Source organism: Moschus berezovskii, chromosome 11 (assembly GCF_049115385.1).
Source record: "Moschus berezovskii isolate FMDL1 chromosome 11, NW_MosBer_1.0, whole genome shotgun sequence".
NCBI lineage: Eukaryota > Metazoa > Chordata > Mammalia > Artiodactyla > Moschidae > Moschus > Moschus berezovskii.
Window position 1 is genome coordinate 94,217,236 of NC_142470.1, and position 144,179 is coordinate 94,361,414.

General features: G+C 44.8%; 2 protein-coding genes across 7 annotated transcripts; one reads left to right on the forward strand and one right to left on the reverse strand.

Annotated features, from left to right (window-relative positions):
• The first annotated feature begins 37,549 nt into the window (after positions 1-37,549).
• Positions 37,550-102,255, forward strand: XDH (xanthine dehydrogenase). Of its 6 annotated transcripts, none has more exons than XM_055400376.2 (36): positions 37,550-37,895; positions 43,308-43,365; positions 46,215-46,311; positions 48,150-48,258; positions 52,219-52,345; positions 53,284-53,345; positions 56,585-56,653; positions 56,974-57,063; positions 59,983-60,124; positions 64,287-64,379; positions 64,949-65,100; positions 66,341-66,434; positions 67,791-67,900; positions 69,833-70,017; positions 71,576-71,750; positions 73,143-73,226; positions 75,335-75,504; positions 76,881-77,004; positions 78,742-78,861; positions 79,344-79,440; positions 80,339-80,463; positions 81,418-81,551; positions 81,923-82,010; positions 82,965-83,051; positions 86,260-86,451; positions 86,601-86,746; positions 87,536-87,617; positions 88,333-88,428; positions 89,064-89,192; positions 89,810-89,884; positions 92,800-92,852; positions 95,826-95,940; positions 96,589-96,654; positions 98,273-98,461; positions 99,976-100,152; positions 101,743-102,255. In XM_055400376.2, the coding sequence occupies exons 1-36, from the start codon at positions 37,854-37,856 to the stop codon at positions 101,791-101,793; spliced, it is 4,005 nt and encodes a 1,334-aa protein (XP_055256351.2). In that variant the 5' UTR covers positions 37,550-37,853; the 3' UTR covers positions 101,794-102,255. The 6 variants fall into 6 exon arrangements, 5 of the variants coding, with proteins under 5 accessions (XP_055256351.2, XP_055256353.2, XP_055256352.2 ...); XM_055400378.2 differs by having other exon boundaries at positions 73,146-73,226; XM_055400377.2 differs by having other exon boundaries at positions 56,977-57,063.
• Positions 102,256-112,468: 10,213 nt separating this feature from the next.
• TIMCC (TIM double twin CX3C motif chaperone) lies at positions 112,469-116,945 on the reverse strand. Its single transcript, XM_055400703.2, has 3 exons — positions 116,793-116,945; positions 115,772-115,912; positions 112,469-113,977 (listed from the first exon to the last, which is right to left on the reverse strand). Exons 1-3 carry the CDS (start codon positions 116,877-116,879, stop codon positions 113,789-113,791), a joined length of 417 nt encoding a protein of 138 aa, XP_055256678.1. The 5' UTR covers positions 116,880-116,945; the 3' UTR covers positions 112,469-113,788.
• Between the last annotated feature and the right edge of the window lie 27,234 nt (positions 116,946-144,179).

A 144,179-nucleotide genomic window follows, 5' to 3' on the forward strand; every position in this document is an offset into this window, starting at 1 on the left:
TACTGAGATGCACACAGCTGAGCCGAGACAGGCAGAGATCCTGTATCCAAGCCTAGGGAATTTGTAGGGGCTGTGATCTCCCTGTCTGTGTCTCAAGAGCCTTAATAAAACCCTCCTCTTCATAACTGCCCATGTAGTGGTGCTTTGGAAAAATAAGGAAAAGAGACTGAACTCCAGGTTTGGGTTGCTACAAGTTGGAGAAGAAAAAACACTGCAGGAGGGAAGATGACAGACAGTAGGAGAATTCTACGAAGGGACAGGATGAATCAAGCAATTGAAGTCAAATCAAGCCTCTGTACTGCAACACTGAGTTATATCTTGGAGACAGAGTTTTGGGTGAATTAGAAAAGAATGGCTTTACTGCTTTGCCAGGCAAAGGGCACCACAGCAGGTTAATGCCCTCAAAACTGTGTGTCCCAGCCTGAAGGGGCCAGTGAGGAGTTTTATAGTAGTGGTTCAAAGTGGACGTGATCAGCTTATGGACACTCTTCTAATTGGTTGGTGGTGAGGTAAGTGGGATGCAGCATCATCAACATTTAGGTTCCAACTGGTCTGGGGTCTCTGTGTTTGTGAGCAGCATATCCTTAACTTCTCCCACCTGGTGGGGGTTTCAGTTATTGCAAAACAGCTTAAAGATATTGTTGTGTATATCCCTTGAGGGGGAACCAGAATGCTGCCCCAAGGGTCCTGGTTGTTTCTTTTGACTATTCCTTCCTCATCTCTTCAGCACTTCACTTCCCTAATCAGCAACTGTTTGAACCTGCCCCATGGAACTCAGGGAAGGGTGTGGAGGTTGAATGAAGTCTATTTCCCATAATCAAGAAATGGGGGACAAAAAAAAGCTATTGTGCCCAGGAGCCCCACAGTGTCCAACTCAGAATCACAATGACTGGAATACACAAGCTTCTGAAAATTCCCAGTGAATTGTAGTGAAAGGAGCATGTGTGCTCATAGGCGCAGGATCAAGACCAACACAATTTTTATTTAAATCTCAAAGTACTGGTCATCTGGATGGGCTCAAGAGCATATGGCACCCAGAATCAGCACAATCAGGAGCTACAAGGTTTGGTTTAACGAAGAGGAAGGTATCAAGTACAAGACAGCATAGGTAGACCCTTGTGTCCTGCCCTGGGAACAGATATTTCAGCATCTTAATATTCCCATTATCTTCTTGGAAGATGTTAATAACTTAACTTTCCAGAAGGCAGGGAGGGACGCTTTTTTTCTAGCATTTCCTAGGCTTGTTTCCTCCTATACTGTTGTTTGACTGGCCAAAGTGGTCTTCTGCTAATTTCTAAATACATCCCTGTACTTTCTTCCCATTATACACAACAGGAGATGATACCGACTCAAGCTTTGCAGGCTTTAAGAAGCACATGGTACCTCACAGGACCCCCTCTTTGTTCTTTAAGTCTTACAAGACCTTTGATGGAGATCAATAAAATTCTATCCCAGTAAATATTGGGTTGGACAAAATGTTTGTTTGGGTTTTTCCATAACAGCTTAATGAAAAAATCCAAAAGAACTTTTTAGCCAACCCAATAAGTTAACTGCAGGTTTTTAATTCTTGATGAAAGTGTTTTCCTTTGAGAGGATAATACCTTTCAGTTCAGTTCAGTCACTCAGTCGTGTCCAACTCTTTGCGACCCCATGAATCACAGCACGCCAGGTCTCCCTGTCCATCACCAGCTCCCGGAGTTCACTCAAACTCATGTCCATCGAGTCGGTGATGCCATCCAGCCATCTCATTCTCTGTCATCCCCTTCTCCTCCTGCCCCCAATCTTTCCCAACATCAGAGTCTTTTCCAGTGAGTCAACTCTGCATGTGGTGGCCAAAGTATTGGAGTTTCAGCTTTAGCATCAGTCCCTCCAATGAACACCCAAGATTGATCTCCCTTAGAATGGACTGGTTGGATCTCCTTGCAGTCCAAGGGACTCTCAAGAGCCTTCTCCAGCACCACAGTTCAAAAGCATCAATTCTTCGGCAATCAGCTTTCTTCACAGTCCAACTCTCACATCCATACATGACCACGGGAAGAACCATAGCCTTGACTAGACGGACTTTGGTTGGGAAAGTAATGTCTCTGCTTTTTAATATGCTATCTAGGTTGGTCATAACTTTCCTTCCAAGGAGCAAGCATCTTTTAATTTCATGGCTGCCGTCAGCATCCACAGTGATTTTGGAGCCTAAAATAGTAAAGTTTGACACTGTTTCCCCATCTATTTCCCATGAAGTGATGGGACCAGATGCCATGATCTTTGTTTTCTGCATGTTGAGCTTCAAGCCAACCTTTTCACTCTCCTCTTTCACTTTCATCAAGAGGCTTTTGAGTTCCTCTTCACTTTCTGCCATAAGGGTGGTGTCATCTGCATATCTGAGGTTACTGATATTTCTCCCGGCAATCTTGATTCCAGCTTGTGCTTCTTCCAGCCCAGCGTTCCTCATGATGTACTCTACATATAAGTTAAATAAGCAGGGTGACAATATACAACCTTGACGTACCCCTATTCCTATTTGGAACCAGTCTGTTGTTCCATGCCCAGTTCTAACTGTTGCTTCCTGACCTGCATACAGGTTTCTCAAGAGGCAGGTCAGGTGGTCTGGGATTCTCATCTCTTTCAGCATTTTCCACAGTTTATTGTGATTGACACAGTCAAAGGCTTTGGCATAGTCAATGAAGCAGAAATAGATGTTTTTCTGGAACTCTCTTGCTTTCTCCATGATCCAGCGGATGTTGGCAATTTGATCTCTGGTGCCTCTACCTTTTCTAAAACCTGCTTGAACATCTGGAAGTTCACGGTCTGCATATTGCTGAAGCCTGGCTTGGAGAATTTTGAGCATGACTTTACTAGTATGTGAGATGAGTGCAATTGTGTGGATAATACTTTTACCCAATTAGAAAAAAACAGATCCTCAAGGATAGGTCATGCATCTTGCTGCCTGTTGCCCACAGGGGGCTTCTAATGATTTTCCAGCTAGATCTGAAATCATGTTGTATAATGGCTTTCATATTATCGAAAGGGACAGAGCTGGGTAGAGGAGTAGAAATAGTCAGACAGCTACATGTGTTCTTTGGACGGTTCTAGGGGAACCTTCCAAATGTTTCCAAAACTTAGCCAAATGCTTCCCCTGAAACAGTGAAACAGAGTATCTGTGGGAAGTTTCGACACCAGGCCATCTAATGCTTTTAAGAACCTTAGTCAGGGCCAGAAATCCTTACTCATCAGAAAGGATTTTGTGGGTGAAAGGAATGTTCTGGACAAAGTTTTTTCAACTTCATGAATAGAACCAGAGTGAAATTTGCAGTAAATAAAATTTAATGAGTAATTTCATCATTATTCACAGTAGCCGAAAGATGGGAGTGACCCAAGTGCCCATCAATAGATGCATGGATAAACAAATGTAGTATATATATACAGTGGAATATCATTTGGCTTTAAAAGGAAGGAGACTCTGATACTCACTACACTGTGGATGAACTTTGAATGTATTATGCTAAGTGAAATAAACCAGTCACAAGCATGCTACATGATTCCACTTATGTGAGGGACCGAGAGTAGTCAAATTCACAGAGACGTAAAGTAGAATGGTAGTGGCCAGGGTCTAGGGGGAGGGGAGAATGAGGAGTTACTATCTAATGAGTGCAGAGCTTCAGTATGAAGAGGTGAAAATAGATCTGGAGAGGGATGTTGGTAATGGTTGCACAACTATGTGAGTATACTTAATGCCACTGAACTGTACATTTTAAAATGGTGACAATGATAAAAAATAATAAATTTTATGTTATGTATATTCTACCACAATAAAAAAAGCTTAGTGAGAAAGATACTATGCTGTTAGCAAAATTTTGTATTTCTTTTAATCACAGAAAGCATTCATGAGAATAAGATTCTCTTGTTTGAATCAGCTGGGGAACTCTCCACACACAAAGCATTAAGTACAAAGAAGTCTCTGATAAGACTTGCACTGACCATTTTAAAGCTTTGTTTGATCCAGCTTTTCTATGTATTTGACCCTAGAACACCTTTTCCAGAGATCCCTTAAACACCTGATGTATTCTGCAAAACATCAGCTTGGAAAGCACTATTTAAGTCTTCTTCCAACCTGCATAGGAGATGTGTTTGGAAAATAATGGGTGATTTTCTTTGTAAGCTCCATTCTTTATAGATACACCTAGTGAACTTTGTGATTAACAGTTAGATTAATTTGTTCGGTTTTATTAGTTTAGTAAAGAGAAGACTCTACACATGGACATCACCAGATGGTCAACACCGAAATCAGATTGATTATATTCTTTGCAACCAAAGATGGAGAAGCTGTATACTGTTAGCGAAAACAAGACCAGGAGCTGACTGTGGCTCAGATCATGAACTCCTTATTGCGAAATTCAGACTTAAATTGAAGAAAGTAGGGAAAACCAGTAGACCATTCAGATATGACCTCAATCAAATCCCTTATGATTATACAGTGGAAGTGAGAAATAGATTTAAGGGACTAGATCTGATTGATAGAGTGCCTGATGAACTCTGGACGGAGGTTCATGACATTGTACAGGAGACAGGGACCAAGACCATCCCCATGGAAAAGAAATGCAAAAGAGCAAAATGGCTGTCTGAGGAGGCCATACAAATAGCTGGGAAAAGAAGAGAGGCGAAAAGCAAAGGAGAAAAGGAAAGATATAAGCATCTGAATGCAGAGTTCCAAGGAATAGTAAGGAGAGATAAGAAAGCCTTCCTCAGCGATCAATGCAAAGAAATAGAGGAAAACAACAGAATAGGAAAAACAAGAGACCTCTTCAAGAAAATTAGAGATTCCAAGGGAACATTTCATGCAAAGATGGGCTCGATAAAGGACAGAAATGGTATGGACCTAACAGAAGCAGAAGATATTAAGAAGAGGTGGCAGGAATACACAGAAGAACTGTACGAAAAAGATCTTCACGACCAAGATAGTCACGATAACGTGATCACTGACCTAGAGCCAGACATCTTGGAATGTGAAGTCAAGTGGGCCTTAGAAAGCATCACTAGGAACAAAGCTAGTGGAGGTGATGGAATTCCAGTTGAGCTATTTCAAGTCTTGAAAGATGATGCTGTGAAAGTGCTGCACTCAATATGCCAGCAGATTTGGAAAACTCAGCAGTGGCCACAGGACTGGAAGAGGTCAGTCTTCATTCCAATCCAAAAGAAAGGCAATGCCAAAGAATGCTCAAACTACCACACAATTGCACTCATCTCACACGCTAGTAAAGTCATGCTCAAAATTCTCCAAGCCAGACTTCAGCAGTATGTAAACCGTGAACTCCCAGATGTTCAAGCAGGTTTTAGAAAAGGTAGAGGCACCAGAGATCAAATTGCCAACATCCGCTGGATCATGGAGAAAGCAAGAGAGTTTCAGAAAAACATCTATCTCTGCTTCATTGACTATGCCAAAGCCTTTGACTGTGTCAATCACAATAAACTGTGGAACATTCTGAAAGAGATGGGAATCCCAGACCACCTGACCTGCCTCTTGAGAAACCTGTATGCAGGTCAGGAAGCAACAGTTAGAACTGGGCATGGAACAACAGACTGGTTCCAAATAGGAAAAGGTGTACGTCAAGGTTGTATATTGTCACCTTGCTTATTTAACTTATATGTAGAGTACATCATGAGGAACGCTGGGCTGGAAGAAGCACAAGCTGGAATCAAGATTGCTGGGAGAAATATCAATAACCTCAGATATGCAGATGACACTACCCTTATGGCAGAAAGTGAAGAGGAACTCAAAAGCCTCTTGATGAAAGTGAAAGAGGAAAGTGAAAAGTTTGGCTTGAAGCTCAACATGCAGAAAACGAAGATCATGGCATCTGGTCCCATCACTTCATGGGAAATAGATGGAAAAACAGTGGAAACAGTGTCAGACTTTATTTTTTTGGACTCCAAAATCACTGCAGATGCTGATTGCAGCCATGAAATTAAAAGACGCTTGCTCCTTGGAAGGAAAGTTATGACCAACCTTGATAGTATTTTAAAAAGCAGAGACATTACTTTGCCAACCAAGGTCCGTCTAGTCAAGGCAATGGTTTTTCCCGTGGTCATGTATGGATGTGAGAGTTGGACTGTGAAGAAAGCTGATCGCCGAAGAATCGATGCTTTTGAACTGTGGTGTTGGAGAAGACTCTTGAGAGTCCCTTATACTGCAAGGAGATCCAACCAGTCCATTCTAAAGGAGATCAATCCTGGATGTTCATTGGAGGGACTGATGCTAAAGATGAAACTGCAATACTTTGGCCACCTCATGCGGCGAGTTGACTCACTGGAAAAGACTCTGATGCTGGGAAAGGTTGGGGGCGGGAGGAGAAGGGGACGACGGAGAATGAGATGACTGGATGGCATCACCGACTCTGTGGACATGAGTTTGAGTGGACTCCGGGAGTTGGTGATGGACAGGGAGGCCTGGCGTGCTGTGATTCATGAGGTCGCGGAGAGTCGGACACGACTGAGCGACTGAACTGAACTGAACTGAAAGAGACGGTAAATAAAAAGCTCTCAGTGTGTGGAGAGGTACTCTGACCCACGTACTGGAAAATTAGTTTGAATTTTGCAAAAAATGGAGGCAAACTCTATCACCCTGGTGGCAGCTACCTGGACCGTAGGCATGTGATTAGCAAATAAAAAGCAGTCAGTTGACCATAACTGTCCCACAACTGACTTTTATTTTTAGTCTTCCCAAAGGCTCCCCTATCCCTTGATTGATGTAAGTGGGCTCTTAGACCTACATGGATGGAAACACTAATGTAAAATGATCTTGCTTTCACAGTTATTATTTCATGCTTGGATTTTGACCTACCTCTCCATCCAGAACAGCTGCAGAAAAAGACATTATTTCATGGTGTATCTTGTGCCCACAGATCAACATTTTGGGCAAATTATTTCCACCTTCTGGATTTCATATTCCTCATCTCTAAAACAAAGAGCTTGGATTAGACTGCAAAATTTCCTTCCACCTTAAAAAAAAAAATCACTTTTTTTCAGATAAAAGGAGTCATTTTCCCTTTTCTTGCAAGTCAACATTTCTGTCTTTACCTTGTGAAGATTTTGAGGTCTGTATGCTTACTGTTTTATAAGCATTTGCAATTTGCATACAATATTTTTTATATTTCATACCTCCCAGACACTTTTCATAACAGTTCTGTTGTTCCTCTGGCACTTTTATTGCTAAGTTTTTGACTGATTATTCTTAGAAAAAGTTCAAGGCTTGAAACTATGGCTCTTTTTGAAAATAATAGAACATTTAAAGTGAACCAAAGAAAAGTTTTAAAAACACCTATAAATTATAAACATTCAAGGACAACCATTATAAGAACTGAAATGCAGGGTAAAACTTCCAAGCTAGAAAAGAGAAAGAAATGGTATAAGAAAATAAACATGCCAGGAACTCAATATTTTTTTAAAAAAAAAAAAGGAAAGAGAAAAAAAAATCCTACAAAAGAAAACACAAAGAAAATGGTAGAAACATGCCCAAACGTGTGATCAACAAAATGCAAATGACGTAAGTATATTAGTTAAAATAGACTTTAGAATGATTTTGAGAATAGTATTCGAAATTCAACCATGTGCTTTTACAAAAGATGTACCAGAAACTTACAAACATGGGAAGGTTAAAAATAAAAAGGGTGGAAAAAGATGAAATATAAATCCTAAACAAAAGACAGCTGGTGGCAAGATAATAATTTTAGATAAAATGGACTTTAAGGTAAAAGTCATCTTTAGGAATAATGTGATCTCTCCATAATAGTTTCTATTGGAATATAATTGCTTTACAAGGCTGTGTTAGTTTCTGCTATACAGCAATGTGAGTCAGCCGAACATATACATATATCCCTTCCCTTGTGAACCTGCCTTCCGCCCCATCTGCCATCCCACCACTCTAGGTCATCACAGAGCACTGAACTGAGCTCCTGGTGCCATACAGCAGCTTCCCTCTAGCTGTCTATTTCACACAGGGTAGTGTACGTATGTTGGTGCTTCTGTCTCAATCTGTCCCCCTCTTCTTCCCTGCCCCCGAGTACCATTTCTCTAAATTTCATATATATGTGTTAATCTGCATTATATTTTATTTATAAAATGGGATGCAGTGCACCTCTCCAAGTGTAGGTGGATGATATGACATAAAGCATTTGAAAATCTTTGCACAATGCTTAGCATAAGTTCTCAATCATTGATGGCACTTACTATTATTTGTTATTTTCCAAAAAGCTCCGAATCAGCAGTTGCTGCTGAACCTGATGATAAAGTTTTAATAACACTCTGATTGAAAGTCGTGGTACTTTGTGTATGAATATCAGATGGATGAATCTATTTCCCCACAAATCCTAGTTTTTCAGTTTTTTCTTATTTTTATTCACCGTTATACTTTTGCATATTTGAGGTCCACAGTTGGCAAAATTGAATGTTTTGGTTACTTTTGGCAGTTCTTAGTGTGCTTAGAATTTCAGAGTCAGGGTAATGCAATGTGTCTTCCTTAGCATCCTGGTCAAAATGCTCACTTTCTCCTGGACATGTCTAGACAGTTTAATGTGATATTTGCATAAAACTCAGAATCTGAAACCACCAACTTCTTTCTTTTTTTTGGCCTCACCTTGCAGCACGTGGGATCTAACCTGTGCCCACTGCAGTGGAAGCTCAGAGTCTTAACCACTGGACCACCTGGGAAGTCCCCTGAAACCATTAACTCTTTAAAAACTTTTCTTGTTAGTCACTGCCTGTTTACTAGCTGCCATTTCATTTTAAGAGACCACTTCCAAATGTGTTGAGGATTCACAACGGACTATGGCCCAGTGCATTTCTGTTGTCATTTATTTAATACATCAATAAACATTTACTAAATTCTTCTTAAATGACAGACACTTTTCTGTGTCAGGCATAGCAGAGAGTACAAACATGAATGTCGTAATTCCTACTCTGGAGAATCTCACTGTGTGTGTGTGTGTTCGTGCTCAGTTGTGTCAAACTCTTTGCAACCCATGGACTGAAACCCATCAGACTCCTCTGTCCATGGGATTTTACATGCTGGAGTGGGTTGCCATTTCCTCCTCCAGGGGATCTTCCCGATAGAGGTAGCCAACCCATGTCTCCTGCATTGACAGGTGGATTTTTCACCTCTGAGCCACCTGGGAAGCTCCCATCTCACTGTTTAGTGGGAGAAATAAGACAGATTAAAAAATATTGGTCTCTCTAAGGTCAGGAAAAAGGCAAGGATATCTCCTCATCACTTCTATATAACATTGGTCTGGAGATAATAACCAGTATAATAAGGCAAAAATTAAAAAAGAGAAATGACGGTATAAATAATAGAGATGAGTAATTAAAACTCTATTTCAGACAAATAAAAACTTCTTTGTATTTCATCACAGTCTTTGTTTTAGTGTCTAGTTTGTCTGATGCAAATATTGCTACTGAAGATTTAATTTCATTTTTATTTGCATGAAATAATTTTTCCATCTCCTCACTTTCAGTGAGTCTTTAAGTCTGAAGTGAGTCTCTTGTAGGCAGCATATACATGAGTCTTCTCTTTATATCCTTTCAGCCATTCTATGTCTTTGATTGGAGCATTTAGTCCACCTATGTTTAATTATTGATAGGTATGCAATATTGCATTCTGTTGTTTTGAGGTTGTTTTATAATTCTTTCTTGTTCCTTTTCTCTTCTTTTGCTCTCTTTCTTTGTGATTTATGACTGTCTTTAGTGCTATGTTTGGATCCCCTTCTTTCTTCGTGTATGTTTATTCTCGATGTTTGGTTTGTGGCTACTGTAAGGATTAAAAAATGGTGCTCGAAGGAAATGGCAACCCACTCCAGTGTTCTTGCCTGGAGAATCCCAGGGATGGGGGAGCCTGGTGGGCTGTCGTCTGTGTGGTCGCGGAGTCGGACGCGACTGAAGCGACTTAGCAGCAGCAGCACTGGTGTCCTCCTGGTAGAATGAGCTCCCCCAAAATGTCTGCTTCCAGGGTCTGTGTACCCTGGGTCAGTCCCAGTTGCTCCTGCCTCTCCTCTCTGTGAGGTTCTCCAAAGTCGGCAAGCAAGCCTGACCCAGGTTCCTTTCAAATTAATACTTCTGCCCTGAGTCTCAGAGTGAAATTTTCTGTGCATCCTTTAAGAGTAGAGGCTCTGTTTCCCATAGCTCTCTGAGTTTTCCCAAAGCCAGCCCCTTTGGCCTTCAAAGCCAAACATTCTGGAGGCTCATATTCCCAGAGCGGGAGCACTGGGCTGGGGAGCCCATGGGAGACTCTGACTCCTCACTCCTTGGGGAGAACTTTTGCAATTGATTATCTTCCCATTTGTGGGTCATACATCAAGTGTTATGCCCTGAGTCCGGTCCCCCCATACTGGTAGAATAAGACACTCGCAGCAATGCAAAAGCAAGAATGGGGTTTATTTCTAGCTCGAGCTAGGGCTCATGCCTCCTCCAGCGCAGTGGAGTGCAGACAAGAGCCCCGAGCCCAGGTCACAGCGGTTTTTATAGTCTTAGATTACATAAGCACCTATTTTTGTTCAAAAGATCAAGCTGGCAGAAGCTCATTGGCCAGTTTATGCGCTCGCGGGGTTTTTCTGGGGGATTTCCCTTTTTCCTCTGATTGGCCTGATTTTTGGCGCCAGAGGGACTTTTCTAGGGAGGAGTTTCTTAATTTTGGCACCGGTGGGATTTTCTTAGGGAGGAGTTTCTGTGAACTTAGCCTCCACCCTGTCTCCAGGAAATCGAAACTTAGACCTAAGCAAGGTCTCAGGCCTATCACAGCTACTCAGATGTTAGGGCTCCTAACATCTCCCCACTTTTCTGTTGTTCAAATGGAGGAATCTTCCTCCGTGGGTAGAGTTTGATCCAGGGATCTTTATACAGCCTTACTCAAAAACAATTCTAGGAATCTTAACTTAAAAACAACCTTATCTAAAATGGAGTAACTTTGGTTCTATGAGCAGCAAGCAGCAAGCAAAGTACAGAAGCAAAAATGCATTACAGGAGCATTAAGTTTTACATTAGGTTACAGCGTCTAATCTGAAATCACACCCATAATATCATTTTTCAGGATATCTGGGAAATAGTTATTTCCCAGGATGTCTGAACCATAGCTACTCTATCTTGACTTTTAATTGTAAAAATTTTTTTTAATAGCCAAAGCAGATGTCACCATTAATGACGTCAGTGTTTTTCTAGGTATGAGAAGATGCAAGAATTGGAACTCATAAAACCTTTTTTGGAAAAGATCTGACTATCTGAAGTCCTGTTCTGCCAGTTTTTTCAGAGCACAGAGTGCCTCATTCCTGATTTCCACCCTGAACTTCTTTCAGGGGGTGTTGAAGGTCAGCAGTTTGCAATGGTCATGATGTAATATTTGTAGAGGCAGCTGGCAAGTACCAACTCCAGTCAGCAGGGTCCCTTCATAGCCACATATCTGACCATGTGACACCATTTCATGGCCATTGTGTCCCGCAGTGCTGGGAAGGCTCATTCCCAGGTCTAGGGAAGCGATGGGCCACTCAGTGTGCTAAAATTGGGCCAGGCCTTCAGTTCAGTTCAGTTCAGTTCAGTCGCTCAGTCGTGTCCGATTCTCCGCGACCCCATGAATCACAGCACGCCAGGCCTCCCTGTCCATCACCAACTCCCGGAGTACACTCAAACTCATGTCCACAGAGTCGGTGATGCCATCCAGCCATCTCATTCTCCGTCGTCCCCTTCTCCTCCCGCCCCCAACCTTTCCCAGCATCAGAGTCTTTTCCAGTGAGTCAACTCATCTCATGAGGTGGCCAAAGTATTGGAGTTTCAGCTTTAACATCAGTCCCTCCAATGAACATCCAGGATTGATCTCCTTTAGAATGGACTGGTTGGATCTCCTTGCAGTATAAGGGACTCTCAAGAGTCTTCTCCAACACCACAGTTCAAAAGCATCGATTCTTCGGCGATCAGCTTTCTTCACAGTCCAACTCTCACATCCATACATGACCACGGGAAAAACCATTGCCTTGACTAGACGGACCTTGGTCGGCAAAGTAATGTCTCTGCTTTTAAATATACTATCAAGGTTGGTCGTAACTTTCCTTCCAAGGAGCAAGCGTCTTTTAATTTCATGGCTGCATTCAGCATCTGCAGTGATTTTGGAGCCCAAAAAAACAAAGTCTGACACTGTTTCCACTGTTTTTCCATCTATTTCCCATGAAGTGATGGGACCAGATGCCATGATCTTTGTTTTCTGAATGTTGAGCTTCAAGCCAACCTTTTCACTCTCCTCTTTCACTTTCATCAAGAGGCTTTGCAAGTAGCAAAAGTCTCCGGACCACTGTCTTACTAGCCTCCTGGTCCAGGAAAATATTCCCTCTTGTTGCTTTTTCTCATACCCAGAGTCACATTATTACAATTATTGATCTCATATGGAACTGCATATCAGCATTATATCACAGGCTCAGTGAAACAAGTGACATAGAAAATAATATAGCCATAGCTAGCAGTTATTAGTAAAACAAGAATTATAAGTCAAGAACTTTTATTAGATAAAGCCTGGTATACCCCAAGTCACCTGACTTCATTTGTTAAATGACTATAGCCAGGTGTTAATCTCCTGGTTGTACATTATGGAGCATCTGACCTTTATCTGAAGATTGGTTGCTGAGATAAGCCTTAGAAACTAACCTAGAGTGTCCTTTTTAATAACTTAATTAAGTCTTTTAGCAGTATCACGTAACAAGGAACTGTCTCAGGAGTGAGGCTTAGTAAACACTAGACCTTAATTAACAAAGCTAGAAACTTAATTTAACAATTTACAAAACTTAATATTCCGTGATTTTTCATTATGGAGGCATTAACCCTGTAGCCAGGAAGGCTATAACCCATCAAATAAAAAATGAGGTTTGTCAGGGAGCTGGGAAAAGCCAAGCAGCCATCTTGGATTTCCCATAGCCCTGACTCTGATTTCCAGCTATTGTTTTTAATTTTCCAATTTAGAAGCAGACTGTTGCCATGGTTTAAGGACATTAGGATGGCACAAGTCTAACAGAGTTTTTGTATAAGCAGAATGAGCTTTTACATGTCTACAAACCTGACAATTGGATTAATTTCTAAAACTAGCACAGGATCAGGCCTATGGTTGAAAAGCATTTGATTTGTATGCAGAGGGCTAAGAAGTCAGGAAAACATTATAAATGATCATACGAATCAGGTCCAGCATCTTGGGCAAGCTGTCTGCCTCTGATGTCGTCGTCTTCTCATCCTGGTGTAGTGTAGTTTCTTCTGAAAAAAGTCCTTCCATCCAGGTTGGAAACAGTCCCTTAAATTATGTCTTTTTCTAGTCCTGGTTGCAGGTCATGAGTCATCTGATCTTCATCCAGAGATAGATCACTGAGACAAGCTTCAGAAACAAACCTAGGGTGCTCTTCAAGAACTCAACCAAATCCTATATTAATATCACATAACAGCAAAGATCCATTCAGGAAATGAGTCTTAGTAGATACAGGAAATGAGTCTTAGTAGATACAGACTTCCATTAACAAACTGGGATTCAACATTCATTGAAACATCTTTTTTTTCCTCTAAAATTACTCTCATTTTTATCAAATATAACCAAATTAAGACTTGTTTACAAAATAGATCTGTTCTCAATAAACTTGACCTGATTATTTATATAACCATAGACTTTTTTTTTTTTTTTTTTGCTTTGCTGAAACTTTTATGGAGTCTCAAACTTAACTTTAAAATAAAACCTGTCAGGGCTAGGAAAGTCATCCCAAAGGCTTATCACAGATTTCGCCTAACAGATCTAAGTGAATTCCTCCCTTTCTTAAGGTCTCCAAAACTGAGATTTTTGTACCTGTTAGTGAGATAACCTTTCTAATTTATCTGATAAAGTTACTGGAAGCCTAAGAGTTTCCAGTCTCTGAAGGGGTCAGATAAAAATGTTAAATGGTTCAATTTGTTTATTAAATACCATTTTACCAAATTACTGTTAAGTCATAATTAGTTTGAGGGGAAGGTTTCCTAAGATCTGGAAAACACAGATTCAAACCAGTAATTTTTCAGAAACCATAAAAGTTATAAGCATATTTGCCAGTTCATTCTGTCCTTTTGTTAACCTTTGTACAGTCATCAGGTTTCCCACTAGAATCCTTTAATTTCTTACCCAGTTCAGAAACTTGTATTTATCCAAAAGTTCTTTTTATAAATCTTCTGGAAGAGGAAGCATTTTCACAAGAAACTTGGTTAGTGCTGTGACAACACTTTAAGATACAAATCAGAATTAATGCAACATTTTACCAGAATATATCAGAATTTATATATAAATTGTTTCTAGGATATCGTATTAGTAACATTTACCATACAATATATCCGAGACTTATTATTCACTTGACAATACTTCTCTTGTATTTTAACATGGAAGTTGAACCCAATTAGTGTAATATCTCCCTTTGGGATGTTTCAGGGGCCCTCTGAAGCATCCCAAAGTTAGCTAGAAGCCAAAAGTGCTTCATCAGAATGATTTAGGAAATTTTGTCAACAAATATCAGAAAGGTTTAGAGCACTCAGTCAGATGGGATTATAGGTCACTGTGAAAAATAGCTATTCACTCAGCCATAGTAACAATATAGGATTTCAGAGGCAAATATAGAACAGACCATTTAAGAGGCAAATAAACTTAAATCTATTGTCAAATGCAGTTTAACATCTCAAGAAAACATTTATTTATACACAAAACTCTTTCCTCGGGGTCCACTTTCCACAAAACCTTTTTATCACTTTCTGTACCCATTTGTTCTCCCATCCTGGAACAGCCAACTGTAAGTCAGACCTACTACCTTTTCCTTCATAAAATGTAACTTCATTCTTCATACCTTCTTTATTGAACACACACATCTTACTTCCCTTAAGCAACCAAGAATTGACCTTTATATTAGCATTCTATAGATTGGTGAACATAAATACCAGTGATAACTTAAAAAAATTTTAACGAACATCTCAGGACGGCATCAAACATTATTTATTAATAGCCTAAAATCTTTAGTTTTTCTGTAAGTTAGTATTCAGTAGTGAATGTTTCAGAATCTTATTTTATTTGGAAATGACCTAGCTATTCAATAAACTTTTGTTACTTAATTTAGCACAACCTTAGAAATTCAGGTTACCAAAATCTAGAGAAACTGTTTTAGACAGACATTTTTAATCTTAATAGAGTTTATCTAAAGGCTCATGTGTCATTTACATTTTTTAGTTTTTTTTCACTCAAGGTAATTTCTTTGTCGACAAACTTGTAACAGATATGATATTTAATTTATTTGAACCTAGGTGCATTGAAAATATTCTACTTAATGTTAATTGCTCTAAGACATGTCTATATTAGATAGATCAACAACATTAATATCAGGTATTTAATACTGAATATTTTCCAGTTTATATGAACCTGGAATTTATTATTTAATTTAGAATTATTTGATTTGTAAGCGCATACCTTTTTTTAAGCTAATTAAAAACAGTTGGACCTATTCTATAGGGGGTCGGCGGAGGGGCCCCATAAACAATAAAAGGGCATAAGGAAGGAGAGTCACCCAGTCCCCGCCAGTCTCTATTGCCAATTTTGCCAATGTTTCTTTTAGGGTCCGATTCATCCTTTTTACTTGACCCGAGCTCTGGGGATTGTATTCGCAGAGTAATTTTCATTTAATCTCCATAGCCGAAACCAATCCCTGAACAACTTTATCTTAGCCAAATTCGTTGGTCTCCAGGCAGCCGCTCGGAGGCCTGCCATAAGTCTAGCAGTCCACTCGGAGATGCTCCCTACCTTCTGCGCACTCAAAGTCCCACTGGGGCCGGGTCAATGGAAATCCCTCATCAATTAGGTTCGGCTGCAGGGTGGGCCTCCCGTCCACACCTGGGACATGTTTCTGAGCTTCCAATAGAATCTGCTCCTGTTCTTCCGTGGTGAAGAGCACCTGTAACAGCTACTGACAGTCATCCCAGGTGGGATTATGGGTGAAAAGGATAGAAACAAAAGGCTTTATCCATGCTGGTGGGTTTTCCACCAGATCATGCCAGACCAGGATATAGGGCATCTGGTCCAGGTGGCTGGGCGTGAGAACCTTCCCCCAACAGCCCGGATGGTGGGCAGGCTGAAGGTTCCCTCCCTCGGCCACCCGACATTAAAAGTGGGCCACTCTGAGGAGCAGAGCGTCACCAGCTTATTCCTCTTCACTAGCAGAGACAAGTCTCGCCCCCTAGATTTAAAGTCAGAGAAATGATCCATCATGAGGGAGAGCGGGGTAGAGCTTCTTTGACCCATGACCACAGAATAGATTACGGGAGAGAACAGACACAGGAGAGAGACAGAGACAATGCCGGAACACACGATAGCACGACAAACGGAGGACAGACGTCAGCCGAAAACACACCACTAGGTCTCTGAGACCTCTGAGGCTTTCTGCAGTTTAAAGTAACCTTACTGAAGGGTATCCACTGCCCACCAGATTCCGGATTGGGAGAGAACTCCTCTCTCCCGCAGAGCCAGCTGCCTTCCAGCGCGAATGCTGGGCCTTGGCCTTACGAAGGCTATGGCGATCAATTCGCCCCTGATCAGACCTGGCACCGCTGCTGTAATCAGCCCTCCTCCAAGCTGATGAACCCCTTCTGCCGGGAGAACGTTATTCTCCCCAGTCAGAGGGATCCCGGACGAGCCCCCAGATGTTATGCCCTGAGTCCGGTCTCCCCATACTGGTAGAATAAGACACTCGCAACAATGCAAACGCAAGAATGGGGTTTATTTCTAGCTCGAGCTAGGGCTCATGCCTCCTCCAGCGCAGTGGAGTGCGGACAAGAGCCCCAAGCCCAGGTCACAGCGGTTTTTATAGTCTTAGATTACATAAGCACCTATTTTTGTCTAAAAGATCAAACTGGCAGAAGCTCATTGGCCAGTTTATGCGCGTGCGGGGTTTTTCTGGGGGATTTCCCTTTTTCCTCTGATTGGCCTGATTTTTGGCGCCGGCGGGACTTTTCTAGGGAGGAGTTTCTGTGAACTTAGCCTCCATCCTGTCTCCAGAAAATCGAAACTTAGGCCTAAGCAAGGTCTCACACCTATCACGGCTACTCAGATGTTAGGGCTCCTAACACAGGGAGTATGGGTCTTGACTATACCTCAGGTCCCCTCACTCCCACCCTTTTGTTGTGGTTCCATCTGAGAGTGTTAATAGTGTCTGACTCTTGAGGCCAGAGGTCCCCAAGCAGCAGGAGGAAATAAACTGCAAGTGGCAGATGCTTTTTAAAACTTTTCTCTTCTAAACCTGTGTTGTCATGGTGACACCTGGTTCTGCTGGAACTTCCCTCAAACCTTGAGTTAACCAATGCGTTTTTCTTATGGAAATGTTTCCTTAAGCTATGTTAATGAACTATGTATTTGCTTGGAAATCTGCCTTTCTTTAAGATTCATGTTAATTGTTTTATGGCCGGGTACGACTCACCTTGTGTCAGTTCTGTTCAGTTCAGACACTCAGTCGTGTCCGACTCTTTGCGACTGCGTGGACTGCAGCACACCAGGCCTCCCTGTCCATCACCAACTCGCAGAGTTTACTCAGACTCATGTCCATCGAGTCGGTGATGACATCCAACCATCTCATCCGCTGTCGTCTCCTTGTCCTCCTGCCTTCAATCTTTCCCAGCATCAGGGTCTATTCAAATGAGTCGGTTCTTTGCATCATGTGTCCAGAGTATTGGAGCTTCAGCTTCAGCATCAGTCCTTCTCTCAGGGGAGTGTATAATTTCTTTGGTTCTGTCTCTTCACAACAAAAATTTGAAGCAACAGACGTTAAGGCCCTCTTCATGTTACAACTCTCAGACAGTGTTATAGATCCATGTTACTGCTCAGTTTTATTTAGAAAATTAAGGAAAATACATCCTGGAGGCATGAGGGCATGCTGACCCAAAAGACATGAAGAGGAGAGAGAGAGCGCCCAAACGTGCAGGGGAGAAACACCCCTAGCCCTTTGGCTCCTCTTTTATGTTTTTTCCTCCCCCCGGGCCTGCTCTATGTAAATTAGGCTAGCCAGGAGTGCTGTTTGTTCTATCTGAGGTCCTCACTCTGGTTCTCAGACCTTCCTTTGTTCTATTTTTGCTCGCTTTCCCCTTCCTTGTCTTTTAGCCACAGCCATTCTCGGCTCCTTTTTCCTATTCTAACTACCTAACACTTACAATGAATATTCAGGACTGATTTCCTTTAGGATGGACTGGTTGGATCTCTTTGTAGTCCAAGGGACTCTCAGGAGTCTTCTCCAATACCACAGTTCAAAAACATCAATTCTTTGGCTCTCAGATTTCTTCATAGTCCAACTCTCACATCCATACATGACTACTGGAAAAACCATAGCCTTGACTAGATGGACCTTTGTTGCAAAGTTATGTCTCTGCTATTTAATAAGCTGTCTAGGTTGGTCATAACTCTTCTTCCAAGGAAGAAGCGTCTGGAACCCAAAAAAATAAAGTCTGCCACTGTTTCCATTGTTTCCCCATCTATTTGCCATGAAGTGATGGGACCAGATGTCATGATCTTGGTTTTCTGAATGTTGAATTTTAAGCCAATTTTTTCACTCTCCTCTTTCACTTTCATCAAGAGTCTTTAATTCTTCTTCACTTTCTGCCATAAGGGTGGTGTCATCTGCATTTCTGAGGTTATTGATATTTTTCCCAGCAATCTTGATTCCAGCTTGTGCTACATCCAGCCCAGCATTTCTAATGATGTACTCTACATATAAGTTAAATAAGCAGGGTGACAATATACAGCCTTGATGTACTCCTTTTCCCATTTGGAACCAGTCTGTTGTTCCATGTATAGTTCTAACTGTTGGTTCCTGACCTGCATACAGGTTTCTCAAGAGGCAGGTCAGGTGGTCTGGTATTCCCATCTCTTTCAGAATTTTCCACAGTTTATTGTGATCCACACAGTCGAAGGCTTTGGCATAGCCAATAAAGCAGAAGTAGATGTTTTTCTGGAATTCTCTTGCTTTTTCGATGATCCAGATGTTGGCAATTTGATCTCTGGTTCCTCTGCCTTAACCCTAACCCTAACACCTTGTGCCAATGCTATCTCAAAATGCATATTGTGGGTGAGGGGCCTGATGCAACTCTCCTAGTTTTGAGCAGTTTCCTTTCTCTAATCAACAGCTTGCTAACAGGTATATCAGTTCTTGCTAAAAACTAGCAGGGGGGCACTCTTTCTGTCCCCTTCTGATGTCTATGTCAGAAACTTTCACTATCTCTTTTCTGCTTTAATAAAACTTTATTACACAAAATCTTCAAGTGATCAAGCCTTGTCTCTGGCCCAGGATCGAATCTCTCTCCTCCAGAGGCCACGAATACTGGTGTCGCACAGGGCTCATAGCTGCAGCCTTTCACTTCTTTATATCTTTAGTTGTAGAAGGTATTTGTATTAGCCTTCTGGTCATTTTTATTCATAGCTGCTTTGTAAGTAGTTGGGATTTTGGTGTGACTTTGGGAGGAGGTGAGCTCAGTCTTCCTACTCTGCCGGCTTAGCCAAGTTCCCCAATGTAGGAACTTTTTAAGAACCCCAAAGCAGTGTATGATACAGAAGCTCTACCTGTTTCTCCCCACTGCTAAATCAAAACCCCTGGTGACATTACTGCCCATCTTTCTTCCTTTTCTGTGTCTGAGAAGAAGTGTGACTTCCCCTCCTCTGCAAAGTGAGGCTCCCTATTACTGGTCCAGATCCCACCCTGCCCTATTTGCCTCATAAGGCTGTTTGTTCCTTTATTAGGGATTCTGCCTCTACTCTCTTCAACTCTTCACTCTCCACTGGATCCACCGAATAAATATTCAACATTTGTATACCACCCGTGGGCTTCCCTGGTAGCTCAGTCAGTAAAGAAGTTGCATGCCGTGGAGAAGACACAGGTTCAATCCCTGGGTCAGAAAGATCCCCTGGAGAAGGAAATGGAAACCCACTTCAGTATTCTTGCCTGGAAAATCCTGTGGACAGAGGAGCCTGGTGGGCTACAGTCCACGGGGTTGCAAGAGTCAGACATGACTTAGTAACTAAACCACCACCATGTTACTCTAATCTCCTTTAAGTGTTGCCCCAGTTTTCTGTTTCCCTACTTAACTGCACTTCTTTTGAGAGCTGTCTGTGTCGTGTCCTCACCTCTTATTAATTCTTCAGTGTTTTCAATGGCAGTTCTGCACCCTCCACTTCATAGAAACCCATTTTTGCTAGGTCACTTTATGCTGCCCAAGCCAACACTGATTTCTTTGTCTATGTTTTGCTGGACCTTTCTGTGGCATTCTAGGCTGTTGACCACTTCTTTTTTCTTGTAATAAATGCTTCCTGTCTTGGCTTGCATGACACTATACTACCCTGACTTTCTCCTAACTCCTTAGTCTTCTCAAACTTCTTTGCCAACACCCTTGTTCTTCCTCCCATCATCTGAACTCTAATATTTTGTGCTCTTCAAGGAGCCATTCATGGACTCTTCTCTTCCCCCATTAAATCCACATCCCATCCATTCCCATGACTTTTGACATTGCTTTATATATGATGATCCTTAAATAAATATTGATAATCCAGATATTTCTTCTGGGCCTCAGATTCCTATATTTAATGACTAGTTTGATATTTCTAACTTGAATGGTTCAAAGGAATCTCAAAATTAATATATACCGAAGGAATTTTTTCATTCCAATTTCATCATTCTTTTTCATCTGGGTAAATTTCATTCAGGTGGAAATAACTGTTTTTGGCCACACTATACAGCATGAGGGATCTTAGTTCCCCAGTCATGGATCAAACCCATGCCGCCTAAAGTGGAAGGGCAGAGTCCTGAACACTGGACCACCACGAAATTCCCAGGCAGAAGAAGCTCTATCTTTCTTACTACCTTTTCCTCATTCACTGCTTCCTGTCTCCCAACATATTCTAATTCATCACAAAATCCTGTTGATTCTACCTCTAAATCAGTAGTCTTGGAATATCATGGATATGTCTATATCCATCTCCAGAAGTTTACCCCAAGCCACAATCATCTTTTGTTTGACTCCTGCCTAACCTCCAAACTGGTTTTCCTTTGTCAACTCTTTCCTCCCATCAATCTTCCCTCCAGGTAGCAGTAGAAATGATTTATAAATGAGTATAGGATAATGGCTCACACTTGTACACAGCTTGCACCTCTCCTCATGATGGAAAACTGTCAGTGGCTTGTTTCACTTAAAATACAATAAAACCCTCACTATGATTTCAAGACCTTGCATGATCTCTCTCCTCACTAACTTACCCTTGAACTGCTTTTACACTCACTCACTACAGTGATATCCCTCCTTCTATCAGTACTTAGAGTGACCAATCTCTTTTTTTCCCTCTCAGGAAGTTTGTGCAACCTGTAAGCTCTGCCTAGAATGTTCTTTCTGGCAGTCTTTGCCTGGCTAACTCTGTCAGTGCTAGCTTCTCGTATCATGTCCTCAGCATGGACTTCTCTCTGCCTTCCTGTACCTGACAGCCCAGTGTTTTCCATTGTAACAGCCCAATTTGTAAATATATATTTATTTGGGTGTTTATTGGTTTAATGTCAGTTTTTTTCCCCTAAATATATTTAATTTCTGTGATGGTAGAGACCAGGCTGATTTTGTTTGTCACTGTATATTAGTTCCTGGCCCATAGTCAATACTCATTAAGTGTTGAATGAATTTACTGTTGAATATAATATACATATGATAAGTTCTCCAACCTAAGGCCAGGATCAATTGTCTGTTTTTCTGTAACTATCCCTACTCCCTTAATCCCTAATATAGGCAGAATGTACCATTTCTTTCTACAAAGTTTTATTTTATAGTCCTCTCTATTTGCCTCTATGATGCTATTAATGTCACATGAACAAGAAATAAATCACTGTTCTTGTAAATTATTGAGATTTGGGGGGCTGTTCATTGCCATCATTTAACCCAATATAGAAATGAGATAGACTCATTTCCTTGAAGTAACTAGTTCTGTGATCAGAAGTCACTTGGTCATATCTTTCCAGGCTTCAGAAATCATACTTCTGGGTCCAAATGTGGTGGAGCAGTAAGGAATCAGGAACGAAGTGTAGGGAAGATTAGATATTTATGACTACGTAAAGAGAGAATGAAATTGCATGGAAGATCTTTCACATCTAATGTAAATATGCCTTAACTCTCCCATCCAAATCCTTACACTGCTTTTGGGTCAGTAAGTGTTTTCTTGGATAGGCCAGACCTGAGGGTTCTGAAGTCCTGGATTTCAGAGGTTCAGTCCCATCTCTGCTTGGCTCCCCACATGTGCAGGAACATTGTGCACTTACTGAAGCAGCGTGGCCTGAGGCAGGCTCTTGGGATGGGTTCATGCTCCTCTGCCCATCTGCTTGTTGCTGGTGTATCCCACTATGGGACTCAGGACCTCTCCCCTAGGAACTGCCTATGTGACATCACCAGTTTACTGACAGATGCATTTGACTTGGGAGAGTGGCTAAATGACAGAATACAATACTGCCAAGCTCCAACTACTGCTTCAGGAAACATTGAGTACCTTCTCCATTTCTGGCAATTAACAAACAACTTACAACCATCAGGTAAGGAAAGTATCATCTCCATTAGACAGATGGGAACGCTGGTTTAGAAATCATAGGGATCTTATGCATGGGTGCAGAGCTAGTGAGTGGAGAACAAGAGATTGAACACAAATATTTGAATCTCTCTCCCTCTCTCTCTAAGTGTATATTAATGACGTTGCACATACAACTAAATGTACAACTCATTGTGTAACATTCTCTTCTTTAAATCTCGTCCCTGGGATCTTTCTCTCGAAATCTCTTCCTACTGGCCTGGTGTTGAAGGATATTTTTCAATGTCTTGGAAATTGTTGCTTTCTGACAAAAATCAGTTCACAGAAGTTTGATGGAAGAGACTGGAGGGGCAAGTCTTGGGAATCAAAACAGTGAAAACTTCTTTCTTGCTGGTTACTCCATTACAAGCTGTGCTGGGCTGATGGAAGGAGACAGAGACTCATAGAGCTCCCAGTTGAAGCCACTGGCCAAGGCAGTCCTCTCAAGGTTGCTTCACACACCCGAGCCAGCACCTAGTGTCCACCTGAACAGAGGGGGATAATCCAGAGGAAGAGACCAGCTGCTGGGTCTGTCTCCCCAGGACACTTCTCAGAACTAATTGTGGGCTTCCTGAATTGGAAAGCACAGTATAATTAAGGGGATCTGCTGGGGCAGTACCAGGCACCCACAGCTCAGACAATGCCACCCACAACTCCCACCTGCTGCTGTTATACCTGTCCTTAAGGTGCTCTCCTGACTCTTGAAGGTGACTAATTATCAGGTGGTGGTTCTGTGGGGCGTTTCAGGGCCTGTGGCCACTTGGGCTTCAGGGAATTCCTGGTGGGAATTTGAATGGCATGTCTGCGTTATGTTAAGCTTTATACATAATGATGTCTTCCTACCCTCTTTCACACATTTCCTTTCCTTTCAGTGGACTCTGGTAGGAAAGGGCTGGTTCCTCCAGGTCCTTACTGCAGGAGAACGGGTGCTAGGTGTGTGAAAGTGGATGCAAAGTTGGGTTCTTTAATTTAGGTCATGTCAATTACCGCTTCTTGGAGTTTGTATCTGCTTACCTGCTGTGAAAGTGCTGCACTGAATATGCCAGGAAATTTGGAAAACTCAGCAGTGGCCACAGGACTGGAAAAGGTCAGTCTTCATTCCAATCCCAAAGAAAGGCAATGCCAAAGAATGCTCAAACTACTGCACAATTGCACTCATCTCACACGCTAGTAAAGTCATGCTCAAAATTCTCCAAGCCAGGCTTCAGCAATATGTGAACCGTGAACTCCCAGATGTTCAAGCAAGTTTTAGAAAAGGCAGAGGCACCAGAGATCAAATTGCCAACATCCGCTGGATCATGGAGAAAGCAAGAGAGTTTCAGAAAAACATCTATTTCTGCTTCATTGACTATGCCAAAGCCTTTGACTGTGGATCATAATAAACTGTGGAACATTCTGAAAGAGATGGGCATACAAGACCACCTGACCTGTCTCTTGAGAAACCTGTATGCAGGTCAGGAAGCAACAGTCAGAACTGGACATGGAACAACAGACTGGTTCCAAATAGGAAAAGGTGTACGTCAAGGCTGTATATTGTCACCTTGCTTCTTTAACTTATATGCAGAGTACATCATGAGGAACACTGGATTGGAAGAAGCACAAGCTGGAATCAAGATTGCCGGGAGAAATATCAATAACCTCAGATATGCAGATGACACCACCCTTATGGCAGAAAGTGAAGAGGAACTCAAAAGCCTCTTGATGAAAGTGAAAGAGGAGAGTGAAAAGGTTGGCTTGAAGCTCAACATTCAGAAAACGAAGATCATGACATCTGGTCCTATCACTTCATGGGAAATAGGTGGAAAAACAGTGGAAACAGTGTCAGACTTTATTTTGGGGGGCTCCAAAATCACTGTGGATGCTGATTGCAGCCATGAAATTAAAAGACGCTTACTCCTTGGAAGGAAAGTTATGACCAACCTTGATAGTATATTAAAAAGCAGAGACATTACTTTGCCAACCAACGTCCGTCTAGTCAAGGCTATGGTTTTTCCCGTGGTCATGTATGGATGTGAGAGTTGGACTGTGAAGAGAGCTGATCACCGAAGAATTGATGCTTTTGAACTGTGGTGTTGGAGAAGACTCTTGAGAGTCCCTTGTACTGCAAGGAGATCCAACCAGTCCATTCTAATGGAGATCAATCCTGGGTGTTCATTGGAAGGACTGATGCTAAAGCTGAAACTGCAATACTTTGGCTACCTCATGCGACGAGTTGACTCACTGGAAAAGACTCTGATGCTGGGAAAGGTTGGGGGCGGGAGGAGAAGGGGACGACAGAGAATGAGATGGCTGGATGGCATCACCGACTCTGTGGACATGAGTTTGAGTGAACTCCGGGAGTTGGTGATAGACAGGGAGGCCTGGCGTGCTGTGATTCATGGGGTCGCGGAGAGTCGGACACGATTGAGCGACTGAACTGAACTGAACTGAACCTGCTGTATTCTTTTTTTTTTTTTGAATTTTATTTTATTTTATTTTTTATTTTACAATATTATATTGGTTGGTTTTGCCATACATTGACATGAATTCGCCCCGGGTTTACATAAGTTCCCCCTCCTGAACCCCCCTCCCACCTCCCTCCTCCCTTTATCCTCCCTCTGGGTCATCCCCGCATGCCAGCCCCGAGCATCCTATAACATGCATTGACCCTGAACTAGTGATTCGTTTCACATATGACAACATACATGTTTCAATGCCATTCTCCCAAATCATCCCACCCTCACCCTCTCCCACAGAGTCCCAAAGACTGTTCTATACATCTGTGTCTCTTTTGCTGTCTCGTATACAGGGTTATCATTTGCATCTTTCTAAATTCCATATATATGCGTTAGTATACTGTATTGGTGTTTTTCTTTCTGGCTTACTTCACTCTGTATAATAGGCTCCAGTTTCATCCACCTCATTAGAACTGATTCAAATGTATTCTTTTTAATGGCTGAATAATACTCCATTGTGTATATGTACCAAAGCTTTCTTATCCATTCGTCTGGAGATGGACATCTAGGTTGCTTCCATGTCCTGGCTATTATAAACAGTGCTGCGATGAACATTGGAGTACATGTGTCTCTTTCAATTCTGGTTTCCTTGGTGTATTCTTTTTTAACTTGAAACAAAATGTAGTTTTATCTTTTAAATTTTTATAGCTGAATTACAATGTTGTGTTAATTACTGCTGTACAGCAAAGTGAATCAGCTACACACACACACACACACATACATTCTTTTTCATATTATTCTCCATTATGGTTTATCACAGGATATTGAATATAGTTCCCTGTACTGTACATAGGACCTTGCTGTTTATCCAGTCTATATATACCGGTTTGCACCTGTTGGTGATGGACAGGGAGGCCTGGCATGCTGTTTTTCATGGGGTCGCAAAGAGTCGGACACAACTGAGCGACTGAACTGAACTGAGCTGAATCCCAACTCACAATCCAACCCTCTCCCACCACCTCCTTCTTCCTTGGCAACCACCAATCTATTTTCTATTTTCTGTTTCTGTTTCATAGATAGGTTAATTTGTGTCGTATTTTAGATTCTACATGTAAGTGATATCACATACCCTATTCCTACATGCTTGAAAACTGACCTTTACCCACAGGAGCTGGTGTTTACCTTCTTCCTTACCCAGTTCTACAAAGTCTGATATAGCACTATGATGTTTGCTACACAACAGAAAACCAAATAAAAGCTGCCCCACCCCATGTCCAAGTAGAAAGGGACTGAATGTGAAGTCTTTTGCTTTTTGAGAGGGCACAGAGGGAACCTGGTGAGACCTTCTGGAGGATAAGGGAGGCTCTGATGTCACAGCTGTTCCTTTCCAGAAGAGAGGTAAGAAAAGATTGTCTGAGCTTTCCGGGGATTTTTGTTGGGTAGGGGCAGTTAGGCATGTGGTCTGCCCCTTCTAGTCAGAGCTGACTCATTTGGTTGGAGGCAGTTAGGTTTGCATCACACCACTAGGGCCATGGGGTTAGGCAGCTGTGGCTGGCTCATCCCCCCTCTGCTGGGGCTGGCTTTCTTTGAGCTCCTTCCTTGTTTCCTTCCTCATCCTCTGCCCAAACCAGTTTCCCCACCTGTTCCTTTCTCACTTTCTTTATAATCTTTACTCGTCCATTTCTGGTCTGCTTCCATACCTTTAGCCAACATTCTTTCCAAACCCCTTCTGAAATGTTCCTTACAAGAGAGCACCCAGCATTGCCCATGACAGATTTCCAAACCTTGAGTAATTCTCATCTGACCTGCTCTTTTCTGGAAAGTCCTATTTTACTTAAGCTAACATTTCTGGTGACTGGGACTTACTTAAGCCAATCTCACTTCCTGCTCCCTAGATTTTCAGTGTTGGTTGTTGCAATTTTGTTTTATAAATGCTGAGAGTGTCCTCCCTAACTCTTCCTGATTTGTCCAAGTCCAGTGTTGATGAGATCTCTGCCCTGGCCAGTTATCAAAGTTGACATGAGCTTCTCAGTCATGAGAACAGTGGAGGTGTTCGTCATAATCTGGAGGATCAAGTCAAGAGGAAGGAGCATAAATCTGGGATTAAAACTTGGGGTTCAAGTTCACTCTGCTGCTCACTCACTCTCAGACCTATTTCTATAGATGAAAATGGGGATTATAACACCATGTATTACCTGTGAGGATACCATGAGTTGATGTATATAAAATAACTGTTGCTGTTGTTGTTTAGTTGCTAAGTAATATCTGAATCTTTTGCAGTCTCATGGATTGCAGCCTGCCAGGCTCCTTTGTCCATGGAATTTTCCAGGCAAGAGTACTGGAGTGGACTGCCATTTCCTTCTCCAGGGGATCTTCCTGACCTAGGGATTGAACTTGAGTTTCCTGCATTGCAGGCAGATTCTTTACCACTGAGCCACCAGAGAAGCCCATAAAAGAGCTGTAGTGCTATACAAAACCAAAGTGCATAGTGACAATTAAGGGGAAGCATCATGATAAAGATAAACATGAGATTAAGATGACTTTCTCTTTGGGCAGGCGGGAAGCAGACTTAGGTAAGCTGTGTAAGAAGAATTAGTGCCTTTTCCTCAGCTGTCTGTAGCTGAGCAGAGGTCACTAAGCAAATATTTATTGAGCTGGACCATAAAGAAGAATTGATGTCTTCGAACTGTGGCACTGGTGAAGACTCCTGAGAGTCCCTTGGCCAGCAAGAAGATCAAACCAGTCAGTCTTAAGGGAAATCAACCTTTGGAAGGACTGATGCTGACCCGATCTGGTCTCTGTGTTCTGTAATAGAGGTAGATGTAAAGTGCAAAGGAAATAGCTGAGAGATCAATGAATTTTCCTTCATGTGGTTGTGTGCAGAAGTCTGAGGCTATGGGCTGACTGCATTTAAGCTGAGCTTTTAAGGATTTCATTAGGGGGAGAAATGGGGAAAAGGAGTTCTAAGCTGAGAGAGTGTCCTGAGAAAAGGTCTTGAGACTTGGTGGTGAGTTCAGGTTTTAGGAAATAAGCTTATTCCCCATATAGCCGAAAGATGGGTTGTGTGAGTGAGCCAGCTAAAAATGAGACTAGACGGTGGCTGGGGTCCAGATGGGTCCTGATAGCACAGCCCTGTATGCAGAGGTAAAGTGATTTGTGCTGGACATAATACCCTAGAATGTCAGAACTGGAAGAACACATGGAGTTTCATAGGTAGGAAAGGGTCTTGCCATAAGTGTCAAGGAGGAACAGATCCTTAGCTGAGTCTCTTGTCCTCTAGACTGGGACTTTTTCCGTGGCTTCATCTCAACTCAGTATTTGGTTGACAAAATTCTCTAGATCAGTTGAATGAGGGCTCTGTTTCATAACAAAGAAATGGGAGGCTGGAAAATTTTGCCTTGGGAACAATATTCTTTTTTTTTTTCCTTGAACCAAGTTCACAAACTCTGCTCATAGACCCACCATTGAAGCACTCTGATTTAGCTTCCAGGCAAGGTGCGTCACACAATTCCTGGGAGCTGCTACTTTCCCGGCACCCAGACATGTGTGATTCATTCACAAGATCCTTGTCACCCTAGTTCCTACTTCCATGTGATTTTCTCAGAATAATAGTGATAATTAGATAGAGGTGATGAATAGGGGGCATTTAATGTAGAAAAAACACTGATAGTGATCAAGATTGAAAAATTATAGTTGCTGGGTCACTGAGGACTATTAACTATTCTGGTCTGGCTACTCACCTGGCTCTGGAAGACACCCAAGAATCACACAGGTAGGAAATTAGACTAAGAGGCCATGGAGTAGTCCCAGAGGTAACTTCAGTTGCCATTCAGTGTTCATCATCCTTGGGAACCACTCTTTTATTGCTTCCTTTGGGTATTCCATCTTCCTTCTTGCATGTTTATGTCCTATATCTATCAGTGCTCTGCTTGGGCCCAAAGGTGTCCTCTGTGGGAGGTTAAAGCTTTTCCCATCCAGACTCATGTTCCCTTCATGTGCCAGGAAGCTACCGGTTCACCCACAGACACTGATTTCCAGAAGATTCTTAGTTCTCCTAGAAAAAAAAAGGACTGAGTCCAAATGTTGGGTAGACCCTGTAAGAATACTCCCTCCTTTGTCCTCTGCACGTCCTGGACTGGAATTCTAGAGGAGTGATGATAGTCATCACACATTCTGACTCTTTTATTTCTCCTGGTAGAGTGAGCCTGGGGTTGCCAAGAGTCGGATATGACTGAGTGACTAACAAATGAGAAGAAACTTGGGAGTGCTTTCCTAGGTGGGGAACTAGAGGTGATTTCTTACTCAGGGACTTAGTCCTAGACAGGAAAACTTTAGGGTGAAAAGTGTTGGCTGACCTCTTTTTCCAATTTGGCTTACTGGCAAGATTGGTATGTATATATTTTTAAGAGGCTATTTGAGACTGAGTCCATTCGGGCTCTCAAAAGAAAGCATATTTGTTCCTTTAAGCCCACAGGCATACTTAGGCAACTGATAACCTAGAGAAAGTGTCTGAGAATTGATCATCATAAAGAGTAGTGGTCCCATAGAGAACTCCATCATGACACTTCATATAGTTTACGGTTCTTCTGGGAACATGTACACAAGAATTTGTCAGTAAGTGCTTTGAGTCCCCATAGAAGTTTTAGACAGCTGGCAGAAGAAACTGAAACACAAAAGAGCTGAACTGACTTGAGGGTAACACCTTGATGAGCTAAGCTCACAAGCAGCACACTTCTGATCCACTACACTATCTTTAGAAATTGTTCAAACCTTTTAAATAAAATGAAAGTCAAAGGGAAACAGTACTTCCAAAGTCTACCATCTGCCAGATGGGCAGCCACTAAAATTCTGTCTGAGCTCATGTATGGCCCTGAACCATTACTATAAGTACTTATCTGGCCCTAAAATGACAAGTGTGGTTCTTCTGACATTCTGAAACTGGTTTTTACGTATGTAGCTAGAAAATAAAGCTGGCTTGATAAAACATCTTTGCAAGATTCTGACCTGGAGGGAACAAAATTATTTCTAGGAGAAAGCTTGAAGATATAAGTTTTACCATGCCCTTGAAATGTAAGCATAGCCTATATCTCCTGAGACTATGGCTTTGGTTTAACCAGTAGAACCTAAAACCTAAACAAAAAAAGAGAAAAGAGGCCCTTTCAAACTCCAGCAGAAAAATTATGAGATCTCTCTGTATCTGGTTGTATGTATGTCTGTGTGTATGTTATAGACATGATATGTCCCTACCTTCAGATGGTATTATCAGAATTAAATTGTAGAAGTTCTGTATTTAAATAGCTTAAACAAGTAAGTTTTTATATAAATTCTCAGAAATATAATAGAAATTTACTAAAAGGAATTTTGGGTTCATGTGATGTGGCAAATATTCAGTATTAAATTAATATTCAGTATTAAAGTTAGCTTAAGTTATTGGTATAATTAATACAGACATGTCTTTATAAGTCATCAACAATAGAATAATACTTTAATTGTACCTGGGTTTATGAAAGTCAATAAACTCATGTCATCTCTGTTAGGAAAATTTTCTACAAGAAAATTAACTTTGTATGATGATATTTTCATAAGTAATAAAACAGAGATAGATGGATGTTAGGTAGATTCTTTAAGAGTAATTATGTTTTATGGCAAGTTTGCTTAAAAATAGTTTATCCAAAAAAAATAGCTTCTCCAGATTTTTGTTGAAATTTTTACTTGAAACTAGGGTTTTGCTAAATTAAGGATGGGAATTCATTTAATATCTATATTGTTTTTAATAAATGCTGAAACATTAATTGCTAAGTAAGTCTATGTTCACCCACCTTTGTCTTTTATTAGAGAAAAACTAAAGATGTTTGGTTTATTGAAAAGACTCTTTTCAATAAACATTCAAGACATTGAGAGAAATTATGTTGTGAAAATATGTATGTTTCTAAAAGTTATGGAATATGTATGTAAGCATGCCAATCAGGAAATGCTAACAAAACAGACAGCTTGCAATGATTGGTTCTTGGTTTTTGCTAGAGATTAAGGTTCTTAAAGGTTAAAAATAGTAATATAATTAAACCTACTAGAAACAATAAGAAAAATATTTCAATATTCAAGGAAAAGTAGGACGTGATTCCAATAAAAGAAGAGATGAGGAATGTAAATGCATTTTGCTAAGGTATAAAGAAAGTGATTTTGTCCAGAATTTGGTTATTTCTAAATGAGAAAGAAGATAGACAAATTTGGATATGGTAATTTGTGGGAGGTTTGTGGAAGAGGTGACCTGAGAAAAGGTAGTGGTTAGGACTGGAATTTAGTTTTCTCTGTTAGAAGGACAAAGTTTTCTCAGAATATTGATCTGTTTTGATAATGGATTGTGAAAGGTCTTTTTTTTTTTAATACATTTTAAGCAATCTGTTGTTTTTCTGTATTTGCCATTGAAATATTTTATTGTCACTTTGGTTAAATTAATGACTAAATATTTTTCCACAGTGACTTATTTGACTAATGTTTTAAAAAACCTTTTTGACATTTTGAAAAAATTTCCCATGTTCAAATTCTAAATGAAGTCTTTTTGTTTAGAACTAACTTTGAGATATTTTTCTCTCTTTATGGGAAGAGACTTATTAACCTAATCTGGCATGTTGTCATGGGAAGCATTGTCAAATAAAAAGTAATATTCAGCCTTCTTTGTATTGTTACTATGCATATAAATATGCAAAATAAGTGTCCCAGAAATTTTTATGTGAAATTCTTGGAAGTCTCATATGTCCTGACATGAAATGTTATCTGTCATCAAAATTGAGTCTACACTAAATAAGGAAATGGCAACCCACTCCAGTATTCTTTCCTGGAGAATGCCACGGACAGAGGAGCCTGACGGGCTACAGTCCATGGGGTCACAAGGACCGAAGTCATGACTGAAGCGACTTTCTTTTTCACAGAGAGACTGAACTCGAGCACCAGAGAAATGCCCAGTTCGCTCACATGTGAAGGCAACAGCAAAAGAATCTGTAAAGATTATGTTATGCATAGATAAAGTCCATGCTCCTGCTGCAAAAATTAACCCCTCATTGTCAGATTTTGCCATACTGATATCCTTGTAACATGGCAACAGTCTGCTCCTAAATCAGAGGAATTAAGATGAGTCAGGAATAGCTGTAAATTAAATAGTTGGGCCTTGGGAAACTCAAGTTGACTGCTTGGCTCTTCCTGGATTCCTGGCAAACTCCACTTTTGATGAATTAGAGCTTTCCCTTACAGCAAGGCTGATGCCCTCACAATGACAAAGGAACTGCTGGAAAATAAATGTGTTGTCTGCTTGGGGTATATCTTCCACAGTCTCCCTGGGAAAATTATATGAGCCTTAACAAAAACCTTGCAAACTTCTTGAGATGATCACCGACATTATCACCGTCCATCATCAGGCAAGAGTAATAAAACTGAAGGAAAAATTGGGTTTATGCAAAACAAGAATTAGTTTTATCGGTTGAATGAACTGATAAATATAATAATAATTTTAGTAATTTTTTTATTTTTTAATTTTTCTTTTTCAGATATAAGGAAACATTTCCCCTAAGCTAATTATGAAAGTGAAAGTTGCTCAGTCGTGTCCGACTCTTTTCGAGTCCATGGACTATACAATTCATGGAATTCTCTAGGACAGAATACTGGAGTGGGTAGCCTTTCCCTTCTCCAGGGAATCATCCCAACCCAGGGATCGTGAATTCTTTACCAGCTGAGCCACAAGGGAAGCCCAAGAATAATGAAGTGGGTAGCCTATCCCTTCTCCAGCAGATCTTCCTGACTCAGGAATCAACCCGGGGTCTCCTGAATTGCAGGCAGAGTCTTTACCAACCGAACTATCAGGGAAGCCCAGGCTAATTATGACTTACACCAATTTGGGAAATTAAACATTCATAATCAAAATGAAAACTTTTGTCTTTCCTCTCTACCTGTTTCCACCAGAATCTGGAGTATTCTTAAGTTCATAATAATAATTATTCACACGAGTTTAATAAGAATTTTTTCTCCTAATATTGATTGTTGTTGTTTAGTCGCCATGTCCGACTCTCTGTGAACCCATGGAGGGCAGCACCTGAGCCTTCCCTGTCCTTCACTATCTTCGGAGTTTGCTTGAACTCATGTCCATTGAGTCAGTGATGCCATCCAACCATCTTACCATCTGTAACCCTCTTCTCCTCTTGCCCTCAATCTTTCCCAGCATCTGGCTCTTTTCCAATAAGTCGGCTCTTTGCATCAGGTGGCCAAAGTATTGGAGCTTCAGCTTCAGTACCAGTCCTACCAATGAATATTCAGGGTTGATTTCCTTTAGGATTGACTGGTTGGATCGCCTTGCTGTTTAAGGGACTCTCCAGAGTCTTCTCCAGCACCATAGTTCAAAAGCATAAGTTTTTCAGCACTCAGCCTTCTTTATGGTCCAACTCTCACATCTGGACATGACTACTGGAAAAACCATAGCTTTGACTATATGGACCTTTGTTGGTAAAGTGATGTCTCTGCTTTTTAATACACTGTCTAGATTTGTCATAGCTTTCCAAGGAGCAAGCATCTTTTAATTTCATGGCTACAGTCACCATCCGCAGTGATTTTGGAGTCCAAGAAAATATAATCTGTCACAGTTTACACTTTTTCCCCATCTATTTTCTATGAAGTGATAGGACTGGATGCCATGATCTTTGCTTTCTGAATGTTAAGTTTTAAGTCAGCTTTTTCACTCTCTCCTTTCACCTTCATCAAGAGGCTCTTTAGCTCCTCTTTGCTTTCTGCCATTAAAGTGGTATCATCTGCATATCTGAATTTGTTGATATTATATTAATAGCAAGACACAATTGGAAACATTGGCAATATTACCATGGCTTTGACAGAAGTTTGATATTTGGGAATATATGTGAAATAAAGTATGCCTTAATTAACAAATGTCTTAAAGAGAATAATGTGTGTATATTATGCCAGCTACTCTCAAATTGTAAATGCCATACAGATAACTTTTGGAAAACCTGCAAAAAAAAAAATTCATGCTTTAATATTGTGTTAAGAAAACTTCCAGTTAACAAAGCTGTCAATGAGATTGCTTGTGCCCCCTGGAGTTTTATCTTTGCATGTGGCATTAAAATTGACCCACCTTTTCAGAGATGGGCACATAAATGTCTTTATGGTGAATAAAATATTTATGTTGACTGGTACATAATGCTACCCCATCGTCTCTGTAGAAGGCAATAGATGAACCTTCTTTCTCTTTTCATTATGGAGTCAAGAGATCCATTTTAGCAGAATACCAAGATACCTGGTGGCAAAGTCTTTGGGGAATCTTGATTCTTAGTGCAGTAGTACATGTAAACAGAGAGATGATTAGAAATCTATCAGTCACTTTTGGTCAAATGGCAGAGGACAGTGCAAACAGTGTTAGAGCACAACAGATATCCCTCAACTGCTTAGTCCAAGCAGTATTGGATAATAGGGCTGCCTAGATTTTTTGCTGTCTAAACAAAGAGATGTTTGTGCCATTGCTCACATTTCTTGTTGTACTCATATCAACGCGTGAGTAAAAGTAGGTTATACACTTTAAAAAAATTGCAAGAAAGCTAAAAGATGTATGGGAAACAGACTTTAAATAATCTGGTTAGAGTCCCTCGGTAATAGGCACTTTTTTTCAGCTTGCTTTACAGAGGATTATCATCATCATCACTTCAGTTCAGTTCAGTCGCTTAGTCGTGTCCGACTCTTTGAGACCTCATGAATCATAGCACACCACGCCTCCCTGTCCATCACCAACTCCCAGAGTTCACTCAAACTCATGTCCATAGAGTCGGTGATGCCATCCAGCCATCTCATCCTCTGCCGTCCCTGTTTCCTCCTGCCCCCAATCCCTCCCAGCTTCATGGTCTTTTCCAATGAGTCAACTCTTTGCAGGAGGTGGCCAAAGTACTGGAGTTTCAGCCTCAGCATCAGTCTTTCCAGTGAACACCCAGGACTGGTCTCCTTTAGGATGTACTTGTCGGATCTCATTGCAGTCCAAGGGGCTCTCATAGTATGCGTTATTATACTTTTCCTAGCTGTCAAGGTAGACATGATATGTATTGCTCTTTGTTCTAAGCTGACTGCTAAAAACACATGTACAATGTTGAAGCAACAAGTTTATATAATTGATAATATAGTTTATAAAATGTTTACCCATCATCATATACCTCTGTGTTTACTTTGTTCTATTAATTAATTCAGTTCAGTTCAGTTCAGTCGCTCAGTCGTGTACGACTCTCCGTGACCCCATGAATCACAGCACGCCAGGCCTCCCTGTCCATCACCAACTCCCGGAGTTCACTCAAACTCATGTCCACAGAGTCGGTGATGCCATCCAGCCATCTCATTCTCGGTCATCCCCTTCTCCTCCTGCCCCCAACCTTTCCCAGCATCAGACTCTTTTCCAGTGAGTCAACTCGTCGCATTACCTCCCCCATAATGAGAATAATTCGGTTTCCCTGGTGGCTCAGACGGCATAGAATCCACCTGCCATGTGGGAGACCTAGGTTCGATCCCTGGGTTGGGAAGATCCCTTGGAGAAGGGAATGACTACCCATTCCAATATTCTGGCCTTGAGAATTCCATGGACAGAGGTGCCTGGCAGGCTACAGTCCATGGAGTTGCAGACATGACTGAGAGACTTTCACTTTCACTTTCAATGAGAATAATTAGGCAACTCTTTCCTATAAAAAATAAAAAGAGAGGAAGTCCTAGCACTGAGAGACCTGTGGGTAGGGAACAACCACTCTGGCATCAAGGGACAAATATTTTGGTCATCACTGCTTTCTTTTCAAAGATTTTGTTTGATCAGAAAAGGGAAATGATGGTGGAAATATTCACATATTTAGGCATGAGGAAATCATTCTGGCTTATCCATGAAATTAAACTTTATCCTAACTAGGACAGCCTGTTTTGTGACCTATTAAACATATGCTGTACATCCACTTTAACAATAAAGAAAAAATTGGTCTGCATTGACCAGAGTGAAACTGTCCATTTTAAAGATAAATGCCTCCCTTCCTAGGACACCAGAGCTGGTGCTCCTTGGATGATAAGCCTCCTTTCCCAGGTACCAGCGCTTTCCTGACTCCCTGTGTATGTGCTGACCTGTTTTTTTGGAAGCTATGAAGAAATGTACTCTTGCCATGTTAGATTTTTTTTTTTTCTGACAAGATATAAAACTTTCCCAAACCATGCTTTTCTGGAACGGTTTTTCAGAACAATCAGAGACTGCTTCCTGAACTGTAGTCTTCAGTTTGGCTGAAATAAAACTCTCTTTTATTATTATTATTGCTATTGTTGTCATTATTGTTATCGATTGATTATTGATGATTTCTGTCACCAAGACATATCCCCAGGCGTTGCCAAAAAGCTCCTGGGATGGGCATCATCTCTTCCCGGGTAAAAACTACTGTTTTATGTTGACCAATCATCCTCATTTGCCCTGGACTGAGATATATCAAGACTTTAGTGCTAAAATCAAGATATCTGGAGGCACACTGGGATGATCAGCCGCCCAACAAGCAGGATTTCATCTCCTTAAATGGAGGCTGTCGTGAGAGGGGCGTTAGCTGATCTCGTGGTGGCTGTCCTGCCAGCGTCGGTTTCTCTGTTATTTCTGTACCAGGCACATCTGCTTTCCTCCCTCCTTATATCCTTCAAGGGGTATAGGGAAAGTGACCTACCTCAGAGAGGCTAGCTGAGTAGAAGACCAGAGAGAATGCTGGTGTGCATGTGCGTGTGTCAGAGAGACAGAGAGCTGGGAGGGGCACTGGGGTGCTGGACTTTAGAACACATTGGTGGGGTCAGGTAGGTGATATGCATGTGTGTTTATACTAGGAGTTAATGGAGACTGGATGGGGGAGGTTTTCAGCTCTGTGTTAATTTGGCCTATGACTATGAGATAGGCACATTTTATTTGCTGCGGTATTTTAAAATATGTTTATGAGTTATTCTGACAGTTTAATCCATGGTGTTTCACTGAGAGAAGCAAAAGGGAAACTTCAAAACTGGTTTGTTATGAGGATTATTTTTATTGTGCTGTTGAGAATACATTTGCAACAGAAAAAAAAATTAGGTTGTTTGCCACTTTATAAAGCACTTCCCAAATACACCATCTAGCCCTCAGCCTTTTGCTCTTGATATCGTTCATTTGCCCATTTACAGATGAAAATCACTGAGTCCTGAAAGTGAGGAGAGGCCTGCTGGAGTCAAATGCCAGAGTTTGCAACTGAAGCACTGGACTCTGCCTCTGGTGACTCCAGACTCCTCCAGGCTGTGGGAGAATGAGTCCTGCCTGTTAAGTGCTGAGTCTGGGTATCTTTAACCAAATGGCGAGATGACAAGTGTGGACTTGGAGGATGTGACTCACCTCTATTGCTATGACTGTGACTATGAACAGGGCCCCTCCCCCTTCTCTGTCTTCAAGTAGGGGGATGAAGCAGGCTCCATGAGGGTGATGCCTAAGACACACGGTCATCTAGCACCAAGGCTATATCCACTACGTCTTCCTCTGTGCTCTTGGACACAAGTGTTGGGGATGTGATTTGCTGTGTATGGTTGTTTGCATTTTCCTTGATTATGTAAACTGGTGGCTTGTGCCAAGAACTCTCTGTGCCCCAAAGCTCTAAGCTTGGTCCCTCCCATTGGCTGACTTAATTTCTTTTTGGGGGAAGGTGTATTTGTCAAGTTGCAGGGCAGTGACAACTGGCAGTGCCTCTCGGGCGTGAGGTACCTGGAGTTCGGGAACCCCCAACCCGTTGACAATGACAGCAGATGAATTGGTTTTCTTTGTGAATGGCAAAAAGGTAAGCAGAAGCTGACTTTTCCTCTGATTTCCCTGATCCCTGGGAGAGATGTTTGCCCTCTCTATTTTGGGTTCTCACTTGCTCGTTCACCTTCTCTCTTTCTCTTCCTTCAAAGCTATTCCTGAAATTGGGGTATCATTGGGCAGAGGAGTGATGGGGAGGGAAGAGAGAAGAAGGGTATATGTGAGCACTCCCCTCCCCTGCACTCCCAGCCTGTAGAGATGCTGGCACCAAGCTGAGAAAGGTGGACAGGATTCTCAGTGAGATTGGAGGTCACCCACCCCAGCTCTATTTCGGTGTTTAATCAAATGTATCCTAAGGTTTTTGTTGCTCTCTTTACTGAGAAAAGGAACAGGAATATGTTTTCTTGCTAATCTCAGGGTATAATGTGTACACGGCTTTGATTCTGAAATTTCATCCATATTAGTGTAACAGCTAACTTGCGTTAGGACATATACTGACATCTTGTGGCAAGTCACAATTCTTGTTTCCTAAAGGGCATGGGTCCCCCACCCCACTCTTGGTTATGTGTATAAATATTGCAAACCTCTTACTTTGATAAAAATTGCCCACCTGGATCAACTTCACCAGTGTTCATAAGGACCTAGGAAAAGCGGGGATGGAATGGGACAGAGGAGGGTCTTATGACATGGGTACCAGTCCTTGCAGCACCAGAAGGGTAAGAATCTTTGCAAATTTTAATGCATTGGAGAGAGCTGTAAGCATGTCACATTGTCTCCACTTGCCCTCCCTCCACCGGTGCTGAAGTGCTCCCTTCAGCTCCCTGATTGTGAATGAAATGGACAGTAAAAGGGTAGCTGTGGTTGCACATTGTGAATAGCCATGTGGATTTTATGAGTGAGGACCAAACCCAGGAGTCAGAGCAATTTTGTTTCGCAATATTGCCAATTTTAAGTTGAGAAGCTAGGCGACTTTGGAGGCAGTTTTCAAGAATTAAAATGCTACTAGTGCTTGAGTTGTCAGGGTGTGTTTGGGTGACTAGCGGGGGAATGCAGTGAGCTGCTGCAATGCAAGGGGCTTCCAAGGGTTCAGTTTCAGTGGTATTAGCAGGTGGCCCTGGGGAAGGAGGTCACCCATGCTCTTCAGGGTGCAGAGTGGTTTCTCTGTGTTGACTTCCTTTCAGGGTTGGCCTCTGACAGCAAACTAAGAGGTAGGGCAAAGCTTCCACATTCGTGGTTGTAAGATTTCTGCAGCCAAGAATTCCAACAATGCTGTCACAAGCAGCAGTTACTTTGGAGAGATTTAAGAAACAGTTGCCGAATAGATTTTCTTCACATATTACTTACACAGAGGCATCTTCTGTGGCATTTTTCTAAGTGATCTTTGTAATGGGTGAACAGCTGGATTCAGTGACTTAACTCAAAGGTTTGATGATTTATGAAGCCATCAACTCATGTGTGACAGTGCAAGGTTCTTTCTTTGGGGCTGGTTGCTGTGATGCACACAATCTAGAAAGCAGCATTTCAAGGTCAGTCGGGTTTGTTGAAAATTGTTTCCCCATGTATTTTATTTTCACCTTAGGAAAGCAATTTAAAAACTTTCAGATGGTATTATTGCATCAAACCCTACCATCTCTTGAAACTTCTACTACCGCCAGTTTCTGTGATGAGTATTGGCTCATTTAATTTTGTAAACGTGGACTTTTGAGAATCTGCTGGAAAGGTGGTGAGGCAAGGCGAGGAGTGATGAGGTGAAAACAGTGCTGTAAAAACTGGACCAACCAAGGAATTCCCAGTCAAATAGAGGCAGCTGTTTCTTCCCAATTCTATTCCCAAGATGTCCTAGATCTTTCTTTACCAGACATTGTGCAAGGAGGTTACCAAAGAAGCTGATGGAACTTGCTGACTCACTCTTAAATATGCACTTCCTCCTCTTCCTGTTTCAGACCACTGTCTAGGACTCTTGTCTTCACTCGCTGTGGTCCTGGAGTGGGTGTGAGATACAAATGATCAAATACCTCCAGAGCCTTCTGTGGTGGTGACAGGCCTTGGTGACTATGGCTTCCACTTCCTCTGATTTAAAGTCAGAGTCAAAGGGAAAGAGCTGCCCAATATCTTGGTATCACTGCAGTGATCATGCTTTCGGCTGGATTCTTTTTTTTTCTTCAGTTCAGTTCAGTTCAGTCGCTCAGTCGTGTCCGACTCTCCATGACCCCATGAATCACAGCACGCCATGTCCCCCTGTCCATCACCAACTCCCGGAGTACACTCAAACTCATGTCCACAGAGTCAGTGATGCCATCCAGCCATCTCATTCTCCATCATCCCCTTCTCCTCCCGCCCCCAACCTTTCCCAGCATCAGAGTCTTTTTTAATAGGAGGATAATTGCTTTACAATGTCGTGTTGGTTTCTGCTATATGACAACGCAAATCAGCTATAAGGATACATATATCCCCTCCTTCTTGAGCCTCTCCCCCAACTGCCACCCCACCCATCTAGGTCATTATGGAGCACTGAGCTGAGCTCCCTGTACTGTACACCTGCTTCCCACCAGCTATCTGCCTCACATATGGCAGTGCGCACACGTCAGCGTTACTGTCCCAATCTGTCCCACCCTCTCCTTCCTCCGCTGTATCCACAAGTCCATTCTCTATGTCTGCATCTCTGTTCCTGGTGGTCGGTGGAGGGGGGTGCTGGATTCTTGTTATTCAAACAGTCCCTCTCTGGTTAGTGGAGATGCTGACCCCTGGAGAAGTCTAGAAAATTTTGCATAGAGGGTGCAGCTGAAAGTGTCCAGGAGTGACGTCCACGAGAAGCAACAGTCAGTGATAAGTCAACACTCATTCACTTACCCACCTACCCGCCTTGTTATCAACACTAACAAGCTCCTCCCAGGCCTGAGCCTATGGGACACACATGCAGGAGAGGAGCACAGTCTCCAAGACCAGGTATTTACCATTTGGGAGCTAATGAACAGGCTGGCAAAGTGGACTGTGATCAGGTAAATTACCATATTCCAAAACATATTTCAAAGACAAGTATCCCCACAAGATGCTCTTCTTAGATATTCTTAGACCATTTTGTTGGCACATAGTAGGTGCCCAATTAATGTGGAAAGGATGAATGGATGGATGTCAAAACCCTGAGAAATCCTCTACTAAAGAAATTTATTTTTCAAACTTTGAACTTTAAAAGTCAAACTTTAAAAAAAAGTTAAACTTAAAAGGAAGTGGCAAGAAGAATACAAAGAAATGCTTGCTAAATGAATGCCAATAAAATGATATATAGATACATAGATAAGTAGATCTATAAGTACATAATTTTATATATTTAAATATGTGATTAATTGGAATGAACATATAAAGTATAAAATTTTCTTTATGAACCCTTGAGGATAAATTTCAGATATCATACTTCTTTCTCCCTTAAACTAAGAATACGGGTATTCTTACGTCAGTCAGTTCAGTTCAGTTCAGTTGCTCAGTCATGTCCGACTCTCTGCGACCCCATGAATCACCGCAGGCCAGGCCTCCCTGTCCATCACCAACTCCTGGAGTTCACTCAAACTCATGTCCATCGAGTCGGTGATGCCATCCAGCCATCTCATTCTCTGTTGTCCCCGTCTCCTCCCGCCCCCAATCCCTCCCAGCATCAGACTCTTTACCAGTGAGTCAACTCGTCGCATGAGGTGGCCAAAGTATTGGAGTTTCAGCTTTAGCATCAGTCCTTCCAATGAACACCCACAATCTATTTATAAAAGTCAGGAAATCTAGTGTTACTATATCATTATTATCTAATCTAAAGGCTTTATGTAGCATTATTCCAATTTCCCTAAAAATGTGATTTATAGCTTTCTCTCCACAATCGCAGGACCCAGGACCATGCCTTGCACTTAGTTCTCAAGTCTGTTTTTGTTGCTGTTATTGTTCAGTCTCTAACTCATCTCCGACTCTTTGTGACCTTACGGACTGCAGCGTGCCAGGCTCCTCTGTTCGCCACTATGTCCCAGAGTTTGCACAAGTTCATGCCCATTGAGTTGATGATGCCATCCAACCACTGTCTCATCTTCTGTTGCCCCCTTCTCTTCATGCCCTCAATCTTTCCCAGCATCAGGGTCTTTTCCAATGAGTTGGCTCTTTATATCAGGTGGCCAAAGTATTGGAGCTTCAGCTTCAGCATCAGTCTTGCCAATGACTATTCAGGGTTAGTTTCCTTTACACTTGACTGGTTTGATCTCCTTGCAGTCCAAGGGACTCTCAAGAGTCTTCTCTAAGACCACAGTTCAAAAGCATCAATTCTTTGGCACTCAGCCTCCTTTATGGTCCCACTCTCACATTTATACATGACTACTGGAAAAACCATAGCTTTGACTGTACAGACCTTTGTCGGCAAAGTGATGTCTCTGTTTTTTAATACTCTGTCTAGGTTTATCATAGCTTTTCTTCCAAGGAGCAAGGGTCATTTAATTTCAGATACCTTCTCCTCATAATTCAGGAACATGTGGGACTCCTAGTACAGCTTTCTCTAAAGGAACTCTTCTCATATGTCTGTGTGTATGTGTATGTATGCTAAGTCGCTTCAGTTGTGTCTGACTCTTTGTGACCCTATGAACTCTAGCATGCCAGGTTTCTCTGTCCATGGGATTCTCCAGGCAGCAATACTGGAGTGGGTTGCCATGCCCTCCTTCAGGGGATCTTCCTGACCCAGGGATCGAACCAGCATCTCTTATGTCTCCTGCATTGGCAGGCAGGTTCTTTACCACTAGTGCCACCTGGGAAGCCCCTTATGACACATGCCCTCCCCTTAACCACCCCAATCATCTAAACCCTATTGTGCTTGATGATGCAAGAGGAGAAGTGAAACAGATTTTTACAGATTTCCTTCGATGATTTCCATCAGGACCTGGCACTGCACTTTGTAAGACAAACTTTCTATCTCATTGAACATTCTGTTCATGGGCTTTTGGTTTGAGACTTTTCCTCCATTTTTGACCTGTGTTAGTGTTGCTGATTGTGATAACCCAACTCAGACAATACTCTGCTGTTATTACAGGCCGACCAACTGGCCATCTACTGACTAAGGGTCTATTCTCCAGGAGGCAAAGCCAGAGGTCTGTCCCTGGCATACACAGATGTTATCCAGCAGCTGGAAATGAAATGACATGCTTAACTTAACGGGGACTTTGCCTTGATCAGCCCAGCATGGCAGATGCCACACCTACATGCTCTCTCACAGGTCCAGAGCCGAGCATGAATACAGAATTTTAGAACTGCAGGGTGTTAGCTTGCACACAATTTGGCTTGCAGCTAATATGTTCACCTTATGGAATGGTCAAGAAAAGCACCTTCATTTTCATGATATGTTTAACACACCTCCATTAACTGCAAATTCTTGGGTGAGACAATGGCTAAGTATGTTTGATACCGTTTTCTTTCATCTTTGTTTTTATAGGTGGTGGAGAAAAATGCAGATCCAGAAACAACCCTTTTGGCCTACCTGAGAAGAAAGTGTATCCTGACTTTAGAGTGAGGATGAGGGAGAGGGGCCACTGGGGACTCATTCTCTGGGCCTTAGGCCATTTGCTAGTAACTGGTCTGGAGGCCATGGAGTACAGAGAAAAGAGCGTTGGATTAGGGATCTGGATCTCTGCATTTTAGCCACAGCTCTGTCACTTGGCAGCTGTCTGACCCCGGGAAGTCATTTGAACTCTGTGGGTCTGAAATTCTCAGCTGCCAAGTAAGAATGTTGTCCTTGATATTCTTCAAGGTCTCTTGCATTTAAGACTACAGTAACGCTTAGGTTTAATCCTGGGCCTATAAAACAAACAGCACCAAAAGGCCCTCCTTAGCCCTGACCAGTTTCACGGCCTTTCTCTTCCCCACCAGGAAGAATGAGTGTGGGGTGGAGGCCTGCCTCAGCAGACCTTTGTTAATGCAGGAATGAGCTTCCCATGAAGGCTTTCAAGCTCTGCAAAGGGAAAGGGGAAGTCAGAGGAGTGGGTATTCTGGGGGAAAGGGATGCCTGAGGTGGGAATCATGTAGAGGCACCATCCACTGTGGGAATGGCAGGTGCTGGGAAGCATGGGGTGTGGGACTCCTGAGGGTTGGGGTGTTGCTCTGCCCCCAGTGTGGGGAGGGCTTCTGTAAGATCCTGCATCCCTTTTGTTCTTTCATAGTAGAAAAGGATTCTGAGACCCTGGAACAAAAACAACAGTAAAGACGATAGGAGCTAACATCTAATGAGCACTGACCATGTACAGGCAGAGTTCGGGAGATTTGTGTGAGCTGTCTCACTGACTCCACAGTGATCCCTTTGACAGAGGAGGAAGTGAGGCTGGATGTATTCAGGCACCTGCCTCCCCCACCTCACGTTTTCTGCACACATGCTGGGAGACCTGGACTGAAGTCCAGCGCCACGGTCTGAACCTCCCATCCACCACTGGAAACTTTCTAGGGGTCTGCTATAGAGTGATGCCCATCCTGACCTCTGTCAACAAACCCCTGTGGCTCCCAGAGGTGGGGATGTCTCATGACTCTTTCCAGTGATGTATTTTGGAACACCAAAAAGGTGTCTCAACACCCACAGAAGCGAGCCTGGAATCCATGGCCTTCCCTCTTGCTCTTTCACCTCCTATCAGAGAGTGGCTGGCTCTAGTGTACTTTGTCCTGGATTTTTTAGCTGGACGGGGCAGGTCTAGAGATTCACAGCACATGGACCTGATGGTGTTTGTAGAAGCAGAGTCACTCAGTACGATCAGGGAACTGCATGAAACTCCATTTCCAGCCCATCTACCTAGGCAGCCTGGGAAGAGAGGCTCATTCTTAGATTGTTGGCATCAGTTTTAGTTTTCTAGTAAGGTTGTGAAGACCCAGCAGGCTCAGAAGTTCCTGATCAGAGCATTGGTTGGTTCAAATGCCAAATCTAAAAAAAAAAAAATCCAACGCTGAAAGATGGCTTCATGTAAATATGAAGTCCTTGTGGCTCCCTGTGTTAAGAATTTATTTGTCAGAGTTCCAAGCAAAAGAGAAGACTCTAACCTTGACTTCTACCTTGGCTTCCAGAAAGATCCCCAGGCTAGCAGAAGACCTCTAGACTACTTTGGGTTGCTTCTTTTCATCCTCATGAGCCCCTAGAGTGATCTCAACTGCTGATCTCATAGGTCTAGACTAGTGAAAGGAAAAATTCTAGATCTAGACAGCCCTCTTCAGCTGTACCTTAAAAGAGGCAGCAGCATGGTGGAGGAGGCCCCAAATCCAGAGTCAGAGGACTGTGTTTGGGTCCTAACACTCAAACTGACTGACTGTTACCTTGCAGGGCTCACATACGTCTTGGGTCTCAGTCTGTCCTCCTGCTTTCCTTCCCTCCCTCCCTCCCTCCTTTCTTTCTTTCTTTCATTTCACTGTTTCTTATAGCAGTTCCTGCCCTACCTGCTGACCTAATTATTGTGAACATCAAACATGGGTATGGGTGCTTTCCAAGTAGGAGATGATCTATCATTGTTAGTTATTAACTTTATCTTAAAATTAGGGAAATAAGCAGGAGATAAGATACTCAGCTCTCCATCTTCAGCAGGAAGCTGAAAGGCTTGGAGGCCTGGGGCCTGAGGGAGAAGCAGCAGTGGAGCTTGTGTGTCCCATGGGAAAGAGGCCACCATAATTGCTGTTCTCCAAAGCGGCCTATTAATTAGGCACTTTTCAAACTTCAAAAAGTATCACTCTTAATTTCTCCCAGGATGTAAGAGATGTCTCTAATATTGGCTTTTGACCTCAAAAATATCTTCATTTTAATTTCCTTTCACATATCCTATGGGATGGATATTCAGAAGCCCTTAATCCAGCTCTAATTCTGGTCCCTGGACTTCATTAGTCCAAGAGGTTTGGCAAGGAAATGAGGGAAGCTGAACTCAGCAAGTCCCATACTGGTCTGAGTGGCTTCATTGCATGCCCAGCTGGGGTGATGTGAGGATTGCTCCACATGCTCCATCTTTGAGGCACCTGATTCACCTGCCCAGTGAGCCCACCAGTTCGGGGGCCGGTTAAGACCACACCTAGAATACTGTGATCCCAAGAAGATCTCCAGGTCTAGAGAGCAGTGGAGCTCCAGTCCCAGGGGATGACACATGGGTGCCAGGGCCTTTCCTCCTCTGCAAGTGGAGCTGGCCCCATCCCTGCCTCCCCAGGTTGCAGGTCAGCCTCTCTGAATGGGAGGCTGTTTGGACCTGCTGCCTCCCGGGCTGAGGGCCCTGAGCCTGTGTGTGGATGGATGGCTCTTCACTTGAAGCTCAGCCCAGGCATTTCCCAGCAGCCCAACAAAGACTTCTTTCTTTGAGTTCATATTCCTTAACCCTTGACCTTCCAGTGGGGCTGAGAGGAACCAAGCTGGGCTGTGGAAAAGGGGGCTGTGGGGCTTGTACAGTGATGCTCTCCAAGTATGATCGTCTCCAAGACAAGATCATGTATCCTTTGCTTGCTGGCTGATTGCCTTTGGGGACTAGGATGCAGGGGTCGGCTTTTGAGTGACGGTCTGTCTGTGTGTATCTGTGTGCATGTGTGTGTCTGTCTGTATGTGTATGCACACATGTGGGTAAAGCCCTGTGTTCCTGAATAGGCTTTGATCATGACCAGGGATATAATAGAATGATGTCTTAGGGAGCATCTTCCTGGCTTTTAAATATGGACAAGATTCTCCACTGCTGATAAAGTGAGCTTTCTAAAATTCAGACTCATTTCACATCCCATGAAATCCTTCAATAGGCCTCCATTGCCCCCAGTCAAAGTCCAATTTTTTTGCTCAACATGTGAGGTCTTTCAGTTTGCCCCACCCTTCCTCTCCAGTTTTATTTCTCTCCGTGGGTCCAGCACTCCGCTCATGCAGAAACAGTTATGAACCACCAGTGCTCCATGTCCACTTGTTTCTTAGTCTTTGCACAAGCTGTTTCCCATCATGAATGTCCTTTTTTCAAGGACTTCTTTACTTGACTAACTCTTATTAACACCTTAAGACTGAGCAAAATATCACTTCCTCCAGGAAGGCTTCCTTGACCTCCTAAGATTGGGTTAGGAGCCCTTTGTGCTGGTTCTTTGGTGCCATGTGCACAGCCGTCCTGCAACCCTTATCATAAGATATTTAAACTGCATCTTCACACTGGTTCTGCTTTCCTGAGTTGTAGGCAAGCTATTAAAGGACAGAAGTTTTGTCTGATTCACCTTTATTTCCTCAGCCCTCAGCAGGGTGCCTGGTATAAGGTTGGCCCTCAGTAACTGTTGTTTGCATGAGTGAGTGACAGATGAGTAAAAGGATGGAGGTGGGGAAGCTCTAACGGCTGTTCACCTGGGGGTTTTTGCCTCCCTCTCTGCACAGATGAACGGGAGAAATGGAGGTGAGTGAAAGCAGAGAAGCAAAAGTGACAGGAGGTTCTGAAATTGAAGTGGCTAAGGGCTCCCCTAGTAGCTCAGCTGGTAAAGAATCTTCCTGAAATGCAGTTTGATTCCTGGATTGGGAAGATCTCCTGGAGAAGGGATCCATCCATTCCATTCTGTTGCTCAGTCGTGTCCTACTCTATGCTACCCCGTGGACTGTAGCCTACCAGGCTTCTCCGTCCATGGGATTCTCCAGGCAAGAATACTGGAGTGGGTTACCGTTTCCTTCTCCAGGGGATCTTCCCGACCCAAGGATCGAACCCGGGTCTCCCGCATTGGAGGCAGATGCTTTAACCTCTGAGCCACCAGGGAAGCCCCCTGATAGGCTACCCATTTTGGTATTCTTAGGCTTCCCTGGTGGCTCAGACAGTAAAGAATCTGCTTGCAGTGCAGGAGACTTGGGTTTGATCCCTGGGTTGGGAAGATTCCTTAGAGGAGGGCATGGCAGCCCACTCCAGTATTCTTGTCTGGAGAATCCCCATGGACAGAGTAGCCTGGCGGGCTACAGTCCATGGGATCACATGACTGAGTGACTAAGCACATAGAGAAAAGGGGATGCATTAGACTTGGGACCTCCCAGAGGCGTCCTCTTAACTCAGCCTCCAGGATCTACCTGAGTAAGAGGCAGCTGAAAGTGCCCCTGGCTTCCATGCTCCAGCCCAGAGGCCTGGGGTGCACCCGTGTGTGACCCCACAGGACCCTGGAAGGGCTTGGGCCCTGGCTTGGGTGGAGAGATGAGGATGCCTGTGGCAAAGAGAACATAATGTAGAGTGAGGAGAAGTGACACAAGCATCAGGAATCTCCCAGACCCTGCACTCGGGTCCGCTCTGATGGCCTGAATGGTCAATGGGATGACCTTAACCTGGGGTTCCAGCCACTTTTCTGCCAATGCCTGCCTGGCCCCCATCTGCTCCTTGCACCATGTGGCTGTGACGACTGTGGAAGGAATTGGAAGCACCAAGACGAGGCTGCATCCTGTGCAGGTAACCAGAGGCTCTTACCAAGGCTGCAGACTTGCTCTGGATTGTTGGGATGAGGATAGCAGCCTGAGCCAAGGAGGCATTCTGGCCAGCCGCCCCCCTCAATTCCTTGTGGAGGCTAGGGGCTAGCTGTGAGGTGGAAAGAGGAGACACCCGAGCCTGAGACTCCCTCCTGTGTTTGAGTGGCTGGTGACATTGCATGGCCCGGTGGGAACCAAGAGATCAACTGGATCCAGTGGCTGGAGGTCTAGCTGTATCAGAGCTGGGGGGAGGAGGGGCAGAGGGCCTTCCCTTCTGTGCCCAAGTGTGCTTAGGAAGGCCCTCCTTTCTCAGATTGAAGATTCCAAATGCTGTGTGCCTCTGATCAAAAGCCCGCCTACTCCCTGCTCCCTCCCACAGGAATTCCACCGCACCTCTCGCCTCCCACCCAGACACAGGCTCGATGAAATCTCGGTTAGCAAGGGCTGAGTCAGAGACACATGGGTGTCTGACCAAGGCTTTCTCCCTGATGGTATCAGGCACCTGATGATGGGCTGAGATTGGGAACTCTTTGGGCAAGAGTGGGCAGTAGTCAGGGTTCTGTGGAGTGAGAAAGGATGTTTGTAGGCTAGGTGGAAGAGGGCCCACATGGGAGCAGAGCGCAGGGGAAGGAAGGGCCGCTATTCCCAGTGCTCGTGTCTAACTGAGGCAGGAGGTCTTTGGGAGGGTGTAATCACAGAAGGTGTCTGAGCCAGACCCTTTTCTTAATATTCCCTTACCACATCATTCGGATCTTGCCTTCTGTGGGTCCCTGACATGAATCCTGGAGCCAGGGATGCCAGATGAGCAAGCTAATTGTACCCCCAGAGGGAGCATCTTGGACCAGTCATGTGGGGTCAGAGTGGGGTGAGGTGGTATTACGTCACCTGTGTGGCTTCACTTCCTAGGCAGGAAAGTGTCAGGTTACTAAACTTGTCCAACTTGCAGCAGCTGGAGGGTTAATGAGGGCTTGTAATTTACTTTGAAACAAATAGACGAAAGAAAGAATGAACTATTTAAACACAGGGATCACATCCCTAGAATCAGGGGCAAGCCCTCCCTTTCCAATTGTTCAGTTCAGTTCAGTTCAGTCGCTCAGTCGTGTCCGACTCTCCGCGACCCCATGAATCACAGCACGCCAGGCCTCCCTGTCCATCACCAACTCCCGGAGTACACTCAAACTCATGTCCACAGAGTCGGTGATGCCATCCAGCCATCTCATTCTCCGTCGTCCCCTTCTCCTCCCGCCCCCAACCTTTCCCAGCATCAGAGTCTTTTCCAGTGAGTCAACTCATCGCATGAGGTGGCCAAAGTATTGCAGTTTCAGCTTTAGCATCAGTCCCTCCAATGAACATCCAGGATTGATCTCCTCTAGAATGGACTGGTTGGATCTCCTTGCAGTATAAGGGACTCTCAAGAGTCTTCTCCAACACCACAGTTCAAAAGCATCGATTCTTCGGCGGTCAGCCTTCTTCACAGTCCAACTCTCACATCCATACATGACCACGGGAAAAACCATTGCCTTGACTAGACGGACCTTGGTTGGCAAAGTAATGTCTCTGGTTTTTAATATACTATCAAGGTTGGTCATAACTTTCCTTCCAAGGAGCCTTAATCCCGATGCACTTCTTTTGGCTCCAGATAAGCTTAGATTCCGCTTTCCCTTGTCCGTTTATGTTTTCCTCTGGGATTCTACGACTCCACATCTTCCCCCTCCCTCCGTGCTGGAACCATGAGCAGCTCCTCCTCGGCTCAGTCCCTAATCGCTGCAGCGCCCTGGGCTCTGGCCTGGGCCAGTCCCTTCTCCATCTTCACACTGGCCTGGGCCAGTCCCTTCTCCATCTTCACACTCTCCAACATGAGTTTAAGGCCATCTCCATATCTTCAGGTTCGACCTCTCCTCAGAGATCAGACTCCGATTTCCAGCTGCCTACTTGAATCACTAGATGGATGTCTGATCTCAAACTTTACAAAAACTCTATTTCCCCCCAACTTCGTTCTCCCCTGGTCTTCCTCCATCTGAGTCAATGGCAAAGCATCCACCCAATTGCTCACGACAAAAATCTAGGAGTCCCCTGTGATGTTTTCAGTCCCCATACCCAGTCCATCCAGAAGTAATAGCTACTCTACCTCCAGACTTTACAATGAAATCTTCATTTGTTTCTCTGTCTCCCCTACTACTGTTTCGTCCAAGTCACATCCCCTCCCGCCTAGGCCACGTCAGTGTCATGATCCCCTGTGTCTTCTCTTGCCCCCACAGCCATTCTCTATTCAACAGCTAAAGTGATTCTTTAAAAACACAAATTCGATCATATCAAACCCTGCTGAAATTCCCCCAAAGTCTTCCCGTCATCACAGTCAGGATCCCTAATCCTGGCTGTGAAGAGCTGCAGGCTCTGGCTGCTTCCTGTTCCCCTGGCTGACATCTCTGACATCTCAATCACAGCATGTCCCAGGGTTCCACCTGTCCTGGCCTTTCAGCAGATTTTCGCACTGTCTGTGCTCAGAGCCTTTTCACTCACTGTTCCTTCTGCCTGGGTTACTCACTTCCTTGTTCCAAATCAAGTTCACCTTCAGTTCAGTTCAGTTCAGTCGCTCAGTCGTGTCCGACTCTTTGCGACCCCATGAATCACAGCATGACGTTCCCCTTAAAAGTTGCTTTATCAGAATGACTTTTCTGATCACTCCAAATAGCCACTAGTCACTCTGAGTCATGTCATCTTGTACTAATTCTCTATATAGCACCAACCTCCACCTCGAATTTTCTTCTTTATTTTTGTCAGCATTTCTCCCACAAGGATGTGAGCTTCGTGAGACCAGGGACTTCATCTCTCTTCTACATGTTCCATCCCCAGGGGATATACTATGCCTGGCACATAATAGGTTCTCAGTAAATATTTCTGAGAAAGACTGTCCATGATAAGTGCTGGTGATACAATATTCTAGCAATTTTGCCTGACGTACATTCCAAGAGAGATTCCCAAGAGATGAAAAAATAATGTAGATGAGCAGAATTTCGTTGTAATAAAGATCTGGCAGGTCTGAATGAAAATTCTGTGACATTCAATGCTTTTAGTGAATTCTATAGCACACATCGGAGAAGGCAATGGCAAGCCACTCCAGTACTCTTGCCTGGAAAGTCCCATGGATGGAGGAGCCTGGTAAGCTGCAGTCCGTGGGGTCGCTAGGGCTCAGACATGACTGAGCGACTTCACTTTCACTTTTCACTTTCACACATTGGAGAAGGAAATGGCAACCCACTCCAGTGTTCTTGCCTGGAGAATCCCAGGGAGGGCAGAGCCTGGTGGTCTTCTGTCTATGGGGTTACACAGAGTCGGACACGACTGAAGTGACTTAGCAGCAGCAGTAGCAGCATAGCACACATTCCCCAATTCTTAAGTCTCCATCCTTGGACCTCAAGAATTGCCTTCACTTAAGAATACAGAGACGCTCTAATTTGGAATAAATTGCATTCATTTGGTTGATTTTGGATCGTGGGGTAGCGTAGTTAAAAGAACCTGACACAGTTCTTGCATTCCCCACATGTGATCTTACACACATCCCTTAATCTTAAATCTTCCTCCTCTGTCTTTAGTGAAGAGAATGGTTCTAACTGTCGCTGTTCTTTGAGGGGGTGTCCTATTAATAACTGCCATTGGTTGACTCCCTACTCTGTGCCAGGTGTGATGGCTGAGAGTTTGACATGAATGATCTCACTGAATTCTCAGCACAGCTCTGGAGCTAAGTGCTAGGGTAGTGCTAAACGAATGGACAAGGTTTAGGGAGGCTTGGTAACCTGGCCAAGGTCACAGCTGGTAAGTGGGGACACTAGGATTTGACTTTGGCAGTGGAGACTGTCAACGTGGGCTGTCTTCAGTTGAGTCACGTAGGGAGCCTGGCAGGGGTTCTGCCAACACAGGTGTCTATATCATCTGCCCCTTTTAGGAGAGAATCGCCAAAAGTCACGGCTCTCAGTGCGGGTTCTGCACCCCTGGCATCGTCATGAGCATGTACACGCTGCTTCGGAATCAGCCCGAGCCCACTGTTGAAGAAATCGAGGATGCTTTCCAAGGTATGGGCCTTGTGCAGGGCCCAGGAGGAAAGGGGCAAGTGGGTTTCTGAGGAGGGCAGGGCAGGGGCAGAGTGGAAGCCAGGAGAGAACTAGGAGTTCCAGGCACTCTTGAGGGAAAGGCTCAGGCTACCCCATCATGGCAGCTAAGATTTGCTGGGAGAGTGGCCCTTTCTTAATTTGAAGGACACTTGGCTGGTTTGAAGACTTTCTGGGCTCTCTTGCCTTAGTGTCCATCTTCCTGCGCTGTCTTCCTGACCCCACTCTGTGCTGGGAAGGGTGACACTGAGTGGCTGGTGCGGGAGATCATCTGGGAACTGCACAGAAGCCAATGACATGGCATCTGCCATGGCAGCTTCCCCAGAGCAGGGTTCCATGGGGCAAGGGCCATGTATGAGGAAGGTGGCCCTGATTCTGAGACTTGGGCAGGGACTGGCCCCCCACTTTGCCTTCTGTGAATGGGCCCAGGTCGCTGGACCTGATATCTCTTCCTCTGAATTGAATAGAGAAGGCTTCCCATCCATTCAGTTTCTTTCAGTGCATCATTGATTACAGTCAGTTATATGAATCCGGTCATATGTCAGGCACTAGACAGGGTACAAGGACACAGGAATGGAAGACAGTCCCTCTTCTCAAGGAGTCCATGTTCTGAAGGGGAAGAGAGTTTATACTGTAGTTTGATAAGCTCTCTGATAAAGCTTTGAATAGGTGTCACCATGGGAGGACTTAGGGGGGCAATTGATTCAGTCTAAGCATTCTAGGAAGGCTTCCTGGAAGAAGTGGTAGATGTTTGGAAGTCAGGGGTACAAGAGGAGGATCATTTCAAGTAAAGAAAATAGAATATGAAAAGAGAGCATTTAACTGAGCTGGGAGCAAAGCCACAAACCCCTTAGCTGCCCTGGGGCCAGTGGTGACATGGCAGGTTTTTCCTTGGCCCACAGGAAACTTATGCCGCTGTACAGGCTACAGACCCATCCTCCAGGGCTTCCGGACCTTTGCCAAGGTGAGTGGGGGCTCTGGGACAGCAGTGGCCCAGTTCCTGAAGCAGCAACACTCAGGAATCACAGTTGGGAGGGATGCCAAGGGCCTCTGGGTTACAGAGAAGAAAGAGAAGATGGCCAACTGGAAGTACCTGACAAGGGCGCTGGGCTCTGCCATTCTTATTTGGGGTGTGGAGGGAAGTGGTGGTTCTCATCAATAGCACAGAGACTTTCCTTCCAGGAAAGGCCTGGAGAGCTGGCTCCTGAAAGAGACATGCCACCTAAGAGCAAACTTCCCACAGGGCGTTCAGGCTTGGCATCCTGCCTTGGTGTCTGGCATGCTCAGCCCGTGGTGCAGGTGCTGAATATGACATTTAGTAACAACCTGGCCTGACTCAGCACTTGTGTCCCTCCTCCCTTGCCGTGCGGGCTGCTTTCTGCAGCTGGCACTCTGCTGGGTTTATGAAACTGCTCATTGGATCTCTAGATAGTGTGGGAAGCCCTGCAGGTTTCATATAACTGAGGGAGAAACCCCGGCTGGGGCGAATAGGCACTGATTACATAAATGCCGCACACACCCGCCACGCGGCGAGGAGGACCGAGAGCTGGCGCCCCCCTTGCTTTGCTTAATCTCCCCAGGTTTTACCTGATTCCCCAAATGGGTCAAGTTGATTCAAACTCCTATCACACTGTCCCATCTCAGTTTGATTCTGGGTTGAGGGGAGAGTCACAGACTCCTGTGTCTTTCACTGAACTTAGAGTTGGTACAGTGCAAAAAAAGGAGTACTGTGTCCAGATAGTCTAAAAGGGTGGAGGTGGGACCCCTGAGGATGGGAAACAGCAAACCCTGGTGAGTGTTGTTGATATTGAGGAACCAGGAAGTATGAATTTAAATGAAAGTGATTGAAAGCTTAGATTCAGTCTGCAGACCTGGGTTCAAATCCCATTCCATCACTTAACTGATACATGATATTGGGCAAATTTCCTCATTTCTAAAATGGGGATTATAATAATACCTACCTTAAAGTGCTTGTGGAAAGAACCCCTTGTAAAGCTCTTAGAACAGTGCCTGGCACATCCTACATTTTCAGTAACTGGCAACATAAATTATGATGCTGGTCCATTTTTTCCCATTACCCAATATTTAATCTTCATGTGCTGCTTAGGCTTCCCTGAGAACCATGGATTGTTAATCTTGTCCATGTTTTTATTTCATAGGAGGCTTCTCAAAGAAAGATAATCTAACCAGCCCTCATAGTTTCTCAAAAGAAGACTTTTGGGTGTAGCTGGAAAGTATCCTCCTTCTGAGAGTCAAAGTTTTATCATTGTTGAAATGGTTCCTAAGCCCCCTCTATAGCCATACCTCCCTCAATCCTGCTGCCTGGCAGCGTAGAGCAGAGTCAAGTAGAGCTGGGTGCTTTAAGTAGCTCAAGTGACTGGCATACAGAGTGTGCTCAGAAGCTCATGTACGTTACTCACTGGCGCCCCCAAGGCCCTCTTCAGAGCCTTTTAACTCTTACTTTACACACAGTTCTAACAAACTCAGTTATCTAGTTTACATGGCCATCCTGGAAAAGAGTGAGGAAGATATGCTATAGGAAGGCAGCATGTTCACATCAATAAATGATAGCAAAGAAGGAAATGAGGAATCATAAAAATAATCTTGAGCCTAATCATTTTAGCCTGGGCTTTCCAGGTGGCACGGTGGTAAAGAGTCTGCCTGACAATGCAGGAGACGCAAGAGACGCAGGCTTGATCTCTGGGCTGGGAAGGTCCCCTGGAGGAGGAAGTGGCAGTGTATTCCAGTATTCTTGTCTGGAAAAAACCCATGCATAGAGGAATCTGGTGGGCTACAGTACATAGGGTTGCAAAGAGTCAGACGTGCAGGTTTGGTCTCTGGGCTGGGAAGGTCCCCTGGAGGAGGAAGTGGCAGTGTATTCCAGTATTCTCGTCTGGAAAAAAATCCATGCATAGAGGAATCTGGTGGGCTACAGTACATAGGGTTGCAAAGAGTAAGACGTGACTGAGAGACTGAGCATTCACACACCCAGAAAGAGGAAATCTCTCTGGGGGAAAACCCTAATCTTATCCAACCTCAGCAGACCTCGAGGGCAGTGACACATCCTTGTACATCACAACAATTTAGGTCATAAAAAACATCAGTGACTTGTTAAGAAAAAAGATCTAAGTAAGAATGTGCTGGTACTTTAATTATTTGTGAAACATACTTTTGTGAAATACATCCTTCCCCACAAGGACCAGGTGAGCAAGGCTGTTGTCTTACTGTATGCAGGGCCTAGTATTCTCCCACATTACTCCTTCTCCAAAAAGAGAGATGAGAAGAGGCCCTCTTCTTTCTGTCCAAACACAGAGGGGAAAGGCAAAGTGTTGTTGTTTAGTCACTAAGTCATGTGGCTGCTCTGGAAATGTGTCTAGGACTGAGCCTGGGAGTTTTCCCACTCTCATAGAATGCCACGATTCTGTAGTGTCTTCTGGGGCCCTGAGCTGAGACTTCTGCCTCCTTTGGGCAGATCAGTCAGGTAAACACACCCTTTCCCACCTTCAGTGCATTGGTTTCGGGATGTAGCAATCTGGGCTCTAGTCTGGGCTCCGTCATTGGCACCTTGAGAGCTCTTGAGCAAGTCCTCTGTTGATAGGTGTTGAGTCAGCAGACCTGTACATAACCTCCTGAACAGGTCCATGGTGAGGAAAAAGAGTGTGAGCTTTCTGGCAAGAAGTGCCTGATAAGGAGTGGGAGGCTGTCAGGCACATCCCTGGCCCAGCTCTGGTCCTAGACATCTTTGGCAGGAGCCCCACAAAGACTGCCCAGAACTTGATGGTTTAGAAATAGAGGCATGAGTGCTGTGAGGACCAATGGCAATTTCTCTCGGGGAGGCTTCCTCAGGAAGCAGTACTGAAGTGGGAAAGTGAGCAAAAAAGACGTTTTGATAAAATAGGACCAAGTTTTTATGGAGAAATTTTCTTAAATTTCTTTGCTACTTCCAGGAGAGATCCTGTTTATATATCCTCAAGTTATTTAATCTATATTTATCAAATGAGAGAAAGTAGCTAAAGCAGAGGCCTTACCTATGGGCAGAGGCAAGTGGGATGTGGGGCCGGGGGTGCGGTATCTGCTGCTCCTCTAGATGCTGGGGTGGATTTCAAACCCACGTGTCATTTGACAGTAATAAGCTAGGTTCTTTAGCTTCTGTGAAAACTCTTTGCAAATATCTTTGTGTGATACTTGAGGTCATCTCTCTAGAATGGTGGCTGCTGTGGAGGAAATGGGAGCAACCCAAACTGCTGCATGATCCAGAAGAAAGACCACAGGGTAAGTGGGTCTTTCTCAGCCTGGAAGCCTGAGGGCCAACCTCAGGTCAAAGGAGCCAGTGGGCTATCTCTGCACTCTGGGCTGCGGCAGCTGGAAGAGGAAGCCATTATGTTCAAACTGTGAAGTTGGTGAATGCACACCTTAGCCCTGCATCCTCTGGCAAAACCTCTTTGTCCCCGCTTCCTGGGAGCTACCTCTCCCCCAACCCAACGCCCACCTCAGCCTGCTGGGGGCTGTGGATGAGCTCGCTTGGACAGAGGGCTGGGCCAGACCTACGGGGCATTTTAATGCAGGAGACATTATATCCCTTATCTTTCCAGCAGGTTACTCTCTCACCGTCTTTATTCAACCCAGAGGAGTTCATGCCCCTGGATCCCACCCAGGAACCCATCTTCCCCCCAGAGTTGCTGGTAGGTGATGCCCCCTGAGCCCCTGGAGACCTGCTGAGTCCCGCTAGTACCCACTGGGGTCTTTGTGTCCTCTTTCTCCTGCGGGTTTCGGCCTGAATTTCCCTTCGCTTCTCTTGCTCCAAGTCCCCATGCCGCATATTCCCACAGGGACTTCTCCTATTCCACACGTGTTGCTCACATGTGAGGACTGGATCTGTCTGGCATGCCGTCTGTGTACAGTAATAGGAGCTCCAGAAGTGTTTGCTGACATTCTGGCTAAATCTCTTGTCTAAGCCTCGAAGCAATGCATTCTCCTTTCTGTAAGCAGTCCATTTATTTACAAAACAAAGAAACAAAAAAAGCTGTGTTCAAAGGACACAATCCAGGATCTGCAGCCCTGTCTTAAGGACACCTCTCACGCCCATTTTCTCACCTTGATGATCTTGCTCCTCCACACCAATATTTATGGCAAACAGACAAACAAAAATCAAGCCACTCTCAAAGTTTCTCAAGTGCAGACTTCTCTAGGCGGGGTGAGCATATGAAGATGACTTTCAGAGTTCATTGGGCCAGAAAGAATGGCTTTGCAGCAGACCACCAGAATATCTTTCTCTGGATCATGATATCTTTAAAAAACCATCAGTTTGATTCAGGGACTTTCCCTCCTAACTCTGCATCGCCCCTCATGCACTAGAACCGGCCCTCCATTACGTTCCCTTCTGATACCCCTGCTTCTGCCACTCCTGTCCCCTCTCTCACCTCCTGGAGACAGTGTGGGACAGTTGAAGTCACCTTGTGGCGGCAACCTTCATCAGGTCCCATAACCTTGATCCTCAGGTTTCTCCTTTACCTGCAAAAGAAGAGACTAACAATGCCTTCTTCTCCAAGCTCTTCTAAAGAATAAGTGAAATAATGTATGTAAAAGAGCCGCAACCCAAGTCATGCCTCAGTACCAAGTGTCTCCTCTCGCGTCTTCCCTGACGTGCACTATCCCTCTTAGTTCAGTTCAGTTCAGTCGTGTCCGACTCTTTGCGACCCCATGAATCACCGCAGGCCAGGCCTCCCTGTCCATCACCAACTCCCAGAGTTCACTCAAACTCATGTCCACAGAGTCGGTGATGCCATCCAGCCATCTCATTCTCTGTCATCCCCTTCTCCTCCCACTCCCAACCTTTCCCAGCATCAGAGTCTTTTCCAGTGAGTCAACTCCTCGCATGAGGTGGCCAAAGTATTGGAGTTTCAGCTTTAGCGTCAGTCCTTCCAATGAACACCAAAGATTGATCTCCTTTAGAATGGACTGGTTGGATCTCCTTGCAGTCCAAGGGATTCTCAAGAGTCTTCTCCAGCACCACAGTTCAAAAGCATCAGTTCTTCGACGCTCAGCTTTCTTTATAGTCCAACTCTCACATCCATACATGACCACGGGAAAAACCATAGCCTTGACTAGACGGACCTTTGTTGGCAAAGTAATGTCTCTGCTTTTTAATATACTATCTAGGTTGGTCATAACTTTCCTTCCAAGGAGTAAGCGTCTTTTAATTTCCTGGCTGCAATCAGCATCCGCAGTGATTTTGGAGCCCAAAAAAATAAAGTCTGACACTTTCCACTGTTTCCCCATCTATTTCCCATGAAGTGATGGGACCAGATGCCATGATCTTTGTTTTCTGAATGTTGAGCTTCAAGCCAACCTTTTCACTCTCCTCTTTCACGTTCATCAAGAGCTTTTTGAGTTCCTCTTCACTTTCTGCCATAAGGGTGGTGTCATCCTTATATCTGAGGTTATTGATATTTCTCTCGGCAATCTTGATTCCAGCTTGTGCTTCTTCCAGCCCAGCGTTCCTCATGATGTACTCTGCATATAAGTTAAATAAGCAGGGTGACAATATACAGCCTTGACGCACTCCTTTTCCTATTTGGAACCAGTCTGTTGTTCCATGTCCAGTTCTAACTGTTGCTTCCTGACCTGCATACAGGTTTCTCAAGAGACAGGTCAGGTGGTCTGGTATTCCCATCTCTTTCAGAATTTTCCACAGTTTATCGTGATCCACACAGTCAAAGGCTTTGGCATAGTCAATGAAGCAGAAATAGATGTTTTTCTGGAACTCTCTTGCTTTCTCCATGATCCAGCGGATGTTGGCAATTTGATCCCCTGTGCCTCTGCCTTTTCTAAAACCTGCTTGAACATCTGGAAGTTCACGGTTCACATATTGCTGAAGCCTGGCTTGGAGAATTTTGAGCATGACTTTACTAGCATGTGAGATGAGTGCAGTTGTGCGGTAGTTTGAGCATTCTTTGGCATTGCCTTTCTTTGGGATTGGAATGAAGACTGAACTTTTCCAGTCCTGTGACCACTGCTGAGTTTTCCAAATGTGCTGGCATATTGAGTGCACCTCTTTCACAGCATCATCTTTCAGGATTTGAAATAGCTCAATTGGAATTCCATCACCTCCACTAACTTTGTTTGTAGTGATGCTTTCTAAGGCCCACTTGACTTCACATTCCAAGATGTCTGGCTCTAGGTGAGTAATCACACCATCGTGATTATCTTCATTGTGAAGATCTTTTTTGTACAGTTCTTCTGTGTATTCTTGCCACGTCTTCTTAATATCTTCTGCTTCTGTTAGGTCCATACCATTTCTGTCCTTTATCGAGCCCATCTTTGCATGAAATGTTCCCTTGTTATCTCTAATTTTCTTGAAGAGATCTCTTGTTTTTCCTATTCTGTTGTTTTCCTCTATTTCTTTGCACTGATTGCTGAGGAAGGCTTTCTTATCTCTCCTTGCTATTCTTTGGAACTCTGCATTCAGATGCTTATATCTTTCTTTTTCTCCTTTGCTTTACTAAGCAAATCCATAGTTGATCCTCTTGAAAACTGAAAGCAATGGCCCTGGGAATCACAGTGGGGAGGAGGCCAGATGGTAAGAAAATGGCATTTTCTAGAGGCTGAAAGACATTCCACCGAAGCAGCTGCGTTTTGAAGGGGAGCGTGTGACCTGGATCCAATCCTCCACCTTGAAGGAGTTGCTGGACCTCAAAGCTCAGCATCCCGAGGCCAAGCTGGTGGTGGGAAACACAGAGATCGGTAAGGTATGGGGCAACTCTGGGTCAGCCTGTCCAGTTCAGCCCCTTGTGGCCATGTGTCCTCTCTGTGTCCTACTCTGCCTTTATTCCCCCATTTCACGTGTGGAGGTAATAACGCCTTCTCTAATGGGCTTCCCTGGTGGCTCAGACAGTAAAGAATCTGCCTGCAGTGTGGGAGATCTGAGTTTGATACCTGGGTTGGGAAGATCCCCTGGAGAAGGGAATGGCTTCCCACTCCAGTATTCTTGCTTTTAGAATTCCATGGACAGAGGTGCCTGGTGGGCCACAGTCCGTGGGGTCACAAAGAGCTGGACACAACTGAGGAACTAATGCTCATTTTTCAAGGGTTGCTCTGAGTATTAACTGAGATCCTTGCTGATTGTTCTCCATAAACACTGACAGAGATCTGGCCCTATGCCAGGCATTCTGGGGGAGCCAGGGGTACCCAGATCACCTAGACCACACTCCTTCCCTTGAGGGTCTCCCAGTCTGAGGGTAAGGGAGCAACATGGGTCAAGTGTCTGGTCTAGTACCTGCCAGACCCTAGGGGTTCCATAAATGTTACTTTCCTGCTCCCTTTTTCTGGGGATGATGTGGTAAGGCAAGGGAGAGGAAATGTCCAAGTGTGGCTGTGCTGTGTTGCCCATGACTGTGGCCACCTGCCCTGTGGTGCCACCCGCCAGACGTGAGCCCCACAATATGTAAACAGGCACTCCAGAGGTACCGCTCGCAGTCCCTGTGCTTGAAGACTCAGGAGCAGAGATGTCTCAGCCCCTGCTAGGCTCAGTCCATTCCTATCAATCTCTGTGTTCCCCACCACCAGCTTGGCCCATCTTCCCATGGTTGGGCCCCAAGCCCAGTGAGGATCCAGGGAGAGGATGGAGGCACAGGCCAGGGCAGCCTCAGAGCAGCCCATTCTAGCCTGTTGGGGCTCCTATCTCTGGCTCTGGAAGAACCCCCCAAGCCCTGGATTCTGGTTGGTTCTGCCGCTGCAGAGAAGAGGGCCCAACTCAGGTGTGTACTGGTGAAGTGCAGAACTGAGCCGCCCGTGTGAGCACACGTGCCATATGGAGTCCCCCACTGCAACAACGGGACCCACTGGATGGCAGGGTGAGACACGCTTCAGGTGACACGATGGTGACGGCCTGCGTGGCCGTGGCTCCAGGGCCCAGGGTCACATGAGCAAAGGTGGAGAATGACTGGCTGGAAGGATCTTTGGGGCCCTTGGATGTATGGCACATTCCTTACCAAGAGTCACACAATGTCTTAGACTCAGTTAGATTCTAAGAGAAAAGGAATTCAAAAAGGTATTACAAGCTCCAAATTAGAAATAATTGCATAAGATCACTCCACAGTTCTATCCCTCCTCTCTCCCACACCCTACCTCCCCCAGTGCAACCATTACACACACCCTACCTCCCCAGTGTAGCCATCACAAACCCTACCTCCCCCAGTGTAACCATTACACATACCCTACCTCCCCCAGTGCAACCATCACACACCCTACCTCCCCCAGTGCAACCATCACACACCCTACCACCCCAGTGTAACCATTACACACACCCTGCCTCCCCAGTGTAACCATTACACACACCCTGCCTCCCCAGTGTAACCATTACACACACCCTGCCTCCCCAGTGTAACCATTACACACACCCTACCTCCCCCAGTGTAACCATTACACACACCCTACCTCCCCAGTGTAACCATCACACACACTCTACCTCCCCCAGTGTAACCATCACACACCCTACCTCCCCCAGTGTAACCATCACACACCCTACCTCCCCCAGTGTAACCATTACACACACCCTACCTCCCCAGTGTAACCATCACACACCCAACCTCCCCCACTGTAACCATCACACACCCTACCTCCCCCAGTGTAACCATCACACACCCTACCTCCCCCAGTGCAGCCATCACACACCCTACCTCCCCAGTGTAGCCATTACACACCCTACCTCCCCCAGTGTAACCACCACACACCCTACCTCCCCCAGTGTAACTATCACACACCCTACCTCCCCCAGTGTAACCATCACACACCATACCTCCCCCAGTGCAAACATCACACACCCTACCTCCCCCAGTGTAACCACCACACACCCTACCTCCCCCAGTGTAACCACCACACACCCTACCTCCCCCAGTGTAACCACCACACACCCTACCTCCCCCAGTGTAACCACCACACACCCTACCTCCCCCAGTATAACTATCACACACCCTACCTCCCCCAGTGTAACCATTACACACCCTACCACCCCAGTGTAACCATTACACACACCCTGCCTCCCCAGTGTAACCATTACACACACCCTGCCTCCCCAGTGTAACCATTACACACACCCTGCCTCCCCAGTGTAACCATTACACACACCCTACCTCCCCCAGTGTAACCATTACACACACCCTACCTCCCCAGTGTAACCATCACACACACCCTACCTCCCCCAGTGTAACCATCACACACCCTACCTCCCCCAGTGTAACCATCACACACCCTACCTCCCCCAGTGTAACCATTACACACACCCTACCTCCCCAGTGTAACCATCACACACCCAACCTCCCCCACTGTAACCATCACACACCCTACCTCCCCCAGTGTAACCATCACACACCCTACCTCCCCCAGTGCAGCCATCACACACCCTACCTCCCCAGTGTAGCCATTACACACCCTACCTCCCCCAGTGTAACCACCACACACCCTACCTCCCCCAGTGTAACTATCACACACCCTACCTCCCCCAGTGTAACCATCACACACCATACCTCCCCCAGTGCAACCATCACACACCCTACCTCCCCCAGTGTAACCACCACACACCCAACCTCCCCCAGTGTAACCATCACACACCCTACCTCCCCCAGTGTAACCACCACACACCCTACCTCCCCCAGTGTAACCACCACACACCCTACCTCCCCCAGTGTAACCACCACACACCCTACCTCCCCCAGTGCAACCATCACACACCCTACCTCCCCCAGTGTAACCACCACACACCCTACCTCCCCCAGTGTAACCATCTACTGCCATGATGTTGCAGGAAGCTGGGCATAGAGAAAACCTTATGAAGATGAACCACTTATTGCCTCCCTCTCCCTTCTTTATTCTATGAGCTGATATTCAGACAGACCAGGCTTCCCAAGCCTGCTTCACTCTTCAGAGACCCTCCACAGCACCTGAGAAGATGGGGGACGATGCACAGATATTTCCTTTTTAAACTTTTCTATTTACAACCCTGTGGGTGGGGCTGGGAGGGGTGCTGTGCTGACTGGGTCTGAGGAACAGAGGCAGGTCTGTTCAGAGAGGTTTCTTACTTGGTTCACTGGAAGGATAGAAATCAGACACAGACATTTGGTCCCGTCAAGCCATGCACTGTAAGAACTCAGACAGATATTGGGAACTAGGAGTTGATTTGAATTTTTCTCAGTCATTTTTCCCTTTCGTCTGAATGTTAGACTTTCATATTATATTATTATTATATCCCTACTCTAATAATTGCCCTGGTACTGAAATGTGCCATTCTTAGCTGTATAATTTAGGAAAGAAACTTACCTCCCTGTGCTCCAATTTCCTATCTACTGTTGTCGTTGTTTAGTGGCTCAGTCGTGTCTGACTCTTGGCAACCCCATGGACAGTAGCCCACCAGGCTCCTCTGTCCATGGGCTTTTCCAGACAAGAATACTAGTGGGTTGACATTTCCTTCTTCAGGAGATCTTCCCAACCCAGGGATCAAACCCATGTCTCCTGAATTGCAGGCACATTCTTTACCGTTGAGCCGCCAGGAAAACCCTTCTTATCTATGAACAGAGAACATTACAGTATTTCATAGGGTTATTGTGAGGATTAAATAAGTTAAAATATGTAAAGTGTTTAGAAGGGTTTCTGACTTATTTTCATGCCCTTTTTTTAATATTGTGAATAAACACACATGCACGTGCACACACATGAAGTCAAGTTCATCTTATTTGAGTTCTGGCGAGAGAGAGAAAGACATGGCTTCCTGGCTGATCGTGTGGAAACTGCACTTTATCCCATGTCTTGTCCATTGCACCTCCAAGTCCTGAGACATCCACAGAGCATGTGAAATCTGTGCTGTCTGCAGAGGTGGGAGCCCTGCAACCTGGGGCTTTTCGTTTCTTTTGAGGCATTGAGATGAAGTTTAAGAATCAGCTGTTTCCTGTAATCATCTGCCCAGCCTGGATCCCTGAGCTGAATTCAGTGGAGCATGGACCTGAGGGTAAGGGGGGCCTGCCTGAGCCCACAGAGGGGCTGGGATCCTGGAGGTGGGTTGTGCAGAGGATGGTGGCAATCCTGCTACACCTGTTTTTTCAAGAGCCACCCTGCACGGGGGAAGCAGACACCCTTACTGCTCTCCACCACCGAGCATCTGTGGTCAGGTACCAATGGGCTCAGGGCTTGATATTTTCAGTAATCGTTCTCAATCCTGGCTGCCCACAGACTCATTCACGAGAACAGAGGGTAGGCGGGGAGCGGGGCTGGGGTGCTTTTTTAAAAAGAAATGCCAAGAGTTCACCCTCAGAGATCTGATTTTATTGATTTGAGAGTCACTGGTTTAGATAAAAAAGCACTCTGGTTTTAGGCCTGGGCTTGAGTCCTGGCTCTTTTATTAACTGTGTGGCATTGGGCAGGTACCATACCTCTCTGGGCCTTAATTTCTTCATCCATATAAGGCCGTGCATCCTGGTTCATCCTACTCAGTTGCTGTGAAGCTTCCTAGGAGCTGTGTATGGAAGTGCTTCTCGAGTTGTGAGGTGGATGGCTGTCATTCTGAGCATGTGTTCCCAGGGATCTCCTTTGGAGCTGCTTGTCCCCTGAGCTCTGTGGAAAGGACCCTGCTCGAGGCAGTTGCCAAGCTTCCCACCCAGAAAACGGAGGTTTTCAGAGGCGTCCTGGAGCAGCTGCGCTGGTTTGCCGGGAAGCAGGTCAAGTCTGTGGCGGTGAGTCCCTAGTTAGGGGCCCAGGATGGGCATTTTCCCCACAAGGCGAGGGGCCAGTCTGGGTTCTATTACAGCCCGAATAGGCCTCAAACTTGTGTTTAGAACTTCCTGGGGGCTTGTTGAAAATGCAGATCCCCGGACCCCACTCTCAGCGAACCTGACAGTAGATCTGGGTTGGAGCGCAGGGGTCAGGCTTCAGCAAGCCCCACAGCTGCTTCTGATGTGACCTGAGGGCCACCCTGGGGGGTGCTCATGCTGTGACTCCATCTTCATCCCTGAGGTTGGAGAGATGGAGCCGCCTGCCCATCTCTTTCTGAACTTAGCCGAGGCTGCCAGCAGGTGGATGAGAGATAAGTTAGGGAGAAGACAAAATAGGAAGGCGGACTGCCTTTCAGAGTCAGGGGGAGAACCAGAGGTAGGGCTCCTTGAGAGGAGAGAGAGGCCCATGTGTTGACTGCAATCAGCCTTCAGACGAGCCCCCAAATCCAGAGTTTGCAGACGGCGTTCTCACACTCTGCACCATTTGAGTCTCACAACTCTTGATGGGGTTGGGAGGAAAGCTGACCCTTCCATTCTACTGCTGTAGCTGTTGTTTTAAATTAGAACAAAAAACAAAGCAAAACAACCTACTCCCATTCCCCTCGCCCTACCTCAAGCACCTCTTCCAATTATAGATAAGGAGACGCAAACCCAGAAAACTCTACTAAGTTCCCCAATTCAGATGAAATCTACTTGTGGGAAGGATTTTTTTTTTTTCCGGGAGCAACTGGTTTTCTTCCCCTTTTCTAATAATGGGAACTCTGTGTATGATTCTCCTTATATTCTTTGCCAAGGAAGCTCAGTTAGAACATATTGTTCATCCTTAAGGCTTCCCATTCTTTTTCCTTGATCTTTGTCTTTTCTCTTTCACTAACTCTCTACAGCCTCAGCGATAAACCATCTCAGCCCTTTCAGAAAAAGGTTGGGTGAAATCAATCAAACAAACAAATGTAAAGGAGCTGATCTGGTTTACATGTAGGTAAACTTCAGAGCTGGGACCTAGCCCCAGGCGTTGGAATCTCAAGTTTTGCGTGTTGCCCTAACGCCCGGTTCTTACTGTGCTGGTCTGGTGTCTGCAGTGGGTGGAGGACCTCAGAGCTCGCCCTTCAGCAGGTGTACCCACCTTCCACATTCGGGAGCCAGATGTGTGAGCTGGACTTTCCTGGGGTGGGCTCTCACACGTTCTCCCTGCTTGTCCTAGTCCATTGGAGGGAACATCATCACAGCCAGCCCCATCTCCGACCTCAACCCTGTGTTCATGGCCAGTGGGACCAAGCTGACCATCGTGTCCAGAGGTGAGCTGCCTCATGCAGAGGTCAGGAAACAGGGCCAGGGCTGGAGTGGAGTCTCACAGGATAAGTCACATTCTGCAGAAGCAGAACCCAAAGTTCAATAGCGCAGCTTTCCTAAAGCTTGGATCCCCGGAAACTACAAAAGGAGATGCACCCAGACTGGGGGCCAGGAGGGCTGGACCATCACTTTATTAAGAATTCACAATAGGACCTAACACCCAGATGGCATACTCAGTGGTGTGTGCTGGGGCCAGAGTATGCTACTGAGCATAGCTGATGGCTGGGTTTTCAGGGAGTCTGAGCATTTGTTAAACATGGCCATTATTAAACATTAAACTATATACCCTATACTATACAATGAAATAAATTATATTAAAAACAAAGGTAATAAATACTCAAAATTCACTATTTCCTCATTATTTTCCTTCATTTTACAGCTGTATATATCTTTGAGGTTATTTCCATTTATTCCATTTGTAGAGTGGAAACTCTACGTGATAGTTCGTTCCTGTGCCTTTTTCCTTGCTCACGGGTTTCCACAAGACCACTTCTAGGTTTAATGACTTTCAGGAGGACAAGGGAGACTCACAGGACTCAGTGTTGGGTCCGCTCACGGCTATGACTTATTACAGCAGGAGAATAAAAAGCAAAATCAGCAAAGGGAAAAGTGGCATGGGGCCGGGGAAACCAGGCACAAGCTTCCAGGGCCTCCTCCCAGGGGAGTCACACAGGACACGCTCATTCTCTCCAGGAATAAGTTGAGCCATGACAACACACGTGAAGGATTTTTTACTGGGGACGCTTAGCACCCTGGGCTTTTAGTGGGGCTGGTCATGGAGCTCTGCCTGGCATGTACCAGAATTCCAGACTCCCAGAAGGAAAGTCAGGTGTTGAGCATAAACCATATGCTTTGTAGAAACATTTTAGGCATTGTGAGCTGTTCTTATGAGGGAATGGTGGGAACTCTCCTGAAACCTAAGGTCCTAGAGGATAGCCAGTGGACAGCCTTGTAAGCAGACCCCTCAGAGGATGGCAGGCCTCCTGTATCAACTTTTCACTACCCTCTTTTCAACTTCACACTGAGCTATGCTGCTCTAGTAGCTTGACATTGGCCTTTGTAGAAGTATTTATACCACAGAAACTTGTGAATGCTACAAGTCAGGGCTTTTTCTTAAAGAACTGATAGTTAAACAGTCACCAGCACACCAAGGCTTAAGGGTTCCAGGTGGAGCACCGAGGTCCCTGTCGTGCCAGCCACTCCCTCTGACTGTGGGCATCAGGGGCCAGGAAGGAGAATTCCCCTGGTGATCTGTCATATGCTTTCTCACACTGGTCCCTCTCTGTCTTGCCTCTGTACAGGCACCAGAAGAACCGTTCCAATGGACCACACCTTCTTCCCCAGCTACAGGAAGACCCTGCTGGGTCCAGAGGAGATACTGCTCTCCATTGAGATCCCCTACAGCAGGGAGGTGAGATGCTGTCAGAAGCAACCCAAATGACCCCTGCTCCTGCCAGGCTCCTGCCTCGGGGCCCACGCTTACCATCTCTCCACTTTAACACGGATGTTCTTGTCTCTGAGCCTGGCCTCTATTAACAAACCAGATTCCTTTCTGGACAATGAGGAGTTTCAGGGTATTGGGCACAGGGCACAGACAAGGAAACCAGACAGGCAGATGTGTGGTTCTGAACAAGTCATTCATCTTCTGAGCCCCAAATCCTCATGTGTAAAACGGGCCCATGTTTACCGACTGTGCAGATTATTGCGAGGACCGGAAAGAAAGAATCCATAAGGTTCCTGGCAGGTGTCTGGGAGCCGGTGGGAATCAGCAGCTGGGGCTAGCAACACAATTCCAAGAATATACCAAGCTGTGGTATATCTCTGCCCCAGTTTTCATATGATGAGGCATGCAATGTGCGTGCCAGTTGGAGAAGCTACCTGTGAGTCAGGTCCTCATCTGCTGAACTTGGGCTCAACCAGGTGCTTTTTCACTGATCATGCTCTGGGTTCGCTTGGATGGGTTTCTGCTTCATGGGAGGGCTTTCTGGCCTGGTGGGGCAGGACTGGGCTCCTCTGGCCGACTTGCTCATGTTCCTTGGGGCCTGTGGTATCCTGACCTGGCGTGGGTTTGTCCTATACATTCCATGGGCCTTTGGAAGAGTGATCTGGGAGAGGCCGGGCACTAGCAGTAAAGGAGAGCATTAAGGGTTTACAGAGCTGGTGCTCTAGCAAGTGTTACAAGGCTTGTTTGCCCTTGCTGATTTTGACCTCCTTAATGAGAATGCTGATTAAATTAAAGCAGTTAGGTCCCTGCAGTGGTTTTAATGATTTTCCAGCTTGTCCTTATAGGCTAATTTGAACAGTGATTCCCAGAGTTTTTGTATTTCACAGATCAATAGATTTTTTAAAAAACTTGTGAGATGGGGAAAGAAGGAAGAAATGGTCCAGTTTGTATTGTCCCAGGTAGAGATGTAAACAAAAAACATTTCATAAATGAAAGGTTTTCATACCCAGAATTTGGAAGTCTTTCTCAAGAAAGAACAGCTGATGGCCTGACCCTGACCCTACATGAACCCTGGGGAAAATGTTGCTTTGGGCCGGCACAGTCCTGGAAGTGGTTGGAACCCCTGTTCCAGAACCTAGTTCAAGCTCTGGGCTCATAGCCCCAGTGCTATGTTAGATGTCAGAAATCTCATCAGCAGGGCTCTCCTCGGCTTCTTCAACAAAAGCCCGGGGTCATTTTGAAACTCAACAGTGTGTTTCCCAATACACTTTCCCTTAAACCTCCCATCACTGACGTTCATCAGAACTTGGTGCCAGGGACAGTTCAAACCTTGCGCAGAACCTTACATAGATGGGTCTTTACCTGGAAACTGATTCACACTCTCCTCCCATCTCCAAAGACAGAGCCTGGCTTGGACCCAGGGGAAATGCATGCTCAAAGCACAAAGAAAGCTACTGTTTCATAGTGTGAGTCTTCCTTTCAGGAAAAGAGAATTCTAACTGAAGCCAGTAGACTGGTGGGAGAGACAAGTCAGGGAGAGCATCTATGGAGGCCCCAAGCTGATACTGGGTTTCAACACCCTTTGGCATCTCATTGTATCTGCTTGAGAGGCAGTCATGTTGATAGAGGCTTTGGCATAGCCCCTGGCTGTGTCCTTGGACTTCCCATTTTCCTGACCAATGGGCAGAAATCCTGACCCTTTCCCAGTTTCTGGGAATGTTACCTGGAAATCCTCCTGAAAAGGCAGTAGTTATGTCCGCACCTTTGAGCCCTACCACCAGCTCCTGGCTACTCTGTGATGGTCTTCTGACTTCACCCCACCCTCCCTGCTTCAGACTCATTGTTTGCAGTCTTTGCAAAGCAAGGTGGGAAAGAGGTATTTTTTTCTGTTATTTTTAGGATGAGTTTTTCTCAGCATTCAAGCAGGCCTCCCGGAGAGAAGATGACATAGCCAAGGTGACCTGTGGCATGAGAGTCCTGTTCCAGCCAGGAAGCACGCAGGTAAAGGAGCTAGCCCTCTGCTATGGTGGAATGGCGGACAGAACCATCTCAGCCCTCAAGACCACGCGGAGGCAGCTGTCCAAGTAAGAGCTGAGAGTGGAGTAAAGTTACTGCTGCTCCTGCTACTATGATTACCAGTAGTGCTGCTGGTGCTGCAACTACGGCTATTACTACTGATACTACCAGAGCTGCTACCACTACTATGATTGCAGCTGCCACGAGTGGCATTACTGTTAGCAGAGTTGCTGCTGCTGTGCCACTGTTAGCATTACTACTGCTGCTGCCACTGCTGGTACTGTTACTGCTTATTTCTACAGCTACGACTACTATTGCTGCTGTTGCTGCTTTTATTCCTCAAACTACTACTGCTGGAGCTACTCATCTCATTTCTTCTACTACTGTTACTATTGCTCTACTATCATCATTACTGCTATTCCTGCTGCTGTCACTACTATGATTAATACTACTATTGTGGCTACTGCTACAATTGCCATTGCTACTACTATGCTGTCTCTTCTACAGCTAATACTATTATTGTTGCTACTCCTAGTGTTATTGCTACTGATGTTTCTGCTACAGAAGCTATTATCAGTGCTGTTACTACTACTTTACTGCTACAATAGCTATTACTATTGCAACGAGCGCTGCTGCTGCCACTATTACTGATAATAGAAGTATCCCTGTTGCTGTTGCTGTTCCTTCTCCTACTAGTAGGATTGCTTGTACTGTTGCTATTCCTACTGGTGCTTCTCTTATTTCTACTATTACTTTTGCTTCTACTGCTATTACTATTGCTTCCACTGCTACTATTAATGCTTCTGTCACTGCTTGCATTACTATTACTAGTATTGCTGCCACTACTATTGCTGTTGCTACTACTACTGCTACCGCTGCTACACTATTAGTACAGCAACTACTATTACTAAGGTTATCATATGGCAACAATTGTACCAAGCAGTTTGCTAGCACTGTTCTATGTAGTCCTTACAATAGCCATATGGCTAGATTAAGCTCAACTTTGGAGTTAGGCTCCTTGGTTCCAATTCCTGGCTTGAACACTTAACGGATGGGTAATATAAGTCAAGTTACTTAATCCTCCCATATCTGTTTCCTCATGGTAAAGTGAGTATAAACATTTTCCCTACTGTAGCTTTTAATTTACATCAAAAGTAATGTTTTGTATGAAGCACTTAGGACATTGCTCAGTGTGTTGTAGGAACTCAATAGATTTAACTATTATTTTTTTGTGTGGTCTTTTAAAAATTGTATTTATTCTTAAAGAAGGGGAAATTGAGCCTTAAGGAGGTTAATTTACTCGTGTGAAGTGAAGGTGAAAGTTGCTCAGTCATGTCTGACTCTTTGCGACCCCATGGACTGTAGCCCTCCAGGCTCCTCTGTCCATGGAATTTTCCAGGCAAGAATATTGGAGTGGGTTGCCATTTTCCTCTCCAGGAGATCTTCCTGACCCAGGGATCAGATTCAGGTCTCTGCGTTGCAGACAGATTCTTTACTATCTGAAGCACTAGGTAAAGTCACATAAGTATCTGAGTCATATTTTTGAGCTGAGGTTCATGACTCCACTCACACAAGTGATTCTGAGAGCTGGTTGGGAACACTCTCCCATGACCTGCTCTCTGGCAGGTTCTGGAATGAGAAGCTGCTACAGGACGTGTGTACAGGTCTGGCGGAAGAACTCTCCTTACCCCCAGACGCCCCTGGAGGCATGATTGAGTTCCGACGCACCCTCACCCTCAGCTTCTTCTTCAAGTTCTACCTGACAGTACTGAAGAAACTGGGCAAAGAGGACTCGGAAGACGTGAGTGTGGAGCCTGGCAAGGCCGAGCCCTTGTGTGCTCCTGTAGCACTTGTGTTTCGGGATCTGGGAAGCTGGCTGAGGTAGGAATGGGCTGTGGACCAGGTGGTAAATGCTCCTCTCCTCTGGATGTCTAAGGACAGAGGAGTAGGGACCAGGGATACAGCCTAGAGAGTCACATGGAGATGGGAGCCAACTTGGTGGTTGAGAGACAGAGCACTGGGCTGGGAGTCAGGGATGTGTGTTCTTGTCCTGGCTGTGTCATTACCTCGGATAAGAACTTGAATAGGTCACCATTCTTTCTAAGCATTAGCTGTAAAATCTGGGGGTGGGTAGACCTGATGATCCTTCTGCAGTGTAGCTGATACAGCTGTGATTACATACTTTGAATGGGAATGTAGTGTGATAAGAATGTGAGATGGGGCTGCTGCAGCCAGGGTGGGTGGGATTGTTGTACATTCAGGAGACAGTGCTAGTTGAAGTGGAGCCCAGCTCCTGAGGTGGGTTTGTCAGCAAGCATTTTTTTATAATTTTTATGTCATAAGATTGTACTACACATGGTGGGCGGCCTAGTGTGGGAGAAAATAGGATCAATAAAGGCCAGCCTGGTGTGACTACTGGGGAGGTGGAGTTGGGAGGGGGGAGCACAAAGGAGCAAAGGCTGCACATCTGTGGGGACAGCAGAGTGAGATACCTCTTTTATCAACATTCATAATAATTTTTCTGATTATGGAAGTATAAAACTTGTGGAAAACCTCAGAAACACAAAAATGTATAAAGAAAAATTAAAATTACTCTCAGATCTTAGATAAAACCACTGCTAGTATTTTTGCTTGTTCCTCTGATCTTTTTCCCATGTTTATCTGTCCAATCTGTGTGTAATCCTTTTTATCTGCCCCGTCTCTCTCTTCCTGTCTCCCTTCCATCTGTCTACCTATAAACCTATCATCTTCCTGTCTTTTGATCTGGATATATTATTTTCTAAACAGATTTGGTATCATGCTGCATACAGAGCTTCACATGCCACTGAATTTTGTTGAGATTATATTAATATTATGAATAATTCCTCTACATTAAATATTTCCCACAAAATTGAGGGGGAAAATAATGACTTTTCCAGGCAGGCCTGGGGAGAAAGATATTCCCAACAGAGCAGCACACATCAATGCAGGAAGGAGGGAAAGCTTGGCTGGGTATGTCAGAGGAAGTAGGGTGCAGCAATGGGAGAAGGGAAGCTGACAGAGCCCAAGTTAAACGGTTGAGATAGATCCAGCCAGTATCAGAAGGAGTGCAGATGAGGAGATGAGAAAGTTGTTACTTTTACCACTTGGGGACAACCAAGGTTGGGACCAGTGATAGAAATAGTCATGATCACCTCTCACCTTGTCTCCACAGAAGTGTGGTAAACTGGACCCCACCTACACCAGCGCCACTTTACTCTTTCAGAAAGACCCTCCAGCCAACATCCAGCTCTTCCAAGTGAGTACATACCTTCTGTGACTATTATCAGGGGCCCTTCTAGGCCACCTCAGATGATGCTGACCATTGGCAAGTGACTGATTCACATTGTATGTCAGTGCTTAAAACTCCTTGCTGCTGCTGCTAAGTCACTTCAGTCGTGTCCGACTCTGTGCGACCCCATAGACGGCAGCCCACCAGGCTCCTCTGTCCCTGGGATCATTGCACATAGATCTCCAGTGAAGGAAGCAGGAATTACATGAATGTGAATGACGCTGTCTCCCCTCTCGCTCACCTCATTTCTCTCTTGGGCTTACTCTTCCCTTCACCTGCTCCTTAAATTTTTTTTCCATTTTGTTTTGTTCTGGTTCCTCCATGGGCTAATGTGCAAAGCCAGCATTCTCTTGAGCATGCCAAGTAAACAAAATTTTTAAAAAAATTTCTATTAACAGTAATTTTTTGAGAGGCACTAGGTAAAGGATCAACTTTTCGGATTTTGTGGGCGACATAGTTTCTGCTACAATTCCTCAGCTTTGTCATTGTAGCACAAAAGGTGCCCAAGGCAATACAGAAATGAATGTGCGCGACTGTGCACCACTAAAACTTTATTTATAAAAGCAGAGAGCGGGCCAGATTCGGCCATCATCCACAATTTGTAGACCTCTGCTCTCAAGTGTCACAATCCAAAGCATGAATGAACTCTGGGCCTGACTGCCAGGACTTGAATCCAAAGTCTGCCATCACGTAACTGTGTACACTTGGACAAGGGACTTCCTCTCTGTGCCTCTTGGGCAAGATAATTATACCCAGCTGCAGATGTGGGTAAGGTGGGTCCCTGTTTCACAGTACAGTTTTGAGGATTCAATTTGTTAATAAAAGTAAAATAACTTAGATATAGTATATAGTATATAGTAAACCCTAAATAAATACTAGCCATCATTATTATTACTTTGAAAAAACACCTAAAACACAATTTCATTTTAAACTGAATACACTTTAGAACATTTGAAAAATATAGAAAAACATAAAGAAGAAAATATGAATCACACCAAACCTTACCTCCAAGTGAAAGTGAAGTCGTGTCTGACTCTTTGTGACCCCATGGACTTGTAGCCTGCACCAGGCTCCTCTGTCCATGGGATTTTCCAGGCAAGAGTACTAGAGTGGGTTGCCATTTCCTTCTCCAGGGGATGTTCCTGACCCAGGGATCAAACCCAGGTCTTCCACCTTGCAGGCAGATGCTTTACCCTCTGAGCCACCAGGGAAGCTTATTACCTCCAAGAGAAAATTATTATTATGTTTGTGTGAAACAGTGAGAGAGTTAGTTGCTCAGTTGTGTCCAACTCTTTGCAACCCCATGGACTGTAGCCTACCAGGCTCCTCTGTCCATTGGATTCTCTGGGCAAGAATACTGGAGTGGGTTGCCATTCTCTTCTCTAGAAGATCTTCCTGGCCCAGGGATTGACTATGAGTCTCCTACATTCCAGGCAGATTCTTTACCACCTGAACTATCAGGGAAGCCCATACGTTTGTGTACTTCTCTCCATTTTTTTTCCTATGCATATATGGACATATTTGCATTTTTTTGTATTTTTCCTACAGAATTTGAATCATTACATGTACACATACAATAGTGAATGTCTTGTTTTTACACTTAACATGAGCATTTCCTTCTAATTAAAATTCTTCAAAAATATCTCTTATCGGTTGTTTATTATTCCATCCTGTGAGCATAGCATAGTTTATTTACCCAGCCTCCAACAAACGGACCTTTAGGCTCCTTGTTTTGTTTGTTCCTGTATACAGTTAGCCCTCATCTGTGTATGTGGAATCCACGGATACAGAAGGCCGACTGTACTGTACTTTATAGAAAGGACTTGAGCACCTGTAGATTTGTTCTCCAGTGGGTGTCCTGGACCCAGTCCCCCACAGATACTGATGATGCCTGTAGGGATACTGTGACCACTCTTCAAGTGACTTCTTCCCTGCCTACTGTTTCCTTGCCCCCGTGCCCCCCTGCCTCCTCCATTCTCTCTGCTCACGTTTGCTTCGGCCTGAAGCTCTTCATGGTTCCCCAAGGGCCTATAGAGGAACAGTGTCCTCTGAAACCAGTGACCGTGTTGTTCCAGGAGGTGCCCAAGGGTCAATCCAAGGAGGACACAGTGGGCCGGCCCCTGCCCCACCTGGCCGCGGCCATGCAAGCGTCCGGGGAGGCCGTATACTGTGACGACATCCCTCGCTACGAGAGTGAGCTGTTCCTCCGGCTGGTCACCAGCACCCAGGCCCACGCCAAGATCAAGTGCGTGCAGTGAAAGCACCTGGGGAGGAGGGCGCCGGGAGCACCCACCAGGCACTGGAGATGTCACGACAGTGAACCTTCTCCAGGGCCTCCTGGTCCAGAGAGGAGCGACTTGTGTTAAACCCAGACAAGAAAGAAGCAGGATACACGAGGGGCTCGGTGGTGCCTGGGAGGATGGGGTGGTGATAATGGAGACACAGTCAGGATCCAGATCGGGAAAGCCTTCGGGCTGCTGACCAGGGGTGTTACACTCGGCCCAAAAAGTGATGAGGAGCTGCTGAAAGACCTTTCTTAGATCTGCACTGTGGATATTGGGCTAAACTTCAGTACAAATCCTCAGGAAGACTTGAGTCAGCACTAAAGGGAAGAAGGAGGCCTCAGCATGGCTGGCATTGACTTTCTGTTCCAGTGCCTAGCAAACTGCCAAGCCAAGCTCTTGACAAGCTCTCATTTTCCCCATGTATAATATCATATTTAAAATGATAATGTCCACAAAGGACCCAGTAGAGAACAGTCACTTGTACTTGTTTATTAAACTGTGAAAGCCCAAATGGCAAGAATTGCCACCTCTAATAATAAGAATAGATACTTATATCACACAATGTTTGCTGTAGCCTGGTTTAAGCATTTTATACATAATGCTTTATCTATTCCTCTCCACAGCCCTATAGGCAGGTCCTATTATTATCCCCATGTTCCAGGTAAGGAAACTGAGTGGTATAGCAAGAGCCCTAATGTGCTGATTCTGGATGGTTATTAACTATGATGTGGGTGTTAGTTGGAGCTCTCCACAGTAAATGCTGTTTGGTTCCCTTGTACATGGAGACCAGAATAGGGCCTGTACAAGGCCCATGGGGACAGACTTGTCTTATTTATCTTATATCCCCCCTAGCACTCAGCTCATGGCCTCTACACGGTAAGTATTTAAGCAGCATTTGCCAAATAGGATAGGATAGGAGGGAGAAAGGGAAGAATTAGGGTGAAGGAAAACCTGTCGAAAAGAAGCTAAGGTTATCTGATTGGTTAATGGGTCATCTTTTTTTTAAGAGGAAAATGTTTTCCCATCTAAGTTCATGGATCCTTGGATTCTATCAGTGGACCCTTTGAGGATATAGATTTCTCTTCTAAATGGTAGTATCTGTTCTTCCTGCAAAGGGATGGATGGTATTGGATGGGGAACTACAAGGAGCAAGATTTACAAGATATCAAAATACAGTTGAAGGCATTTCAGAGATTTTTCTCTACTATACAATCTTTTGGGAAAAGACGACTGATACACACAAGGCTGAGGTGTGGCAGAGTTCGGCATTTTCTCAGGTGACAGGTCTTCCACTTCAGTTTTCCTTCCTGACTCCTCACACTCCTCCTTTTTGCAGGTCCATTGATGTTTCAGAAGCTCAGAAAGTGCCAGGGTTTGTTTGCTTTCTCTCTGCTGATGATATTCCTGGGAGTAATGAAACTGGACTTTTTAATGATGAGACAGTCTTTGCGAAGGATAAGGTATATCTTGGATTTTTTTTTAATATGAAGTCAGTGGAATGAGTACTTAAGCTTTAATTTGTGTTCATTTCTTCAGACCCCTAATCTTGAAAAGATTATGCATTTGCACATATTGTGGCCATCACCCAATTGGCCAGTATTTGGGACAATCGGGGAGAGATATGCCTGGTAGCACTTTTAACTTAAGGTGTACTTACTTATTTAATTGATGGCTGCTGCTTTTAGTATCAGACATGGTAGGATTACCCCATGCCAGAGTGGCATTAAAAAAAGGCTGGTGACTGTATTTTAACTAAAAATCAGGTTCTTAGGGTACAAAATTATGCTCCTTTATTAAAAGGAAATAAAAACACATTAAGCAGAATGTGTTGTATACATTAATGTATACATTAAGCAGAAAGTAAACAGAATAAAAATTATAATTATACTACCACTACTACGTGAACTGATAATTCACTTACATGAGAATTTATCTATCGATTTCAACCATATATGGAGTTGTGCCAGAAAAAAAAAAATAGCATTCAAGAGGGGTGCTACAAAAACCTGTATACTTATAGGATAGTTCTCAGATAGTCAGTTTATAATTCCAGTACAGACCAAATATTGCAAGTTGATGGTGAGTAGGTGTTGCTTAAGGACAAATTCAACTTATTACTGAGGTAAACATGAAGGAGAGAATTCAAAACTACAACCCTGAGTCATTAGAACTAAAGGAGAGCATTTGATAGAAGATAAATTGCTTTATAAACTTCAAGAGCCTCTAAGACCATAATTACGGTTATGGAGAATCGTCCAGTTTCGACATCCTCTATGCTAACCAGCTAAGTCAAGAGCTTAATCGAGCCCTAAAGAGGTAATTATGAGAGACAGACATGTTAAATATTGGTTCCTATTGTCAAGAAATATTATATTCCAAAGTGACAAACTGGACAATTTTTTGTTGTTGTTAATTTTGGGGATGATGTTGGAAACCATCCCTGAAGGAGATACATAAAGTTTTTAAAATAGACACTGAGTTCATTCAATGAAAAGAAAATAATAATTATTCATTAGTTTATAAATCTAACAACCAAAAAAACTGGTTTATAGACTATCATGACTAAGAACCAGTATTTGAGAACTACCGCTTTGGGGCATCTCGATGAAATTTGGAACATGATTGCTGCCTTTGAGAAACTTTTGGTAGAAATCTGAGAAAGAGAAGATAAAAAAGAGTGTAGTGGTAGAAAGAAAATAATACTACAAGTCAGAGATTAAGATTTAGTTATGGTCCAGTAATGAGCCAATTTAGACCTTGCTGTCTTGGTTTCCATCTCTTCATATGAAGAACAAGGGTGTTGTGTGGATCTGAGTGGACAGATACACTTCATGGTGTCATGCTTTCCTTCTGCGGCTCATGGCAAACATCACTAATCAATCACCACGCTTTATCCTGAGCAGCTTCTCAACAGGTTGCACTCAGAACTGGCCCTGGAGATGAATCAAGTTTGCCATTCTGAGACTAGTTCTCTCCAAGTCCTACTCCAATTCTGCTGATTCTAAACACTTGGGAAGAAGCATATAGCCCCCAGTAGTAGGATAAGAACATGAAACAGTCCCAGGACATTCCTTAAATGTACCTTAGAAAACTATGGGGGTGGGACTTCCTTTGCTGTTTTAAACAATCCAAAATGATTTGCTTCATGAGGAATGTGCTGTGTTCTTTAACGGTTAACGGTCTGACTCTGCTCCTAGGTGACTTGTGTTGGGCACATCATTGGTGCTGTGGTTGCTGACACCCCAGAACATGCACAGAGAGCTGCCCATGGGGTGAAAGTCACCTACGAGGATCTTCCTGCCATTATCACGATTGAGGTAACTGGGGGATGGGCTGGCTGGAGAGGGGAGCGCTTCCTGTTCCTCGAGGCACCTTTATTAAGATCCTCTAGAGGAGATGCGAGGTGCAGGTGGGATTTTCCCAGATAGGCTTTTACATCTCCTCCAGTCCTGTGATTATGTGATCCTGTGAATCCTCCCCCATCGTGATCCTAGACTCAGTCCACTAATGGCCAAACTGAGTTCTTCCTTTCCAATTTCAATTTCAACTGGTTTCTTGAGAGGTTCTTTGCTTTTCCCCAAGAACCAGGGTTGTGTGTCTATATCTGAGGAAACAGATAAATAGGACACCCTGGGCTACAACAGCTTAGTTTTAATGTGTGTAAAATACTCATAGAGATGTCTGTGTGATTTATGTGAGGAGAAAGAAGTAATCATTCAAGAGCTTCTTTTCCCCAGCCCCTTAAAATCACCTCCCATCCTTTAAAGTGAAGTCATTGAAACTTCTTTTTAATCCTCAGGATGCTATAAAAAATAATTCATTTTATGGATCTGAGCTGAAGATTGAGAAAGGAGACCTCAAGAAGGGGTTTTCAGAAGCAGATAATGTGGTTTCAGGTATAGCTACACCATGCAATGGTGGGAATGGGGTGGCCCTGGTTTCTGAATGAAATTTAAGAGATGTACCGGAGCCCTGCAGCAAGGAAGTGATTTCCTGACATTTCTTAACAGAAGAGTCTCTTTGATGTTTGTAAAAAATACTAGACAGGTGGCTGGGAAAGAAGGAACATCAGCATCTTAGTCTCCACTCTCCTGTCTCTAGACTGGACATACCTAAGTAATTCTGGAGAGATGGATATTAGAGTTGGAAGACTGTCTAGAGAAGATAAGAGACACAGATATCTGGCCAGCCTTGGGTCCACCAGGCTTCCAGCTGCACAGAATCCTCGTCCTCCCCATCTGCATGAAGACAGTCCTCACTCACTGACAGCTAGTGCTCTCTCGTCTCCCCACCTCCTCCCTCTCCCACTGTGCAATTAGGTCTAGAGCTCACATCCTAGGGCAAGGCTACTGATCAGACCCCTCTGGGGCTTGTTTTTTACATCGGTTTCTGTGCATTGCTGTAACTAGTAAGCCAACTCTCCAATTGGCCTGACAGCCTCAGCTCTGGAAGATGCAGTTTATTTTCAGCTTCTCAATCACATTCATTAACTCCTTTTCTATTTTTTAAAAAGGTTTACAGTGGTAGTTTAAAAATCTTTGATTTCCACTGGCTGCAGTGAGACGAAAGCTTCACACATGATGTACTTCAGTGTTGTCCTGGTTTCTTTGTTGGGGTTTGGCTGCCGGACAGCTAAGACTTTGAGACTCTTTCCCATCCTGGTTAGGGGACTGAAAGGTTACCTATGGATCGTTGGTACTGCCCAGGGCCCTGGACAAGTACATTCTCTCCTTAAGCAAACTCACTACGTCTGCAGCACTGGGTTCACTGTGGGGAGTGTTGTTGCTTCCCCAGGTGAGCTGTACATTGGTGGCCAAGAGCACTTCTATCTAGAGACTCACTGCACCATTGCTGTCCCAAAAGGCGAGGCAGGGGAGATGGAGCTCTTTGCGTCCACACAGAATGCCATGAAAACCCAGGTAGGAATCCAGCAGGTCAACAAGAGACCAGGGGAGAGGGAGACGTGGGCTGGTCCAGGAGGGGACATGAGGGTGGTAGTCTGAAGCCAGGCCCTGTCTCCAACAAGTTGGTACGACTGAACCTGTTATATAACCTTTCTCATCTATAAAAGGGACTTCCCTGGTGGGTCAGATGGTAAAAGCGTCTGCCTACAATGGGGGAGACCAGGGTTCGGTCCCTAGGTCAGGAAGATCCCCTGAGAAGGAAATGGCAACCCATTCCAGTACTCTTGCCTGGAAAATCCCATGGACAGAGGAGCCTGGTAGGCTACAGTCCATGGGCCCACAAAGAGTTGGACAGGACTGAGCAACTTCACTTTCAATTTCATCTATAAAATAGGGCCTGGCATGGGTGTTGTAATGGTTAGATGAGTTTTAAAACTTGGACAGAGCCTAGAAAGTGTTAGCTTTTGTCATTCCAGTGCTGTATTGCTTTGGTCAGATCATATCTGACCTCAGTTTCCTCATCTGTTAAATGAAGGAGTTGAGCTCAGTGAGAGCCACAGGGACCCTGAGATGATCTGTGGTGGCTCAGCTAGTCCTCATTTCTCTATTGTGTGTAACATGACAGTGGTTGCCAGTGTTTCTGGCAACTGGTCTTACCCTCATGACCCACCAGTTCTTGGCTAAATGGAATGAGTTTTGACTCTGAAGGTATACTGTGAACAGCTGCTCACCCCTCTGATTAAAACAAGTAAACAAGTATGTGAACTCAGCGTGCAGGAATTGATGTGTGCTGGACCCTGGCACCACTACCCAAGGGGTGCCCTGGGACAGGAGGGGGATTCTTGAATCAAGAAATTTCAGAATTCACAGCAATAATTAGGCTTCTGTGTGTCAGGTAGGCTCTGGGTCAAGCAGGAAGAAAGTCCTGGTGATGCATTCACTGGGAGTATTTTGTTCTTTTGCCCACAGTCCTTTGTTGCAAAAATGTTGGGGGTTCCAGTAAACCGGATTTTGGTCCGAGTGAAGAGAATGGGAGGAGGGTTTGGAGGGAAGGAAACCCGGAGCACCCTGGTGTCTGTGGCTGTGGCCCTGGCTGCATACAAGTGAGTTCCAATGGGCTTTGGGGGGAAAAATAAGGCTGCCTCTGCTGGGAAGACTTCCTGGGTTTCCTTTGTTGGGAAGTAGTTACCTTTTGCTTGGAATTTGCACAGCCCTCTGTTTATAGAACTCTTGAGTATAGGGGTGAAGGCAATATCACCTGGCTCATTGTGTCCATGTCTTATCTCCTCTATCCAGCTGTGAGTACCCTGATGGCAAGGACACAGCCCACACCCCATAACCCACACCCGTATACCTCTACCTTGTCCAGCACAGTGTCCTGGTGGAGAAAGAAGGCTTCCTTGAGGTTTTTATCTCTGAGACTCAGCGGGCTCGGCTGTTGTAGAGATTTCTCACCCTCTGGTGTCTCCCCCAGGACCGGACACCCGGTGCGCTGCATGCTGGATCGTGATGAGGACATGCTGATAACTGGCGGCAGACACCCCTTCTTGGCCAGATACAAGGTTCTAGATGTCAGGGGTTGTGCCGGGTGTGTCATCTGCTTAGGAAACTGGGGATGAAGAGTCAGGGATCCTGGGATATACTCTGACTTTTGTCATGATAAGCTATAGACGTTCAAAGAAGAGACAGCAAGGAGAGAAATTCAAATCAGCCAACAGCAACATAGGAGGGCAATGCAGGCCAGCTCCCAGAAGATGCCCCAGGTTGCTATGCGCGACTTCTGTGAAATTGCTGTGGTCCAAATCTTGTCTTTGTCCACTCAGGCTCAAATGCAATTTATCCGCAGACCTGGGGTAACTCCATTCTGCAAAGTGGTCTAATGTTAATGTGCTATAATCCTGGGAGGCCTCTGTCTGCACAAGCTGGCTTCGAAGAGCTCCTCTTTGGCCTCTTCTGACTTCATTCCATGACTTAACTTACCAAAAGAAACCGTTTTTCTCATTCCCAAATTCGTATGGGCTCCAAGCAAGTAACTTGGTCTTTGGAGGTTTCAGGTTCCTTGCTCATGAAATGGCCTGTCAGGTTTGTTTGGCTAGTTCACATGAGGTTGGGGATGTGAAAGCACGTTCATGCTTGTGCAAAGGGTAACTTTTGCTGTCTGCTGCCCAAAAGCTATGAGGGGGTCTCTGGTTTCTCTCCTAGCTTCTCTTCCCAACATTCCCCTCCCTGACCTGTCATGACCAGTGTTCTCTTTTCTACCTCCTCACTTCTGCTGGTAGAATAGAAGCCAGGAGCAGAGAGGAAGAAGGACGAGTGGAGGGAGAAGGGTCCATCGGTGGGAGATGTTAGTTCCTTTCTTCTTTACCTGTGAAGTCTGCGGATCTCTTAAGTTCTCCTTTATTTCATGGGGTGATGTCTTATTCTTTCTGTTTTTTCCAGGTAGCTTAAGTGGGAGGAGATGGTTAGAGACAGACAAAGGAAGGGAACTATTGAGAGCTCACTCTCCTTTTTACCAGGTTGGCTTCATGAAGACAGGGAAGATTGTGGCTCTGGAGGTGGATCACTACAGCAATGCCGGGAACAGCCAGGACCTCTCTCACAGTGTATGTCAGACCTGGCCCTGCATCCTGGGGTGACTGGGAGGTCCATGTTATAGCATGGATCATTCCTTCATGCCTTTTTATTGATGAAGAATATTCCATTGTATGAAAGGACCATATTTTGTTTCCCATTCACCACTAGATGGACAATTGGGCTTTTTCAACTCTTTAGTTTTTTTTTTTTTAATTGGAAGCTAATTACTTTACATTGTTGTGTTTGTTTTGCCATACATTGACATGAATCTGCCCTGGGTGTATATGTGTCAACTCTTTAGTTTTTATGGACAATGCTGCTTTGACTCTTCTCATATGACACAGATTTTTGTCATTTTGAAAATTAACATAGTTACCTTGATGGTACTATCTTTAAGTTTTTTAAATCTTAACTTTATGACTATATGAGTTATATATGTATAGATTCCTGTAAAAAAGAAATTTCAGAAAAACAGAAGTTCTCTATTATTCCCACTTTGGACATGCTAAGGGCTTCTCATTTTAATTGGCTCAATTTGGAAGCTTTATACTTCAGATCTAGGGCAAGGAACTATTCAGAAAATAAAACATTTATAGCAGTCTTACTAACTATAAAACTTGCTTCTTGATGTTATAGGAAAATCAGGTTGATAAAGATACAGGACTTATCCCCAAAGATTTTACAAGTGTTAAAATTCAATCCAGCAAATATTTATTGAACTCCTAGGGTGGTGACATAAAGAATATGACATTGTTTCCACCCTCAAGAAGGTTACAATATGGTGGAGACAGATAATAAAAGACAAAATGAAACAGAAGTACAATTGACAAAGTACTAGGGAACAGCAAAAAATGGAATTGAGACACATAAAAATCATCTAGGATGACTAAGAGTGAAAAGCAACCTGTGGGAGACAGACTATAAATGGGGAAGTAAACTAAAGCCAAAATGAAACAAACAAATAAAAGCTATCACTTAGCTCATCAAAGAGATGAGTCACTACACTTTAAAGAAAGAACAGAATGCTATTAAAATTGAGCAGTCCAAGAATAAAAATGAAGTCTTGTGAATTAAAACTGTGAAAGCAGAAGGGTTGAAAGAAACTGGAGACACTCTCTTAAAAAGGAGGAAACAATGGGGAAAATAGTAGAGAAAAAACAAGAAAATCTGAGGACCCATCCAGGAGAGCCAAATAATAGAAGCTTCAGAAAGAAAGAATAGAAAAAAGAGTGAGGAGGAAAACTGTTAAGAAGGAATTCAAGAAATTTCCCCAAACTGGTGGGCATACATTTTGAGATTAAGAGAGCCCATCCAGGAACCAGCACAATAAAGGAAAATAGACTCATGGAAGTTCTATTCCTAGTTCTTAAGAAATCTTCATACTGTTTGCCATAGTGGTTGCATCAGTTTGACCGATTCATGTTGATGTATGGCAAAAACTATCACAATATTGTAAAGTAATTATCTTCCAATAAAGTAAATAAATAATTTTTAAAAATATTTTTTAAAATTAAAAAAAAAGAAAATAGACTTATGCTAATTTGCATTATTGTGAAATTTCAAAAACCTGGGGACAAAGGAGATTTCACAATTTTCAGGGAGGACAAAACCAGGACTCATTCCAAGAATTGGAAAGGTATTGATTAGATTTCTCAATACTGGCAAGCTAATGCTTTCAAAATGCTGAGGGTAAACGAGAAATTTATTTCCAACCTGGAATTCTATATACAACCAAATCATGAATTAAAGGTGAAAGCAGAATAAAGACATTTCAGACACACACGTTCTCAAAAATGCACCTCTCTATATACTCATTTTGGAAAGATATTGAAGGTTGTACCCCAATAATATAAAGGTGCAAAGCTAAGAGAGGGGAAGACATGGAATCTAGAAAGAGGAAATGCAGTGTGGAGTGAGGCATAGGGAGTCATTGGGATGAATGTGAGGGGAAAACCCGTGAGTGACAGCTGAACAGACACATCAGACTGTAGCCCGCCAGGCTCTTCTGTCCATGGAGTTCTCGAGGCAAGAGTACTGGAGTGGGTTGCCATTTCCTTCTCCAGGGGATCTTCCCAACCCAGGGATCAAACCCGGGTCTCCTGCACTGCAGGCAGACTCTTTACCATCTGAGCCACCAGGGAAGCACCACCACAGACGCAATGAAAGTTGGTCAGAAGGCCCCATAAACAATGTCTTCAAAAAGATGAGACTGATAGAAAATCAAATATGTTTAAACATATTGAAAACAGTTTTTTAGAAATATGTGCATAGAAAACAAAGCCAATGTAAAAAGTAAAAATAATTATTAGCTCCAAGGGGGAAATATTATCAATAAAGAGAGAAGTAATTCTAACATAACTCCAGGGTTCAACTGTAAGTGATCTTTACAGAATTATTAAACGGACTGTTAATCAGTTCAGTATATACCCATATAGGGATGGTGGGAGACAGGAGGCCGGTGGGTACAAAGAGAAAGCCGGTTGGGGCGGGGGTGGGGGAGGGAGGACTAAATCCTCCTTTCCCATGATAGGAAAACAGTATAAAAGTCTAAAACTGAACAAGTCAAGAAGCGGAAATGTAAACACATTACTTAGAGACGTGGAAGACAATGTAAACGACTGACAGAGTAAGTGGTTGCTTCTGGGGAGTGGAAGGAGCGTGGAGGGACTGCTGGTTTGCATTACATGACTTATGGAAGTATTAGATTCTTAGAACTATTTGTAGTACAAGTTTAATGGGAATAAAATCACCAACTTTTTAAAAGAGGCAACCAGAGGATCAATTCCAACCAGAGGATCTGGGAGGGGCTTCCTCATGTGGGAGCCATAATGGGGATTTTAGCAGGTGGATATGGTGGGGAGGGGCGTTAAGGCGAGAGGCTATCAGAAAAGAGGATAAAAGAGAAACCGGGGAAAGTCCAGAAAGTGTCCTGAATCCCACACTTAAAGACATGCAGACTTTATTCCGGTGTTAACAAGTGGCACTTTGAAGCGCGTGCTTGACTTGCTATGATCTGACCTTTTGGTATGAAGCACAGATTAGGGGAAGAGACGCAGGCCAGGAGCGCACTGAGGAGGCCGTTGTGATATCACAGGAAAAAATACTGTGGGCCCAAACAAGAGTGGTTGACGCGGGGCTGGCACGGGTGCAGACCTTGGAAGCCCGCCTCCGTTTTTGAGGAGCCAGTGAGATCCATGCACTGTGCTCTCCCAATTTGGTTTCTTGTGTGTGCTTCAGATAATGGAACGAGCTCTGTTCCACATGGACAACTGCTATAAAATCCCCAACATCCGGGGCGCCGGGCGGCTATGCAAGACCAACCTGCCCTCCAACACGGCCTTCCGGGGCTTTGGGGGGCCCCAGGCCCTGTTCATTGCCGAGAGCTGGATGAGCGACGTCGCAGTGACCTGTGGGCTGCCTGCAGAGGAGGTACGCCGGGAATTCGGAGCAACAAGCCAGAGGGGCTCAGCCTACTCTGGCTTTTGGACGCCTCCGGCGGGGTAGAGGGTGCGCCGGCGCCGGGCAGGGGCGGGAAGCTCCACTTCCGGTTACGCCCCCTGGTGTCTCTGCTTGGGAAGGTGCGGCGCAAGAACCTGTACAGAGAAGGGGACCTGACCCACTTCAACCAGCGGCTTGAGGGGTTCAGCGTGCCCAGGTGCTGGGATGAGTGCCTGAAGAGCTCTCAGTATCACGCTCGGAAGAGTGAGGTCGACAAGTTCAACAAGTAAGCGCCGCGGGGGAGGAGCCTGACGTTCTGGGGTTCTCTAGGGTTTCAGATTTATAGCCTTTTCGCTGAACTCAAAATAATAATAACTTACTAGATAACTGAGAAGGCTGCTGCGTTTGCTGACTCATCCATGGCCATCTCTTTGAGATCCTGAAATGTTCTGCAGCCCAGGGGCCCCCGGGTCACAGCACTCAGGATCATAGCAGTGTGGTCCATCTTCACACATTTGCACGTTTGTCTGTCTTCTGGGCAGACGATGCTTTGGCCTGGGTCTAAGAACACCATAGTTACGTGCCTGCCTCTGACACCAATCTATAAATGTGACCTTGGTAGTCACTCCATTTCCTTGGGTCTCAGCTTTGTCATCTGCAGAGTGGGGATAATTGTGCTGGCCTCGTCTCTCACAGAGTTACTCGGATAAACAAATATACAGCACAGAGGAAGTATTATCAGCAACAAACCACAGTTCTTTCCTGGCGCTGTCACAGTCTAAGACCACCAGAGCACTCTGACCCAATCCTGATCCCTCTCAGGGAAGCAGAGTGATGACTCTTTAAGGTCGAGACTTTCAAGGGTGAGCCTTGTTCCAGCTCCACTGGAGGATCCAGAACCCAAATGCCCACTGTTCTCACTTTGTCTGCCCAATCGAAGCACCACTCAGTTATGAGTAGGCACTTCCAAGGACACCTTGTTCCAATTTTACAAAGATATTGCATAAAACATGTCCAATCTAACGTGAATATGGTGGGGAAGTTACTGTGAGATTTTTTTTTTTCTTTTCTCTAGGGAGAATTGTTGGAAAAAGAGAGGATTGTGCATAATTCCTACCAAATTTGGAATAAGCTTCACAATTCCTTTTCTAAATCAGGTAATTGCTTTGTATAATTTTGTCCATCTTCACTGCCCTGGGGTCCCATTCCCCTCTGTTTGCAGTGTCACAAGACTTCCCAAGTGGCACAGTGATAATGAATCTGCCTGCCAATGCAGGAGACACAAGCGATGCAGATTCGATCCCTGGATCGGGGAAGATCCCCTGTAGTAGGAAATGGCAACCCACTCCAGTGTTCTTGTCTGGAAGATTCCATGGACAGAGGAGCCTGGCAGGCTACAGTCCATTGGGCTTCAAAGAGTCAGACATGACTGAGCACGACACAACAAGAACACATTGTCATGAGAGCGGGCCTGACCAGAGGAACTCTACTGTTTAAATGAAATTGAACTATTTGACCTGGGGTCAGTGCCTAGCTATTATCTTCCTGACTGTTGGACTATGGACAGCTGCTCTGCCTTTCTGATCCCATCTCTTTGTCTAGAGAAGCGGGACAAACATATATGACTGCCCTCCCTTTGAGGCCGGGTGACAGAGAGATGTGTTTTTTTAAAAGTTTTGCAAACTCCTGAAGGTCTATATTATTAAATCATGAGATGTATACTACTTTTATTTTTTTTTGTTTGTTTGAGGTTTCTATTCAAAATGCTACTGCTGGTTTTCTTTTTCCTGGGCTCCAGTACTTTTGGTCCCGGGCCTTAAACTGAGTTAGGATTTGCTGAATTTTGTGTTTGGCATTCTTCTCTTCCCTTAGGCAGGAGCTCTGATCCACGTATACACAGATGGCTCCGTTCTGGTGAGCCATGGGGGCACAGAGATGGGCCAAGGCCTTCACACCAAGATGGTCCAGGTGAGCAGTCTGGAGATGGTGAGCATCCTCCCCAGCACCGTGATGTCTGGGTGAGGTGAGATGCTGTGAAAAAGTGAGCAGTGCCGCATACCAGAAGCAGAGGCAGGCCCAGGTTCTGGCCCTTGCCCAGCTGCTTATTTACATGTGACCTTGGGCAAGCCTGCTCCTCCTCTTGGCCTCAGTTTCCCCATCTATGCAAAGGTGTTGGTGATGATTTGGGTCACTTCCATCACCAGCACTCAAGGACTCTGTGCCTGTATGTAAAGTGTGTGTTAAAGGTAACTGGCTTTCCTCACACATGTGAGACTCCTCTCAGTGGAGTTGGATTAGAGTTGTCACACATGCTTGGCTTGTGGGCACTGGCCAAGCTGAATCTTTTTTAAAGCCAGGGTTAGTTTTAAAAAAGCATCGTTCATCACCATCAGGTTTATGAATATTGTGAATCCAACCAAACCACTCCATAAAGTGTCACTTCAGATTCAGACTGATGTGAGAACATCCCAGTCTCAGTAGAATTGTGGTTTATGAAATTATTTTCTTGCCTGTAAAGAGTGAATCTGAATCCCACCTTGGGTAGAAGGCAGCCAAGCCCTGCCAGGCCCTTCCCTGGAAGGTAGTGTCCTCTCTGTTCGCAGGTGGCCAGCAGAGCTCTGAAGATCCCCACCTCTAAGATCTATATCAGCGAGACGAGCACTAACACCGTGCCCAACTCCTCTCCAACAGCCGCCTCTGTCAGTACTGACATCTATGGACAGGCCATCTATGTAAGGAGCCTTGGGGGCTGAGGGCCAGCCCAAGGCAGGGGGTGGGGACAGTCCCTGGGTAGGAGCTGCAGTGGCTCCCTTGTGGGCTTTTGGCGGTGGCCATGCCTCTGGTTCGCTTCAGCAGGAGGACACCAAGCTAAAAGAAGGGCCCAGGAACCATTACCGCTTCCATCAAGGCCTGGAAGGATGAGCGTGGTGGGCGAGGGGAGTTGGAGGAATGCAGGGGATTCTGGGAGGACACACACCCTAGTGGTAGAACCGAACAGGAGACAGTGGATCAAAATTGAACTCTGACTGGGGGTCAGCCAGGTCAGACCCCTTGCTTCCGCCTACCCCAAGGTGGGTAACGTCATCAGACAAAGGAGTTTGAAGGGAGAAGGCACCTCCCTAGGGATCCTTCAGTGTTTCCCGCTCTTGTCAACTTCAGGACTGAGTCGTAAAGTGCTCTCCACACAAGGCCAGTGGCTCCTACCCTGCGCCTGGAACATTCCTGAGAGGGTGGCACGGCTGTCTGAGCAGCACTCTGGGCACAGCAATGCTTGGAGAACCACAGGGTTTTGCTTGAGTTGGGGAATGCAGAGGACTGATGTGTCTGCCATGTGGGCTGTCTTCTTTAGGAAGCTTGCCAGACCATCCTGAAAAGGTTGGAACCCTTCAAGAGAAAGAATCCTGATGGCTCCTGGGAAGACTGGGTAAGTTTGCAGACAAAAGAGAAAGTAAGAGCAGGGCTGTGTCCCTGACCCTGGGCAGGAAGAGGAGGTCAGGATCTAGTCACAAAAGGCAAAGAGAAGTTGAGGTGTCTGTATGCTTTCACAGGAGAAGCAAATGTTCAGCCTTGCTGGCCCCCTTCTCTACAACATTCATAGTTGAGGGAAGTCACTTGAGAATTTTTGATCCAAGATCTTGACAGCCCTGAGGGAATTGGGGGTTCCCTTGCCCCGAGCATCAGGAGATGGGGATGACTGCTACTCCTGCCTTACTGAGAATTCTTCCCTCAGAGCTCATCCCACATCCCATTCATCTGCAGTCTTGAAGAGTCTCATTTTCTTCAAACCTCCATTTCTGAGAGGGCTGCCCCAGGAGCCTCCGCCATTACCCAGCTCTGGAGTCTGGGTCCACAGAGACTCTTGTCTGTGAGGGAACAGGGAAAAAGACATTGTGTCCATGCTCAGTCACTTCATTCGTGTCCAACTCTTTGTGACCCCATGGACTGTAGCCCGCCAGGCTCCTCTGTCCATGGGATTTCCCAGGCAAGGCTACTGGAGTGCGTTGCCACACCTCCTCCAGGGGATCTCCCTGACCCAGGGATTGAACCCATGTCCCCTGCTTGGCAGAAAGATTCTTTACCACTGAGCCACCTGGGAAACTTAAAAAACATTACCCACAAATTTATATCATCCCTGTGATTTTAGGAGTGATACAAACACTCATGAGAGGAATGAGCCCGGTTTTCTGATTTCTGGTTTAGAAGATTTGGTTCTGCACGTCAGAAACCCTCAGAGGGAAGCTGCAAGGAAGTGTCTCTCAGGTGGGAGACTCAACTCTGCCCGCAAGCAGGCATGCAGTGGGGGCCCCACTTGACCTTCCCCTCATGTTGCAATGAAAGGGCTGGATACAATAGTAACCCATAAACTGTGACCACACGTGAACCAACTCAGATTGTACCAGTCTCCCTCGAAAGAGTCAGAGAAAATAAGCTGTTTCTCCTAGACCTACTCCTCTTGTTGTGCTTCACATACCCTGCCCTTCCCTGTCCACACTCACAGATACCACATGAATGTGGGTTGATTTTGGTAGTGTGGGTTTTAGCATGGATTTACAAGGCAATGTCAGTGTTTTCAACGACAGTCTCTACAATCTGTTGACCTGGGCTTTGTCTTCATCTACTGGCTATGTAGTCCAGTGTTCCTTATAAGCAGGTCAGCCTCTAAAAGGGTTTTATCAGAAGAGTGTGACTGGCACATGACAGACATCAAAGCTCTTTAGTGTCTGTACTGTATTGAAAAAGGCAAGCTATTACTGCCACCACTACTATCTATGTATATATTTGATGTCATATAGTAAAGATCCTAGAGAAATTCTTTCTGTAAACTTTAGTTTTCTCATCTGTAAAATGAATATAATAATAGAACTGATCTTATAGGGTTGTACTGAACATTAAGGCAGTGTCTGCAAAGGACTCAATAGCATCTTTTATATAGTAAAGTGCTTAGTAGTTGACAATGATCATGATGCAAGCTACATCAACAACAGATTAAATTTAGAGCTGTGAATATTGAAATAGAGAGAAGGAAGAAAGGAAAGAAGGAAGGAAGAAAAAAATTAAAAATTTATCATGTAGTTGTTTGGTCGCTAAGTCATGTCCGACTCTTTGCAGCCCCACGAACTGCAACACACCAGGCTTCCCTGTCCTTCACCGTCTCCTGGAGTTTGCTCAAACTCATGTCCATTGAGTCAGTGGTGCCATCCAACTATCTCATCCTCTATTATCCCCTTCTCCTCCTGCCTTCAGTCTTTCCCAGCATCAGGGTCTTTTCCAATGAGTCAGCTCAAGTGGCCAAAGTATTGGAGTTCAGTTTCAGCATCAGTCCTTCCAGTGACTCTTCAGGATTGATTTCCCTTAGGAGTGACTGGTTGGAGCTCCTTGCAGTCCAAGGGACTCTCGGTGAGAGTCTTCTCCAGCACACAGTTCAAAAACATCAGTTCTTCGATGCTCAGCCTTCTTTATGGTCTAACTCTCACATCCGTACATGACTACTGGAAAAACCATAGCTTTGACTATACAGACCTTTGTTGGTAGAATGATGTCTTTGCTTTTTAATACACTGTCTAGGTTTGTCATAGCTTTCTTCCAAGGAGCAAGCATCTTTTAATTTCATGGCTGAAGTCACTGTCTGCAGTGACTAAAGAGATAGAATGGATTGAGAGGTGGACAACTTTATTAATAGAACACAAGGCTAACATGTTAAATAAGGAATGAACACTGTACAGAGTTGCTGTTGTAATGGCCAGAGTAGGGAGTCATCACAGGATAGGTGGATGAAGAGGCAAAGTTGAGCTGATTGTTGAGGGAAGAAAGGAATTTGGACAGATACAGCAGAGGAAGCACATAAACGAGGGTGCAGAAGTGTAGGGACGAGAAGGATTGGGAGAGAGTTAATGCTTGAGTTTGGTTGGAGTAGCGACGATGTGTGTGTTACTGAAAGCCAGAGAGAAGACTGGAATCCCTACTGTCAGGCATTTGCTCAATGGCTCAGTACACAGTGCGGAATCATGGAAAGCTCTAGAGCAGGTGAGTGACAAGGACTGTGTGGTGTGTTAAGGTGACCCCTCTGACTAGACTGGGCGACATGGCAGGGAGGGAGGTGTCTTGAGGCTGGAAGACCAGTTAAGAGGCTACTGTGGTGCTCCAGGCTTCAGATGATCAGGGCCTAGTGCAGGGGGTGGTGGTGAAGAGCAGGAGGTGCCATGTGGAAGCAAGAGTCACTACTGAAAAAAAGCTGATCAGCTTTCAGGTGAGGAGGAGGAGCTCATGAAAGCTTAGTGCCGGGCCGGGGTTTCTGGAAGCCATGCTTCCCCCTTCCTGATGGTCATTCCCTCTCTTCAGGTCATGGCTGCCTACCAGGATAGAGTGAGCTTGTCTGCCACTGGGTTTTACAGGTAAGTAAGGTGCCTCGGCCATGCTTCTGAAAGAGATGGGAATACCAGACCACCTGACCTGCCTCTTGAGAAACCTGTATGCAGGTCAGGAAGCAACAGTTAGAACTGGACATGGAACAACAGACTAGTTCCAAATAGGAAAAGGAGTACGTCAAGGTTGTATATTGTCACCCTGCTTATTTAACTTATATGCAGAGTACATCATGAGGAATGCTGGGCTGGTAGAAGCACAAGCTGGAATCAAGATTGCCGGGAGAAATATCAATAACCTCAGATATGCAGATGATACCACCCTTATGGCAGAAAGTGAAGAGGAACTCAAAAGCCTCTTGATGAAAGTGAAAGAGGAGAGTGAAAAGGTTGGCTTGAAGCTCAACATTCAGAAAACAAAGATCATGGCATCTGGTCCCATCACTTCATGGGAAATAGATGGGGAAACAGTGGAAACAGTGTCAGACTTTATTTTTGGGGGCTCCAAAATCACTGTGGATGTTGATTGCAGCCATGAAATTAAAAGACGCTTACTCCTTGGAAGGAAAGTTATGACCAACCTAGATAGCATATTAAAAAGCAGAGACATAACTTTGCCAACAAAGGTCCGTCTAGTCAAGGCTATGGTTTTTCCAGTGATCAAGTATGGAGGTGAGAGTTGGACTGTGAAGAAAGCTGATCGCTGAAGAATTGATGCTTTTGTTGGAGAAGACTCTTGAGAGTCCCTTGGACTGCAAGGAGATCCAACCAGTTCATTCTAAAGGAGATCAATCCTGGGTGTTCATTGGAAGGACTGATGCTAAAGCTGAAACTCCAATACTTTGGCCACCTCATGCAACGAGTTGACTCACTGGAAAAGACTCTGATGCTGGGAAAGGTTGGGGGCGCGAGGAGAAGGGGATGATAGAGAATGAGATGGCTGAATGGCCTCACCGACTCGATGGACATGAGTTTGAGTGAACTCCGGGAGTTGGTGATGGACAGGGAGGCCTGGCATACTGTGATTCATGGGCTCGCGGAGAGTCGGACATGACTGAGCGACTGAACTGAACTGAACTGAAGGTGCTGACCTTGCCCCTCTCACAATGAGTTGTCATCCTAACCTCTGCAGGCCCCTCCAGCACTGCACTCTGTCAGCCTTTGGTCAGGAGAGAGCAGGTCCACCATAATGCTTCTCTCTCCAATGGACTTCCACTAACTTCAGTGTATTGAAGGTGCCCTGAAATACGTGAGCTTACCAAACTATGTGCCAAAAGCATGAGCTATCGTATCGAAAGACCTCTGTTCTAGTTCTGGTCTTAAAGTGTACTGTTCCACTTGGGAAGTCACTGGTGCCTCTCTGAACCTGTCTCCTCTTTTATGACATGATGGGCCCACCACCAGCCATGCCCCTCAGCGTTCTCCTCTAAGAACCAGGGGCATCTGGTGTTCTGAGGGCTACCCACGTGTGTTACTTTGTGCTATGCATCAGGTTGCTTTAAGCAGGCTCTCCTGCAAAAGAGTGAGAAGAGGATCTAGAGCACTTGGTCGTGTGACAAAATGTAGAATGAAACATAACATGAGATTTAGAAAAAAGAGTCTTCTGCAACTTGAAAATTCAGTGAGACCCTGTTTCAGCGGAGGCCCTGCATGTCTGATCTAGAAGCTGTGGAAAGAAATTATCATATTTACTGTTAGCCATAATGTTTTAGCTTTCTCTGGGAAATCTAACTAAGACCTTTTCTTTCACGGATCAGTGGACGTGGAAAATAGTTCAATGTTTGCTTTAAAAGGTCTTGTGTGAAAATTTATAAATATATAGACTATATATGTAATATAAATATATACATGTATTTTTTAGGGCAAAGCAATGTTTTGCCAGTGCTCCCTGGTTATGTAATATTTGACTTACACAACACAAACTAGTGAAGATTTTCTTATTAATTCCTATTTCATTGTTAGAGTTGATAGAACTGGAGTTTTATCAGGGAACACCCAGATGAACTTGAGATTAGAGGTCAAAGAACATGGCCATCTCTTGGGAGAAGCCTTTTCCCTCAGCCCTGTATTGGTTTTGTTTTCATACAAATTCTTATCAAATCAGTTCACATTATTCTTTCTGTGTAAGGTATAGAATAGCTCAGGTACAGAGTGCTATAAACAGAGAATACACTCACGCAACCAATGTAACTCATGCAAAATTGGAATCATAGTATAAGGATATTCAGGATTGAAAAAAAAAGTCATGTTGATATTTGGCAGAAAACAACAAAATTCTGTAAAGCAATTATCCTTCAATTAAAATTTAAAAAAAAGAAATGAACCAAGTCTAAAACCTAACACCAAATGCTAGAATAAACTTGCTAATAAGTTTTTTAAAAGGAATAGAAAAAAAGAAAAAGAATGTAAAAAAGAACATCTGCTTTTTTTAACAACCGTTTGCTCAAATCATCTGTTGAAACTTAGGAGGGATCCATAGACGAAGAGTAATACCAGGTGGCTGCACCGTGTTGGCATGGGTTACTGATCTTGTTACCTTTCACCTTGAGAAAGGTGAGCGGCCCCAGGTGGGCTTGTATGAACAGCCCAGGAGCCAGCCCAGAAGGAAACTTTGGTTCTGAGACCTTGAATTCTAATTCAGTAGATCCTTTGGAGCGTGACTTGAACGTCCTCCATGAGCTCAGGCAAACCTGTCACCTGTGTTTCTACCACATAGAGCCCGGCATGCCGGGACCCTGCACCGCTCAGCTCTGCAGAATGAGTCATATGAAGGCCATTGGCAAAATGGAGCAGAGACAAGGGGCAAGATGCTCGGGCGTGCAGGGGTTTCACGGACAGGTTCAAAGTGTTCAGAACTCAACGGACTTATTAAAGAACAGCTGAATAAAAAATAAAGCCTTTAGGGTCTTAAGATTTTATGGGACAAGCTGTTTGTATGTGTATGAGTTGTAGGGGGTGGACATGTCCATCTTATTCATATGCGATATTTTCTCTTCTCCCCAGGACACCCAACCTTGGCTACAGCTTTGAGACCAACTCAGGGAATGCCTTCCACTACTTCACCTATGGGGTGGCTTGCTCAGAAGTGGAAATTGACTGCTTGACAGGGGATCATAAGGTGAGAAGTTTGCAAAACATTAGTATGAAAGGGGAAAAGAGAAACCTCTAAAACTGTAATACAAAGAGCAGAGGAATGAACTTTCTGGTTGGGAAAACAATGTGCTAAATCATGGCTTGGCAGACTCCCTGTAAAGAACCAAAAAGTAAATATTTTAGATTTTCTGGGCCACAGAGACTCTGCCTCAGTTATTCCACTCTATTTTGTAGTAGGAAAATAGATATGAATGTATGCAAAGAGATGAGCGTGAATGTGTTCCCACAAAATGTAATTTATGCACCTGGAATGTGATTTTCATATTGTTTTCATGTCGCAACATATTCTTTTTATTTCTGTCAGTCATTTAGAAACATGAAAACCATTATGAGCTCACAAGTTCCACAAAAGCAGGAGACAGGCTGCGTTCAGCCCATGAAATATAATTTGTCAGTGCCTTCCTTACGTGATTGACCTGGACTTAGGTTCAAACCCCAGGAACCTGGGTGCCTGCCCTTCCTACTCACACTGCTGCCTGAGGGTGCCTGGAGCTCTCTGCTTGGGAGAGAACTATTCATGTTGCTCTTAATAACCTAAGGGTTGCCATGACCCATCTTTTATTCCATACATCTCTTTCTTCTCAAACTGCTTTTGTTTTGTTATCCATTCTAGAACCTCCGCACAGACATCGTCATGGATGTTGGCTCTAGTCTGAACCCTGCCATTGATATTGGACAAGTAAGACTCCTAGGGGATCAGGGTGGTGAGGGACTTGGCCACTAATGTACCCCACTGCCTCCTAGGATCCCTGGCCACAGCGTCTCACCCGCTGTTACTTTTAAGGAGGTCTGAGCATGGTGCCAAGTGAGTCTCCCTGAGAGTGGGAGTTAGTGGATGGGAGTCCACCCAATTCCTGAGGCAGAAGACAAATCCACATGGATAAACTTGCAAAGGGCATTCACACAGCAGAAAGCAAGATGATGGGCAATGGGAACACTGAATGTTCAAACACACACATATATGCATGCACACACATATATGCACGCACACATACGCACACAGGCATAGTTTGAGAGGGAGCACGGGGGGAGTAAAAATTGAGTCTGGGTTCAGTGTGCAGGCTGTGGGGTCTCAGGGAAGAGGCATCTTCTCCCTCTTTATTCCTCTTCCACTGAGGATGGCTGTTGTACTCTAGCAAGTAAATGCTACCAAGCCGGAGGTGGTGAAGAGTCCACCCCGGGTTCCAGCGAGAGGAATAAAGGGATGGCTGGAAGAAAGTCACTTTGGGAAAATATGAGAGTAGTGAGCAGAGCAGGTAGAACGTAGTCAGAGGGAGGAGTCAAGAACGACGTGTTGAACATGCAGTAGGAAAGGTTCGTTGTATTTCCCCAAACTGGACAGTCACTGAGTATACAGAAACTTAGTCATAAGTCTGTTCTTGCAGTCACTGAACAACGGTGCGGGGAGCCCCTCTTGTGGCAGGCACTGAGCTTGGCATAGCAGACACAGAGATGCTCGGCATCTGGTCTCCCTCTGAACACACTTGTTTAGCTGTGAGGGTGCCACATACCATGATTCTGAGCAGTGAGGTTGGGAGAGCAGACACGTGGGCCAGCAGAGCATGGCATGTGCCCTTCAAGAGGTCTGTGAGCTTATAGCAGGGGCCGCCCTCTCCCAGAGGGCAGGCAGGACTGGGAATTCAAAAAGCCTGGAATCTACTAACCAAGACAGTCCTGTCTTGTGCTGTGTGCTTAGTCGCTCAGTTGTGTCCCACTCTTTGCAGCCTCGTGGACTGTAGCCTGCCAGGCTCCTCTGTCCATGGGGATTCTCCAGACAAGAATACTGGAATGAGCTGCCATGCCCAGGGGATCTTCGCAACCCAGAGATTGAACCTGTCTTGTGGGACTGCCCCAAAGCACGTGGTCCCTCTCAGTACACGGGGGGTAGTGGTCTCCTGAGGGACACCCTCATCCACCATTACCCCACGAGCTCACTTCTCAGCTCGGGGGTGCCATTTCTCCTGTGGCATCAGGAAGGAACATCTGCATTGGCCCTGAAGTGGGTTTCATAGGAAATTATGCCTACCACTGCCTGTAGCCCTCCTGGAGCCACTGACAAGTTCTGAAACTGATTTCAGTGTCCCTGCTTTGCTCTGCCTACACCAATGCTGGCAAAGGCCCAGATTGGTTATCCCAGGCTGGGGCAGGAGCCAGGGAAGGAAGCAGTAGGGGGCTGTTTTCAGCTTCTCTCCAGTTCCCCTGGGCAGGTGGGGCTTGGCGCCTGCTGTGGGAAGCAGCACCTGTCTTTGGATGGGGGGCGGGAGGCAGGGTAGCCATGGTTTCTGTCTGTCCTACAGGTGGAAGGGGCATTTGTCCAGGGCCTGGGCCTCTTCACCCTGGAGGAGCTACACTACTCCCCCGAGGGGAGCTTACACACCCGCGGCCCCAGCACCTACAAGATCCCCGCATTTGGCAGCATCCCCACGGAGTTCAGGGTGTCCCTGCTTCGCGACTGCCCCAACAAGAAGGCCATCTATGCCTCCAAGGTACCGTTGCCCTGGGTCTGTGCTGCCTTCCCGTCTGTACTGTGGGAAACCACCTGCCATGCTGGTCTGCAGGAAGCTCGCACGGGAGAGAGGGAGGGGCCTGACACGAGCCTGGGGCGGACAGTGAGCGGCGGGGGTGGCGGTGGGGTGAGGGGGGCGGTGAGCAGACCCGCCTGGGTGCATAGGGCATTTGGTTGAGGATGACACCACCTCCCTGTCATCTAAGCCAGCTTTTGGGGTGTACTCATAGGGATGCCTTCGTTCAGTCTTAGAGGTCAAGTCCTGACCTACACCCGTGCCTCTGGTGTGCCTCCCTGAGGCTTGGCCCCAGGGATGCTCCCGCAGGTCCTGCACCCCTGTCGTCTCATGAGGATCAGCCCATTGCCCGGTGCACACACTTTTACCTGCTTCAGTGACCGCCACTAGACCTTAAGGCTTGATCAGCATGCCTGGGTGGTTATAACTACCCTCTGTTTCCTCCATGTCCCCAATAAGTATGAAAAACAGTTAACTAAAATTCATTAAACTGATTGATACAGTTGCTGGTCCAAGAAAGAAGACAGATAATTACTTGTCATCAACGAGACACATCTCAGTTTACTTTCCGGTGGGAGGGCCTGGGACACTTGTGGTCCTTGCCATCGGCTCTCACACTTTAGCATGCATCGGGTCACTGGGGGCTCAGGATAAAAAGGTAGCTCCATGGGACTCACCCTTAGAAATTTTGATTTGGTAGGTATGGGGTAGGGTCCTGAAACCTGCATTAAAAACTTATATTTGGCTTCCCTGGGTCTTGGTTTCTGCGTGGGCTTTCTCTCCTTGCGGAGAGTGGGGGCTGCTCTCTACCTGCAGGGCCCGGGCTCTAGAGGGCAGGCTCAATGACTGTGCCGCGTGGGCTTAGTTGCCCCACAGCATATGTGATCTTCCCAGACCAGGGATGGAACCTGTGTCCCCTGCATTGGCGGGTGGATTCTTACCCACTGGACCACCAGGGAAGCCCAGGCCTGCATTTTTAACAAGTCTCCCTGATGACTCTGATATGGGCAGTCTCTGATCTATGCTTTGGGGGATGAAACCACCTTTGCTAGAAAATAGTTTCTATCCTGTTCCTCATGATGCCTCTGTTTTAGCAACTTGTAAGTATAATTATGGCAACTGTAAATATTGGTGACAGAGTTGCAGGTAGATTATTCCCTGAGGTTTATTGCTATGAGGAAAGGGTCAGATTTTTTTTTTTTGTCTGTAAAATGTAATGCTTTATACAACTTTTAATGGTCCATTATATTCGCATGGTGTCATCAGAGAAAATCACACAGTGAAATTTAAAAGACATGTGCCCACAAGGAGGAATCATTTATTAGACTGATTGTTCTCAGCCCCTGTTTAGTTTTGAGCTCCTGCCTTGCTCTGTGTGGCCTAGCGCTGGCTGGGGTCACCGGGGTCTCCAGCCCTGCAGTTGTGGAGGCAGGGCCCTCCCCTGATTCCCCGCCCGTGCTCTGCTCTTGTCCACTCAGGCGGTCGGGGAGCCGCCCCTCTTTCTGGGTGCCTCCATCTTCTTTGCCATCAAGGATGCCATCCGTGCGGCTCGAGCTCAGCACACAGATAATAACATGAAGGAGCTCTTCCGGCTAGATAGCCCCGCCACCCCGGAGAAGATCCGCAATGCCTGCGTGGACAAGTTCACCACCCTGGTATGAGGGCCCTGCAGTCCAGGGAGGTGGGGCCACAGGCCGGGGAAAGTTCTGCTGCAGAGGGAGGGCTGAGATGTTAGGCTGTCTCTCAGCTTTCCTGTATGTTGGGCTGGCAAGCCATGAGTCCACACCGCCTTCTGCCATGAGGCACCTCCTCCAACTTGCAGGAAGATAACAAGAATCCCCTTAAAGCTGCAGCTTGGGCTGGGCATCCTGAGAGGAAGGAGGGCTGTGTGATGCACTTATCACCCACTGATTTCATTATTTCCATAAAGTAAGGGTAATGGATAAAGCTCTGGAAGAGCCTGATCTTTAGTGTCCACCAGTGGCATTTTTGAGACCCTTCTTTGTTAAAGACACGGTGTGAGGTACTAAGGAAACGGAGCGGGAAAAAAATGAATTTGTGAGATGGAGCACATATGTTCTGTGATGACCCTGTGCCGTGCTGATACCGGGGATGCGTAGGTGCCCTGGAAGACATTGCAGCCTTTTCGGACACCAGCTGGTTGCCCTTTGTGGGGACTGGTTACTGCCTTGGAGGTGTGTGTAGCAGTGAACTCCATGGCCTCTGGAATAATTTGGGGAAGTCCCCGTGTGATACTGGTGGGGGACAACGCCTGGTGAAAGGAGACTGGACAGATTCATCCTCTGTCGGAGCCTCAGAAGCAGCCCAGTCTCTGAGTTGGTCTGAGTGGGCCTTGCATTCATTCTCCAATGGCTTTTGCAGCCTCTGTTGAGTTAGCAGAACCAGATTCTTCCTGAATACCCAAGTTGGATCTCCTCCTGGATATTTGATAGGAAATTTGATAGACATTTTGGGTTTCCGAGGGGGAAGGTACAGGAGAGTCCCTGGGGGCAGACAGATCTGCAGTCAGCACAGAGGGTGAGGGAGGTGGATGGGTCTCCAGTCAGGCGGCCCTTCAGGTTTTGCAATAGCTTTAGCTTCAGGGTGAGATATACGCAGACCATGTGCAGGGCCCCCAGGTAGCAAGGATGCCTACAGCTGTGCAGCAGCCTCGCTGTAGCCCAGAACCTTCCCACCATGGCCTCGGGGCTGACAGTAACCCAAACCTGCCTTCTCTGAGGGCAGAGCTGCTGCATGGCTCCCAGTAAGCTCACAGAGACTGCAAAGTTAGCTCCTTGCAAACCATCTGATGCAGAAGTCGGTGATCTGGTGAGCCCCTCCCTCTGAGGCCCCAGACTCAAGCAAAGATTCTAACCCAAATGGCTTGGCTATGCTGCAACACAGCAGTGATTTAAAATCCCTGCTATAGATTTTCATGAGCAGCTGATCCATGAGCCAGTTGGGCTTTTGAAGGACTCTGAGTGCCATGTGAGAAAAGACCACTTCTGTATCTGGTCATCCCTGTATCTCCAGAGTCTGCCACAGTGCTTGACACATGGAACATATACAGTGAAAATTAATGAATGACCAGGATATTATGGGGTCCTGCCCTGGAGGCATTCCCCACAGCCAGGACCACAGAGTGGTGTTTGGTCTTGGGGTGGTGGTTGGAAGTGATGGGATGTGGCGCAGTGTCCTGAGCTGTAGGAAGACCCTTTAATTAGTTCTCCATTGTTCCTTCCTAGTGTGTCACTTGTGTACCAGAAAACTGTAAACCCTGGTCTCTGAGAGTCTGAAGAAGCAGCCCCATAGGAGTCTTCTTATGCTACCCTGGGGATTCCATGGAAGATGGAACTTGCCCTGCAGAACATGAATCTGTGAAAGTTTCAGGATGACAGAGGTGTTATTCCTCAGGATGGTGGTTGGAAGAACATTGAATGGATTGGAAGATTTTGATAAAAATATGATTTATAATCATGATGATAAGCAAATTCAAAACTACTAGGCCCAAATGGCTAATAGGCAATTAGCATCATTTCATATCTGTTTTAATCATGTATTTGAAATAGGTGTAGGAAGTGTTTGTGCTGTGTCCCAACTCCCTGGACAGCTTGTATATGCTTAAGTGCTGACAGCGTCTTTCCTTCAAAGAAGATTCTCACATGCCTCCAGAAGCTTAAAACAGAGTTACTCTAAGTCTGTGTGTCTTCCTCAAAAAGCCTTTCCTTTGATTCAATAAACGTCATATTATAACCTCAGATCCACACTCAGATTTGCAATGGGACAGTGGGGTGCAATTCAAACCTCTGACCACTTCACTGGAAAAAATAAAGAGAGGAATTCATTACTTGTGCCGAGTCTTAGTTGTGATACTCAGGATCTTTTAGTTGCTGCGTGTGGGATCTAGTTTCCTGAGTAGGGATCGAACCCAGGTTCCCTGCATTGACAGTCCTAGCCACTGGACCACCAGGAAAGTCCCATGAGTTTAATCTTCTTAAGTTGCATAAAGATTAATCCATAAAAGCAAAAGCCAACCAACCCAGTTATTCAGTACCTACAACGTGCCACTTTCTTCCTCTTCCTCTGTGCATTAAGCAAAGATCGGGCTTAAAAATCTTCAGTTGAAGCCAGTAGTTCCCATCTAGAAATGAGGCTACTCGAATTACGGTCAGCTGGAGAAAAAACAGCCAAGGACCCTGAGTTCTCATCCCAGCTGTTCCTCTGTCTTTGTGATCTTAGACTGTCACTTCGTTTTTCTGTGCTTCATTTTACTGCAAAATGAAAGGACTGGGCTGGAATACTCTCTTAAGGTCTTCTTCGGGTCTAAAAGTCTATAAATATATGACCTAAAAACTCCAGTTATTTAAGAGATCTGCAGGGCTCAGAGACATGACTCCTTTACTATGATGTGCTGTCTGGGTTTAGATTTCCCCAACTTGAAAAGAGAATAGGAGAAAGGCAGGTATTCCCGCTGCTGGCTCTGACAGGTACTTTCATCATTATCTGGCGCTAATGGACAGTGTCGCCAGGTCATGTGCCTTCATTGTGTAAATACCCAACATTCTACTGGATGGGGTCCACGGTTCTGGCCTGGAAGGACTGTGGAAACCATGCATTTGAGCCCAGTTCTTGATGTTACTAATAAATGAAACGGTCAGCTGGTTGGCACGTAAGAAATGCTTATTAATCATCATAATCATGACAAACGCTGACATCTGCCATATATTAACCAGTCTGCATTGCTAGGGAATGCACACACCAAACTCACAGGCATACACACATACACACATGCATTTCCCTACAGAATTCCTTTCCTCAGAATATTCTGGATTGTTTACAGCATGGTTAAAACTGAAGCGCTTTAGAAATAACACCAGTATTTGCATTGAGATCTGCACAGGTCTGTTTCATTGGTTTTCTGGAATATTCTGTTAGGGTATGGTTAGGGTATAGGACATGGCCTGAAACTGAGACAGGTCAGCTATTAATAGTGAGGCTATCAGGGCTGAACAATGACTGTGAATTTCCTTCTGAGCTTAGGAACAGAGGCAAGGAAGGGTGGTAGTGACAACCAAACAGGCAAGTGCACTGTGAGCTATAAGTCACTGTGCAGTTCCAAGCTGTTGCCCTCCTCAGACTTGGCTTGCTGTCTTCCTCTGTAAACTGCTTCAACTTGAGGGTCCTTCGGCTTGGGATGCCAGCATTGCCTGCAGTATCACACTGCAGCCGGCAGGGGGCGGTGAAAGACCAGACGTGGGACCATCCTCTCCAGCGGGCCCAGCAGCATGGCCATCTGCTATGGGTTAGATTCTAGGCAGTTTATTTAGTGTCTCAGAGTAGATCAGACACCTTCAAAGTTCTCCTCAGGAGCCGGATTTGAAGCTGACTTAGGGTTTCAGAGTAGACCCGACACCTTCAAAGTTCTCTTCAGGAGCCGGATTTGAAGCTGACTTAGGGTTTCAGACTGACAAAAATCTCAAAGGAGCTCAGAAGACAGGGGTCAGCTGTGGGAATCTGAGCTTCAGGTAAACAGCTGGTGGGGGAAGGCAGGTCGTACTTTCTTAGTATCTGCAACTTGTCAGGTGCCAGTTTTCACATTTTACTTGTATGTGTGTGCTCAGTCATGTCTGATTCTTTGTGACCCCGTGGACTGTAACCCACCAGGCTCCTCTCTGCATGGGATTTTCCAGGCAAGAGTACTGGGGTGGGTTGCCATTTCCTCCACCAGGGGATCGTCTGGACCCAGGGATTGAACCTGAGTCTCCTGCATCTCCTGAATTGGTAGGTGGATTCTTTACCTCTGAACCACCTGGGAAGCCCTTTTACTTATGAAATCTCATTTAATCATCCCAGTGGCCTTAGGAGGTAGCACTTTAATCTCTGTAACAATATGAAAAAGAAATCCTACCCATAGCTGTGCAGAGGGATTACTCATCCCTCTGTGCAGGACCTTGACTCCTGGAAAACAGGCTGCGACTGGGCCATGTGGATGGGGAAACCTGGCGTATACTGGGCGTCGATCTGCCTGTCAGAGTGGACCCATGCTACCCTGGCTCCCAGAGGTTGGTGGAGGCCCCTGAATGCCTATCTATTCACCTGTGCTTTGGGCAGCTTAGGACTCTCACGATGACTTGGCCAAGTTATGGACTGTTGTCAGAGGCAGCTGATAACTTCCTTCTATTCCAGTTAAGGTGGCTGGGAAGCCAGGAAAGGATGGATGGAGGTTTTAGGAGGAACTCCGGGCAAGGGATAAGGGCAGAAATCGTCCTAGCTGATTGATTTACAACTGGGAACATCCCTGAGCTCATGATATTTTTATCTTTAGCGGAGGGGGAGCCTGGACCATTCCTGCCGCTGCCTGTTTTAGGTCCTGGGACAAAACTCTTTGGAACACACAGCTTCCTTGATCTGCTGAGGCTTGAAGTCACCCTGGGGCCCCCAGGCTCAGGGACTTGCCCTTGAATCAGTTATGGACTGGGGGAGAGCATGATCCCAAGGCAGGAGACAGATCCTGGGACAATCGTGTCACTTAATACAAAGCAGCCCACCAGAGGGAATGGAAATGTCAGTAACTACCCAGAGGGTTTGGACATCATCTCTTTCCTAGAACGGGCCTGGCCCTGACCTTGTACAGTCCTCTAGACTGATTTTCATCCTAGAACTGGAAAGGCCCTGGGAACCATCAGACTCAAGCTTTTTGTTTAAAATCCGAGAATCATAAACCCTGAGAGGGTAACTAACTTGTCTAGGGTCCCACAGCCCTTTAGTGAGAGAGACAGGCTTATGACAAGACTGCCTGAATCCTGGTCCAGGTGCTTTAAACCAAATCGTACATCCACTAGTGGAGTGAGCCTTCTCTTAGGCAACCTCAGATTGTGGGGGTCATGCTAGAAATCTAGTCATGTGGGTGGGAAGAAGATATGGAGAGCTTGGAGCCGAGAAATACCTCACTCATCTGTGCTCTAGGATAGGATGCTGCAATGGGAATCTTTCTGAAGCCCTCCAGGTGCAAACAGTAAGTGTGAAACATCCCCTTGTTCCAAATGAGGGGCTAAGTCACCTATGCAAGACTTGCAGGAGGGATGGCTGAAACTGACTTTGCCGCTTTTAGCTCATGACCTACCTCAGGGAAGAAAGAAATGAAATAGAGAGTTTGAGAGACTAGAGGGAGAGGACGTCTGAAGATCTTTGAAGAGGGCAAGATGTGTGTCCTCTCTGTTGAAGAGAAGGGAAGGAGGGAGGAAGGAGGAAAGATAGGAAGATTGTATATGAGGCAGGGTTTCCCCTCACTCAGCCAGGAGAGGGGGAGCTTCAGGGGGTGCACTCAGAGACCCAATCCTGAGAGCTGCTTGAGTGGTGGTGGTTGGATCAGCCCGAGGCACAGAGCAGCAAGAAGAAGGGGGTGAGAGCGAGTTACACATCCTCCAGTGTTCGGGCAAGGATACCAGCTGTGGCCACACTGGAGGGAGCCACCCATGAGGACTTCCTGGAGGGGGAGATGTAATCCCAGCAGAGGGAGGGAGCATTTTATGCCCAGAATCAACTTGCTCCAGTGGCTATGAGAAATGCTCACACATCCCTGCCTGCCTCCTCTGTTCCAACCTGACCTCCACTACCACACTCCTCACTCCCATCACAGATCTTTGACCAGGGAGAAGGTGGCGGGGCTCTTCACCGTGCGTCTGTGATGGCTGGTGCCCGATTCCTGGAATCTCTCACTCAGAAATCTTCCCTGAGAGACAGCCCTGAATGTTGGGGGAGGAGGCTTAGGAGCAGCGGTGCCCAGGCTTCTTCGTGTACTCTGATGTGCTCAGAACATCAGCCTAGGAGCACAGAGTGTGTTTCTGAGAATCCGGGCAGCTTGTGGCTCGTGCCTTCTCCCCCTGCCTCCCCATCTCCATCAGAGTCTAGCTGGAGTGGAGACCAGGGCCCTTCCTCTGTGCGGCCAGTTGTCCCAATCACCAACAGTGTTGACCTGACCCATGAGTGTGCCCTGGGTTCCTCCCATGAGATGTGTATTTCCTGGGGTCCTCCTAGCTGTGTGCTGTGCTGGGGGGGAGGCTGGACTGAACTCCTGTCCTGGGCAGTGGCACCAACATGCCTCAGGCAGCACTTGGCTGTTTAGGAACTGAGGGTGGCCAGGCCAGTTAGCTCCTCTGAACCTTCATCTTTTCATCTGTAAAATAAGCTTGGATAATCATACTCCTTGCAAAAAATTATTGTTTCCAAATGGACACCCATGAGGTGTCTATCTCAGCATGGGAAACTGCCCTTCTTGCAACAAAATTATAAATCAAAGTACTCAACTTCAATACCTGCTTCCAGTCCTTTATCAAACCAATATAATTATTTCATGCTATAGTTTCTTAAAGCATTTCTGTGTATTGAGACAATTACACAAAAGCATATCTTATTATAAACACAACCCTCGAAACATGACTAATAGACCAGACCAAGGTATCATCCTATGATTCTGTGAGAAAAACACAGAAATATCCAAAACACTTTTCATGAAATAGCTCTTGTTTTCCATAACTGCAACCAGAACTAAATACCGTATATAGAAATTACTTGTGGTGATTAAAGCATTTGAGGATCTAGACTGATCATTAACATCTTACCGAGACAAACTCTGTATGTAAACTCTGTGAAAGTAAGTTCCTATGATGGGCTGACGGAAACCTCTGGGGGGGCTTTCTCTGTTACTCATCCACCCAGTTTCATCCACTCGCTTAGTCATTCATTTGTTCCTTTATTCAAGAAGAATAAAACGGTTTCTATTTAAAATAAATAAAATAAATAAAGAAGAATAAAACGGTTTCTATTTGGTTATCTGCCTGTGAAACTCTTCCTATAACAGATATTTGAAATTTAAGGTGGTTCTCTTATTTTATTTAAACATAGATATTTCCATTACTTTATATTTGCTCCAGTTATTAAGCAACTCCTTCAGCTCCACGATAACTCTTCTATCTGTTCAATAAAGCTGGGGCGAAACCGTGTAAACCGCATTCTAGCTCTGTCTGCGCCCTCTGCTATAGTCTGCCAGTAGAGGGCAGTAGAGGGCGACTGTGGGGCTGGAGGAGGAGATGGAAGTGTGCTCCATTCTATTTATTTGCCTCTTTTTTAAAAATTAAATTTATTTTTAAATGAAAGATGAATATTTTTAATGATAAAAGGTACAATTCACAAAGAAGACAGACGTCATAAAACCATTTCACACCTAACACAAAGAAACAGAGATACATAAAGCAAAAATCAGAAGAAATATAAGGGAAAAGAAAAAAATACAATCATAGTGAGACATACTAACATTTCTCTGAGAACATTTTATCAAGTGTATAAAAAATAAGAATAGGAGCATCTTGAAGGATGCATTAATAATTTAAATCAATATATTTATACTTAGATTAATTTATATTAATCTTCAGTTCAGTCACTCAGTCGTGTCCGACTCTTTGCGACCCCGTGAATCACAGCACGCCAGGCCTCCCTGTCCATCACCAACTCCCGGAGTTCACTCAAACTCATGTCCATCGAGTCGGTGATGCCATCCAGCCATCTCATCCTCTGTTGTCCCCTTCTCCTGCCCCCAATCCCTCCCAGCATCAGGGTCTTTTCCAGTGAGTCAGCTCTTCGCATGAGGTGGCCAAAGTATTGGAACTTCAGCTTTAGCATCAGTCCTTCCAGGGAACACCCAGGACTGATCTCCTTTACAATGGACCAGTTGGATCTCCTTACAGTCCAAGGGACTCTCAAGAGTCTTACATCCTACATAAATATATTTAAAATTTTGTATCTCATATGTTGTTATCAGATGCCCAGAGGATATTTAGAAAACTTGGAAATAATATAAACATTACTAAATTTCAAAAAGTAGAATTTTTTTGTGATTCAGTTATACCATATATTATTTTTGAAATTATTTTTCATTATATGTTACTACAAGACATTGACTATGGTTCCCTGTGCTATACAGTACACCTTTGTTGCTTGTTCCATATCTTATTTTTTTAATTAAAAATATTGCATCCTATTCACACTAAGTCAAACAAGTGGAATCAAAATGTCATAAATTTTTAGTTAGGCAAAATGTCATGTTTTCTAAAATATATATATTATACATATTATTTACATATATATATATACACACAAGAGCTTTTCTACTATGCTTGACAAAGCCGTGAGGAAGAACATCAAAAAAAAGAACAGATGAAGAAATTGGAAAACGTAAATTAAGTGAAATGGGAGCACTGAATATGAGATAGAAGTGACGCAAACTAGATAAAAGATCCTCACATCGTCCAGTTGTTTTTAAACAGGGCTGCTCATTAGAAACATATCTGGAGCTCTGGTGAAAAAAAGCAATACCTGGGCATCTGTATTTTTCAAAGAATTCCAAGATAATTCTGATAGGCATTTGGATTTTAAAAAGTGATTACAGGTTTTTCTGTTAAGTGGTAGTTTTGGTGATATAGAATTCTATTATTGTTTTGTTGACCAATTGTGATACAATGGTTTTAAGTGAGTAATAGCTGTACAATCACAATAGTAAAAGATGTTTATCGGTTTTCACAATCAATAGCCAGACAAAAAATAAAAGATAATTACAGTTGCAAGCCATAGTGGGAACATGATTATCCTAACAATATAAAATAATTACAAACAATTTGGGGGTGGTCAAGCAGACTGATGTGGTAAGTGGAAGTGCATACATGCACATGTTTTCATCTGCTCAGCCGGGCTTTGTCTTTTGGTTGGTGCATTTAATCCATTGACATTTAAGGTAATTGTCGCTATGTATGATCCTATGACTGTTTTCTTAATTGTTCTGGATTTATTTTCTGTAGGTAACTCTTTTCCCTCTCGTTTCCTGCCTAGAGAAGTTCCTATAGCATTTGTTGTAAAACTGGTTTGGTGGTGCAGAATTCTAACTTTAGCTTGTCTGGAAAGCTTTTGATTTCTCCATCAAATCTGAAGGAAAGTCTTGCTGGGTAGAGTATTCTTGGTTGTAGATTCTTCCCTTTCATCACTTTAAATATATCATGCCATTCCCTCTGGCTTGTAGAGTTTCTATTGAGAAATCAGCTGATAGCCTGATGGGAGTTCCCTTGTATATTGTCATTTTTCCCTTGTTGCTTTTAATATTTTATTTCTGTCTTTAATCTTTGTCAGTTTAATTACAATGTGTTTCAGTGTGTTCCTCCTTGGGTTTACCCTGCCTGGGACTCTCTGTGCTTCCTGGACTTGGTTGACTATTTCCTTTCCCAGTTAGGGAAGTTTACAGCTATTATCTCTTTAAATATTTTCTCAGGTCCTTTCTCTCCTCCCCTTCTGGGCCCTCTATAATGCAAATGTTGATGCATTTAATGTTGTCCCAGGGGTCTCTTAGGTTGTCTTCATTTCTTTTCCTTTTTTTCCTATATTCTGTTCTGTGGCAGTGATTTCCACCATTCTGTTCCCCAGATCATTTATCCTTCCTTCTGCCTCAGTTATTCTGCTATGGATTCCTTCTAGTGTATCTGTTCTTTCTTTAGTTCTTCTAGGTCTTTGGTAAACATTTCTTGCATCTTCTCAATCTTCACCTCCATTCTTTTTCCAAGATCCTGAAGCATCTTCACTATCAGTATTCTGAGTTCTTTTTCTAGAAAGTGGCTTATCTCCACTTCATTTAGTTGTTTTTCTGGGGCTTTATCTTGTCCCTTCATCAGTGGCATAACTTTCTGCTTGTTCATGCTGATTCAGTTCAGTCACTCAAAGCAATGGCAATCCACTCCAGTAATTTTGCCTGGAAAATCCCATGGACAGAGGGGCCTGTTAGGCTGCAGTCCATGGGGTCGCTGAGTTGGACACGACTAAGTGACTTCACTTTCACTTTTCACTTTCATGCATTGGAGAAGGAAATGGCAACCCACTCCAGTGTTCTTGCCTGGAGAATCCCAGGGACTGCAGAGCCTGGTGGGCTGCCATCTATGGGGTAGCATAGAGTCAGACACGACTGAAGCGACTTAGCAGCAGCAGCAGCAGTCACTCAATCATGGCTGACTCTTTGTGACCCCATGGAATGCAGCATGCCAGGGCTCCCTGCCCATCACCAACTCCCAGAGTTTACTCAAACTCATGTCCATTGTGTTGGTGAGGTCATCCAACCATCTCCTCCTCTGTCCTCCTCATCCTGATTCATCTACCTGTCGTCCCTTCTCATTTTCTTATGCTGTCAGTATCCATCATCAACCAGCTCTTCCTTTCTAGTCACAAATATTTCTAGGTTCATTTGTCAATTCTTCATTGTCACAGCAATTCATCTTATTAAACAATAACCAGCCGTACAAGCTGTGAAACATCCAAGAAAAATTTAGCAGTCTACATATATGTGCTATGCCCTGCAAGGAAGATAAAAGATGAATAAGCCTTGGACGCTGCCCTGAGTGGGCTTCCCAGGTGGCACTGGTGGTAAAGAACCCACCTGCCAATGCAGGAGACATAAGAGATGTGGGTTCAATCCCTGGGTTGGGAAGATCCCCTGGAGGAAGGCATGGCAACCCACTCCAGTATTCTTGCCTGGAGAATCCCATGGGCAGAAGAACCTGGCAGGGTCGTCCATAGAGTCACAAGGAGTCGGACAGGACTGAAGTGACTGCCCTGAGTTTCACATCATCCAGTAGGAGAAATATGATGCATGTTAATAACCATAACCCAGGTGGACCATGGCAATGGCTGAAGAGGCTCGGGGGCAGAATGCTCTGAGACTTAACAGGGGATGCACCAGTAGATGGAGAAACCAGAGAAGGCTTCATGGAAGTGGTATTTGTACTGAATGATCATGCTAAAGGATGGTATGTTAGTTTCCTATTGCTTCCATAGCAAATTACCACAAATTTAGTGCGTTAAAACTGCACTTGGTGATGTACAGCGTGGCGACAATAGTTAATCTACTGTACTACATACTGGAGTTGCCGAGAGTTACTATCACACAGTTCTGTAGGTCAGGTATGTGTGGCGCTGCAGGGTCCTTTGCTTAGGTGCACAGGGTCACAGCTAAGGTGCTGGCAGGGCTGTGTTCCTTTCTGGAGGCTCTTTAGATGTATCTGCTTCCAAGTTCATTCAAGTTGTCAGCTGGATTATTCCTTGTTGTGGTAGGACTGAGGTCCTGATTCCTTGCCAGCTGTCAGCTGGGGTCTGTGTTTGCTCCTAGCAGCCACTCCCATCCCTCCTCACACTTTCCATGTGTCCCATATCCACCCCCCAGCAGTGGGGGCTGAATCCTCTCATGCTTTGGAACTCACTTCTACCTCATCTCTTCTGACCTCAGCTAGGGAAATTGACTAGATCAGGCCCACTTAGGTAATCCAGGCTAATCAACCCATTTAACATCTGCGAAGCCCCTTGTGCCTTGCCAGGCAGTGTATTTACCGGATCCAGGGATTAGGATGAGCACATTCTTGGAGAGCCCTTATCCTGCCTGCCTCTGATGGCTAGAAGTTACATACGCTGGGCCTGGCCAGAGGGCTCTTCAGGCAGACGAAATGGAAAGGATGAACCTTGGAGGCCAGAGAACTCCTGCAAGGAGCAGTGAGAACAGCCAGTCTTTCTCCTGGGGTGTAACCATGTCTTCTGAACGGTAGGATATGTGTGCGAGCTCTTGGGCAGAATAACAGCCTCTGAATAAGGCAGACAACTGACCGAGGGGTGTGGGAAGTGCAGGGCCACCTGCCTAGTTCGGCGGTGGAAGCGAGACCTGATGTGGATACTGAATTCTTCAGCGCTCGTTTGTCTTTTTACATGAACAGACTTACATTCACACTCTAGGATATCCTCAAGGTTCTCATATAAGCACGTGGACTATAACATATAACTACTTTTCACTCCCTGGGACATCTTAAATTTATTTCACACATTACAAAGAGAAGTATCCTGACAAAGTTATATATTCATTGTCCAGATATAAGGGAAAAAACACAATAGTGGAAGAAAATTTAAGTCTTATTTATTTTGAAAACCAAACCACTAGGAAAATATATCACAGTCTTGAAACAGCAAACAGACAACATTATTATTTCAAGTAGTAACCTGGTAAAAAGACAAGGTCCTTATCAAAATGATCAGGGGCCAGAACTGGGGCAAGAACAACACATGTAGCAAAGGCCCTGGCAAAAGTGGTATTTGGTAACGGAGGGCGAGGGCAGTCCCTTTATCGCACTAAAGGAGCCACAGTTCATCCCTGAGTTGCTTACTTTTCCTCCCTTGACTTTTTTTGTTGCCAGGGGATTGTCTCAACAAGGCTCTGTTATTTCAGGGGGCAAAGTAAGCAACACTGGGTTTAGGCTTTCATTCTGTTTCATGAAAAACAGATTTTTCCACAGCCCGTACTTCACAACCCTCTTAATTAAGTAGCTAGCAGTTCCTCTTTCATTGTTCATTCCTGAATATGAGCATATAATACTGTCAAAAATCCCCTTTTCCTTCAAGGCTGAGTGTCACTGTAAGATTGTCTGGTCGCTTGGCTGATTCTGCTCTAGGCGGCCTCAGGGCCCACCATGGCTGCCAGTGAGAGGGAGAACACTTGCTTCCCTTACCAGTGTGACATCGCTTCTTATATTTTTGCAGGGTCTCCAGGATGAATTATGTAATGTGTGAGAATTTTAATAAACACACATCCACATCCTGATGGTCAGAAATGAGTACCTGCAGGGACCTTTTCAAAGTTTTCATCCAAACTGCCTCTCCCAACTTTACATCTTAACATCATGCCCTTGTCTATAAAAGAAAAACAAGCAAAAAACAACCCCCCTGGAAGCCCCCTGCCCCGTTTTACATTAGTGACTGCATGGATTTTATTTGTGGAAAATGTTGTAGTGATCATTCTGGTAAACAGCAGGTGGACAACAAATAGAAACACCTCCTTCATACTCCACTAGACCATAAGCAGGTTACGTGAACCTGCCAGACTCTTGGTATCTGTGCAGTCAGAGAATCTGGTACCTTGGAGGGCCCTGGTTTGGTACAAGGGAGACTCCCTATTGGCAGGAGAAGTACTTGCCACATGAAATTCAGGCTCACAACAAACCTTCTGTGCTGTCTGTGACCCAAATTTTAGCACCGTTTTTTTTCCATTTCACTTTCTAGGATTGAAACACAAAGGAACCAGCGTCCAGAGGAAAGAAACACAGGACTTAGACTTGCTGCCATCCTTAATTTCCTCATTCATCAACTCTCCTTAAAAGACCCAAATCCCCATTCCTCTTTTTAAATTGATTCCTGCCCTCAGCCTTGATGGCCACCAGCAGACAGCTATTTCCCAATGGACGAGAGAGACTCCTTCATCTTCCTGGTCATGGTTGGGATGAGGTTCATGTGGTCATCCACACACTTGGTCACGCAGGTCTCCAGCTGCCGCTTCACGTGGAGCTCCTTGCTCCCGGCGTCTATTGAATCTTTGGCCTTGTCATTGCAATACATAGTGCACCGGGCCAGGCGGTCCTGTGGCACGAAGGGAAAGGGTAGAAAAACTGAAAGGCTGACCTTCATTTACCAAGTGCTTAGCATGTGCCACGTTCTATACTACATGTTTTGGCTTGACGTGTATTGTCTTGATCAGTCAAAGGGACACTATAGTGGAACTGACCAAGAGTGTCCTGATTAAAACAGAGGGAGGCACCGTGAGGGCCCAGACAAAGCATTACTAGAAAGCAGCCGAATGACTGAATACATTGTAAGAAGTGCCTTCCAGGAAGTAAGAAGGAACTAGAGGCTACTGTTATTCAATGATAGACTTTCAAACACCTTGATTTTATAAGGTCTGGCATTGCTACAGAGAAATACCCAATTCAGCAAATATTTATTGAGCTTCTACTATGTGGTAGGGACTCTACTGTTGGAGAATACAGCAATGAGTAAAACAGATAAAGCTCTTCCTTTCACTGAACTGATATTCCAGTGGAGGGAGATGGACGAACAAATAAGTGAAGACGTTGGGGAAACAGCTGGATATATGAATCTGGATAAGGAGTGAAGCTGGTCTAAAGGTATGAATGCAGGAGCTGTCAGTATATAGATGTTTGCTATGAGACGACAGAACGAGATTGAGTCCAAGCATAACACTGGGCACTCCAGTGCTCTTCAGAGGTTGGAGAGAGTAAAAAAGACAGTAAATGAGATCAAGAAAGGAGTGGGAGGGGGAACCAGGAAAGTGAGCTATCCTATCCTGGTGGCCAATGAATAAAGATTTTTAAAGAAGGCAGAGAGTGATCCACAGTGTCAAGGACGCAGGTAGACTGAGTAAGATCAGGAATGAGAAATGACCGTTGGGTTCAGCCCCATGGAGGGGAGTGGCAAGAGTGGTTCCGGCGCAGTGGAAGAGTCAGCCTGACTGCAGGACTGAACAGTGAATGGAAGAGAAAGCTGTACAGTAGTTCAAGAAGCAAACTTTGAAAGACTTGTAAAATAAAGTGTCAAACACTAAGAAACTTTGGAGTTTCATGATCTTGGAGAAGTTATCCTTTTACAGTGCCAGTCATTTTGAAGAATTTTATATAGAATATAAAAATGTTTCACATTGGATATAAATTTGTCCACATGAATAGAATCCCAGGCTATGAAATACTGATTCAGAAGTGGGCCCTCTTCCACCCAAGTTTCAGGAAAGTATACCCAGAGGAAGGGAGTAAAAGGAAGCTGGGGACACCGTTTGCTGCTCCAGAGAGAAATATGGGGCAGGGCGCGGGGAGAGGAGGCTCTTAGTGACCTCAGAGAGGCTTGCCAGTCAGGCGTCAATGAGTCAACAAAAATAATGCTTCATGTAAATGACTGCTCTTTAGTGACACAGGACCTGCCCTCTGGGTACAGCAAGTAGGGGCATCCTGGGTGGAAAAACCCACTAAATGATGGTAGGATCTTGCTCTAATGTGTACCTTTTAAAGACTGACTTATTCCACTTTCCTGGGGATTCTGCTATTGTAAGAATGAACTAACATATTTTACAAAGCTTCATACTGTACAGTATACATATATTTGATGTCTATGGGGGAAAAAAAAGCATAAGGCTCTTGGTCATGAACTCCCTTTTGCATTGTTCCTATGGGAAATTCTTACAGCACTCAACCTCTAAGACTCTTTCCAAAATTTTAAACCCTGTAAAAGACTAGCCGGACATACGACTGTCACAGATGTTAACACAGAAATAAGACACCAAAGCCAAGAATTCTGAACCAACGCTGGTCATCTGCAAAAGAGCAACACCGAGGGCTGGAGTGGTATGGCTGGGGTATTCCTCACCTGGAACTTTTCCAGCTCGCTGGTCACCAGGGCCTGGGCTTGAGCCAGGGGTGCATGGCATCGCTCAATGCACTGGTGCACTTGCTGCATGGACGCCTGGCTTTCCTCACAACAGGCGGCGCTGCACCGGAACATAAGGCCCTGTCGGGGGAGGGCAGAGACGGGTGAGGCAGGAAAGCCTTCGGGCGGAGATGACCACCAGCGAGTGCAGCCGAAGCTAGGGGGCGCGTCACACCTGCATCTCTCCTTAGAATAGACACCAAGAGCTTAAAACCACGAATGGAAACATTGTCCTCGGTGCCTAGCAGAGCGTTTCACTGCCGCTAGCTCACTGACAGTTGCTGAACCGAAGGCTGGATGGGTGGGAGGGTGGTGGAAGATGAGATGCGGCCAAGGTGCCTAACCACAGGGTTCAGAGGTCAGCGATCTAGTAACCATCCAGCAGGCGGCAACTGGTCCACTAACTCCAGGGGTACGTCGACAAGCGAAACCCACAATCCGGTTAGGGAAGTGGGATCAACAGCCGCACAACATTCAGGGGATCAGAGCGGAACAGCCTACAAGGCAGCGCTGCGTGAGCCGGTCATGGCCAGGCCACTGAGGAGGCCGAGCACTGGCGGCTTTCCGGTCTTTCACCTTGGCGGTGCTCTTTGGGCGGGCTCTGGCTGCTCACCTGCGAAGCGGCCGCGCAAGACGGGAAGGTGGGGGAGGCTGGACACCTTACTCCAGGGGGCTTCTCAACCCTGGCGAGGGGGCACCCGCTTCCCAGCCTGGCCTGGGGGCGGGCGGGCAAACGGCCTTGCGCGTGGCGAGGGCGCACAGATTTCATTCGCTCAGCCGAAGCTCCAGTTCTAATAAGCAGTGCTTCCAAGGACGCAGCGACGACCCCAGGGACACCCCGACCCGTCTGCAGGCTGGGACGCAGCGGCGCGGACGGATCCTGCGGCGGCTGCGGGAAGGGGCAGAAAATCCCGCACCGTACTCGCTCCCCCCAAGCCCGGGTCGGCTCCCGCCCCGCTACCTGCATCTTCCGGATATTCTCCCTCTCCAGACTCTTGACCATGGAGTCCACCGCCTCCTGCACCCGGAGCTGCTGCAGCTCCGCCATGGCGCCCACATGGACTGCCGCGCACGGGCCCGCCCCCTCGCCGCCACGTCCCGGTCACCGCGGCGCGCCCTCCTCCGGCCCACGCCGCCCCCTAGGGTCCCAGAGGAGTAACTGCACTCCTGGCGGCGCGCTCCTGCCGCGCTCCCGGTCCCGCCCCCGGCGTCCCCGCCCACCCCGCGGGATTCTTTACCGGGTCTGCGCACCTCGGCCAAACGGTTCTTCCTCTCCTTACCTATCTGGGTCCCTTTCCCCCTCTCTTACTTAGAGTTCTTTAAATTCATTTTTGTAGTAAAGTAATGCTCAAAATTTTCCAAGCCAGGCTTCAACAGTATGTGAACCGTGAACTTCCAGATGTTCAAGTCGGATTTAGAAAAGGCAGAGGAACCGGAGATCAAATTGCCAACATCCGTTAGATCATAGAAAAAGCAAGAGAATTCCCAGAAAAACATCTATTTCTGCTTTATTGACTTTGCCAAAGCCTTTGACTGTGTGGATCACAGCAAACTGAAAAACTCTTAAAGAGATGGGAATACCAGACTACCTGACCTGCCTCCTGAGAAATCTGTATATAGGTCAAGAAGCAACAGTTATAACTGTACATGGAACAACAACAGACTGGTTCCAGATCTGGAAAGGAGTATGTCAAGGCTGTATATTGTCACTCTGCTTATTTAACTTCTATGCAGAGTACATCATAAGAAATGCTCGGCTGGATGAAGCACAAGCTGGAATCAAAATTGCTGGGAAACATATCAATAACCTCAGATATGCAGATGACATCACACTTATGGCAGAAAGCAAAGAAGAACTAAAGAGCCTCTTGATGAAAGTAAAAGAGGAGAGTGAAAAAGTTGGCTTAAAATTCAACATTCAGAAAACTAAGATCATGGTATCCAGTCCCATCCCTTCATGGCAAATAGATGGGAAACAATGAAAACAGTGACAGACTTTATTTTCTTGGGCTCCAAAATCACTGCAGTTGGTGACTATAGCCATGAAATTAAAAGACATTTGCTCCTTGGAAGAAAAGCTATGACCAACCTAGACAGCATATTAAAAAGCAGAGATATCACTTTGCCAACAAAGGTCCATCTGGTCAAAGCTATGGTTTTTCTAGTAGTCATGTATGGATGTGACAGTTGGACTATAAAGAAAGCTGCATGCCAAATAATGGATGCTTTTGAACTATAGTTTGGAGAAGACTCTTGAGAGTCCCTTAGACTGTAAAGAGATCCAACCATCCCATCCTAAAGAAAATCAGTCCTGAATATTCATTGGAAGGACTGATGCTGAAGCTGAAACTCCAATACTTTGGCCACCTGATGCGGAGAACTGACTCATTAGAAAAGACCCTGATGCTGGGAAAGATTGAAGGTGGGAGGAGAAGCGGCCAGCAGAGGATGAGATGGTTGGATGGCATCACTGACTCAATGGACAGTTTGAGTAAGCTCCGGGAGTTGGTGATGGACAGGGAGGCATGGCTTGCTGCAATCCATGGGGTTGCAAAGAGTCGGACATGACTGAACTGATAATTGATTTACAGTGTTGTGCCAATCTCTGCTGTACAGCAGGGTGAAAAAAAATATTTAATATGATTCATGTAAAAGATAGGTGTGCAGATCTTAGATGTATACAGCTAGATGAGTTTTAACAGGCCTTGACCTTTCCCTGTCAACCTCTGCCCTTTTTCCCCTTATTGCTCCTGACCCCAAGCAACCACTGATCTGCTCTTTCACTACAGATTATCCTTTTCTTTTCTAGAATATAATATATGTATCTATATATAAATCATTCATCCTATGTAATTTTTGGGGGGTCTGGTCCCTTCACCTAACATAACACTTTTGAGGCTGAGCCTTATCTTCAGTTCTTTTTTTCTGTATTATTCTGTAGTATTCTATTGAATGGAGGTACAGATGGACAGGGAGTGCTGTGATTCATGGGGTTGCAAAGAGTCGGACACGACTGAGCTACTGAACTGAACTGAACTGACAGCAATTTGTTTTTCTATTCCCCTGCTGATGGGCATTTGGGCCCTTCCCAGTTATTCTGAATAAAGTAGTGACTGTGAACATCACTGAGCAAATCTTTTGTGGACATAAATTTCCATTTCTCTTGGGTAAATAAATATCTAGAAGTGGAATCACTGGATTGTTGGTAGATATATTTATGCATTCATTTCTAATAAGAAATTGTTAGCTTCAAAGGCACAATGTGGGAGCTACAGATATTCAATCGACAAGGAGGCATTTATGTGTCACCAGCAGTGAGCTGTTCGGAGCTTCTGGAACAGTTGTCTGGAAAACCCCTTCCCCCATGTCAGGAAGCATTTAACAGGAGGCTTCCTGTGTCCTGTTTTGGATCTGTCGTGAATCCTCTGTTCCTTATTAATTCCTGAATATTCAGGAATTAAGAGGAGTGGCAAAGCGCCCCTGCGGCTGAGGAATGCATGCATTTCCCTTGTTAGCTTTTCCGTACAGTGAGAAGTAACTATTTGTGGCCCTCTTCTTTTTTATGAATCATACAGTGAAAGTGATTATTTGCAACCCTCTCTCTTTGATATGGATTGCCTTATGTTTCCTTGGTAATTTGTAAGTCTGGACTTTTGATCTTTATCTTTGCTGAACAAAGCTACCTTGTAAGACAGTATATATACCCACACTGTGTTGAATAAAACACCCTTGTTACATCAGAGCTTGGGTCCCCGTGTCTTTCTTTCTCTCTCTCTCAGGCTAATTCTTTGGAGCACAGAAGCCCGCTGAGCTCACTTTCTTGCCCGGGCTAGCAAGACCTTTGCGAGAGAGCTCCCTGTGCCTACGTGAAACAGTGCAAGCCCCATGTCAAGGGCTTTATTGGTTTTCTGTGTAAACCAAGGAATATCAGCCTCTCTCTCTCTCTTTTGCTTTCTTATCATCAACTCCGGACCACCAAGTTCTGGTCTATTAAAGAACCTCAACACCCCCACCTCCTATGCTTTCATTTATTAGGACTTCCCTGGTGGCTCAGCAGTAAAGAATCCACCTGTCAATGCAGCAGCCTTGGAAGATACAGTTCAATCTCTGGGTTGGGAAGATCCCCTGGCAGAGGAAATGGCAACGCACACCAGTGTTCTTGCCTGGGAAATCCCATGGCCAGAGGAGCCTGGATGGCTACAGTCCATGGGGTTGCAGAGTGGGACAGGACTGAGTGACTGCATGCAGGCACGCATGCTTCCAACCCTTCCTGTTACAGGCTACTTCCAAACTTCAGTGAGTTTTCTATCCTATTAATCTGCAATTATTTCTAGTTCTCCCAATCCAATGGCTGCTTAAGGTCTGCAGGTCTACAGAGGAAAGTTCTAATGCCATAGAGATGGACTACCAGGCCCATCAGAATCTGCTGGAACCTACGTTTCCAACACCAGTCTCTCTACTCACTACCATATGTCAGCCATGCCCAACCACTGACAGTCCCCCAAACATGTCAGCACCCCTTCCCAGGTCCCTGGACCACCTGCTGTGCCCCCTGTCTGAGCTGCCCTTCCCGCCTCTCTTCTTCACCTTGTGGGCTTCTACTGAAGACTTTGTTTAGATGCCAACATAATTGGTGTCTCATCCTGAATGCTCCTGTAGTGCTTTATGTTTTCTGCCTTGTTCCTATCACAGTGTCTTTTTTACAAAGCAGGGGTCTCAATCTCACCAGCATTTTGGGTCCTAGAGGCAGCGCCAATGAGTGAAGCTTGTCTGGGGTAAGTAACTGTGTGGGCAGAGTGATGGGGACTATGGTAGACCAAAGAACATTTTCAGTGTTTCCCCTTAAATACATGGCCATACAACACAAGGTAAACCTGGTTCTTCAGGTGCTTTCGTCAAGTGATTAAACTGCTTCCTTTCCTTTTTGTTACCCCTTGCTAGCTGGTGAGACTTTTGAGAATGTCATGTTGTTCTTTCCATTTTCCTTAAAACTAATAGCAGTACAACACACACACATAATCAGGGAAATTTTGCTGAAGACAGTAACAAGTGGGAAGGTGATAGCTTATCTTTCTGTAAATTTTCTCTACTTTCAAGTTTGCCTGATGGGTGGTGTGGCCTCTGGCCCACTGTGTGTACTTGGGAAGATTCTGGGTAACTTGGTGAGGGGCTTTTGGATAAGATGGAGCAAAACCAAGCCCCTTTGGGAGAAATAACTCTAACTAAAACCCTAGGGGGTGTGGACACTGGGCAAGGGATGGGAGAAATCTGGTTAGGACCTGGCTAGAGGTTGTTCCTAGTCCTACCAACCCCCTGGTCCCTCAGCCTTCATCTCTCTGAGCCTCAGTTTCCTAATCTGATGAAAAGAAAAAAAAAAAAAAGAGGGAAGCAAAACTATATTCATTGGCTGGTTTCAGGGAAGTACATAGAATGGAGTACTTTTAGGTTCTCAGAGGAGAATCTCTTTTTAATACAAAGAATTATTATTGAGAAATTTTAGGAATATTACTAAGAATTATTATTAGGAATCAAATCATTGAACAATGAGCTTACTGGTCACTGGAGAGAACAAGATGAGATGTGGGATGTTTTATGGTGAGTTTATGACAAGACTGAGGAGGCTCGAGGTGTTTTCACCTAAAGCAGCTACTTCTCTCACCTTTACCTGCCTGAAACCCTGGTGGGTCAGAGGGCTCACCTTCATTGGAGACGTTTAAAGCCCAGTTTCAGGGAGATAGTGCAGATTGGCAAGCACGTGGCTCTGGAAGCATCCCTCTTATGTATTTGCTCTGTTAAACAATATAGCCATGAATGCTGTGGTCAGTAGGAAGTCGGTGCTGTGTTTGACACCTTGACAGATCTGGATTTGAGTTCTACTTTGCCTCTTACCAGTGATGTCATCTTCATTTCAGTTCAGTTCAGTCGCTCAGTCGTGTCCGACTCTTTGCGACCCCATGAATCACAGCACGCCAGGCCTCCCTGTCCACCACCAACTCCTGGAGTTCACTCAAACTCATGTCCATCGAGTCAGTGATGCCATCCAGCCATCTCATTCTCTGTCGTCTCCTTCTCCTCCTGTCCCCAATCTTTCCCAGCATCAGAGTCTTTTCCAGTGAGTCAACTCTTCGCATGAGGTGGCCAAAGTATTGGAGTTTCAGCTTTAGCATCAGTCCTTCCAATGAACACCCAGGACTGATCTCCTTTAGAATGCACTGGTTGCATCTCCTTGCAGTCCAAGGGACTCTCAAGAGTCTTCTCCAGCACCACAGTTCAAAAGCATCAATTCTTCGGCGATCAGCTTTCTTCACAGTCCAACTCTCACATCCATACATGACCATGGGAAAAACCATAGCCTTGACTAGACGGACCTTGGTTGGCAAAGTAATGTCTCTGCTTTTTAACATACTTGCTAGTAAAGTCATGCTCAAAATTCTCCAAGCCAGGCTTCAGCAATATGTGAACCATGAACTTCCAGATATTCAAGCAGGCTTTAGAAAAGGCAGAGGCACCAGAGATCAAATTGCCAACATCCGCTGGATCAAGGAGAAAGCAAGAGAGTTCCGGAAAAATATCTATTTCTGCTTCATTGACTATGCCAAAGCCTTTGACTGTGTGGATCACAATAAACTGTGGAAAATTCTGAAAGAGATGGGAATCCAAGACAACCTGACCTGCCTCTTGAGAAATCTGTATGCAGGTCAGGAAGCAACAGTTTAGAACTGGACATGGAACAACAGACTGGTTCCAAATAGGAAAAGGAGTACGTCAAGATTGTATATTGTCACCCTGCTTATTTAACTTATATACAGAATACATCATGAGGAACGCTGGGTTGGAAGAAGCACAAGCTGGAATCGAGATTGCCAGGAGAAATATCAATAACCTCAGATATCCAGATGACACCACCCTTATGGCAGAAAGTGAAGAGGAACTCAAAAGCCTCTTGATGAAAGTGAAAGAGGAGAGTGAAAAGGTTGGCTTGAAGCTCAACATTCAGAAAACAAAGATCATGGCATCTGGTCCCATCACTTCATGGGAAATAGATGAGGAAACAGTGGAAACAGTGTCAGACAATTTTTGGGGGCTCCAAAATCACTGTGGATGTCATCTTAGACAAGTTATTTATTTGCTGGGGGCTGCGCTGGGTCTTTGTTGCTGTGAGGGCTTTTCTGTAGTTTCTGTAAGCAAGGGCTACTCTCTAGTTGCAGTGTGCAGGCTGCTCGTTGCAGTGGCTTCTCTTGTTGAGAAGCATGGGCTCTAAGGCATTTGGGCTTCTGTGGTTGTGGCTTCCGGGCTCTAGAGCACAGGTTCAATAGCTGTGGTGCATGGGCTAAGTTGTGCCAAGACATGTATGATCCTCCTAGACCAGGGATCGAACTCGTGTCTCCTGCATTGGTGGGCAGATTCTTCACCACTGAGCCACCAGGAAAGCCCTAAACAAGTTATTTAATATGTGACTACCTCACCATGTGGTTGTTCTGTGACTTTTGCCCCTGGATAATGTCTGCCTCCACTCAGGCCAGGCAAAACTAATCTAGACCTTTCTTCATGTAATCATAGACATCTTGATACTTACAGAGCAAAGTATCCCAGGAGGAGTCTCTTCTGTGGGTGAAATATCATCTTGAGATAGCTGGACCTGGGACCCTCTACTGAAGTGCTTGCACCTGGACAAATGTCTCCTTGAGCCAAAGAATGCAAAGAAACTGTAGGTGATTGAAAATAATTCATGCATGTGAAGTTGGGGCAATTTTGAACAATAGGATACAAAAAGGACATAAACCAACGGATATTTCTGAGGTGCCTCGGGCAGATCTGAGGTAGTGCGCAATGTCCTGCACTCAGTATTACCAAGGGGGCGGGCAGACCTCCTAGCAATGCCCCCTGCCCAGTCCATGGATCCTCACTACCCTCCCACCCCACTGTTGCCCCATTTAATGACGCAAGCAGCTCTCCTCGGGGACCTAGTTTTCGTCTTCTCTCCCTCTTGCTGCTACGCAAACTGCAATGAAGTCTTGCCTGAAATTCTTGTCTGGTCTCTTATCAATTTCTATTGATTAAAGAGTCCTAGGGCCCAGGTCGGTAACAATCTGTGTCTCTGGTCAAGAATCATAGAATTCAAAGGGTTCCTAGAGATCTGTTTGCTTTTGCAAAATTTTTAGAAGAATCATTTGTTTTCAAATGTGACAACTGGGGAAAACTCCAATATGAAGAGCAGATGAAGATGTTATTTTAACAGTCTAAATTAACTTTCCAAGCTCCAGTTTCAAAGAATTGTTTAAAGACTATCCAGATGGCCACTGGCCAAGTTATTTGTTATTTGAATTTAAATTAAATGTAAATAAAAACAATTCAGCTCCTTTGTCTCATGAGCCACAGTTCAAGTGTTCACTAGGCAAACTTGGCTACAGTATATAGACACAGAGCATTTCCTCCATCGCAGAAAGTTCTATTGAACAGCACAGCTTTAGAACAATGAGGCTGTTTTGCTCAGGGTTGTGAATAGTGTTCCTATATCCCTATAGCAGTCTCAGATCCAGTGTACATCTTGGTTTGACTTACTTGCACGACTCAAGACAACCTTGATTTCACTGGATGAGTAGTTACACACTGTGGTTCTTTCCAACAGCTCTTTTTTTTTCAGTCTCAGGATGGCCTTCCATTAAGCAAAGGTGGCAGAAGAAGCTTTATTTAGAGCCCAGACCAGAGTTAGTTAACCCAGTGGCAAAATAACTAATGATGTCTTGTGGGTTAAAATAGGGCCAAGAATTTATCTGAGCAGGTGTTTTTTGAAGGATAGCTCAGAAAGTATTTAAACATATTTTAAAAATTAGAATTTTGAGATGTGTGAAATACTAGGGCCTCTCTTGTGGAGCCTTAGGATGCTGCAGGGCACAGTTTGAAAGCTCTTGATCCAAATAAAAGTGGGTCCTAAAAAGACAAAGGAATTTCATATGGTCACACAGTAGGTGACTATCAAAAGGGGACTAGAAATAGATTTTTCTGACTCAGTCCAGTGTTTTTCATACACTGTTGAAATGATAGGGTCCAAACATGGCTTCCCCCATCATCTGGGCCCTGTTCTTCGGGGCCTTGGTGGTAGGAGGGTAGGCTCTGGAGCTGGACCTGAGCTGGGAACTGAGCTTGGCCTCACCTTTCTGATTTGGGATGTTATTTTTGGTGATAACAATAGCAGCTTCCATTTATTGAGCACATATTGTGTGCCAGATATACTATTATCCTCATTCAACAAAGGAGTGTCAAAATAATGAATCCAGACTTGTTGCAGGAAGGGGGACCCCTTCCAGGGCCTGAAACTGGGCTCTTGTCTAACACTTGGAAATGAATGGTCTGAGAAGACACATGTGGTGACAAAGCAAGAGATTTTATTGGGAAAGGGCAGCGGATGGAGAGCAGTAGGGTAAGGGAACCCAGGAGAACAGCTCTGCCATGTGGCCCACAGTCTGGGATTAGTTTCCGGGTTGTCCTTAGCCAATCCTTCTGACTCAGAGTCCTTCCTGGTGGTGCACGCCTTGTTCAGCCAAGATGGATGCCAGAGAGAAGAATCCTGGGAGGTGGTCAGACATGTGGTGTCTCCTTTTGACCTTTCCCAAATTCTTCTGGTTGGTGGTGGCTTATTAGTTCCATTTTCCTTACCAGGACCTCCTGTCGTAAAACAACTCATGTCAATGGTTACTATGGTGCCTGGTCAGGGTGCTTCCCCTAACAGACTTAGTAAGGAGGAATTTTAGTTCAAAATACTTATTGTAATGGGAGAGGAAGAGTACTTTAAAGAGGCAGGTAACTATTGCAATAGGGAGCACGCGTTGACTGAAAGACCTGCAAATTTCTTCAGAGTTAGGCAAAAAGGGTTTTCCTTTTACAGAGCAGTAAGCAAAGCTAGAGAGAACCAGTGCAAGGAAGTGGGATGAAGGGATGGTGAGATGATGGTGGATCAGAGATTGTTTTACCCTGAGGCTAGTTTATTTTCTGGGAAGGATCATTTAAGGGGCTATATGCTGGTTCAGGCTGAGGGTGGACAGAAGTTCAGGGCACTGGGCAGAAAGTTTGGTTAACAATAACAATTCTTATCCCGATTGATCAATAGGGACAATTCAGCTACTCATTGGTAAAACAACAAATAAGAATTTGGAGACTGTGTGACCTCCAAATAAGTAAACAAGGAAGGCATCTTCACCCTTACAAAGTCTTATGGGGAGGGGTAGGTCCTTGCAGTGAGGTATTTTTGGAATACAAAGGGTGTGAGGATTTCTTAATCTTCACTGGAAAGTGAAAGTGAAGTCACTCAGTCGTGTCGGACTCTTTGCGATCCCATGTACTGTAGTCTACCAGGCTTCTCTGTCCATGGGATTTTCCAGGCAAGAGTACTGGAGTGGGTTGCCATTTCCTTCTCCAGGGGAATCTTCCCGACCAGGAATTGAACCCCGGTCTTCTGCATTGCAGGCAGACGCTTTACCCTCTGAACCACCAGGGTTCACTGGGTTCAGGTTAAATTCCATATTGTCTAGGAAGCAGGTTTAGAAGTCAAGCAAATTGGTTAAGGTCACACAGCTAAAACACAGTCGAAATGAGACTCAGATAAGATCTTATAGACTCCAAAAACACATTGTACTCTGTCAACTAAGGGCTTCCCTCATAGCTCAGTTGGTAAAGAATCTGCATGCAAAGCAGGAGACCGGGGTTCAATTCCTGAGTTGGGAAGATTCCCCTGGAGAAGGAAATGGCAATCCATTCCAGTTTTCTTGCCTGAAAAATCCCATGGGCAGAGAAGCCTGGCGGGCTACAATCCATGGGGTCCCGAGAGTTGGATATGACTTAGCGACTAAACCACCACCACTGTCAACTAAAAAAGGATGCACAATGTGAGAGTTGTGAGTTTTATCTGGGGCAAAATGAGGACTGCAGGCTGGGAGACAGCGCCTCAGAGTTCTGAGAAACTGCTCCAAAAAAGTCGTGGAGGAATGTCAATATATGTGATTTTGGTGAAGGGAGTTCAGTGCAATCAAGCACTAATTTGACAAAAGGTTTCTGCTAGTCATGAGGAGCTGATGTCATCATGAAGAGATTTGGTGCTCTTCTAGATATGAGGAGATGCAAGAATTGGGAACCTGAAATCAGTTTCTGAAAATATCTAACTATCTAAAGACCGTTCCACCAGTTTCCCTGGAGCACAAGTTTCCTTACTCTCCAACTGAACTTCCTTCCAGGTGTGTCGAAGGTCAGCAATTCAACAGCATAGGGTTCAGACAGCAGATGGCAAATGCCCTTGTTGTTGTTCAGCCACTGACAAGTGCCAATTTGTAGTTGCCAACTCCTATGGGCCTCTATAGTCTAAAATTGTATAAATGGGTTTATCAGTTGGAGCATTTCTCACATCACTAGGTGGTGTCCTGGTCAGATGTACCTGGTAGGTTCCTACTGCACAGAACTGTTCCATTTTGCCGGTGATGATGGTGAAACTGTGCAACTCAAATTGGGACTTGAACCCAAGGTCTTTTAATTGGGGTCACAAACCTGATCTCAGAACTTAATGAAACTCAAGTTCTTGATGTATCATCACAAAGAGAATTCAGGAGAGACAAAAAGTGAGGTAAGAAGTGGATTTCTGTAGAGTGAAACACTCCACAGAGTGTGGGTCATTTCAGAAGGCAAGAGTCATTTGGGTATGGAGGTTGTCAGTGTTTATAGGGATGGGTAATTTCATAGGCTAATGAGTGGCCAATCTGGTCACATGGACCACAGCTTTGTCTAACTCAATGAAACTATGAGCCATGCCATATAGACGGACGGGTCATGGTAAAGAGTTATGAAAAAACATGGTTCACCAGAGAAGGGAATGACAAACCACTTCAGTATTCTTGCCTTAAGAACCCCATGAACAGTATGAAAAGGCAAAAAGATAGGACACCGAAAGATGAACTCTCCAGGTGGGTAGGTGCCCAATATGCTACTGGAGATCAGTGGAGAAATAACTTCAGAGAGAATGAAGAGACGGAGCCAAAGCAAAAACACCACCCAGCTGTGGATGTGACTGGTGATGGAAGTTAAAGTCCGATGCTATAAAGAGCAATATTGCATAGGAACCTTTAATGTTAGGTCCATGAATCAGGGCAAATAGGAAGTGGTCAAACAGGAAATGGCAAGAGTGAACATCAACATTTTAGGAATCAGTGAACTAAAATAGAGTGGAATGGGTGAATTTAACTCAGATCACCATTATATCTACTACTGTGGGCAAGAATCCCTTAGGAGAAATGGAGTAGCCATCACAGTCAACAAAAGAGTCCAAAATGCAGTACTTGGATGCAATCTCAAAAATGACAGAATGATCTCTGTTCATTTCCAAGGCAAACCATTCAACATCACAGTAATTCAAGTCTATGCCCCAACCAGTAACGCTGAAGAAGCTGAAGTTGAATGGCTCTATGAAGACCTACAAGACCTTCTAGAACTAACACCCAAAAAGATGTACTTTTAATCATAGGGGACTGGAATGCAAAAGTAGGAAATCAAGAAACATGTGGAGTAACAGGCAAATTTGGCTTTGGAGTACAGAATGAAGCAGGGCAAAGGCTAATAGAGTTTGGCCAAGAGAACACACTGGTTATAGCAAACACCCTCTTCCAATAACACAAGACTCTACACGTGGACATCACCAGATGGAGGACACCAAAATCAGATTGATTATATTCTTTGCATCCAAAGATGGAGAAGCGCTATACAGTCAGCAAAAACAAGACCAGGAGCTGACTATGGCTCAGATCATGAACTCTTTGTTGCCAAATTCAGACTTAAATTGAAGAAAGTAGGGAAAACCACTAGACCATTCAGGTTTGACCTAAAGCCTTACATTTATACAGTGGAAGTGACAAATAGATTCAAGGGCTTAGATCTGATAGACAGAGTGCCTGATGAACTATGGATGGAGGTACATGACATTGTACAGGAGGAAGGGATCAAGATCATCCCCAAGAAAAAGAAATGCAAAAAGTCAAAATGGTTGTCTGAAGAGCCCTTACAAATAGCTGTGTAAAGAAGAGAAGTGAAAGGCAATGGAGAAAAGCAAAGATATACCCATTTGAATGCAGAGTTCCAAAGAATAGCAAGGAGAGATAAGAAAGCCTTGCTCAGTGATCACTGCGAAGAAATAGAGGAAAACAATAGAATGGGAAAGGCTAGAGTTCTCTTCAAGAAAATTAGAGATACCAAGGGAACATTTCATACAAAGATGGGCACAATAAAGGACAGAAATGGCATGGACATAACAGAAGCAGAAGATATTAAGAAGAGGTGGCAAGAATACACAGAAGAACTGTACAAAAAAGATCTTCATGACCCAGATAATGATGATGGTGTGGTCACTCACCTAGAGCCAGATATCCTGGAATTTGAAGTCAAGTGGGCCTTAGAAGCATCACTACAAACAAAGCTAGTGGAGGTGATGGAATTCCAGTTGAGATATTTCAAAATCTAAAAGATGATCCTGTGAAAGTGTTGCACTCAATATGCCAGCAAATTTGGAAAACTCAGAAGTGGCCACAGGACTGGAAAAGGTCAGTTTTCATTCCAATCCCAAAGAAAGTCAATGCCAGAGAATGCTCAAACTACTGCACAATTGCACTCATCTCTCACGGTAGCAAAGTAATGCTCAAAATTCTCCAAGCCAGGCTTCAACAGTACGTGAACTGTGAACTTCCAGACATTCACGCTAGCTTTAGAAAAGGCAGAGGAACCAGAGATCAAGTTGCCAACATTCACTGGATCATCGAAAAAGCAAGAGAGTTCCAGAAAAACATTTACTTCTGTTTATTGAGTATGCTAAAGCATTTGACTGTGTAGCTCACAACAAACTGTGGAAAATTCTTAAAGAGATGGGAATACCAGACCACCTGACCTGCCTCCTGAGAAATCTATATTCAGGTCAAGAAGCAACAGTTAGAACTGGACATGGAACAACAGACTGGTTCCAAATCGGGAAAGAGTTCGTCAAGGCTTATTTGATGAACTTATTTAACTTATTTGCACCCTAATTATTTAACTTATATGCAGAGTACATCATGAGAAATGCTGGACTGGATGAAGCACAAGCTGGAATCAAGATTGCTGGGAGAAATATCAATAATCTGATATGCAAATGACACCACCCTTATGGCAGAAAACAAAGAAGAACTAAAGAGCCTTTTGAGAAGGGAATGTCAGAGGATGAGATGGTTGCATGGCATCACTGACTCAGTGTAAAACCGTTTACCACACATAAGGACTCGAACCCACATGGCTGGGACTTGAACCCAGCCAAAACCCACAGTACCTGGTTTCAGGACCTAATGAAGCTCAGATTCTTCATGTCTCATCACAGAAAAAAATTCAGTGAGACAAAGTGATAGGTAAGAAGTGGATTTATTGAGATACAGAGAGAAGCACACTCCACAGACAGAGTGTGGGCCATTGCAGAGGGTGAACCTGGTGGTGGCCGTGAAATGTGGCAGGGCTAGTTTTTATAGGCTGGGTAATTTCATATGCTAATGAATGGGAGGACTATTCCAACTATTTTGGGGAAGGGGGCGGAGATTTCCTGGATTTGGGCCACTGCTCACTCCTTGGTCTTTTTACAGTGCCTTGGAACTGTCATGGCACCTATGGTGTGTCATTTCCTTTGCTGATTCAGGATCAAGGTCTAGTCTTATCTGCCATCTTGGTCCCATTTGATTCTAATCAGTTTATGTTTTCTTTGGGCTATGTCATCTGCTTCATTGACTATGCCAAAGCCTTTGACTGTGAAGATCACAAACAACTGTGGAACATTCTGAAAGAGATGGGAATCCAAGACCACCTGACCGCCTCTTGAGAAACCTGTATTCAGGTCAGGAAGCAACAGGTAGAACTGGACATGGAACAACAGACTGGTTCCAAATAGGAAAAGGAGTATGTCAAGGTTGTATATTGTCACCCTGCTTATTTAACTTCTATGCAGAGTACATCATGAGGAACGCTGGGCTGGAAGAAGCACAAGCTGGAATCAAGATTGCCAGGAGAAATATCAATAACCTCAGATATGCAGATGACACCACCCTTATGGCAGAAGGTGAAGAGGAAATAAAAAGCCTCATGATGAAAGTGAAAGAAGAGAGTGAAAAGGTTGGCTTGAAGCTCAACATTCAGAAAACTAAGATCATGGCATCTGGTCCCATCACTTCATGGGAAATAGATGGGGAAACAGTGGAAACAGTGTCAGACTTTATTTTTGGGGGCTCCAAAATCACTGAGGATGCTGATTGCAGCCATGAAATTAAAAGACGCTTACTCCTTGGAAGGAAAGTTATGACCAACCTAGATAGCATATTAAAAAGCAGAGACATTACTTTGCCAACCAAGGTCCGTCTAGTCAAGGCTATGGTTTTTCCTGTGGTCATGTATGGATGTGAGAGTTGGACTGTGAAGAAAGCTGATCACCAAAGAATTGATGCTTTTGAACTGTGGTGTTGGAGAAGACTCTTGAGAGTCCCTTGGACTGCAAGGAGATGCAACCAGTCCATTCTAAAGGAGATCAGTCCTGGGTGTTCATTGGAAGGACTGATGCTAATGCTGAAACTGCAATACTTTGGCCAACTCATGCGACGAGTTGACTCAATGGAAAAGAGTCTGATGCTGGGAAGGATTGGGGACGGGAGGAGACGGGGACGACAGAGAATGAGATGGCTGGATGGCATCACCGACTCGATGGACATGAGTTTGAGTGAACTCCGGGAGTTGGTGATGGACAGGGAGGCCTGGCGTGCTGTGATTCATGGGGTCACAAAGAGTCAGACACGACTGAGCGACTGAACTGAACTGAACTGATTCTTTTGAAAGTTATGCCCTGCCCCTTTCCCTCCTGTTACAAATGGACATGAGTTTGAGTAAACTCTGGAGTTGGTGATGGACAGGGAGGCCTGGGGTGCTGTAGTCCATGGGGTTGTGAACGACTGAACTGAACTGAATTCCTCCATTCAGTTCATTCCATTGAGTCGGTGATACCATCCAACCATCTCGTCCTCTGTCGTCCCCTTCTCCTCCTGCCCTCAATCTTTCCCAGCATCAGGGTCTTTTCAAATGAGTCAGCTCTTCACATCAAGTGGCCAAAGTATGGGAGTTTCAGCTTCAGCATCAGTCCTTCCAATGAATATTCAGGTGTGATTTCCTTTAGGATGGACTGCTTGGATCTCCTTGCAGTCCAAGGGACTCTCAGGAGTCTTCTCCAGCACCACAGTTCAAAAGCATCAATTCTTCGGTGATCAGCTTTCTTCACAGTCCAACTCTCATATCCATACATGACCACTGGATAAACCATAGCCTTGACTAGATGGACCTTGGTTGGCAAAGTAATGTCTCTGCTTTTTAATATGCTATCTCAGTTCAGTTCAGTTCAGTCTCTCAGTTGTGCCCGACTCTTTGCGACCCCATGAATCACAGCACGCCAGGCCTCCCTGTCCATCACCAACTCCTGGAGTTCACTAAAACTCATGTCCATCGAGTCGCTGATGCCATCCAGCCATCTCATTCTCTGTCGTTCCCGTCTCCTCCCACCCCCAATTCTTCCTAGCATCAGACTCTTTTCCAGTGAGTCAACTCGTCGCATGAGGTGGCCAAAGTATTGGAGTTTCAGCTTTAGCATCAGTCCTTCCAATGAACACCCAGGATTGATCTCCTTTAGAATGGACTGGTTGCATCTCCTTGCAGTCCAAGGGACTCTCAAGAGTCTTCTCCAACACCACAGTTCAAAAGCATCAGTTCTTCGGTGATCAGCTTTCTTCACAGTCCAACTCTCACATCCATACATGACCACAGGAAAAACCATAGCCTTGACTAGACGGACCTTGGTTGGCAAAGTAATGTCTCTGCTTTTTAATATGCTATCTAGGTTGGTCATAACTTTCCTTCCAAGGAGTAAGTGTCTTTAAATTTCCTGGCTGCAAACAGCATCCTCAGTGATTTTGGAGCCCCCAAAAATGACACTGTTTCCACTGTTTCCCCATCTATTTCCCATGAAGTGATGGGACCAGATGCCATGATCTTTGTTTTCTGAATGTTGAGCTTCAAGCCAAACTTTTTACTCTACTCTTTCACTTTCATCAAGAGGCTTTTGAGTTCCTCTTCACCTTCTGCCATAAGGGTGGCGTCATCTGCATATCTGAGGTTATTGATATTTCTCCTAGCAATCTTGATTCCAGCTTGTGCTTCTTTCAGCCCAGCGTTCCTCATGATGTACTCTGCATAGAAGTTAAATAAGCAGGGTGACAATATATAGCCTTGACGTACTCCTTTTCCTATTTGGAACCAGTCTGTTGTTCCATGTCCAGTTCTGACTGTTGCTTCCTGACCTGCATACAGATTTCAAGAGGCAGGTCAGGTGGTCTTGGATTCCCGTCTCTTTCAGAATGTTCCACAATTTATAGTGATCCACACAGTCAAAGGCGTTGGCATAGTCAATGAAGCAGAAATAGAATTTTTTCTGGAACTCTATTGCTTTCTCCATGATCCAGCGGATGTTGGCGATTTGATCTCTGGTGCCTCTGCCTTTTCTAAAACCTGCTTGAACATCAGGAGGTTCATGGTTCACATACTGCTGAAGCCTGGCTTGGAGAATTTTGAGCATGACTTTACTAGCGTGTGAGATGAGTGCAATTGTGCGGTAGTTTGAGCATTCTTTGGCATTGCCTTTCTTTTGGATTGGAATGAAGACTGACCTTTTCCAGTCCTGTGGTCACTGCTGAGTTTTCCAAATTTGCTGGCATATTGAGTGCAACACTTTCACAGCATCATCTTTCAGGATTTGAAATAGCTCAATTGGAATTCCATCACCTCCACTAGCTTTGTTCGTAGTGATGCTTTCTAAGGCCCACTTAACTTCACATTCCAAGATGTCTGGCCTAGGTGAGTGATCACGCCATCGTGATTATCTTCGTCGTGAAGCTCTTTTTTGTACAGTTCTTCTGTGTATTCTTGCCACCTCTTCTTAATATCTTCTGCTTCTGTTAGGTCCATAACATTTCTGTCCTTTATCGAGCTCATCTTTGCATGAAATGTTCCCTTGATATCTCTAATTTTCTTGAAAAGATCTCTTGTTTTTCCTATTCTGTTGTTTTCCTCTACTTCTTTGCATTGGTCGCTGAGGAAGGCTTTCTTATCTCTCCTTGCTATTCTTTGGAACTCTGCATTCAGATGCTTATATCTTTCCTTTTTCCTTAGCTTTCCACTTCTCTTCTTTTCACAGCTTTTTGTAAGGCCTCCTCAGACAGCTATTTTGCTTTTTTGCATTTCTTTTCCATGGGGATGGTCTTGGTCCCTGTCTCCTGTACAATGTCACGAACCTCCGTCCTGAGTTCATCAGGCACTCTATCTATCAGATCTAGTCCCTTAAATCTATTTCTTTCTTCCACTGTATAATCATAAGGGATTTGAATTAGGTCATATCTGAATGGTCTAGAGGTTTTCCCTACTTTCTTCAATTTAAGTCTGAATTTGGCAATAAGGAGTTCATGATCTGAGCCACAGTCAGCTCCTGGTCTTGTTTTTGCTAACTGTATAGAGCTTTTCCATCTTTGGCTGCAAAGAATATAATCAGTCTCATTTCAGTGTTGACCATCTGGTGATGTCCGTGTGTAGGTTGGTCATTAACTTTCCTTCCAAGGAGTAAGCGTCTTTTAATTTCATGGCTGCAATCAGCATCTGCAGTGATTTTGGAGCCCTCCAAAAATAAAGTCTGACACTATTTCCACTGTTTCCCCATCTATTTCCCATGAAGTGATGAAACCAGATGCCATGATCTTAGTTTTCTGAATGTTGAGCTTCAAGCCAACTTTTTCACTCTCCTCTTTCATTTTCATCAAGAGGCTTTTGAGTTCCTCTTCACTTTCTGCCATAAGGGTGGTGTCATCTGCATATCTGAGGTTATTGATATTTCTCCTGGCAATCTTGATTCCAGCTTGTGCTTCTTCCAGCCCAGGATTCCTCATGATGTACTCTGCATATAAGTTAAATAAGCAAGGTGACAATATACAGCCTTGACGTATTCCTTTTCCTATTTGGAACCAGTCTGTTGTTCCATGTCCAGTTCTACCTGTTGCTTCCTGACCTGCATACAGGTTTCTCAAGAGGCGGGTCAGGTGGTCTTTGATTCCCATCTCTTTCAGTATTTTCCACAGTTTATTGTGATCCACACAGTCAAAGGCTTTGGCATAGTCAATGAAGCAGAAATAGATGTTTTTCTGGAACTCCCTTGCTTTTTCGATGATCCAGTGGATGTTGGCAATTTGATCTCTGGATCCTTTGCCTTTTCTAAAACCAGCTTGAACATCTGGAAGTTCACGGTTCATGTATTGCTGAAGCCTGGCTTGGAGAATTTTAAGCATGACTTTACTAGCGTGTGAGATAAGCGCAATTGTGCGGTAGTTTGAGCATTCTTTGGCATTGCCTTTCTTTGGGATTAGAATGAAGAGATACCCCCAAGACCAAGGTAAGAGACACCCAAGTATGATAGTAGGTATTGCAAGAGGGCATCAGAGGTCAGACAGACTGAAATCATAATCACAGAAAAACTATTCGATCTGATCATATGGACCACAGCCCTGTCTAACTCAATGAAACTAAGCCATGCATGTGGGGCCACCCAAGATGGGCGGGTCATGGTGGAGAGGTCTGACAGAATGTGGTCCACTGGAGAAGGGAATGGCAAACCACTTTACTTGCCTTGAGAACCCCATGAACAGTGTGAAAAGGCAAAATGATAGGATACTGAATGAGGAACTCCCCAGGTCGGTAGGTGCCCAGGATGCTACTGGAGAACAGTGGAGAAATAACTCCAGAAAGAATGAAGGGATGGAGTCAAAGCAAAAACAATACCCAGTTGTGGATGTGACTGGTGATAGAAGCAAGGTCCAATGCTGTAAAGAACAATATTGCATAGGAACCTGGAATGTTAGTTCCATGAATCAAGGCAAATTGGAAGTGGTCAAACAGGAGATGACAAGAGTGAACGTCGACATTCTAGGAATCAGCAAACTAAAATGGACTGGAATGAGTGAATTTAACTCAGATGACCATTATATCTACTGCTGTGGGCAGGAATCCCTTAGAAGAATTGGAGTAGCCATCATGGTCAACAAAAGAGTCCGAAATGCAGTACTTGGATGCAATCTTAAAAACGACAGAATGATCTCTGTTCATTTTCAAGGCAAACCATTCAATATCACAGTAATCCAAGACTATGCCCCAACCAATAATGCTGAAGAAGCCGAAGTTGAACGGTTCTATGAAGACCTACAAGACCTTTTAGAACTAACACCCAAAAAAGATGTCCTTTTTATTATAGGGGACTGGAATGCAAAAGTAGGAAGTCAAGAAACACCTGGAGTAACAGGCAAATTTGGCCTTGGAGCATGGAATGAAGCAGGGCAAGGGCTAATAGAGTTTTGCCAAGAGAACGCACTGGTCATAGCAAACACCCTCTTCCAGCAACACAAGAGAAGACTCTACATGTGGACATCACCAGATGTCAACACTGAAATCAGATTGATAATATTCTCTGCAGCTAAAGATGGAGAAGCTCTATACAGTCAGCAAAAACAAAACCAGGAGCTGACTATGGCTCAGATCATGAACACTTTATTGCCAAATTCAGACTTAAATTGGAGAAAGTAGAGAAAACCACTAGATCATTCAGATATGACCTAAATCAAATCCCTTATGATTATACAGTGGAAGTGAGAAATAGATTTAAGGGACTAGATCTGATAGAGTGCCTGATGAACTATGGATGGAAGTTTGTGACATTGTACAGGAGACAGGGACCAAGACCATCCCCATGGAAAAGAAATGCAAAAAAGCAAAATGGCTGTCTGGGGGAGGCCTTACAAATAGCTGTGAAAAGAAGAGAAGTGAAAAGCAAAGGAAAAAAGGAAAGATATAAGCATCTGAATGCAGAGTTCCAAAGAATAGCAAGGAGAGATAAGAAAGCCTTCCTCAGAGATCAATACAAAGAAATAGAGGAAACCAACAGAATAGGAAAGACTAGAGATCTCTTCAAGAAAATTAGAGATACCAAGGGAACATTTCATGCAAAGATGAGCTCGATAAAGGACAGAAATGTTATGGACCTAACAGAAGCAGAAGATATTAAGAAGAGGTGGCAAGAACACACAGAAGAACTGTACAAAAAAGATCTCCACGATCAGGATATTCACGATGGTGTGATTACTCACCTAGGCCAGACATCTTGGAATGTGAAGTCAAGTGGGCTTTAGAAAGCATCACTACAAACAAAGCTAGTGGAGGTGATTGAATTCCAGTGGAGCTATTTCAAATCCTGAAAGATGATGCTGTGAAAGTGCTGCACTCAATATGCCAGCAAATTTGGAAAACTCAGCAGTGGCCACAGGACTGGAAAAGGTCAGTTTTCATCTTGGCTATAGTTAATCCTAACCAGTTTTTGTCATGTCCTGTGGCTGATATTTTTTTTAAAGGTTGTGCCCTGCCCACTTCTCTCCTGTTTCAGTGTGGGTTGGAGTAAGTGGTGGATTCACTGCTATTTTAAAATATGTTTACTCCCCACACTGTTAGACGCTAATGAAAGAAATTGTAAGACCACAGAAACAGATGGAGAGACATTCTATTTTCTTGTGTTTAGAATCAATATTGTTAACACTGAAACAAGAGGGAAGGGGGCAGGGTATAACCTTTAAAAGAACAATATAGCCCCAGGACACAACATAAACTGATTAGAGTCAAATAGGTCCAAGATGGTGGATGATTCAGCTTCCACTAGACCTTGAGCCTCCGTATATGCTCACTGTAACACAACAGCAAGCTAAATGGCACACCCACAGGCATCATGACAGTTCTAGGGTCAACCATCAAAGACCAAAAATTGGGGTAGTGACCGAATTCCTGGAAATCTCTGCCCCTTCCCTCAAATAGTTGGAATAATCCTTCCTCTCATTAGCCTATGAAATTACCCAGCCCATAAAAGCTAACCACACCACATTTTGAGGCTGCTGTTTCTTTCTAAGATGGTCCATACTCTGCCAGTTGAGTGTATTTCACTCTAAATAAATCCACTTCTTATATATCACGTTGTCTCTCATTGAATTCTTTCTGTGGTGAGACATCAAGAAACTGAGCTTCACTGGGCCCTGAAATCAGTGTGTGATCTCAGTTGGAAGACTGTGGGTTTTGGCTGGGTTTGAGTCCCAGCACATGGGTTCAAGTCCCAATTTGAGGTGAATGGTTTTAATACCACCCAAGGCAATCTATGAATTCAGTGCAATTCCTATCAAATTACCAATGGAATTTTATATACAATTGGGACAAAAAAAATTTGTATGGAAACACAAGAGACCCAGAATAGCCAAAATAATCTTGCGAAAGAAGAATGGGGCTGGAGGAATCATGCTTCCTGACTTCATACTATATTCCAAAGCCATAGTAATGAAAATACTATGGTACTGGCACAAAAAATAGAAATACAGATCAATGGAACAGGAAAGCCCAGAAATAAACCCACATCAGTTCAGTTCAGTTCAGTCGCTCAGTCGTGTCCAACTCTTTGCGACCCCATGAATCACAGCACACCAGGCCTCCCTGTCCATCACCAACTCCCAGAGTTCACTCAAACTCATGCCCATCGAGTTAGTGATGCCATCCAGCCATCTCATTCTCTGTCATCCCTGTCTCCTCCCACCCCTAAGCCCTCCCAGCATCAGACTCTTTTCCAGTGAGTCAACCTATACTCAATTAAGCTATGACAAAGGAGGCAAGAATATACAATGGGGAAAAAATAATCTCTTTAATAAGTGGTGCTGGGAAAACTGGATATAGTCAGAATCCTCTTTGACATGATGTAAATTATAGCAATATTTTTTTGGCTCCATCTTCTAGAGTAATGCAAACAAAAGCAAAAATAAACAAATGGGACCTAATTAAACATAAAATCTTTTGCACAGCAAAGGAAACCATCCAAAAGGAAACAAAACAAAAAGACACCTTAAACAATGGGAGAAAACATTTACAAATGATGTGACTAACAACAGCATAATTTCTAAAATATGCGAACAGCTTATATAGCTCAATATCAAAAAACAAACAACCCCGTTAAAAAATGGGCTGCTGCTGCTGCGTCACTTCAGTCATGTCCGACTCTGTGTGACCTCATAGACAGAAGCCCACCAGGGTCCCCCGTCCCTGGGATTCTCCAGGCAAGAACACTGGAGTGGGTTGCCATTTCCTTCTCCAACGTGTGAAAGTGAAAAGTGAAAGTGAAGTCTCTCAGTTGTGTCCAACCCTTAGCGACCCCACGGACTGCAGCCTACCAGGCTCCTCCATCCATGGGATTTTCTGGGCAAGAGTACTGAAGTGGCTGAAAAAAATGGGCAGAAGATCTAAATAGACATTTCTCCAGAGAAGACATACAGGTGGCCAAAAGGCATGTGAAAAGATATTTAACATCACTAATTATTCAAGAAATGCAAATCAAAGCTATAATGAAGTACTACCACTCAGGGGTCAGAATGGCTGGCATCAAAAAGTTTACAAATAATAAATGCTGGAGAGGATGTGGAGAAAAGGGAATCTTCCCACACTGTTGGGGATGTAAATTGGTGCAGCCACTATGGAGAGCAGTATGAAGGCTCCTTAAAAAACTAAAAATAGTGTTACCATACGATCCAGCAATCCCATTCCTCTGTATATATCTGGAAAAGGCAGAAACTCTAATTCAAAAAGACACATGCACCCAATGTTCATTGCAGCACTATTTACAATAACCGAGATATGGAAGCAACCCAAATGTCCAGTGACAGATGAATGGATAAAGAAGATGTGGTTCATATATGCAATTGAAACCGGTGTGTGCATGCTAAGTCACTTCAGCCGTGTCTGTCTCTTTGCAACCCCATGAACTGTGGCGACCAGGCTTCTCTGTCCACGGGATTCTTCAGGCAAGAATACTGGAGTGGGTTGTCATGCCCTCCTCCAGGGGATCTACCTGACCCAAGGACTGAACCTGCATCTCTTATATCTCCTGCATTGGCAGGCAGGTTCTTTACCACTAGCACCACCTGGGAAGCCTATGGAGTAGTACTCGGCCATAAAGAAGAATGAAATAATGCCATTTGCAGCAACATGGATGGACCTAGCGATTAGCATACTGTTGCAGAAAGGAGAACTCCTTCCAGGGCCTTGTCTAACATTCAGAAATGAATTATCCAAGGAGACACACGTGCTGACAAAACAAGATACTTTACTAGGGACAGGCACTTGGGCAGAGAGCAGCAGGGGAAGGGAAACAGGAGAGCTGCTCTGCGGCGCGGCGCACAGTCTCAGGTGTTATGGTGATGGGGTTAGTTTCAGGTGGTCTCTGGCCAACCATTCTGACTCAGGGTCCTTCCTGGTGGTGTACGCATTGCTCTGCCAAGGTGGATGCCAGCAAGAAGGATTCCGGGAGGCGGAAGGACACGTGGTATCTCCTTTTGACCTTGCCTGAATTCTTCTGGTTGGTGGTGGCTTATTAGGTCTGTGTTCCTTACCAGGACCTCCTGTCGTAAAGTAACTCATGCAAATGGTTAGTATGGTTCCTAGCCAGGGTGGGTGGTTTCAATCAGTGTGCTTCCCCTAACAATACTAAGTAAAGTAAGTCAGAAAAAGACAAATATAATATGATATCACTTACATGTGGAATCTAAAAAGGATGATGCAAAAGAGAACTTATTTAGAAAACAGAAATAGACTCGCAGGCACAGAAAACAAACAAGGTTATTAAAAGGGAAAGTGGGGAGTGATAAACTGGGAATTTGGGATTAACACATATCCAGTACTATATATAAAATGGATAAACAACAGTGACCTACTGAATAGCACAGGGAACTTTTTTCAATATCTTATTAGAAAAACCTACAATGGAAAAGAATCTGAAAAAGAATATATATATATGTATGTATGTATGCATATATGTATGTATATATACAGGTGACTTCCCTTGTAGCTCAGTTGGTAAAGAAATCTGCCTGCAATGCAGGAGACCTGGGTTCGATTCCTGGGTAGGGAAGATCCTATGGAGAAGGAAATGGCAACCCACTCCAGTATTCTTGCCTGGCAAATCCCATGGACAGAGGAGCCTGGTGGGCTACAGCCACGGGTTCGAAAGAGTTGGACACGACTTAGCAACTAAACCACCATATATGTATACATATATATGTGTTGTTGTTGTTTAGTTGCTCAGTTATGTCCAGCTCTTTTTGCCACTCCATTGACTGTAGCCCTCCAGGCACCTCTGTCCATTAGATTTCCCAGGCAAGAATACTGGAGTGGGTTGCCATTTCCCCCTCCATGGGGTAGTCTTGACTCAGGGATGGAACTGGTATCTCCTGCACTGGCAGGCAGATTCTTTACCACGAGCCACCTGGTAAGCCCACTTGCATGATTAGATTTAGGCTAAACAGTTTGGACAAAAATTCTATATAAGTGATGCTGTTTACTTCTGCTATTATTTCTTAATCTCACAACTGTGACTCTGTATTCATTTTCTTCTACTTTTATCCCTAACGCCATTTCTTTCTTGCTTTCTTGGAGAAGAATCTCCTCTAGACCTTCTCCTTTTGTAGTACTCTTTTATCTTCCCTCTGAAGATACATTTTTCAAACTGTGGGTGTTAAGTCACTAGTGTGTAGTGAAGTACACTTAGGGGATTGTAACTAGCAGTTTAAAGAACAAAATAGAATAGATTTAGAATGAAGGAAAAAATATCCAAATGCATGGCACGTGGTAAGGGTTAACAGCACTTTTATGATAACTTTTACTTCTGTTATATATATAAATGTAAAATCACAATTTTTACTGGGGTTAACGGTCAAAAGAGTTTGGAAAGGCCTTCACTGGAATGTCTTGTTGGGCAGAGGTCTAGGTTCTGTTGAAAACACAGGTTTACAGATCCAATCTATGGCTGAACATCAAAGTCTTCAGTGTTCTTCACTTATCTCTGACAATCTATCTTTGGGTTAATCTACTGACACACTTCCCTTTTCTTTTCTTTCCTTCTCCTCTCTAAAAACTGTGGACAATCCTGCTATCTCTCAGGAGTACCGTGGCAGGCCATGATTTAGTGTCTTTGAGGTGTGAGGTAAGTAAGCATTATTGTTGCTGGGAACCTTGTATTTCTTTCTCTCCCACGGTTATTACTATGGGAGTCATAGTGGAAACAGCAGTGATAATGCTAATATCATTATTAGCATTGATATCAATTAGCACGATTAGCAACGATAATGATAATAACAACTCGTGGAGCCTGCTGTGGGTCAGGCTTTGGGGGCAGAGGGACTGATGAGCCCCCATAAGAAGACCTCTTATGGTGCAGTGTTCAGTGCATTCTGCAGGAGGAGACCTCACACATGTTCTTAACCCAAGGGGCTCTGGTTCTCATGACATCGAAGGAACTTTGGTTGAAGTCTTTGAGTCTGTGACGGCCTTAAGCCTTCCTTTCTCTTGGACTCAAATTGTTTATCTGTAACACGAGTGGGATTGGATTAGACCATTTCTATGGTTCTCATCAACTTTACTCCCTGTGACACCCTTTACTGACAGATGAAGAGTCTCTTGCTAATTGGGAAACATATCTGGCAGCCAAGTTTTGAAGAGTAAGAGTGGAGGAGAGATCTGTTCTGAGGCCTTGTCAAGACTGGGGGGAGGTGGTAGGGATGGAGGGGATAAGTGGTAAAAACAGTGGCAGTTAAAGGGCATTAAGATGACAGTTGGCTTCCCTGATAACTCAGTTGGTAAAGAATCTACCTGCAATGCAGGAGACCTGGATTCAGTTCCTGGGTTGAGAAGATCCCCTGGAGAAGGGAAAATCTACCCACTCCAATATTCTGGCCTAGAGAATTCCATGGATGTATGGGGTCGCAGAGAGTCAGACACAACTGAGCAACTTTCACTTTTTCATGACGACAATAGTTTCTCAAGAATACCAGGGATAGGAGAGAAGCTTTAAGAGAGAATTCAGGGAGTTAGAAAAACTCAGCAGTGGCCACAGGACTGGAAAAGGTCAGTCTTCATTCCAATCCCAAAAAATGCTCAAACTACCGCACAATTGCACTCATCTCACACACTAGTAAAGTCATGCTCAAAATTCTCCAAACCAGGCTTCAGCAATATGTGAACCGTGAACTCCCAGATGTTCAGGCAGGTTTTAGAAAAGGCAGAGGAACCAGAGATCAAATTGCCAACATCCGCTGGATCATGGAGAAAGCAAGAGAGTTCCAGAAAAACATCTATTTCTGCCTCATTGACTATGCCAAAGCCTTTTACTGTGTGGATCACAATAAACTGTGGAAAATTCTGAAAGAGATGGGAATCCCAGACCACCTGACCTGCCTCTTGAGAAACCTGTATGCAGGTCAGGAAGCAACAGGTAGAACTGGACATGGAACAACAGACTGGTTCCAAATAGGAAAAGGAATACGTCAAGGCTGTATATTGTCACCTTGCTTATTTAACTTATATGCAGAGTACATCATGAGGAACGCTGGGCTGGAAGAAGCATAAGCTGGAATCAAGATTGCCGGGAGAAATATCAATAACCTCAGATATGCAGATGACACTACCCTTATGGCAGAAAGTGAAGAGGAACTAAAAAGCCTCTTGATGAAAGTGAAAGAGGAGAGTGAAAAGGTTGGCTTGAAGCTCCACATTCAGAAAACTAAGATCATGGCATCTGGTCCCATCACTTCATGGGAAATAGATGGAAAAACAGTGGAAACAGTGTCAGACTTTATTTTTTTGGGCTCCAAAATCACTGCGGATGCTGATTGCAGCCATGAAATTAAAAGATGCTTACTCCTTGGAAGGAAAGTTATGACCAACCTAGATAGTATATTAAAAAGCAGAGACATTACTTTGCCAACCAAGGTCCGTCTAGTCAAGGCTATGGTTTTTCCCGTGGTCATGTATGGATGTGAGAGTTGGACTGTGAAGAAAGCTGATCGCCGAAGAATTGATGCTTTTGAACTGTGGTGCTGGAGAAGACTCTTGAGAGTCCCTTGGACTGCAAGGAGATCCAACCAGTCCATTCTAAAGGAGATCAGTCCTGGGTGTTCATTGGAAGGACTGATGCTAAAGCTGAAACTGCAATACTTTGGCCACCTCATGTGACTAGTTGACTCACTGGAAAAGACTCTGTTGCTGGGAAAGGTTGGGGGCGGGAGGAGAAGGGGACGACAGAGAATGAGATAGCTGGATGGCATCACTGACTCTGTGGACATGAGTTTGAGTGAACTCCGGGAGTTGGTGATGGACAGGGAGGCCT

Coding starts and splice junctions, on each gene's coding strand:
- TIMCC (XM_055400703.2), bottom strand. CDS start 116,879: ATGGCGGAGCTGCAGCAGCTCCGGGTGCAGGAGGCGGTGGACTCCATG. Junction 115,913..116,792: donor AGAATATCCGGAAGATGCAG/GTAGCGGGGCGG, acceptor CTCCCCCGACAG/GGCCTTATGTTCCGGTGCAG. Junction 113,978..115,771: donor GCGAGCTGGAAAAGTTCCAG/GTGAGGAATACC, acceptor TTCGTGCCACAG/GACCGCCTGGCCCGGTGCAC.
- XDH (XM_055400376.2), top strand. CDS start 37,854: ATGACAGCAGATGAATTGGTTTTCTTTGTGAATGGCAAAAAG. Junction 37,896..43,307: donor TCTTTGTGAATGGCAAAAAG/GTAAGCAGAAGC, acceptor TTGTTTTTATAG/GTGGTGGAGAAAAATGCAGA. Junction 95,941..96,588: donor GCTTGACAGGGGATCATAAG/GTGAGAAGTTTG, acceptor TATCCATTCTAG/AACCTCCGCACAGACATCGT.